The 112,178-nt window shown below is 48.1% G+C and overlaps 2 protein-coding genes across 4 annotated transcripts in view; one reads left to right on the top strand and one right to left on the bottom strand.

Moving 5' to 3' along the window:
* rimbp2 (RIMS binding protein 2) overlaps positions 1–12,406 on the top strand; it is a 458,956-nt gene extending 446,550 nt beyond the window's left edge. Inside the window, exon 26 of the mRNA XM_038817813.1 lies at positions 11,089–12,406. Within this exon, the coding sequence (XP_038673741.1) occupies positions 11,089–11,283 (195 nt within the window). The 3' untranslated portion in view covers positions 11,284–12,406. The remainder of the gene's footprint in view (positions 1–11,088) is intronic.
* Positions 12,407–47,078: 34,672 nt separating this feature from the next.
* On the bottom strand, positions 47,079–111,819 carry piwil1 (piwi-like RNA-mediated gene silencing 1). 3 transcript variants are annotated; one of them, XM_038801954.1, is made up of 21 exons: positions 111,765–111,819; positions 108,167–108,277; positions 106,858–106,966; positions 104,875–105,006; positions 102,694–102,908; positions 98,091–98,212; positions 97,383–97,463; positions 93,849–94,046; positions 93,478–93,589; positions 93,210–93,333; positions 89,928–90,045; positions 89,118–89,232; positions 72,070–72,257; positions 65,984–66,056; positions 60,273–60,473; positions 58,552–58,655; positions 51,655–51,725; positions 49,454–49,604; positions 49,247–49,372; positions 49,007–49,154; positions 47,079–47,263 (listed from the first exon to the last, which is right to left on the bottom strand). In XM_038801954.1, exons 2-21 carry the CDS (start codon positions 108,245–108,247, stop codon positions 47,147–47,149), a joined length of 2,586 nt encoding a protein of 861 aa, XP_038657882.1. In that variant the 5' UTR covers positions 108,248–108,277; positions 111,765–111,819; the 3' UTR covers positions 47,079–47,146. The 3 variants fall into 3 exon arrangements, with proteins under 3 accessions (XP_038657882.1, XP_038657794.1, XP_038657962.1); XM_038801866.1 differs by lacking the exon at positions 111,765–111,819 and adding an exon at positions 111,503–111,584; XM_038802034.1 differs by lacking the exon at positions 111,765–111,819 and adding an exon at positions 108,916–108,933.
* Between the last annotated feature and the right edge of the window lie 359 nt (positions 111,820–112,178).

Below are 112,178 nucleotides of genomic sequence, written 5' to 3'. Positions count from 1 at the left end.
CCCCCCCCCCCCCCTCCCCCCTCCACCACCACCATCTGGTTCACTAATGTCCTTTAGGGAAGGAAATCTGCCGTCCTTACCTGGTCTGGCCTACATGTGACTCCAGACCCACAGCAACGTGGTTGAGTCTTAAATTCCCTCTGATATGGCCGAGCGAGCACTTAGTTGTTTCTAATCCTCTACAAGAAAGAATGAAACTAGACAGGCCAACCAGCATTGACCTGCGCACTGGAACTGACAACAGAAAACCCAGCCCCCTGTTGACCTTGTTAAGTCCTCCTTATTAATACCTTGGGAATTGTGTCAAAGTTGGGAGAGCCTTCCCAAATTCTAGTCAAGCAACAGCCTGACTGTCATATTCAGAGAATCAAATATTCCAATGGAACAGACATTACGATCCCACCGGCAGGACAGACCCAGCAGAGGTAGCGGCAGAGTGGTAACAGTCAGGGGGGAGTTGCCCTGGGAGTCCTCAACATTAACTTTGGACCCCATGACGTGTCGTGGCTTCAGGTTAAACAGCGGCATGGAAACCTGCTGGTTATCATCAACCAGCCCTGCCCCATCAAGCCCAGCTGATGAATTAATACCCCTCCAGGTTGAACACCAAGTGGAGGAAAGACTGAGGGTGGTAAGGTCACAGAATGTACTCTTGGTGAGTATCTTCAATGTCCATCGCTAAGAGTGTAGCACCATTACAGACCAAGTCCAAAAGGGCAAAGCTGCTAGACTGGGTCAGCGGCAACTGGTGAGGGAACCAACAAGCGGGAAACATATACTTGACCTCTTCCTCACCAACCTGCCTGCTGCAGATGTATCTGTCCCTGACAGTATCGGTAGGAGTGACCGCACAGTCCTTGTGGAGATAAAGTCCAGTCTTCACGATGAGGATACCCTCCGTTGTGTTGTGTAGCACTACCACAGTGTTAAATGGAATAGACTTTGAACAGATCTAGCAGCTCAAGACTGGGCCACCATGAAACACTGTGGGCATCAGAGTCAGACATATCTAAATATGAGGCATCAATCAGGTGAAGCTACAACACAGGACTGCTTGTGTTCCAAACAGCTTAGGCAGCAAAGCAATAGAACGAAGCGATTCCACAACCAATGAATCAGATCTAAGCTCTGTAGTCCTGCCACAGCCAGCGGTGAATGGTGGTGGACAATTAAATAACGAACAGGAAGAGGAGATTCCACAAATTTCCCCATCCTCAATGATGGAGGAATCCAGCACATCAGTGCCAAAAACCAGGCTGAAGCATTTGTAACAATCTTCAGCCAGAAGTGCCGAGTGGATGATCCATCTCGGTCTCCTCCGGAGGCCCCCAGCAGCACAGATGTCAGTCTTCAGCCAATTTGATACACTCAACGTGATTTCAAGAAATGGCTGAAGACACTGGATACGGCAAAGGCTCTGGGCCCTGACAATATCACGGCAATAATACTGAAGACTTGTGCTCCAGAACTTGCCGTACCCCTAGCCAAGCTGTTCCAGTACAGCCACGACACTGGCATCTACCCGGCAATGTGGGAAATTGCCCAAGTGTGTCCTGTACACAAGAAACAGGACAAATCCAACCCAGCCAATTACCACCCTATCAGTCTGCTCTCCATCATCAGCAAAGTGATGGAAGGGGTCATCAGAATTGTTATCAAGCGGCGCTTACTCAGCAATAACCTTCTCACGGACGCTCAGTTTGGGGTCCGCCAGGGTCACTCAGCTCCTGACCTCATTACAGCCTTGGTTCAAACATGGACAAAAGAGCTGAATGCCAGAGATGGAGTGAGAGTGACTACCCTTGACATTGGCAGCATTTGACCGAGTGTGGCATCAAGGAGCCCGAGCTAAACTGGAGTCAATGGGAATCAGGGGTGAACCCTCCGCTGGTTGGAGTCATTCCCGGCACAGAGGGAGATGGTTGTGGTGGTTGGAGGTCAATCATCTCAGCTCCAGGACATCACTGCAGGAGTTCCTCAGGGTAGTGTCCTAGGCCCCAACCATCTTCAGCTGCTTCATCATATGGTCAGAAGTGGGGATGTTTGCGGCTGACTGCACAATGTTCAGCACCATTCCGACTCCTCAGATAATGAAGCAGTCCATGTCCAAATGCAGCAAGACCCAGACAATATAATAATAATAATCTTTATTCTCACAAGTAGGCTTGCAATAACACTGCAATTCAGTCACTGTGAAAAGCCCCTAGTCGCCACATTCCGGCGCCTGTTCGGGTACACGGAGAATTCAGAATGTCCAAATTACCTAACAGCACGTCTTTCAGGACTTGTAGGAGGAAACCGGAGCACCCGGAGGAAACCCACGCAGACACGGGGAGAACGTGCAGACTCCACACAGACAGTGACCCAAGCCGGGAATCGAACCCCGGGTCCCAGACGCTGTGAAGCAACAGTGCTAGCCACCCAGGCTTGGCTGATACATGGCAAGTTACATTTGTGCCACACCAGTGCCAGGTAATAGGATGTGGAGTGGCTATTCTGGCCCGTCCCTAATTGCCCTTGAGTGGGTGATGGTGAGCCGCCGCCTTGAACCGCTGCAGTCCACATGGTGTAGGTACACCCACAGTGCTGTTAGGGAGGGAGTTCCTGGATTTCGGCCACTGACAGTGAAGGAACAGCGATACCTTTCCAAATCAGGATGGTTTTGTGGCTTGGAGTGGGGCATCCAGGTGGTGGGGTTCCCATGTGTCTGCTGCCCTTGTCCTCCTAGGTGGCGGAGGTTATGGGTTTGGGCGGTGCAGGTGAAGGAGCCTTGGGGAGTTGCTGCGGTGCATCGTTTAGAGGGTGCACACCTCTGCTGTGTGTCTGTTGGAGAGACTGGATGTTGAATGTGGTGGAGGAGGTGCTGATCACTCAGGCTATTTTGTCCTGGATGATGTTGAGCTTCTTGAATGTTGTTGGAGCTGCTCTCATCCAGGCAAGTGGAGAGTATTCCATCACACTCCTGACTTGTGCCTTGTAGATGATGGACAGACTTTGGGGAGTCAGGAGGTGAGTTCCACCTCCAACTGAAATAATGTAACTATCTCTCTGGAAAGTTAATGGCGTTGCTATCGCTGAATCACCCACTATCGACATCCTGCCAGTGACCAGAGACTGAACTGGACTCACCATGTAATTACTGTGGTTACAAGGGCAGGTCAGAGGCTGGGAATCGTGCAGCGAGGAACTCACCCCCGACTCCCCAAAGCCAAGTGAGCCCCTCGTGCAGTGTCTCAGTGACATATTCTCCCAGTTTCACTCAATTCCTCTCTTTCTGTGAGACAACCTCAGTGCTGACCCTAATTTGGATCTCTGTTTTAGATCCATTGGATGAATTAGATAGTACACACTAAAGGGGCTAAAGCAATCAAGAGGTATGGGGGGAAGGCGGGATCAGGATATTGAATTTGATGATCAGCCATGATCATAATGAATGGCGGAGGAGGCTGGAAGGGCCAAAAGGCCTCCTCCTGCTTCTATTCTCTACGTTTTGAGTTTTGCGTGGCTTCCTCCTGTGAGATGGACTATGCTAGAGCCTTAAAGAAATCCAGGATGTTTAAAAAGGGCAATGTGAAGCAGGAAAGAAGACAAAATAAATAAATTAAATAATAAATAACCTGGATTTGTGGCTGGGGCAAAGATCAGAACATTACACACTCAACCAGCAATGGGATAGGAAACCTTTTTTAAAATTACTAAGTTACTCCATAGAAGTTGGTGTCAATGAACACATGGCTTTACTGTGATACAGGATGAGATATTTAATATCCAGATCATTTTTCTAGAATAACTAATTAACTAGTCCTAATATTTTAATCAGTATTAATATAGTACTTATTGTGATGTGGCTGAGTGTTGGTGGTTTTGATGTTATTGCTACGATGGGAGTTCTGGGAGTTCATTTAAACTCTTATTTTAACTGTTTGTAAAATTCACACTCAACTGAAGATGGAGAGGGTAAAGCAGAGCCTTTGTTCGGGGAGGTCACTGCAGGGTCAGCCTTTTGTGGGATTCACTACCTGCCAGTCTCACCTGTATCTGGAATTCCAGATTTCCCTGTGAAGCAATTGACAGATTATTTTGCTTTCAGACGTTTAGTTCATTGAATGCATGTGATTTCCCTCCGGGAAGGGGAATATTCTGAGATCTTGAGGGCAGCACGGTAGCACAGTGGTTAGCACGGTTGCTTCACAGCACCAGGGTCCCAGGTTCGATTCCCGGCCTTGGGTCACTGTCTGTGCGGAGTCTGCACGTCCTCCCCGTGTCTGCGTGGGTTTCCTCCGGGTGCTCCGGTTTCCTCCCACAGTCCAAAGATGTGCGGGTTAGATGGATTGGCCGTGCTAAATTGCTCTTAGTGACCAAAAAGGTGGGTTGGGGTTACGGGAATAGGGTGGAGGTGTGGGTTTGGGTAGGGTGCTCTTTCCAAGGGCCGGTGCAGGCTCGATGGGCCGAATAGGCTCCTTCTGCACTGTAAATTCTATGACTCTATCTTCCACCAACCCCCCCTCTGCTGACACGAAGGGCAGAGCCGCCCCCTGCCCTCGCTGCTGCCCCCAGACAGGATGTTTGGGGGGGGGGGTGGCTGCAGCGAGGGCAGGGGGTGGCTCGCTGCCGCTGTTCCCTTCCTGATACCAGGTCCCTTGGATCAGGCACTGAGTGCTTTTGAACGAGGGACACCCACTGTCATTGGGGAAGGCCGTGCTTGTTTACTGCTCCCTTCATGGCTGGGCACTAATGGCCCCACTTCAAGGCCTCGGCTGTTGGCGCAAAATGGCCTCCCATGAGCTCGAGTGGGTTGGCGGCGGGGAAGCCCCACCTGCGAATCTCTTGCCCAATTAAACCCCCCCCCCCCCACCACCCAATGCGCCAGGGCATTAAATTCTGCTCCGGATTTGCACCATCACCTCTGCTCCCCATGCCCAGCCCACAATATATCAGACAGAGCCACTCCGGTAAATCAGGGAAAAGAACATTCCAGAATATTCCTCTGCCCTTCTGAAGGGCGATTCAGCAAGTTGTGATTGGTCCATTGACCAACCTCAGTCAATCCATCCACTGAGTGTAATTTATACGCTGGGGGGAAATTGTACAGAAATTAATGAAGATTCCCCCTTAATGTGGCTACAGTGAGATTTATGTTAAGCAATCCCCATTTCTATTCCTCCGCCATTGGTAGCTGTGCCTTCGCTTTCTGACGTCCTAAATTCTGGGAGTTGCTCCCGAAACCTCTCCGGCTTTCTCCCAAGATTTCCTCTTGTCCTTTCGGACGCTGTCTAAAATCTGCCTCTTTCCACAAGCTTGTCCTAACCTCTCAATATTGTCAAATGTTGTTAATTGCTTCTGTGACGTGATTGATGTGTGTTACCGTGTTGAAGGTGCTATATAAATGCATGTTGTTGTCGTATTCAGTATTTTCCCTTCCGTGTTTGAAAGTGCCTTTTGAACAGAATCCTGCGAGCTGCTTGTTCACGCACTCTGTGCTTTAGATGTGTATCTTTGTGTGTTTGCATTTATTACGCCCAGCAGCATTATCTGACAGGATCATTCGACCGCAGATCTGATTTCCAAGGTGTAAAAGTGTGTATAAAAATGAACAAGACATGGAGCCGGTCTGTGTGCTTTCATTCAAGCGATGAGCAGAGTGTTGGAGCAGTAACGGATGTGTCCTGATAACTGAGAGACTCATCAATATGGAACAGGCAATTTGTCTTCAGAAGTTGCAGTCCCCAAATTATTCCAGTCTTCTGGTGCAGTTTTTTTCAAAACCTAATAAATCTAAAACATGGCTTTGCTGGGAATATTCGTGTACTCTCCCTAGAAACCTCTCCAATCACTTTACAATCCGGTCAGCAGACCATAATTCCACAAATCATTGTGGGAGGAAGGATAAGGAGGCCACATATTCCCTGGAAAATGCATCTCTGAATGGGTAAGGAAGCAGAGGGGATTGGAAGATACAAATATATGAATCAGGGGCCGTTATGAAGAGGAGCATAGCCTCGAGGTTCCTTTCTAGACCGACAGAATTGAATTACAGAGGAGTTGTGTCAAACGTGTATTGAACCTTGTTTAGGACACAGCTGTGCACAGTTCTGACGCCCGTGTTATAAAAAGGATATTGAGGGACTGAGAAGGCACGAGAAAAGATTTTCAAGGATGATACCACAACTCAGAGGCCCTAACTATCAGAAAAGATGAAATAGGCTGAGGCGCCTTTCACTGGAAGAAAGACTTGGGGTGAGAGCTGAATAGGAACGCAGGGGCCCTTCGGAGTAGGAGTGTGAATAAAGTTTTATTTACAATGGGGTTCTTCTCCCTGATTGGTGCTTTACTGGCCGACCATATATACTCTAGGGGCGGGATTCTCTGGCCGAGGCCTCTCTCCCCAGCGATCGGAGAATCCCACCCGAGGACAATGGACTTTTCCATTATCCATGTCTCACCCCTGCCAATCTTGCGGCGGGTGGGATGGAAGGATCCAGCCCCAGGTACCCCGTCCCTTGCGGGGAGCCGGTACTCTGCAAAGGAGCACGGGGGAATCGAGCATTTCCATCCCGTGGACCCCGTGCGCCATACTGAAATCAAAATGAAATGAAAATCGCTTATTGTCACGAGTAGGCTTCAAATGAAGTTACTGTGAAAAGCCCCTAGTCGCCACATTCCGGCGCCTGTTCGGGAAGGCTGGTACAGGAATCGAACCGTGCTGCTGGCCTGCCTTGGTCTGCTTTAAAAGCCATCAATTTAGCCCAGTGAGCTGAACCTGCCCATGTGATAGGCTAGATGTGGAAAGGTGTCTTCACTTCTTGGGGGAGACCAACATCAAAGAAGTGTAAAGAAAAACATTCACTAATAAATCCAACAGGGAGTTCAGGAGAAATGTCTTTACCCAGGGAGCAGTTAGATTGTGAAATTTGCGACCATCAATCTGGCTGAAGTGAACAAGATAAATATCTTTAAGAGAAATCCAGATAAACACATGGGAGAGAGACAAGGAAAAGGACCCAGTGCTGGGGTTAAACGAAGAATAGAGCGAGGATGTTTGTGTGGAGTGTGAATAACAGTGTAAACCAGTGGGGTGAATGGTCTGATTCGGCACTTTAAGTTTCACAAGAATGACCCCAGGGCTGAGGAACCTAATAACAGATTGGAGAAGAGAAAGTTAAGAGTGGTTAGGATCTGGAATGTACTGTCTGTGAGTGTGGTGGAGGCAGATTCACACAGTGAGTGGTTAGGATCTGGAATGTACTGTCTGTGAGTGTGGTGGAGGCAGATTCACACAGCGAGTGGTTAGGATCTGGAATGTACTGTCTGTGCGTGTGGTGGAGGCAGATTCACACAGCGAGTGGTTAGGATCTGGAATGTACTGTCTGTGAGTGTGGTGGAGACAGATTCACACAGCGAGTGGTTAGGATCTGGAATGTACTGTCTGTGAGTGTGGTGGAGGCAGATTCACACAGAGAGTGGTTAGGATCAGGAATGTACTGTCTGTGAGTGTGGTGGAGACAGATTCACACAGCGAGTGGTTAGGATCAGGAATGTACTGTCTGTGAGTGTGGTGAAGACAGATTCACACAGCGAGTGGTTAGGATCTGGAATGTACTGTCTGAGAGTGTGGTGGAGGCAGATTCACACAGCGAGTGGTTAGGATCTGGAATGTACTGTCTGTGAGTGTGGTGGAGGCAGATTCACACAGCGAGTGGTTAGGATCTGGAATGTACTGTCTGTGAGTGTGGTGGAGACAGATTCACACAGCGAGTGGTTAGGATCTGGAATGTACTGTCTGTGAGTGTGGTGGAGGCAGATTCACACAGCGAGTGGTTAGGATCTGGAATGTTCTGTCTGTGAGTGTGGTGGAGGCAGATTCACACAGCGAGTGGTTAGGATCTGGAATGTACTGTCTGTGAGTGTGGTGGAGGCAGATTCACACAGCGAGTGGTTAGGATCTGGAATGTACTGTCTGAGTGTGGAGGAGACAGATTCACACAGCGAGTGGTTAGGATCTGGAATGTACTGTCTGAGTGTGGTGGAGACAGATTCGCACAGCGAGTGGTTAGGATCTGGAATGTACTGTCTGTGAGTGTGGTGGAGGCAGATTCACACAGCGAATGGTTAGGATCTGGAATGTACTGTCTGTGAGTGTGGTGGAGACAGATTCACACAGCGAGTGGTTAGGATCTGGAATGTACTGTCTGTGAGTGTGGTGGAGATAGATTCACACAGCGAGTGGTTAGGATCTGGAATGTACTGTCTGTGAGTGTGGTGGAGATAGATTCACACAGCGAGTGGTTAGGATGTGGAATGCACTGTCTGTGAGTGTGGTGGAGGCAGATTCACACAGCGAGTGGTTAGGATCTGGAATGTACTGTCTGTGAGTGTGGTGGAGACAGATTCACACAGCGAGTGGTTAGGATCTGGAATGTACTGTCCGTGAGTGTGGTGCAGACAGGTTCACACAGCGCGTGGTTAGGATCTGGAATGTACTGTCTGTGAGTGTAGTGGAGGCAGATTGATACAGCGAGTGGTTAGGATCTGGAATGTACTGTCTGTGAGTGTGGTGGAGACAGATTCACACAGCGAGTGGTTTGGTGTTGAATGTACTCTCTGTGAGTGTGGTGGGGACAGATTCACACAGCGAGTGGTTAGGATCTGGGATGTACTGTCTGTGAGTGTGGTGGGGACAGATTCACACAGCGAGTGGTTAGGATCTGGGATGTACTGTCTGTGAGTGTGGTGGAGACAGATTCACACAGTGAGTGGTTAGGATCTGGGATGTACTGTCTGTGAGTGTGGTGGAGACAGATTCACACAGTGAGTGGTTAGGATCTGGAATGTACTGTCTGTGAGTGTGGTGGAGACAGATTCACACAGCGAGTGGTTAGGATGTGGAATGCACTGTCTGTGAGTGTGGTGGAGGCAGATTCACACAGCGAGTGGTTAGGGTCTGGAATGTACTGTCTGTGAGTGTGGTGGAGGCAGATTCACACAGCGAGTGGTTAGGATCTGGAATGTACTGTCTGTGAGTGTGGTGGAGGCAGATTCACACAGCGAGTGGTTAGGATGTGGAATGCACTGTCTGTGAGTGTGGTGGAGGCAGATTCACACAGCGAGTGGTTAGGATCTGGAATGTACTGTCTGTGATTGTGGTGGAGGCTGATTCACACAGCGAGTGGTTAGGATGTGGAATGCACTGTCTGTGAGTGTGGTGGAGGCAGATTCACACAGCGAGTGGTTAGGGTCTGGAATGTACTGTCTGTGAGTGTGGTGGAGACAGATTCACACAGCGAGTGGTTAGGATCTGGAATGTACTGTCTGTGAGTGTGGTGGAGGCAGATTCACACAGCGAGTGGTTAGGATCTGGAATGTACTGTCTGAGCGTGTGGTGGAGGCAGATTCACACAGCGAGTGGTTAGGTTCTGGAATGTACTGTGTGTGAGTGTGGTGGAGGCAGATTCACACAGCGAATGGTTAGGATGTGGAATGCACTGTCTGTGAGTGTGGAGGAGGCAGATTCACACAGCGAGTGGTTAGGATCTGGAATGTACTGTCTGTGAGTGTGGTGGAGGCAGATTCACACAGCGAGTGGTTTGGATCTGGAATGTACTGTCTGTGAGTGTGGTGGAATCAGATTCACACAGCGAGTGGTTAGGATCTGGAATGTACTGTCTGTGAGTGTGGTGGAGACAGATTCACACAGCGAGTGGTTAGGATCTGGAATGTACTGTCTGTGAGTGTGACGGAGACGGGGTCAGTCAAAGAGTTCAAGTGGCAAATGGATTATTATTTGAAAAGGAAGAATATAAAGGTTTGGAGGGGGGAACTGGCACCGGGTGAATTGCTTCTTCAGAGCGTCAGTCCAGACTTGATGGGCTGAATGGCCTCCTTATGTGCTCCAACCATTAACTATTGTATGAATCTATGTAGTTAAACATTCCTGAGAGATGCGGTGCAACTTGACTCAGTAAAATCATCGACTGTCCTTTTGAAAAGATGAAAAATAATTTCAATTTAAGTTAAAACGGTTTAAAAAGGCGCCCAAACTGGAGAATTGAGGCTGTCAGGAAGCAAAAGTTTTTGGAACGTCACCATGGGAACGAAACATTTCCAGTCATTTGCTGTGTTGTGCCTAACATCGAAGTTAGAACGTAGGGTTGAATATAGCTCTGTTGGTTTGGGGCTGGATGGTCTGTCAAGTTTTTTTTTTAATATAAGTAACAATGTTTGTTGGGGTTTTGATTTTTCCATTTCAGTATCATCATTGCAATTCTTTCTGTTTTGTTTCTTTTGCTCATCTGCCGGGAACAGAAGAAGAGTGTTCATTTCACATCTTAATAAACGCACTGTAACCTTCACGTAAGTCAGCAGCTGAAGATACCTATAGCAGGAGCCCCTGGAGGTCTGATGCAGCTGAGGCAGATTTAGAAATGATTGTGAAAGAAAAACACTCTTCCCCAAAAGTAATCTTGTAAATACTCTTCATTTGTCCAGCTCACTCGATCCACCTTCAACAATTCCTTTTTTAAAAAAAAACATTTTCGGTTGTCTGAGATCACAAGTTACTATTTTGGTCACTGTCGCAAACTATTAATTGGTCTCTTTGAAATGAAAAAATGAAAATCGCTTATTGTCACAAGTAGGCTTCAAATAAAGTTACTGTGAAAAGCCCCTAGTCGCCACATTCCGGTGCCTGTTCGGGGAGGCTGGTACGGGAATCGAACCGTGCTGCTGGCCTGCTTTGGTCTGCTTTAAAAGCCAGCTCTTTAGCCCTGTGCTAAACCAGCCCAGTCTCTTTTGCTTTAGTTCAAAGTATAATCCAAGACTTTGGGGAACACTTTTTCTTTCAAGACTCCCTGTTTGTTTTCCTCGTGAAGCTAAGACAAGTAGACATGTCCAGTTTGAGCTGCTCGGTGCATTAGACAATTCTCATCTATGGTATCTTCAGGTGTGTCATATTTTGGTGCTGTAATTGAGTCAGAGAGTACCCACGTGCGTTTTAAAATCCGTGTGCAGCTTCTGGTTTTCATTTATCCTTTAACGCAATCCCTTTCTACATTTAAAAAAAAACTAATCAAATCGTATGATGCACACTAGGTCCCTGGTGAAAACACTCCAAGGAGGGCTCCGTCTCCAACTGTACATCCCCACCATCACCATCACCACTCTGGATCTGCTCTAGTAGATGGGCCAGACAGCCCAATCTGGGCCAGAGATATGGCTTCAAAAAAGAAAAAGGGACTCTTATCAAAAGGGAAGAAGCTGCTGAGGAAGCTTGGCGGAGTAAAGTGATTCTTGTGTATTCCGAACAATCATGCACTTCCACTGTCTTATTTCCACATGGTGTCATGACTGCCCTTTTACAGTTTTGCCTTAGAGATACACAATGATCATTCTTTTTTTTAAAAAAAAAAGCTCATTGCCCAGTGATGGAGAAGGTATACGTTGTATGTGGTGTCTGTACTCATTATCCCTCTTCCCACCAAAAGCCATGAGTTCAAAAACTGTGAAAGTCTTGTGTTTGCCTCCTTGGGCCAGTGTTCTTCTCTGTCCTCTGGAATATGGCTATACCGATCCATTTCACAGTGAAGTTTCATTGTCTTAGCAACATCAAGCCGAAGAGTCAAACAGTGAGCAAGCCCCTATCTCTTTGTCACTGAATGCATTTCATTCCACGTCCATGCAAATGCATGCTTTCCCCTCAAAATGTATACTTTATATCAGTTTTTGTGTCCTAAACTGGTTAAAATTGGTATATGTTCTTGATAAAATATTGGCATGCAAAATGTGCAAAAAACCCAGCAGGTACAAGATCAATGTTGAATAAAACATTAATGTGTTCACTGCTACAACCCAGAGTTTATATTCCATACTTCCTCGCCCCCGTGAAATTGCAGCTGACGGGTTGTTTAAAGAGCAACACAGCTTTGTATTACAAGAAAAACAATTGCTTGGCTGAATAATGTTTTATTTTACATGCTGGACAGGAGTGATCTTTACACCCTATCAGGTATCGAAATGGAAGTATGCAAATAAACATTAGCCAGCCAATGAAACAGATTTCGTACATACTTTTAATTTAGTACAATGACATTGAACTGATGTTTCTCTTTTGTACATTAGATCATTTGTAAATTCTTGTTTTTACTGTTTATACACATTATTTACAGATTGCCTTCCTTTTTGTAAAATGTCCTCCCAATTAAATGATGCTCCTCCCTCCCCAAGTTGTGTCTGCAACAGTCAGACTACAGTGTAAAGTATTGTAAATTATTGCTGTATTCACATGCTATCCTTACTGAAGAGCTTATCGGCCTTTAATATGTTTGTGGTACCAGATGTGGGTGCATGCCTGTGTAAATTTATTCATGTGTAAAAAGTTTTTATAAATAAATGATTTGATTTTTTCGTAGAATAATGTATTTCTCTATTGTATATGTTATGCCTTGAGCGTTTATTGGCAAATGTATTCCCGAGGTTGGAAAATGATATCTGCAGACATCTCCATGAGACATGTCTTTGCTCGACACCTGCTTTCAGATGACAAATGATGCTCATTAAGCCACTGGAAATTAGAACTCAGGAGGTCATTCAGCCCTTGCACCTGTCCTGTTTGCTCAACGACAGTAGCCTTACTTCCAAGCAAGGGTATTTTTTCCTGTTCAAATCTTACATTGATTGACTGTCAACTACCACAGCCAGCAAAACATTACAGCAATTGATCAGAGTTTCTCATGAACAGTCTATATTCAAAGAACGATTAGCAAAATATGAGTCAAGATGAATTAGCCCAATGGCAGGGTTATAATCGATCAATAAGGCAGGAGGGTAATCTGGGTGTTATTATCAGGAATTAGCTACCCCTGGTCAATAAGCACTTAGTTGGTGCTGGTGATTATGGTGCGAAGTACTACGTTCCCGTTTTGAGCAGCAATGACTGACCATTTGGTTTAATAGCACAGGAACACCAGACCAATCAAAAGCGATAAATCAGGAAGTAATGATAAGATGTTGCTAAGCCTGGTTTTTCCCCAGTTGTTGAACAGAGACTGAGGGAGTAGTAAATTCTTACACGCCAGGAACTGGAGGATATTTCACAATGGAACCTTGACCCCCACCCCGATAACCATTCACACACTACTCAACGGAGAGTTACTCAACAGAGGGTTTATGAGTCAAGGAAGAAAGAGTAAAACAAATATTTATAAAGCCGTATTGCCGTTTATTCATTACTGAAATGTTGCATTGGAAAATCAAGGTCCAATTCATCAATGTAACACGATTAACCCTTCATCTGCTTTCCATAATTCAAATAATTTTCAACTAAGGCACTTTTTAAAAAAAAATCAACAATTATGTTTTAAGAATGTTCATGGAGTTGAGGATGTTTTGTTGACCTATTTTTAATCAGTTTTACTAATCCTGACTATTTTTTCACTACAGGTGGATGGGGCTGTCTAATAGGCAGGAATCAACTCGAACAGACTCCAAAAGAGAGCAGCACTGGAATGTGGACAGATGGGCCATGCCTCTGCAGTAAACTCGAAGGAACAGCATTTTCTTTTTGCTTTCTCTTTCTAAATTAAAAAATTGGGTCTGCAGTGAGGGTTTCTCCATCCCCTCTGGAGGGTGCTATTTTTTTTTAAAAAGCAGTTTTTAAAAATATATATTTTTGTTACAAGTTTCTTCAGCAACCTTCAAGACCGATTGTTGTCAACTCGAATGGGGCAGCAAACGTGATGATGAGATGGTTATGGTGATGTAATGATCCTAGGGTCAGTCCATATGCGGAGCAATGATAGCTATCTCCCCTGCACTGAAAATGCTGGGAGTTCATCGAGTGGAGCATTCGAAATGGGCACCGGCTCTGCAATTTTATTATTTGGCTATTTTCATCAAATAAGTGCACCTTTAGAAGGAGAAAGATAAATTTAACAGTCAGCCAAATTTCAAAGTGGTTTAGTGAAGGGGGTAACTCAGTTTTTTTTTTAAATGTTCCTCCTAATCCTGTATCATCATTTAGTGAGTATATAAATAGCCAGTACATGGCCTAGATCTGGACCTTTACCTCAATGAAGGAGATCTACAGAACCTGTGATACCCGGGTGTGCATGGTCAACAACAACAATTCAGAATCTCTATGTTGGACTGACATCGCTCACTGCACACAAAGCTACCACCTCAATTTAAGGAGCCCGTGGTTTAAGCCAATTACCCCCCCAGCTCCATGTCTCTTGGAGTCAAAAACGCTCATGAAAGATGAAACTTAAAAGAAATGCCCCTCCCCTCCCCAAAGTACAAATTTCCATGGCAATGAGGAAACAGTTGAAGGAGTGAGTGATATTGGATAACTCTTTGAAAGAGCTGGAGTAGGCACAATGGACCGAGGCCCTTTGCTGTATGAGTCTACAAAAACATTATTGGTACTGATGTTCTGAGCGACAGAACACAAACTCATTCAGTACACTCACCCACTCCCATTCCAAACCTACTTTGGCTTGTCTTCCATCTTCCCCTATCCCCAATCTAAATCTGTGTAGTTCCCATCCGAATATTTCCATTGACCGTCAACAAGTTTCCCAAAACTCTTTTGAAGTGTACAGTGAATAGTGCCAAGACAGAAACTCGCAGTGAATCTGTTATTCTAAATATCTCTCATTGTGGCTTAATTTGAAGTCTGCCCAGATCGTGGGCAGCAAACACGTTTTATGTTCATCGCCTCTTAGAAATGTACAAAAGGTGAAATGACCCCCCCCCCCCAATTAGCGCCGGGATTTAACCGCAGGTGGAGTGGAAAATTCCACGAGAGGGCCAAACCTCCATTGACTTTGGGTGGGAATTTTCAGTCCTGCCATGGGTGGGACTGGAAAATCTGGGCCATGGTTTTAGGTTTGGGGAAAGTAACCTTAATCTTAAAATAAAGAACTATTGTTGTAATTTTCGTTTCAAAAAAATGCTGGAAGATCATAGATGATAATGAAAATGGAATGTAATTTCATGGATTGAAGGTATGCTTCTGGTATCAAATACTTCCACTTGACAATCTAAGCATTTAAAGCACAGGCTCCTTCTGATACAGGGACCATATGATACATGGGCCAAATGGCCTCCTTCTGCACTGTAAATTCTATCTATCTATATCTGGGATTCTCTCTGGACTAAGCCAGTCCTCTGCCATGCCAGAAAGACCCAGTGGTCACAGTATTGAACTTAACCTTTTGTCTGTCTCAAGAGAGAGTCTGCCTGGAGTACAGCTTTCATGGAGCTGGTCGATACTGAACACGGAAGAAGTCCATGAACAAAACTCTGCTCCGCCCAACAAATCACAAAGATTATCAGTGTGTTTCACCCCTCCCCCTCCTGTACAATCTACAGACAGCATTAAGGAGAAGGTCCACACGCAATGACTGTCCATCCAGACATGGATTACCTTTGGTTAACAACAATGCTCCAGAAGGCTGCGGGGTTCTGAAGATATCATAAGCAAGCAACTGTCCAGAGTTGAACTCAGTTGAAAACTCTTTGGGCACCCCAAATTGGGGATTCCATTCAGAGGATATACTTTTCTATTGCTTTTCCGCCCTTTGCAAGGCACAACGACATCATATTTATAAATCTGCTCAACACCAATGTCCAATCTTCTGTGACATGGGCCCCAAATGCATGAAATTATACTCAAAAGCTGGAAGACACCATCTATTATCCAATTTACAGGTAAGGTTACCAATTGGAAACAGTGACCAGCTTGAACGTGCCCAAAAGGACAATCTAACTTGTATTTATTTTGCACCTTTCAAAACGTCTCGGTGTGCATCACAAGTACCACAGGTTCCCCAAGTGGCGAGATTGGTGGCCAGCTGATTGTTTTTGGTGATGGTGATTGAGGGATAAATATTGTCCCAGGACATTGGGAGAACTTTGCTGATCTTTGAATGACACAATGAGATCACTGACCCAGAACAGGCAGATTTCATCCTCACCTGTAATAAATCCTCAGTCCTACACTGACGTTTTAGACACCCAAACCCTGCAGTGTGGCTTGACACAAGATCTACTGTCCACCCCCCCAGAGGCAGAAGTGTGACACAGTCAAAGACAGTCAACCCTGAGCTGTGATTAAGAATTTGTTGGAAACATCTCCTCTTGGAAATTACGTCCTTACACAGCATCTTATACCTTCTAACATTCATCCTGAGAAATGGTGACCAAAGATACAAAGAAGATGCAGGCCCTTGTAATGAAGAACACTTTGCTTTGGCTGCATCTGGGAGCAACTGGCAATTATCTTTCTAAAAAATGATTAACCTACTGGATTATATTGGAGACATCGCACGTTGATGAGCGGAATTACAGTGTAGTCATTGAAATCCTCACTTCTGACTAGATTCAACCTTGTTTCGAGCATTAAAATTTGTCGAAGGATCATTGTTAAAAATTCAGCACTTGCTTAAATACCTGTGACATTCAATGGCATCCATTGCTCAGACAATCTGAGCATCTTTTATGGGAATTGATTTATATTCCCAACAATGGCACAGCAGCAAGTAAAGCTGAAGATTCTCTGCTGGAAGAGGGTTCAATTCAGAGCTGAGGTGGGATTGCAATCAGAAAGCTGGTCGGTGAAACAGTAAATGAGCAATGGGAGGATATAACAGATAAATTCCCACAGCAGGGGGTGAGGAAGGACACCTAAAACTAAAGAGAGATTAAAATGAAACACAAAATAGCAAGCAAGAGCATTAACAGAGCGATGAGTGAACAGGCAAATGGCACCAAATTCAACTTAATCAAGTCATCCGTTTTGGAAGAAACACCAGAAACTGGTGCATTTTACAGGGTGCAGCAGCGACACTTGACGTTCACACGCACAAATCTTCACAGGTGACAGGACACAGTAAGGCTGTTAAATAAGGAGAAATGTGGTTCCCACTGACAGGAAGGTCAGTGACCGGATGACACCAATCCCAAGGTAATTGACAAAAGAACCGAAAAGGGAAATGAATTTTTTTTTCAAATGGGCGATGATCTCGAATGAACTACAAGCCGCGATTTAACTAGAAGGAATTCTGTGTGCGACTTTGGGTGTGTTTAGTGTGATGTTTATCAGCAGCTGCAGGAGTGAGGAACGGCCGCTATTCTGTGGTACGCTTTCAATGGTTTCTTTTGACCTGGGAGAGTTCCTCTCCACCAAGGCCGCATTGGAGCCATTCCTGGCTGGTAGGTTCAGCAGGAAAGGCACCTCACAGATTGGGGCGCTGTCTTGCCCCCCCCCCCCCCCCCCATTCCTTGGGGAGGCCCTTGGGAACACCCCCTCACCCACCCTCCACCTGGTAAACCCCCACCCCCCAGGCTCAATCCCTGGCAGTGCCAACCTGGCACCTGGGCACCCTGGCAGTGTCAGGGTGGGAGTGCAGGGTGCCACCCTGCCTGGTTTCCGACCACCTGGGGACCTACGAACCCCCCCCCCCCCCACAGGTGCCAATACAACTGGTCCTCGTTTGTGGAAACCAGGACTAAACGGTCCTGGCGGAGTCTCCCAGGCACAGTCGTTAGGTCCTGAATACCGGGAGAATCCCGCTAACCCGTATGTAACTGAACCCAATAGCTCATTTAAATATGCTAATCTGGTTTACGCCCAGTGAGGGCGGGATCCCGTTCTCCACCTCGTGAGGCTGTGTTGAATCGCGGAGGCGTTTTGAGTGCAGTGGGGGGTGGGGGTGTGGGGGGGGGGGGGGGGTGGGGGGGGGGGGGGTGGAGGGGAAGGCCCAATGCCTCCCAAAGCCAAGTCAGGCACGCTGAGGCTGTTAAATCGCACCCAAAACGTGCGATTGCGAGAAACAGATTCAATAACTTTCAAAACGATGTGGGGCGATGGAGGAAGGAAGGCGGAGGGGGGAGAGAAATGGCCGGGACTAATTGGATTGCTCTTTCAAAGAGCTGACACAGGCACAGTAAATATATGGCCACCCCTTGTGCTGCATCATTCTGTAATATATCCTGACTGTTCCAGACTGAAGCTCTGCATCCCTGTCACATCCAGTCATCAATACTGGTGGACAGTTCAGCAACCAATGGGAGAAGGTGGTTCATTCAGCATCCCCATCCTCGATGATGATGGCACAGCCTAGCACACAAAGACGAGGATAAAATATTTGCATCCATATTCAGTTAGAGGTGCCAAATGCACACTGGCAGCCCAGCTATAACACTGGCAGCCCAGCTACAACACTGGCAGCCCGGCTATAACACTGGCAGCCCAGCTATAACACTGGCAGCCCAGCTATAACACTGGCAGCCCAGCTATAACACTGGCAGCCCAGCTATAACACTGGCAGCCCAGCTATAACACTGGCAGCCCAGCTATAACACTGGCGGCCCAGCTATAACACTGGCGGCCCAGATATAACACTGACGGCCCAGCTATAACACTGGCGGCCCAGCTATAACACTGGCAGCCCAGCTATAACACTGGCAGCCCAGCTATAACACTGGCAGCCCAGCTATAACACTGGCGGCCCGGCTATAACACTGGCGGCCCAGCTATAACACTGACAGCCCAGCTATAACACTGGCGGCCCAGCTATAACGCTGGCAGCCCAGCTATAACACTGGCAGCCCAGCTATAACACTGGCAGCCCAGCTATAACACTGGCAGCCCAGCTATAACACTGGCAGCCCAGCTATAACACTGACAGCCCGGCTATAACACTGGCAGCCCGGCTACAACACTGGCAGCCCAGCTATAACACTGGCAGCCCAGCTATAACACTGGCAGCCCAGCTATAACACTGGCAGCCCAGCTATAACACTGGCAGCCCAGCTATAACACTGGCGGCCCAGCTATAACACTGGCAGCCCAGCTATAACGCTGGCGGCCCAGCTATAACACTGGCCGCACAGCTATAACACTGGCGGCCCAGCTATAACACTGGCAGCCCAGCTATAACACTGGCAGCCCAGCTATAACACTGGCGGCCCAGCTATAACACTGGCGGCCCAGCTATAACACTGGCAGCCCGGCTATAACACTGGCAGCCCGGCTATAACACTGGCAGCCCAGCTATAACACTGGCGGCCCAGCTATAACACTGGCAGCCCGGCTATAACACTGGCGGCCCAGCTATAACACTGGCGGCCCAGCTATAACACTGGCAGCCCAGCTATAACACTGGCAGCCCAGCTATAACACTGGCGGCCCAGCTATAACACTGGCGGCCCAGCTATAACACTGGCAGCCCAGCTATAACACTGGCAGCCCAGCTATAACACTGGCAGCCCAGCTATAACACTGGCAGCCCAGCTATAACACTGGCGGCCCAGCTATAACACTGGCAGCCCAGCTATAACGCTGGCAGCCCAGCTATAACACTGGCAGCCCGGCTATAACACTGGCAGCCCGGCTATAACACTGGCAGCTCAGCTATAACACTGGCAGCCCAGCTATAACACTGGCGGCCCAGCTATAACACTGGCAGCCCAGCTATAACACTGGCGGCCCAGCTATAACACTGGCAGCCCAGCTATAACGCTGGCAGCCCAGCTATAACACTGGCAGCCCGGCTATAACACTGGCAGCCCGGCTATAACACTGGCAGCTCAGCTATAACACTGGCAGCCCAGCTATAACACTGGCAGCCCAGCTATAACACTGGCCGCCCAGCTATAACGCTGGCGGCCCAGCTATAACACTGGCAGCCCAGCTATAACACTGGCAGCCCAGCTATAACACTGGCGGCCCAGCTATAACACTGGCAGCCCAGCTATAACACTGGCGACCCAGCTATAACACTGGCAGCCCAGCTATAACACTGGCAGCCCAGCTATAACACTGGCAGCCCAGCTATAACACTGGCAGCCCAGCTATAACACTGGCAGCCCGGCTATAACACTGGCAGCCCAGCTATAACACTGGCGGCCCAGCTATAACACTGGCAGCCCAGCTATAACACTGGCTTGTACCTGCAAAGGATCAGCTCCAAGGTTTCTCGAAACCCTACTGTGCAGAAGGAGGCCGGTCAGCCCAGTGAGGCTGCACCGAACCTCCCAAAAAGCACCCCACCCAGGTCCACTCCCCTGCCCTAATCCCGTGACCTGACCTGCACATTCCTGGTCACCAAGGAGTCTTAAATCACGGCCGATTCATCTCCCCTGCACATCTGTGGACTGTGGGAGGAAACCGGAGCACCTGGAGGAAATCCACGCAGACACGGGGGAAAAGTGCAAACTCCTCACAGACAGTGACCCGAGGTTGGAATTGAACCCGGGTCCCTGGCGCTGTGAGGCAGCAGTGCTAACCACTGTGCCACCATTCATGCGACCCCCACTCTTTGTCCCACTGTTGGAGGCAGAACATTTTGGGCGCCTTGGCCCTAAGGTCCTTAAAGACCGCCTTAAACATCCGCACTACTCCATTTCTGTCTTTTAAAGATGTTCCTTCAAACCAATCTTTGAACAAACACCATCATCTCTCCTAATGTCACGAGGTTAATCCCAGAGCTGAAGGGGTTGGATTATGAGGAGAGGTTGAGTAGACTGGGACTGTACTCGTTGGAATTTAGAAGGATGAGGGGGGATCTTATAGAAACATATAAAATTATGAAGGGAATAGATAGGATAGATGCGGGCAGGTTGTTTCCACTGGCAGGTGAAAGCAGAACTAGGGGACATAGCCTCAAAATAAGGGGAAGTAGATTTAGGACTGAGTTTAGGAGGAACTTCTTCACCCAAAGGGTTGTGAATCTATGGAATTCCTTGCCCAGTGAAACAGTTGAGGCTCCTTCATTCAATGTTTTTAAGGTAAAGATAGATAGTTTTTTGAAGAATAAAGGGATTAAGGGTTATGGTGTTCGGGCCGGAAAGTGGAGCTGAGTCCACAAAAGATCAGCCATGATCTAATTGAATGGCGGAGCAGGCTCGAGGGGCCAGATGGCCTACTCCTGCTCCTAGTTCTTATGTTCTTATGTCTTCTTCAGCTCAATTACTGATTTTGCATCTATGAAGTATATTGGGAGTATTTTACAATGTTATAAATTCTATATAAATTCAAATCATGGACCAATTTAGCAAAGTGATGGAAGTTGTGGTAAATAATCCTATCAAGTGTCACATATTCACTAGTAACCCATTCACCAATGCTCAGTTTAGATGCTTCAATAACCATTCGGCTGCTGACCCCATTACACAAATCCAGAGGGGAGAGTGACTGCCCTTCGCATCAAGGCTGCATGTGACTGAGTATGGCATCACGGAGCCCTGGCCAAACTGGAGTGCATGGGAACCAGGTGAAAGCTCTCCACATCCTCATACCTGGCACAAAGGAACATAGCTAGAGTTAAAAGCAAATTGCTGTGGATGCTGGAATCTGAAGCAAAAACAGAAAGTACTGGACAATCGCAGCATCTGTGGAGAGGGAAGGGAGTTAGCGTTTCCAGTCTGGGTAACACTTTGCCAAAACTGGGATTTTTGTAGTTGTTGGAGGCCAACAATCTCAGCCCAATGAGAAGCTCTGAGTGGTGTCCTCGGCCCAACTATCATTGACCATCCCTTCATCACAAGGTCAGGATTGGGAGGTTCACTGATACCTACTGTGTTCCGCTCAATCCCTTAGATAACAAAGCCATGCCAACAGGTGGCATGACCTGAGATAACAGCCGTGCCAACAGGTGGCATGACCTGAGATAACAGCCGTGCCAACAGATGGCATGACCTGAGATAACAAAGCCATGCCAACAGGTGGCATGACCTGAGATAACAGCCGTGCCAACAGGTGGCATGACCTGAGATAACAGCCATGCCAACAGGTGGCATGACCTGAGATAACAGCCGTGCCAACAGGTGGCATGACCTGAGATAACAGCCGTGCCAACAGATGGCATGACCTGAGATAACAAAGCCATGCCAACAGGTGGCATGACCTGAGATAACAGCCGTGCCAACAGGTGGCATGACCTGAGATAACAGCCGTGCCAACAGATGGCATGACCTGAGATAACAAAGCTGTGCCAACAGGTGGCATGACCTGAGATAAAAAAGCCGTGCCAACAGGTGGCATGACCTGAGATAACAAAGCCATGCCAACAGGTGGCATGACCTGAGATAAAAAAGCCGTGCCAACAGGTGGCATGACCTGAGATAACAAAGCCATGCCAACAGGTGGCATGACCTGAGATAACAAAGCCGTGCCAACAGGTGGCATGACCTGAGATAACAAAGCCATGCCAACAGGTGGCATGACCTGGGTAACATTTAGGCTTGAATTGGTAAATTGCAAATAACATTCACGCTATACATGTGTCCAAAAGCACCCAAATCATCCCTTTGACATTAATAATATCACCATATCTCCTGACATCCAGGAAGGTGGGTCATCATTGAGCATAAACCTAGCTGGAGCCGCATATAAGTGACACGGTTACTGAAACAGGAATGAGACTTGGTACTTTGCAGAAAACGTTCCACTTACACTTCCCAAACCCATTCCATCACCTAAAAGGCACAAGTCACGAATGCAATGGAATATTTTCCAATTGCCCGGATGGCTCACCGCTCAACACACAAGGAACCTGGCGATGTCCAGGACAAAGCCGTCCACTTGACTGTACTTCATCCACTGGCTTAAACATTCAACATCTCTACTGTGACTGCAGAGTGGGCCAAACATTCACTGCTCAAACTGCCAAATGCCATCAGCAACGAGAAGGACAAGGGCAGCAGGAGAACCATCATTCCCGAGGTGCATCCCACTCTCAGTTGGGCACATCATCCTTCATCAACACATGGACTGCAGCAGATCAAGCAGGACCTCACCACTACCTTAGAGAAGTAAATATCACCTCGTCAACCTCAGCATGTTTGCTGAATGTTACAACACCCTGGGCAAGGGCACGGTCAATTCCAGCAGCACTTCACCCAGAGTCGCAGCACAATTGAATTAACCAATAATTCTTGGGAAAATACCCAAAGTATTCTTGGCTGCCCAATAATTACAGTCACCAGGTTTGTAAATGTAAAAACAATTATTACTTTCATTTATAACAAGGACTATAATGAAATATGCAACAGATACAACTGGTTAACTAGTATCTAATTCCCCGGTTTAACTTGCCCCGGCCACCCCCCCCCCCCCCCGGCCCCCCGCCACAACCACCCGCTACAAACACACACAAGATAGACAAAGGGGAAGGAAGGAGTAAATAAATAAATACAAGGAAAAAAAAAAAGTCTTGGTTTCAGATGGTGGTTTTAGCACCTCGCACCTCTTCAAACTCTTTCAATTTGAGACTTTTACTGTTGATTAATTCAGGTCGCTGTAATTTCAGAAATACAGCACTCAGCCTTTCTGGAGAGAGAATGAGAGCAGGTTCTTGTCTTTGGTGGCTGCCTGTAATGGTTCCCCTGTAGATTCATTCATTCAGGTTCTCTGCAGTTTCAGGAGTACAGCACTCACAGCGTTTCTGGGGAGGGGGAGAAAGCAGGTCCTCGTCTTACTGTGTCTGGGACTCAACTGCTCCCTCAGGTCTCTGAGAACCCCACTGGGATAGGATCCAACCACCATATGTTTCAGGGCAGAGTACAGCCTCTTGGCCAATTCATTGGCCACCAGCCAATCGATCAAACCGAGTCCCACCCCATCTCTGTCTCTGGTGCCAAAATATCTGAGGCCTCCTGGTCAAACTAGCAGAGAGTTCTCTCCTGTAACTTCTGAATTCTTCATTCTCTCTGCTGATTGGCTTAAAGACACATGTCCATGGATCACAAATGGTGATGGTAAAATAAAATAATGGGGACATAAGGGAATAATCAGGAAGGACCCTTACATACCTCCCTCCCTAAAATAATGAAATGTCGGGGCATGGGCATTTCATTATGAGGGATTTAAGACATAAATCACAAACACATTTCCATCCATTCCTATTATTATTATGTAAGTTCCTTTCCCAGTCTTTACATTGGTAACTGGTCAGCCTTAACTCCATGACACAGCATCCGCAATCACATTATCCTTTCCCGGAATGTGTACAATTTCAACATCAAACTGTTGTAATAATAAAATCCCATGGAATGACCTTGCGTTCCAGGTTTTAAACTCTCTAACCACAAGTGAATTATAGTCTGTATAAACTTTTTGCTATTGTCATGTTGGACATATACTTCAAAGTGCTGAAGGGCTGGCAGCACTGACCCTAACCCCAGGTCACTGGCACCTGTGGCCCCTTTAAATGGTGTGAAAAGTCCGGGGCTGCTAAGCACTGGTTTGCCCACTAACATGGCCTTCAATCTCTCCAACTCTAGTTGATGAACTGTGGACCGCAGGCTTCCCGCTTGTTTCTCTGACATGTCCAACATGCACTATATTTCAGTCTCAAACTGAACCACTGCCTGTCGAGACCGATATGGCTTTCACATTCAGAGCTTCTTATGTCTCCATCATGATTAATTAACGGAATGCCCATGGTCTTTCCCTCCGACTCAGTCGATACTCTTTCTCTATCTCTGAAGATTCTCTCTGTTCTTCTGTCGATAAGTTTGCCTCTTTATTTTTAGAACTTCCTCTGATATCTTCAAACAGTGCCTGCGCCAGGGCGGAGAATCGCCGGGGCGGGGGGGGGGGGGGGGGGGGCAAGTCCCACCACGCCGCTTCGACGCTGGGCCGCCGATTCTCAGGCGACCAGAGAATCAACACCAATGGCGCCGGCACGGTTGGAGTGGCGCCGGTTTAGCGCCCCCCCCCCCCCCCCCCGGCGATTCTTCTCGCTCGACGGGCCGTGTTCTGCGGAGTTCCGCCGGCGTTGTTCCCGTATGGTCCTGCCCTGCGGGACCTCGGCGTTCTGGCTGCGGGGGCCGTCCTGATGGGGGTGAGGGGGATCCGACTCCGGGAGGGGGGGGGGCCTATTTTCCTCTGCACCGGGCCCCTGAAGGTCTCCACCATGTTGCGTGGGGGCCGGCGCGGATACCGTAACCCACACGCACGCGCAGACCCGCGGTCGTAAGCGCTGGGGCCCGTATCAGCAGCTGGAGCTGCGTGAAGCGCTCCAGTGTCGTGCTGGCCCCCCTGTGGGTTGTGGGATCGCTGCTCCTAGCGGCCAGATGCCGTCATCATAAAAAGCTCAGCCGTTTACGGCAGCGTCAACAATCTTACACTAAAACGGAGAATCACGCCCAACATGTTTGCCTTTTTCAGGTCTCTGATTGTTCAAGGTAGAGAGGAGCCCCTGAATGGGTTTCTTCTGCATTCCCATCTCGTTCTGTCTCTCAGCCAGTCTCAATGTTCCAATGAACCATTATCCAAATTTCCAGGATTTTTTGCAGCCAAACCACAAAGCATTATTGTCAACGCTGAGGGAAATATTTGGTTCATTTTTAATCAATAAACACTCTTCAAGCCCTCCAGCGTTACATTCTTTCTTCTAATCCACATGGTTACTTTCAATGACAAATAATGCTGAGGATTCGATCCTCACAGAGTTGGGTGGCCGTATCTGCACCATTCTTTGTTTTACAGTTTTCACTTCCTCGTCTGAGTCTTTGTAACCACAGCCCTTATCTCCATTTAGTAACACGGACTGAACCAATTTGTACTTTTCAGATTTTGACTGTTCTTTACTTTCAGAACCAGAGGATGGCACATTATTGGCTCCATGAACTTTATGTTTCTGTTAACAGATGCGGTTGCAGAATCACAATATGGTTCTCCATCCACCTTTCTCTTAATTTTCAAAAGGAATTGATGACTGATTATTTCATCTTAAAGAACAAAGAAAAATTACAGCACAGGAACAGGCCCTTCGGCCCTCCAAGCCTGTGCCAATCCAGATCCTCCATCTAAAACTGTCGCCTATTTTCTAAGGATCTGTATCCCTCTGCTCCCTGCCCATTCATGTATCTGTCTAGATACATCTTAAATGACGCTACCGTGCCCGCCTCCATACCAGGCAACATCCTGGTGAACCCCCTCTGCACCCTCTCCAAAGCCTTTTGGTAATGTGGCGACCAGAACTGTACGCAGTATTCCAAATGTGGCCGAACCAAAGTCTCCTTGTCTATTTGCTTCCTTTACCTTGAAGAGGTACTGTGGACCGTTAAAAAGATGTCGGTTAATCAGCAGTTTGCCTGGTGCCACTTCACAGTACTTGCTGCCCTTTTCCTCAATAACTGATACTATGCTTTTGGGTATATTTCCCTTCAAAACAGGCATGCTCTGGGAAATATTTGCACCTAAAGTGGATGGCAATGGGTTTACTGCAAGAGGTGATAACACATTGCTGTCTTCTTTCCTAGCTTTGGAAGAATTACTCGAGACATGGATAGGATGGGTGTAGAGGGATACAGCACAAGGAAGGGCTGAGGGGTTTGGCCAAGGTTGGTATCATGACCGGTACAGGCTTGGAGGGCCGAATGGCCTGTTCCTGTGCTGTGTTGTTCTTTGCCATATGTTCAAGATCAGTTAGTGACAGGTCTATTCGGCAGAAGTTGTTGATCGTTACTTCATAATCAGAACCAAACTCAGATTCAGAACTAGCGTCTGAATCTTCCCCACTGTTATTCTATTAGATTTGGGCTCCTCCTTCTCAGGATCACCTTCAGCCTCGGAGTTCCCAGAATCTGGGTCAGTGAGGAATCATTCTCATAGAGATGATTTCATTAATATCAGCTGAATCAGATTCACTATCATTGTGATTTGATATGTGATCAATGCCGTTCAATATTTCTTTCATTTAATGCGCTTCTAGATTTTCCTGAGCGAGCTAGGGTTTTTCTCACTAGCTTTGTGCATTTGACTCTCTACAGTCTGCCCTACAGTCTCCCCTACAGTCTGTCCTACAGTCTGCCCTACAGTCTGCCCTACAGTCTCCCCTACAGTCTGTCCTACAGTCTGCCCTACAGTCTTCCCTACAGTCTGCCCTACAGTCTGTCCTACAGTCTCCCCTCCAGTCTGCCCTACAGTCTTCCATACAGTCTGCCCTACAGTCTCCCCTACAGTCTGTCCTACAGTCTGCCCTACAGTCTGCCCTACAGTCTCCCCTACAGTCTGTCCTACAGTCTGCCCTACAGTCTTCCATACAGTCTGCCCTACAGTCTCCCCTACAGTCTTCCATACAGTCTGCCCTACAGTCTCCCCTACAGTCTCCCCTACAGTCTCCCCTACAGTCTGCCCTGCAATCTGCCCTACAGTCTGCCCTACAGTCTGCCCTACAGTCTCCCCTACAGTCTCCCCTACAGTCTGCCCTACAGTCTGCCCTACAGTCTGCCCTACAGTCTGCCCTGCAGTCTCCCCTACAGTCTGCCCTACAGTCTGCCCTACAGTCTGCCCTACAGTCTCCCCTACAGTCTGCCCTACAGTCCGCCCTACAGTCTGTCCTACAGTCTTCCATACAGTCTGCCCTACAGTCTGCCCTGCAGTCTGTCCTACAGTCTGTCCTACAGTCTCCCATACAGTCTGCCCTACAGTCTGCCCTACAGTCTGCCCTGCAGTCTGCCCTACAGTCTGCCCTGCAGTCTGCCCTACAGTCTCCCCTACAGTCTGCCCTACATTCTGCCCTCCAGTCTCCCCTACAGTCTGCCCTGCAGTCTCCCCTACAGTCTGCCCTACAGTCTGCCCTACAGTCTGCCCTACAGTCTGTCCTACAGTCTCCCCTACAGTCTCCCCTACAGTCTGCCCTACAGTCTGTCCTACAGTCTGTCCTACAGTCTCCCATACAGTCTGCCCTACAGTCTGCCCTACAGTCTCCCCGACAGTCTGCCCTACAGTCTGCCCTACAGTCTCCCCTACAGTCTGCCCTACAGTCCGCCCTACAGTCTGTCCTACAGTCTTCCATACAGTCTGCCCTACAGTCTGCCCTACAGTCTGCCCTGCAGTCTGCCCTACAGTCTGCCCTACAGTCTGCCCTGCAGTCTGCCCTACAGTCTCCCCTACAGTCTGCCCTACATTCTGCCCTCCAGTCTCCCCTACAGTCTGCCCTCCAGTCTCCCCTACAGTCTGCCCTGCAGTCTCCCCTACAGTCTGCCCTGCAGTCTGCCCTACAGTCTGCTCTGCAGTCTCCCCTACAGTCTGCCCTGCAGTCTGCCCTACAGTCTGCCCTACAGTCTCCCCTACAGTCTGCCCTACAGTCTGCCCTACAGTCTGCCCTACAGTCTTCCATACAGTCTCCCCTACAGTCTGCCCTGCAGTCTCCCCTACAGTCTCCCCTACAGTCTGCCCTGTAGTCCTCCATACAGTCTGCCCTACAGTCTGCCATACAGTCTGCCCTACAGTCTGCCCTACAGTCTGCCCTGCAGTCTGCCCTGTAGTCCTCCATACAGTCTGCCCTACAGTCTGCCATACAGTCTGCCCTACAGTCTCCCCTACAGTCTCCCCTACAGTCTGCCCTGCAATCTGCCCTACAGTCTGCCCTACAGTCTGCCCTACAGTCTCCCCTACAGTCTCCCCTACAGTCTGCCCTACAGTCTGCCCTACAGTCTGCCCTACAGTCTGCCCTGCAGTCTCCCCTACAGTCTGCCCTACAGTCTGCCCTACAGTCTGCCCTACAGTCTCCCCTACAGTCTCCCCTACAGTCTCCCCTACAGTCTGCCCTACAGTCTGTCCTACAGTCTGTCCTACAGTCTCCCATACAGTCTGCCCTACAGTCTGCCCTACAGTCTCCCCGACAGTCTGCCCTACAGTCTGCCCTACAGTCTCCCCTACAGTCTGCCCTACAGTCCGCCCTACAGTCTGTCCTACAGTCTTCCATACAGTCTGCCCTACAGTCTGCCCTACAGTCTGCCCTGCAGTCTGCCCTACAGTCTGCCCTACAGTCTGCCCTGCAGTCTGCCCTACAGTCTCCCCTACAGTCTGCCCTACATTCTGCCCTCCAGTCTCCCCTACAGTCTGCCCTCCAGTCTCCCCTACAGTCTGCCCTGCAGTCTCCCCTACAGTCTGCCCTGCAGTCTGCCCTACAGTCTGCTCTGCAGTCTCCCCTACAGTCTGCCCTGCAGTCTGCCCTACAGTCTGCCCTACAGTCTCCCCTACAGTCTGCCCTACAGTCTGCCCTACAGTCTGCCCTACAGTCTTCCATACAGTCTCCCCTACAGTCTGCCCTGCAGTCTCCCCTACAGTCTCCCCTACAGTCTGCCCTGTAGTCCTCCATACAGTCTGCCCTACAGTCTGCCATACAGTCTGCCCTACAGTCTGCCCTACAGTCTGCCCTGTAGTCCTCCATACAGTCTGCCCTACAGTCTGCCATACAGTCTGCCCTACAGTCTGCCCTACAGTCTGCCCTACAGTCTGCCCTACAGTCTGCCCTACAGTCTGCCATACAGTCTGCCCTACAGTCTGCCCTACAGTCTGCCCTGCAGTCTCCCCTACAGTCTCCCCTACAGTCTGCCCTGTAGTCCTCCATACAGTCTGCCCTACAGTCTGCCCTACAGTCTGCCCTACAGTCTGCCCTGCAGTCTGCCCTACAGTCTGCCCTACAGTCTGCCCTGCAGTCTCCCCTACAGTCTGCCCTGCAGTCTGCCCTGCAGTCTCCCCTACAGTCTGCCCTGCAGTCTGCCCTACAGTCTGCCCTACAGTCTGCCATACAATCTGCCCTACAGTCTGCCCTGTAGTCCTCCATACAGTCTGCCCTACAGTCTGCCATACAATCTGCCCTACAGTCTGCCCTACAGTCTGCCCTACAGTCTGCCCTGTAGTCCTCCATACAGTCTGCCCTACAGTCTGCCCTGTAGTCTTCCACAAGCAATTTTTCACAGTGCTCAGCAAAGGTTTATACCAACAGAAAGGAAGGACGGTAGAAAGAGGGAAAATCGACCGTGGATATGATGCCGGCACGGGGCGCCATTGGCGCTGGCGTGGTTGGCGCTGGTCGCGGGCCGCTCTACGCGGACCCCCCACGATTCTCTGGCCCGGATGACCAGAGTCCCCTGTAAATCCCTCTGTCCCTCAGCCACATGGCAAGTCATGCTACAAGTGTATAGAACCTTGGTAAGGCTGCACTTGGAATATTGCGCACAATTCTGGTCACCACACTACCAGAAGTGTGGAGGTTTTGGAGAGGGTGCAGAGGAGGTTTACCAGGGTGTTGTCTGGTCTGGAAGATGTTAGCTCTGTGGAGAGGCAGCATAGTTATGTGAAAGGGAGGTTGTGGAAGCAGATACATTAACGGCGTTCAAAAGGCATCTTGACAAACACATGGATAGGATGGGTATAGAGGGATACGGCACTGGGAAGTGCTGAGGGTTTTGGCCAAGGGTGGTATCATGACTGGTACAGGCTTGGAGGGCCGAATGGCCTGTTCCTGTGCTCTATTGTTCTTTGAAAGTGGTTTGGAAAGGGTTTGTGTGGAACATAAAGTGCTGCAATTTTATCTAAACCATTCAGCCCATCATGACTGTACTTGTTCTCCAAATGAGTATTCTGGTTTGGTGCCAGTCTGCATTTCCCCCATCACACTGCACACATAATCTGATGCCCTCTTCACTGTCTCAGTGCAACTACCTCGGGAAAAGGTTTTTCTCACATCGCACATACTGATTTTGCAAATCTATTTGAATCTGTCCTCTTATTCTGGATCCTTTTATGAGCAGGATGTTTCTGTCTACTTTGTCCAGATGATTTTGAGCATCTCAAATCTCCTCCTACCCTACTCTCCAAGGAGAACAATCCCAACCTTTTTTTAAAAATTCATTCATGCGATGTGGGCGTCACTGGCTGGGCCAGCATCTATTGCACATCCCAAGAGGGCATTTAAGGCTCAACCACATTGCTGTGGGTCTGGAGTCATGTGTAGGCCAGACCGGGTAAGGGCAGCAGATTTCCTTCCCTGAAGGACATGAGTGAACCAGATGGGTTTTTAGACAATTAGCAATGATTTCATGGTCATCTAATGAACTCAAATTTCACCAACAGCCCTGGTGGGATTTGAACCGAGACCCCCAGAACATTACCTTGGGTCACTGGATTTTTAGCCCAGTGACATCACTAGGCCACCGCCATAACAATGCTTCTCATTCCTGGAACCATTGGGTACCATCTCCAATGTGTTCACCTCCTTCCTGTGGCATGTTGCCGCAGGGTCTAGTTTAGCACAGTGGGTTAAACAGCTGGCTTGTAATGCAGAACAAGGCCAGCAGCGCAGGTTCAATTCCTGTATCAGCCTCCCCGAACAGGTGCCGGAATGTGGCGACTAGGGGCTTTTCACAGTAACTTCATTGAAGTCTACTTGTGACAATAAGCGATTTTCATTTCATGGCTGTATAGGTTGGGTCATTATGGTCAAGGCTGAGATAAGATTTTTAATCAGGAAGGGAATCAAGGGTTATGGGGATAAGGCACGAAAGTGGTGTTGAGGATTGTAACAGATCAGTCATGATGTCATGGAATGGCACAGCAGGCATGATGGGCCGAAAGGCTTACTTCTACTCCTATGTCACATGGTCCTAAAATGGTTCATTGTATTCCTGGTGTGGTCCGACTATTACAAGTTAATACAGTACAAGCCTTTTATGTTTATATTCCATTCCATGAAGGCCAACATTCCAGTTGCCATCCCAATTACTTGGACTTGCATGCTGGTACAAGGACCCCCAAATCACTCCGTGCTGAAACTTTCCCCATTTAAACAATATGTGCATTTACCTACATTATATTCCATCTGCCAAGTTTATCCCACTCAGCTGATCTATATCCCTCTGCAGACCGTCATCCTGATCACTTGCCTTCCCACCTATTGTCATCTTGCATTCACTTCCCTCGTCCAAGTAATTTAATATATATTGTAAATAATTTCAGCCACAGCAAGTACATCACATCTACTGGCTCCCCTTCATCTATCCTGCTCATTACCACCTCAGATTTTAATAAATTTGTCAGGCATTAGATCCCCTTCATTGGATTCTGCTTGATTATATTATGTATTCTTAAATACTCTGCTCTTATATCCTTTATAAGACATGTGAAGCTAACTTCCATAGTTACCAGTGTGACCTTTATGAACAAAGAGTTACATTGGCAGTTTTCTGGGACTTTTCCAGACTAAGGATTTTTGGAAGATTTATACCAGTGCATCCAAAACCTCTAGTTACTTCCTTTAATCTCCTAGTATGCAATCCGTTGCAGAGGATTTAACTGCCTTTAGCCCCATTAGTTTCCCTAGCACATTTTCTCTAGTGATTGTTATCCCTTTTCTATATATTTAAAATTTATTGCCCGTTTTTATATCATAAGAACATAAGAACTAGGAGCAGGAGTAGGCCATCTGGCCCCTCGAGCCTGCTCCGCCATTCAATGAGATCATGGCTGATCTTTTGTGGACTCAGGTCCACTTTCCGGCCCGAACACCATAACCCTTAATCCCTTTATTCTTCAAATATCATTCACTAGCTTTCCCTCAGTTTAACTTCTCCCCTTTTTTTGTCACCTTTTGAAATTTTCCTAATTCTCTGTATATTTTTTCTTTCAGTTTAGTAAGTTAATTAGTTAACCAGGATTGATTTAACCCCTTCCTAGAATCCTTCTTCCTTACTGGATACATATTTGCTGGACATCATGAACTATTTTCAGTAACATCTGTCATTGCTGATCAACCATCTTTTCTGCTAAACTCCTTTCCCAGTCCACTCCAGCCAACTCTGCCCTCATTCTTTTGCAATTGTCCTTTGTTGCACGTTTTACTATGGGCGTAAAACGCGTTTATTGGAGTGTATTAACACGCCTCCGAGTTCGACGTGTGCTTAACACTGCTAGGCTCTGTTCTATGTAATTATTTAGCTCTGGAGTCGCCAGTTGCCGTATAGGCAACGTCACAAGTATTCCAAGGTCAAGTTCAAAGTAATAAAGACGATACACCGATTAGTAAAGTTCAAACGATCAATATTTATTATACAGTTATAATAAATACTCATGCACACACTAAGAGACTAAGCTATAACTAAACTTAAGCAAACAGGATACTTATCTAACAGGAACAGGCAAGGTCAGAGAACGAGGCCTTCGTCCTGGTTTTGTCTGCAGCCTTCAGCAAGCGTTCTGGTACTTGGGAGTCTAGTGGGCTTGGATCGCGTAGCGAGCGTTGAACTTACGGTTTCGGCGGCTGGTGCTCAACGGCTGGAGTCAGGATGCGCGATGTCAGTCGGAGCCGGAGCACGGGTTTAACAGACCGGACAACACGAGGTCCCTATCTTTTATAGGGGTTCCATTGTCCTTCCCTCTTCTCGGGCGGGCTCTACCTATTGGATCAATTTCTTATCGATACTGGATTAATTCCCCAATGCGAGGGGGTCTCCGTGATGGAGGGGGCGTTTCTTATGTCCTTTTGTTTGGAGGTTTCTGGTGCCTCGATGTCTGGGTCTTGATTAGAATGTGTCCATTCAGAACCAAATGTATCTATTGTGTGGGTGTTCAAGTCTGATGGCCTCATTAGCATGCAAAGCGTTTTGCCATTTGCACCTAGCTAAGGTCTTTTCACCTGAGCCCAAACTGGTTTCTGCTGCTGCAGAATGCAAACTGCTCTTTGCAGACTGCTGTTCTGGCTAAACTGTCTGTTTCCCAGCAGTCTTCCATTTTAGTTTGGCTCAGTGTCCATTTTGCGTGGCCAGCATGGCTACATTCCCTCCTTGTGATCCTCACAATCATACTATTGTGAAGGATCACCTATGTACTTTGCCTCCTTGTGTTCTGACCTCTTGCCAGTTCCTGTTCTACTCTGTTCCTAACTATGGGAAGAAGAGAAAAAAAAATTTTAACTAACATTTCTACTTGGCCCTATGTCAAAGGGACATGCATTACTACAACTGGGAACCTCTACCTATCACTATTAACCTTAACCTTAACTTAAACATTTAATCACTCTAAAACCTTAACCATTCACACCACAACATCACACTTCCCAACTCGGCAGTCGAGTATGGAACAATATAATACATGGCTGAATTTTATTTACAGAGTGTTGTAATCAGTGAGGGGTTGAGGGGTTTGGTGGAATCCGAAGATGGGGGATTGCACTCTATAGATGGGTGAGGTGCTGGAACGAGAGGCTCTCCTCTTCCATTTCCTCAACCTGAGGGTCTGCACTAGGATGATGAGGATCGCGATCACCAACAGTGATTCGATTATGTAGGACATGGAGTACCACGTCATGAATTTAGTACACCAGGTCTGAACCTCGCTGATCAGAGCTGAGCACTGGGGGTTTGCTGTAATTGAAGCATTTACGGTGGGGGTTGTGGGGGAAACGTGTCTTGTTTCCACACATATACATATGACATTAAACAGTAATAAGTGGGCTTCCATCATCTTTTGTTGTTCTTCTTCTTTCTCTTCCTTCTTCCTCCGGTATTGACAATCCTGGCTTCGACCTCTGTCTCGTCCTTTGAAACCTTTGGGATCAAGCACAGTATCTGTCAATACACAGTTTAAGACCTTTACTTGTTAGTGCATCTGTCTTTCAAATCCCAATTGACCCTTTAAAATGACTGGCTAAGTCACACCCTGTGACTCCCCTCATTTTTTTTCAAAAAGCGAATTTAAAGACCAGCATACACCTAACAATCCTTCCTTCTGCGAGCCGTCTCGCAGGCTTTGCTGATTTACCATCCGAATGTTCCCGGATGTAAATAGCATGTGGGATGGCGGCCGAAGGGCTACCTAACGTAAAATGAAAACAAACTTGGAAATAAATATCCGAATGAGTTGCGTATGGGCCGCTACGGGTATGAGTTGGATGGGATCCCCGGGTAGGGCGTGCTGTGCCATACCCGAGCTTGGCTGACCAAGGGTTGGTTCTCAGACAGGGCGGGTCCTCAGTGCCGTTTGTCCACTGCCTGAGTAACCTGGAAAGAAACGGGTACGAATGTGTTGACCATGACTTGCAGCCTCTATTTCGCCGAATAGAGGGGCACCTAAAAAAACCATGGGAGCCAAGATGCTCCAACTGAGGACATGAGCTGGTCTTCAGATATTTTAGACGATACGGTGAGCTGCTCACCAGGCTGTCACAAGTGTTACAACTTTGGAAAAGATCTCCAATCAAACCGAAGTTCTCAAAGGTATCTGCGGACAAGCTAACGTGTATGTGAGGTGGTCACAATCTTTTCAGCTGAAAAGAAGATGTCCATCCTCCAACTGAAACATTTACATTCCTGAAAACAAACAAACATAAAACGAAGACAAACATACGTGCAGGTTCCATCAGAAAGGACATCGTTTCCCTCAAACGATTCCTATCTTACATCATCTGGACACCTCACTTTGATTCTGCCTCTGTGAACAGGGTCACAAAGGGGTTGCCGTGTCGGGAGTCAGACACCGTGTCGTCCTGCTCTCCCGGATCCCACACCCTTGTGTGGATCAGGCATGCTATTTTGGAGTTGTGTGACCGGGGGTCACTCTCGTCATTGCGGACAAGTCTGTAGGAATTGTCCCTGTGCCATTGTGTAGTGTCGAGTGTGTTGTCGGGGTAGTCGGGGTCGGGTGGTGGTTCTGGATGTTTGAGGTAGGTGACTTCCATGGGGTCACTGGAGTCGGGGTCGTAGTTGGTGCAGTGTGGGCTGTATGGCTGTGTGGTGTCGCTGTCTTCAGAGGCAGTGTCAGTCCTGCTGTCTCTGCTGTGGCAGCTTGTGGGCGTGTCGGGGCGTGGTCTGTAGTGGTCTGTGGGCGGAGTCGTGGGCGAGTCCGTGGATGAACTGGTCTGTGAGGGGGATGGTGGAAAAGTGTCTCTGGTGGGCGGGGTGAAGTGTTCTGCTGCATCCAGCAGGACATGGTGAGCATGGTTGGCCTGTGTTCCATATGCCTTTAACTGGTTTATATGGAACCACGCGGTCTTCCCATTAGGATACTTTATCCTGTAAACGGAGGGGCTAATTTTGTCCGAAATTGAGTAGGGACCGGAATATTTTGGAGCCAAAAAACTGCTGGGGTTATAAACAGATAACATTACCTGTTGCCCAACCTGGAATTCTGTGGTGTGTACGGTCTTATTGAAACAGGCAGTCCGTTGCTGTCGGCGTTTCCCTAGCTGGACTGCGGCTGCGAGCTGTGCAGACCTCACAGTCTCAACTAGATCTTTAACTGCCTTTTCATGTGTGAGGGCCGTCACTTCGGGGCTTGTCATGTCCAGTCCTAAAAGGAATTCTGTACCTTTCATAGGGCGTCCGGTCATGAGTGTGTGTGGTGTGTATCCTGTAGATGTGGAGACAGTGTTCCTTATGAACATAAGTGCAAATGGGAGCACTGAATCCCATGTGGAATTGTTCTCTTGAACCATTTTCCTAAGGGTAGTTTTTAGGGTCCGATTCATGCGCTCCACAATCCCGCTGGACTGTGGATGATACGCAATATGGAAGTTTTGTTTGATTCCGAATATTGTCAGGACGTTCCTCATGACCCGTCCTGTAAAGTGAGATCCCTGGTCCGAATCGATACTTCGGGGTAAACCCCATCTCGTGAAGATGTGGTGGGTCAGGATCTTTGCAGCTGTCTTTGCTGTATTTGTTCGTGAGGGAAATGCCTCTACCCACTTGGTAAAGGTATCTATCACCACCAGAACGTATTTATAGCCATTCCTACAAGGGGGCAATGGACCTATAAAGTCGATCTGGAGGTTTGTCCAAGGGCCGTTAACTGGGCGAGTATGCCGAAGTTGTGCTTTCTTAGAATACCTCTCCGGGTTATTCTGAGCACAAATCAGGCAATTCTCTATGTAGTGCGTTACATCATTCCTGAGATTAGGCCACCAACAGAGTTGCCTGAGGTGCCTCGTTGTTGCATCAATTCCCTGATGCCCGTGTCCGTCATGGAACAAGGCAATCATCTGATTCCTGTCCTGCTGTGGGACCACATAAAGTCGGTCCTTAATGATCACACCCTCATGTGTGGTCAGTGCGTGTTTAAAGTGCTCGTACGCAGGCACAAAGTTTCCCTTGAAAACCTCCCTGAGGTCTCCGTCCTGTTTCTGTGCTGCCACGAGGTCTTTAATATCAGTCTGTGAGACTTGGACTGCGCTCACAGGGGCGCTAGCTGGTGCGCTAGCTGGGGGGGTCCATAAGTGTCCTCTCCTGGAACCTGCCTTAGCCAATGCGTCGGCCTTTACATTCCCAGGGGGTGATGACCTATGGTGGCTGCGAACTTTTATAATGCCGAAGGTCCTGTCCTTCGCTTTCTCTAGGATGTGCTGGAGTAAGGGGGCTGATGGAAGGGGTTTTCCGTCTGCGGAGACAAAACCTCGTGTCCTCCACAGGGGCAGAAAATCTGTTAGGCTATTGCATACATATAGGCTGTCTGAATATATGTCTGCTGGGCTGGGGAAAGAATCGGGGTGGTCCACTATGTACGCTATGGCTGCTAGCTCTGCTGCCTGCGCGCCTAAGTGACCTGGTAACTTAAGAGCTATCTCTTCGAGAGCGCGCCCCTGCGCGTCCTCTACATAGATGCCGCATCCTGTGATACGCTCACCATTTAAAACTGTGGAGGAACCGTCTACATAAATCCTCAAGGGTCCACACGTGTCTGTGGGCTGGGGGCTTTGTTTCGGGTTCCCTATCTTCCTGGGGGGTGTTTTTGCTAAAAAGGGTCCTGTGTTATGCAGGGGAGCTACAATTTCACAGTCATGGGGCTGTCCGGGGTATTGGAGGTTGTCTGCTAAGTATGTGTGTGTGCGTGTCCGTTTCACTGTAATGTCCCGTCCTTGTAAAAGTAGGGTCCACCTAGCTGCCCTAATCTGGCTAACTGAACCGTCCTTCAGTCGACCGTCTAGTAGTAGCTGTGTGGGTGTATGTTCGGTTAGAATGGTGATGGGGTTGAGTCCGGTGATGTATGAGAAATACTGTACTGCCCAGAAGACAGCAAGGAGGTGCCTCTCACAGGCTGAAAATCCTTGTTCTACTGGGTCTAACAGTCGGGAGGCATAAGCCACTGGTCTTAGCTGCTCGTGCCGTTCCTGAAGCAACACGGCCGAGAGGGTCAGATCGGTGCTCGCTACCTCGATTGCGTACGGGGAAAGTTGGTCGGGGACTAGCAGCGCGGGTGCTGCACTAAGGGCTCGTTTCAACTCTTCCACAGCGCCTGTATGCTGCGGAAGCCATTCCCAGGGGGCTCCTTTCTTAAGGAGGTCTGAAAGTGGGGCGGCTTTTGTCGCGAATCCGTCTATGTGGTTCCGACAATAGCCAACCAGTCCTAAAAACGACCGGAGGGCTGAAACATTCTGGGGAAGGGGCAATTTGACGATCGAATCAATTCTTTTGAATTCGATCTCGCGTTTGCCGTGCGTGATGACTGATCCCAAATACATCACTTTACTTTCCAATATTTGGGCCTTTTTCGGGTTAACTTTACAGCCAATTTCAGTTAAGAGTTCCAGGAGTTCGGCCAGAAGCGAAATGTGCTCTGCCTTTGTGTCTGTCTGCAGTAGTAGGTCGTCTACATACTGTACCAGACATTCGGGTCGGGAAAATTTCTCTAATCCACTTGCCAGCTGTCGGTGGAAAATGGAGGGGGAATTGTGGAATCCTTGTGGGAGGCATGTCCACGTGTACTGCTGTGTTTTAAAAGTGAATGCGAATTTGTATTGGCACGCTTTTGCCAATGGTATTGACCAGAATCCGTTACTGATGTCCAATACCGTGAAGTACTTGGCGTTGAGACCCTGCTTGAGCATGGTCTCGGGACTAGTAGCTACCGTTGGGGCTACTGCGGGGGTTACTTTGTTGAGTTCCCGATAATCGATGGTCAGACGCCATGATCCATCGGGCTTCCTCACTGGCCAAATAGGGGCATTGTTGGTGGAGGCTACCGTTCTCAGTACACCTTGGTCCAACAAGCTGCCTATAACTTTTTCTATTTCCACCTCTGCTTCAAGGGGAAATCTATACTGCTTTTGCGGTCGGGGGTCCTGTCCGGTAACATGAACTTGTCCAGTCATTCTGCCACAGTCATGACGGTGACTTGCAAATGCTGTCCTGTGTTTGTTTAGTAGGGCCTTAATTTGTCGGTCGGTGTGGAGTGTAGTCAGGTCGAATGAGTACTCTCCCACTGCGCTATTCCGATTAGCGTAGTCTCCTACTGTGAGGGTGGCTGGGGCTCTGTCTGATCTAGCCATTCGCCAGACACACTGGTTCACTGGGTCGAACGACAAGCTATGAGCGTTCATAAAATCTATCCCCAGGATGTGCTCTGCTGTCCGGGGAAGATTTACTAAAACTACGGGGTGTCTTGTGGAAATGTTCCCTAGCTGGATCGCTACGGGTGCTGTGATATGTCCCTGCTGCGAGTGTCCGGTGAACCCGCTAAGTGTGATGGTGGAGGTGGTCGGCCACGTGTCTGCGTGTGCCGTGGTTGTGGAGTTAATGGTGGTGCGGGATCCTCCTGTGTCCCACAGTAACTCTATGGGCTTCCCTTTGACTTTCGCCGTGACTACGGGCCTCCCTGATGAGTCCCATAGTGTGTCACAGACCCAAGTGGGGGAGCCCGAACACCGTCAGTTCGTCTCGTCCACATTGGTGGGTCCTGACTGTACTGCTACATTGTGGATGGGTTTTGCCTTACTGCGGTTCAGAGTGCCTGTCTGCTGGCCTTTCTGAGATCGCTGGGGTGCATTACACTCTTTTGCCCAATGCCCTAACTGTCCACAGTTATAGCATTCCTGTCCTTTCTGTTGTGGGCTGCTCTTGCCTTCATTTACCCATGCGGGCTTCTGGTGCTCTCTGACTGCTTGGATATCTGCAGCAGCCTGAGCCTCTTCTGGGGATCTAACCTTTCCTTTTGCCTGAAGCGATTGCTCCCAAGCGCGGGACAATCTTTTCAGGACCCATTTTTCGTTATGGGCCTCTTCTGAGGGGTCATAACTATTGCAAGCGCTCTGTCCTGCTTCTGTTGCGTGTGAGATAATTGTGCGCGTCCACTTAACCATGTTTTCGCGGGTTAAATGCGCTCTATCTAGCTGTCCGAAAACTGCGCTGAAATGAATCCACAGCCTTCCTGCGAATGCTGTGGGGTGTTCGGATCTCTTCTGCCTGCACTTATTCAATCCTTCTACGGGGTCACCTCTATTGTACCCGATGGCATCTAAAATGGCAGTGTGCATCTCCTCTAGGCTGCCTCCTGCCACGTTTTGTGGGTCGGGGAGGGCTGCCACTACACTCTGGTCTAAGCTCAGCACGGTGAGCTTAACCTGCTCTCTCTCATCCAGGCCGTACATGGTAGCCTGCTGTTTTACTTTAGCGAAAAACTGGTGGGGGTCTGCGGTGGGGAGGAACGGAGTGATCTTTTCACAAGCGTCCCTTAGCTGGGTTACTGTTAAAGGGGTGGTGTAAGTTATGTCTGGGGCGCCTTCTGATTCGGCTTTCCTCTGTGTGGTTACGGGATTCATGGGTGCGGTTATGATCTGAGCTGTGGGGGGTTGGGGTGCCTGTCGTTTCTGCTGAGCTGCGGGCGCACATGTTCCCTGAACATAACGCTGCGCTGTCTCGCTTAATTCCTGCCAATCTGGGGCATTTTCCCCATCTAACTGAGCTCCAAAGGTGCTTTGGAAGCCATTCTGCACCGAAAGCAGAGATTGCAATTCCGCAATCTGTTTCCTGCATTTCGCGTGGTCAACTGTGCTTTGTCTTTGTTCGGTCGTTGCAGCATGGAGTGCTCTCAAAGCTGCTTTGAGATCGGAACATTGCCTCTGCAATGCCTCCACCTGCTTTTCCGATTCCTGTCTTATCAGAACGGCACGTTGCACGTCCTGATAGGCTTTCTCATACTGGGTCTGGGAACTGTTCAGATGAGCTAGACAAGACTGGTGAGCCCTCTTGGCATCATCCACCTCTCTACCCTTCTCTGCCAACTTCCCTTTTAATTCCAGGTTTTCTTTCTCGACGTCCCTGACATCGACCTTACTCATTCGGTTCCTTTCCTCTAAATCTGTCCGGAGCGTCCAGATGACCTCCTCTGCGCCTCGCAACTGTGCCAAGCAGGACACAATCGCCATCGGCTTGCGTGCTTTACCTAAACTCTTTTTGTGTATCTGAGAGAGGTTCTCCCACCAAGTATGACCTATACTCCCGGGACCTGTCTCCTCATTTGCACAAAACTCTTTCCAAAGGGGCCATCCCTTTCCCTGCAGATATTTGCGGAGTTCCAGCTCCCACGTGGGACACTGGCCTACTCTGCTACTGCTGCTGGTCGCTGCGACCACAAACTTTGCTGGATCCATCAGACGTTCCATTGCCTGCATGGCCATTTCCTCTGACTCTCTTTTTATAATTTGGAACAGGGGGTTGCTGGGGTGGTGTTTCGTAAAAAGGGTACGGCTTACGCTATTTTCCGATCACAAAACTACCGAAATTTTGTCGCAACAAAAAGCTTTCAGTTTTACCTTACAGCCCTGTTAGTACGCATGCACTAAAACACACTTCCGAATTTCGCTTATTATTTTGAACACCTTGAATACTTGTGATCTCTTTCTTTCTCTGCAATTTGGAGTTCTAATTCAAATTTCAGGGTCCTGGACACTGTGGTGTTTCCACTTACAACAGGATCCCACCAGAGTCGCCACTAAATGTTGCACGTTTTACTATGGGCGTAAAACGCGTTTATTGGAGTGTATTAACACGCCTCCGAGTTCGACGTGTGCTTAACACTGCTAGGCTCTGTTCTATGTAATTATTTAGCTCTGGAGTCGCCAGTTGCCGTATAGGCAACGTCACAAGTATTCCAAGGTCAAGTTCAAAGTAATAAAGACGATACACCGATTAGTAAAGTTCAAACGATCAATATTTATTATACAGTTATAATAAATACTCATGCACACACTAAGAGACTAAGCTATAACTAAACTTAAGCAAACAGGATACTTATCTAACAGGAACAGGCAAGGTCAGAGAACGAGGCCTTCGTCCTGGTTTTGTCTGCAGCCTTCAGCAAGCGTTCTGGTACTTGGGAGTCTAGTGGGCTTGGATCGCGTAGCGAGCGTTGAACTTACGGTTTCGGCGGCTGGTGCTCAACGGCTGGAGTCAGGATGCGCGATGTCAGTCGGAGCCGGAGCACGGGTTTAACAGACCGGACAACACGAGGTCCCTATCTTTTATAGGGGTTCCATTGTCCTTCCCTCTTCTCGGGCGGGCTCTACCTATTGGATCAATTTCTTATCGATACTGGATTAATTCCCCAATGCGAGGGGGTCTCCGTGATGGAGGGGGCGTTTCTTATGTCCTTTTGTTTGGAGGTTTCTGGTGCCTCGATGTCTGGGTCTTGATTAGAATGTGTCCATTCAGAACCAAATGTATCTATTGTGTGGGTGTTCAAGTCTGATGGCCTCATTAGCATGCAAAGCGTTTTGCCATTTGCACCTAGCTAAGGTCTTTTCACCTGAGCCCAAACTGGTTTCTGCTGCTGCAGAATGCAAACTGCTCTTTGCAGACTGCTGTTCTGGCTAAACTGTCTGTTTCCCAGCAGTCTTCCATTTTAGTTTGGCTCAGTGTCCATTTTGCGTGGCCAGCATGGCTACACCTTATTTTAGTTAAGCATCTGCTTCTGACTGAAGATTCTCACTCTCAAATGGAGCGCTATATTCAACTGTGTTATGGTCACAATTTCCTCAGGCATCCTTTACTCAAACCAGCCTCATTACACATTCCAAGATCTAAAATAGCCTGATCCCTGGTTGGATTCACATCTTATTCTAGGAATCTTTCCTTTTGGCTACATCTGCTAATTTGATTTTCCCAACCCACAAGATTAAAATCACCCATGATTAATGTAGTCTTTTTTATATGCCCTCATTATCTCCTGATTTATTCTGACAGTATAACATTATTTCTTAGCTCCACCCATATGGATTCTACATCTTCTGATCCAAAATCAGCCATAATCTGAAAGGGCTCAAAGGACTGAATTGCCGACTTCTGCTCCCAATTCCTATCATTTCTCATTATTGTACTTATTCTATCTCATACTAACAAAGCTATCCCACCACTTTCCTGCCGATCCTTATGAAAAGTCTAAGAACCCTGAAGTTTCCACTTCGTCACCATGGCCTGGGTAGTATCTGCTTCCTTGATAAAGGCATATGTAAATCATTAATTTAGAACCTTTGCTCTGGCCCTGCCTCTATTTATAAATCCCCTTTTTGGTCCCTCATCACCCCTACATCTCCTTTTACCACCATTTTACTATTTGAATGCCATTTGAAGACTTTAGGATTCCCCTTTATGTTGGCTCAATCATTTCTCATAATTAATGCCGAGGTTATTCTAATTTGAAGAAAGCAAGCCAGGTGATCCGATAGAAGGCTTTAATATTTTAATTTGCAAGGAAATCCAAAACTAGGGTTGATAAGAGTGCTGTGTAGATTGTAATAGCAACCTAGTTCATACCAGAAGTGTAGCTACCAGGGTTGGACTGCGTAGTATCAAGTCTTTTAGACACGAGTGAAACAAACCCTGGTGCAACCTCGAGAAAAGTTGGACTGGTGCATAATTTGTAAACAGAATGCATGTGTGAAGAAGCAGCAACCATCACTTCACAACCTTTCAACATTTTTATTTTGAACCAGCTATGAACTGATCCAATGCTGAAATATACAAATACAAGTAGGGTTACAGCTGTATAAACCAACAATTGACATGGATCAAATTCCTGGAATTCCCTAACAGCACAGTGGGTGTACCTACACCACATGGACTGCAGTGATTCAAGGCAGCTCACCACCACTTACTGATGGAAAATTAAGGACGTGCCAATCTTAGCTTAACCACATCCTATGAAGGAATATTTTTTTAAAAATGAAGACCGCTTTGGTTGACCACCGTTTGACATTTGGTATATTCATTCCAGCAGGAAATAGAACCCACCACGTTAAAGGCATCAGTAGTGCTCAGTGTTATGGAACTGACATTCTTGGTGAAAGGATATGCACAGGAACAGGTGGTTCCCTCACAAACCACGTGCACAGAAAATTGATCAGACTCAAACTGATCTACAGACCAGGTCCTTCTGCAAACTGTTTCACCAAGTGAAATAAAACCAGGACATCATCCAGGAGGCAGGAAGCACATTTCAAATCATCCAAAGTGCAACTCATTCTCAAAGGGAATTTAGTAATATTCATGACATGACTTTATGCTGTTGACTGGCTGGTGTTTAAAACTTGTGTAGTTTGAAGCTGTACTGCATAGGAATTAACAAAAATAATGTAATCAAATAAATGTCCATTAATTGTTTATGAAATCAGCATTCAGGTCTCAGCAAACTGGCTTCCATTTCATCTGCTTTAGGTCACAGCAGGTTCTTGTACACTGTAACCTTTATCATGCATGTTGCTTGCTGAACCAGTCTTCCAGTTATTTCCCAACCGCTGACTTCAGTCACACCCCTGAACATTTCTTCAAATGAATAAAATCACCTAACTAAAAAGAACAGTAACCATTCTGCCTAAAGATCGGAAGCTGCTAATTTGCTACTGTGCAGTACAGAGAATTATTAGAATTAACAATTCTGTCCATGTTAAAACTCTCGTAACATTAACAAAAATATTTAGTTTACAACAATCCTGCCACATACCCACATTTCTCCAAAAACAACAAAAATTGGAATTCAGAACAATTCAATGGTCCAAAACAATAGTCAACACACAATCATTGCAAAATGGATACTTCAAATAACTAAATCATAGCTTTAACTATTGCAGAAAGCAATATCCAATACAGGACAGTGGTTCAAACAGTTACAGGTCTGCAAAATGGTTCAGAAATGTACTTTACGCAGGAAAAATTCTAATTTATTCACAAGTAGTTTGGTCAACTGATGCCCACTTGGACAAAATACATAGAATCCCTACTGCAGAAGGAGGCCATTCAGCCCATCGAGTCTGTGCCAGTCATTGGAAAGAGCACCCTACTTAAGCCCACGCCTGCATCCTATCCCCGTAACTCGACTTAACCTTTTAGACACTAAGGGCAATTTATCACGGCCAATCCACCTAACCAACACATCTTTGGACTGTGGGGGGGGGAAACCGGAGCACCCGGAGGAAACCCACACAGTCACGGGAACAAAGTGTAAGCTCCACACAGATAGTGTGGAGGCCGGAATTGAACCTCGGCCCCTGGAGCTTTGAGGCAGTAGTGTTAACCACTGTACCATCCTTAAATTCAGCTGATTCCAGTAGTTAGCAAAATGCTAAAATGAACCTGACATAGCCCAGGCTCAACATCCAGAACCCACTCCCACACTCAAAACAAAATTTGATTAAGATCATACACTTTGGTGCAATGCACGACATTATGGAGTGATGGGAACTCGGATCCTTAACGCACAATCCCAACTCTACATCAGCTGCAACACCATAGGTGGAAGGATACGGTCCCCTTGGCTGCAATTTGAATATACTATGCCAGAAAGAAAATAACCTGGGGGAAACAAGGCGTTTATACCTCCAGTCCAACCGTGGGGAAAAAAAACATTTGATTTGATCCATAATTAAACCTGGATGACAATTGCAAAGCTGCCACCGGCTGATCAGAATAAGGTGCTGCTGTGTACTGTCCAGATTAGATGGTCTAGTCTGTAAACTCTTGCTGCAATCAGCACCAACAGCTTCAGCAGCCCTCTAGTGGGGAATCGGAAATTCTCCCTCGATTCTCTATATATGATCCGGTGAGTACCAGGACAAGGCTCAGCTGCATGATTTCATGATCAAATATCCTGTAAATGTTCACCATCCATGATCACAGAAGAACTGCCACAGGTGAGAAACTAGAAGAGCCCAGGTGTCTGAGGAACGTACTGAAAGGATCATGAAATGAAAATCGCTTATTGTCACAAGTAGGCTTCAAATGAAGTTATTGTGAAAAGCTCCCATCATGAAATATATTCTGAGGCAAACTGCAGTTTTCCTTGAGCAGTAAGTTGGTAAACAGCAGAGTAAGTGATCTAACTAAGAGCGGATACACTAATCTCCAAATTGGAGAGAATGCTAGTAGAAAAGAACATATAAAGTAAATGAGATTCTGCGTCCTACACATGGGGCAGTGAAAATGAAATGAAAATCGCTTATTGCCACGAGTAGGCTTCAATGAAGTTACTGTGAAAAGCCCCTAGTCACCACATTCCAGCGCCTGTTCGGGGAGGCTGGCAAGAGAATTGAACCGTGTTGCTGGTCTGCTTTAAAAGCCAGCGATTTAGCCCAGTGTGCTAAACCAGCCCCGTTATATAAAGAGTATATAAAGCGAGCATTACTGAACATATGCAATCCATTACTTACACCATAATGGGGCACTGCGTTAGAGGGAGGTGAAGGTGATACACCAGATTTGGATTAGGAATGGGTCAGAATCCTGGAACCCCTAGCTAACAGCTTGTTAACTAGGACAATAAATGCCAGCACAGGGATGCCAACATCCAGTGAATGAATAGAAAAAGAATGTAGGGTCATATCTATAAAGACAGATTTAGAAATTTGAGTTCTCCTCCAATGGTATTCCCTATCTGAAACAATGAATCCATAATTAGCTTTCAAAAGAAAAATCAACAAAACTAAGTAGTTCTAGGCATAGGGTCAAAACAAAAAAGGACAACGTGGATGGATGCTTTGTAGAAAATGGATATAGATGAAGGCCAAACTCCCAGCTCTCCTGGTATATAATTCGATGGTTCCAGCTCTGATAAGCCAGAAGTTACAATTTGAGGGTTATTAGAAGACGGAATGCAGTGACGAGGCACACTTAGTATGGAATAGGTACACATTGGAAAAATAAAATTAAAAAAAGGATACTGGGAAAGAGGATTATACAGCAGGCAGTCTCAATCAAACTAGTTTATCAGAAGCACACTGGACAGGGCTCACAAAATGTCTATGACTCAAGGTCGCTTTAATTCAGAGAACATAAAACTTTTTTTTGTAAATCCAAAGTTTGCTGCCAGGGTGGGGGGGAAAGAGAAGAATGGGAATGCAAGACCTGAGCAACCTTTACCTCAAATTCTGTGGTGGTAGAAAACAGAAGATAAAAAAAGTTGCAAAAAAGAGTGAAAAGAAGAATCAAAATCCAGATGGAATGAATGTACAAATAGGTCTGGTATTCCATTTATAGATGTGTGCCCAAGCATTTTAAAATTGCCCTGGTTGAAAAAATATATCCTTGGTAAATGCCACAGTTTATAAGGTTGTTTTGAGCAGTAACCATGGCAGAAAATCATGATGTGTGTTCACAGGTAATAAAGTCGGTCTGCCAATGCCAGACTGGGCTCTCGATGAATACTTTGCCCCACCAAGAATGCCAGTTTGTGGGCGTACTGGCAGGGGGCTGGCACGCGGATGACACCCTACAAAAAGACAAAAATAAGATCAATTTACAAAGACTTTATGCATTTGCGAGCACAAAACCTCCAGGTTAATTTTATCATTTAAATATATTGATTTTGTTTTGTGGATAAAATGCAGTTATTCCTTCTGAACTGCAACATACTCTCTTCAATTAACAGCTGAAGCAAGAGAAAACAATGCACTGTTTCTTTAAAGCAAAGGAAAGCAGAAATATAATAAACTTCTGAAACCATTGTGCAAAAAACATGTCAAACATGATTCCAATGCATCAGACTTGGATTTTCCATTTGACAATGCTCCCCAATGAGATTCATTCAGCCAAACTTCATTCACATAAATCAGTTTGTCCATCACAGCATCATGCCATAGTTGGGGCCTCCACTTTACCTGGGATAATATTTGGAGCAGTAAATAAACTCAGTTAAGCACAACCTTAATTCATTTTTTATTCAATTCTCAATTGCATCCTCTGGTTCAACTCCCCCAAATTAGTTTGAAATAGGAATTATTTAACATCCACATATTGGAGTTTGAAGGTGAATTTATCCCTCCCCATTTCCTCTTGCATTTCAAACAAGCTTGCTGCTCTTCCCAGTAACCTCTAGATACATATAGAATTGGAATATATATATCCCAACAAACAATATTTTGAGTGGCAGTCATACAGTTTAGTTAGAAGAATCCAAATGTTTGCGAGCAAACAGGGGCTGCATTTGTGGTGCCCCCACTGGGTGTGTTTGTGTCAGGTGGATGGCTAAACATACAATAGGGCAGGTGCCCACCACTACCATCCGAGCTCACCAGCATAACACCGGGGGGGGGGGGGGGGGGGGGGGGGGGGGGACTGAAAATTATAATAATGTCACAAGTAAGGTTACATTAACACTACAATGAAGTTACTGTGAAAATCTCCAGTCACCACATTCCGGCGCCTGTTCGGGTACACAGAGGGAGAATTCAGAATGTACTTTTCACCCAACAAGCACGTCTTTCGGGACTTATGGGTGGAAACCAGAGCACCCGGAGTAAACCTACAGAGACACGGGGAGAACACGCAGACTCCGCACAGACAGCGACCCAAGCCTGAAATCGAACCCAGCTCCCTGGTGCTGTGAAGCAACAGTGCTAACCATTGTGTTGCCTTTCCGTAATAAATAATCGTGGGTCAATTGGGCTGGTTATCAAGTCAACTGACCCAAGCTGCCCATGCCCTAAAACAGGACACTCGCGCAGGAGTGGGCAGCCCAATTTTTTAATAAATGCTTCAAAGGGCAAGGGAGGTATTCTTATCAGAGAGTTGTGCTGTCCAGTTTGGGGGCAGCCCCCTTAAGATAGCCCCACCACCTCCGCACCATTAAATTCTGCCCCATGGCCCCCTCCCTAAACTGGCCAAACCGGCCCGACACCAAACTAACCGGATACCACGATCCATGGGCCACCTTCTTCCTGGCCGCAGTTCGGGAAGCACCCACTAATGTGCTCTTGGCACTGCCAGAACTGATGGGAACTGCTCCCAAGGGCAGGATTTTCACCTCATTGTAAGGTCTTCCACCTCAAGTTGAGGGCGGAAGTCATACACTGCCCTAATTTAGCCCACCCACTTATGATTCAGGGCGGGCTGGTGTGGAGCAGGTTGGCTCCACACACTGACTTTAACAATGAAGTGCTACTTATAAACATTGGAACATTCAGATCTCCAACCTGATTATCTTTAGCAAATAAAGAGAGATGAGTTGACTCACCGGCCAGTTGTAATACATGTGGCATAGCTTGTAGGTTAGCCGCTGCATGTAATCTGGTTTCAAATTGCTGCTGTCATACACCACATTATAGTGCGTTGGTGTAACTGTACCAACCTTCACTGACTGGCTGACTATATAGAAGTCGTACCTGACTCAAAAACAAAGCATACATTTAAGAGTGATTTTTATTTGCAACAACTGATCAACTGAAATCCTTGAACCGTAAAAACTATACTTCACCATTCTGGTCTTGTGACGTCTGTATCAATGACCGTGCCAGGAGGTGGGTTCTGTAATCTTCCGCCAGATTGTGAAAAAAACCTTGCATTGACACGCTTCTTTACAACAATCACCGATAGTTTTGGACTGAAAGAGAAACATTTGCTATTTATGCCAACAAAAAAAAAACCCATACTGGTTAGGCATTTTAAAATTTGCATAACTCACTTGTAGTCAGTCAGATATTTCAAGCAATCTAGCAGTTGTGGAACCTCGTAATTTACAACAGTGTTCAGCTGCCCATCACCAACTCCATCGCGATACACGATGATACGACCAGGGAGGCACTTGTTGTATGCATGCCACGTCTTCAAAGCAGCTGAGGAAATCAAAACTTAGCAAAGTAAATAATGTTACTCAAGAACAGAAAACATCCCTTATGATAACAAATGTACAACCTACATCCCTATCCTTTTATTATGAACTAGGCTCAAAACTGAATAAACTTTAAAAACTTCGACACCGCTTACTAGTAGAGAATCCAGACATTTGCATTCCGGTGATCTTCAAGCTGGTGTCCAAAGGTTTCTCGATGCCCAGATGGGTTTCATTTTAGATCCGGCTTCATTCATTTATCTTGCATTTTAATTCTTTCATTGTGGCTGGGTGTGGCAGGACTTAGATCTGAGCTGTTGATTGTGGGATCACTTAGTCCTGGGTTATAGTCTCACCAGGTTCTCATTTTTAGGCATGCCTGGTGTTGCCCAGATCATGCCCTCCTGCAGCAGTCTTTGATTTAGCAGCACATTACACATTGGTCCAGATTTTGCATTCAGCAGTGAAGCAACATCACTCGCTACGAACGCGAGAGAAAAATTCCCAGAAAGATCTTGTGATCTCTGACACACTTTGCCTGTTCTGTCACCGGGGGGACTGCCCAAGTGTCCAACACTAGTCATGTCATCAAGCAGGGTAAACAGAACACATGGGTGGCATAGTGCACGGTGGCTAGCACTGCTGCTTCACAGCTCCAGGGACCCAGGTTCAATTTCAGCTTTGGGTGACTGTGTGGAGTCTGCACGTTCTCCCCGTGTCTGCGCGAGTTTCATCTGGGGTTCCCAGTTTTGTCCCACAGCCAAGATGTGCAGGTTAGCTGGATTGCCCATGCTAAATTGCCTCTTAGTGTTCACAAATGTTAGGTGGGGTTACTGGGAGAAGGTGGAGGCATGGGTACTCTTTCCAAGGACTGGTGCACACTCAAGTGGGCTGAATGGCATCTTTCCCCACTATAAATTCTGTATTTCAGCATTCTCAGAAAATCAGGTCACCAAAAAACAAAACAAATCCCGTTGCTTTGATTCTTTCTTTGGTATAAGATGACAAAAAAAAATTGTTCATCATGGGACAAAGGTAGAAAATAAAATATCAGAATTTTAAAAACTGGAATTTACGATGGAGAAATTTAACATTCAACAAATGGATTTAGGTGTTTAACTGCAAATGTACAGAGTCCTCAAGTTGCTATCAGTTTCAGAGGAGTAATGATGGCCACTGCCAATTTCATATTACCATCATAAAATCTGGGTAATAAGATCCTCTAAGCATCATGACATCCAAAAGTGATTAATAGTGAGCTACTGAACCTGCAGAGGAGCACATTGCAAGTGATGTCAAAGGGTTATCATCAGAGGGGGGTTTCCCCCCTGCAGTTGTCATAACTTCAGCAGCGAAGTCATTTCCTGGGAGAAATCGGTGATAATCCCACAATTGCTGCACCATGTCAGTTGGGAAATAAAATGGGACTTTTGCCAAATTGTTTCTCGACTTTTAGGAATATGATGAGTCAACATATTCTGGTTGTTTTTACTCCGAATACAAACATGCCAAGCTCATATAAAACTCTGGTCAGAAATCTTAAATCTCGGGCAGCATGGTAGCACAGTGGTTAGCAAAGTTGCTTCACAGCTCCAGGGTCCCAGGGTCCCAGGTTCGATTCCCGGCTGGGTCACTGTCTGTGCACAGTCTGCACGTCCTCCGCGTGTGTGCGTGGGTTTCCTCCGGGTGCTCCGGTTTCCTCCCACAGTCCAAAGATGTGCAGGTTAGGTAGATTGGCCATGATAAATTTCCCTCAGTGTCCACAAAAGGGTAGGTGGTGTTACAGGGATAGGGTGGAGATGTGGGAATAGGGTGGAGGTGTGGGCTTAAGTAGGGTGCTCTTTCCAAGGGCTGGAGCAGACTCGATGGGCCGAATGGCCACCTTCTGCACTGTAAATTCTATGATACCTGTAACCACATGCAAAATTGTCAACATTAAGAAGGTTGTATTTAATTCCAATGCATCATGGAATGTGTTCAATACAAACCACTATTCCTGTATTCATACTTCTGGCTCTTAAGTATACAACAGCTTTCATCTGACATGAACCTACCTTGTAAGCAAACCTTTAATCCATCTACAAGTTCTTGTCCACGCTCTTGCAAGATGCAGCGAGAAAACCACCTAGTCATAAAGATCAATGAATCATCTTAAATTTGCAGTATAATGCTTCACGGATTTCAACCAGCAGAACAAAGAAAATTACAGCACAAGAACATGCTCCCCATTTGAACTAAAACCCCCTACCCTACCGGGGACCATATCCCTCTATCCCCATCCTATTCATGGATTTGTCAAGATGTCCTTTAAAAGTCACTATCGTACCTGCTTCTACCACCTCCTCTGGCAGCGAGTCCCAGGTACCCACCACCCTCTGTGTAAAAACTGTGTCTCGTACATCTCCTTTTAAACCCATGCCCCCCCCGTTAACTCTTCACCTTGGTAATAAGCTTCTGGCTATCCACTCTCTGTCCATGCCCCTCAATCTTGTAGGCTTCTGTCAGGTCATCCTTCAACCTCCATTGTTCCAGTGAGAACAAATCGAAGTTTTTCCAACTTCGTTTCATAGTGAATGCACTCCATACCAGGCAACATCCTGGTAAATCTTTTCTGCACCCTCTCCAAATCCTCCTGATAAGTGTGGCGATCAGAATTGAACACTATATTCCAAGTGCGGCCTAACTACAATTCTATAAAGCTGCAACACGACATGCCAATTTTTAAACTCGATGCCCCGGCCGATGAAAGCAAGCATGCCGTATATCTTGACTACCTTCCCACTTAATGCTGGGGGTGTGGATGGGGCAGAGCTCTCCATCTGCGTTGCCACTTTCAGTGACCTGTGGACCTGTACACACAGATCCCTCTGACTATCAATACTCTTAAGGGTTCTGTCGTTTACTGTACATTTTCCATCTGCATTAGACCGTCCAAAATGCATTACCTCACATTTGTCCGGATTAAACTCCATCTGCCATCTCCCGCCCAAGTCTCAAACCGATCTAAATCCTGCTGTATCCTCTGACAGTCCTCATCACTATCCGCAATTTCACCAACCTTCGTCTCGTCCACAAACTTACTAATCAAACCAGTTACATTTTCCTCCAAATCATTTATATATATATTACAAACAGCAAAGGTCCCAGCACTGATCCCTGAGGAAAGCCACTAGTCACAGCCCTCCATTCAGAAACGCACCCTTTCACTGCTACCCTCTGTCTTATGTGACCAAGCCAGTTCTGTATCCATCTTGCCAACTCACCTCTGATCCTGTGCGACTTCACCTTCTAAACCAGTCTGCCATGAGGGACCTCGTCAAAGGTCTTACTGAGGTCCATGTAGACAACATCCACTGTCCTACCCTCAATCATCTTTGTCACTTCCTCAAACAATTCGATCAAGTTAGTGAAATACAACCTCCCCATCACTAAACCATGCTGCCTCTCGCTAATATATCCACTTATTTCCGAGTGGCTATAAATCTTGTCTCAAAGAATCCTCTCCAATAAGTTCCCTACCACTTACTTGAGGCTCACCAGCCTGTAATTACCTGGATTATCCTTGCTACCCATCTTAAACAAAGGAACAACAATAGCTATTCTCCAGTCCTCTGGAACCTCACCTGTAGCTAGTGAGGATACAAAGATTTTTCTCAAGGCCCCAGCAATTTCCTTTCTTGCCTCTCTGCACTCTTTGATTTGATTTATTATGGGGTATATCCCATCAGGCCTTGTCTACCTTAATGTTGACCCCTAAATACCTCCTTCCTTTTTGATCTCAACATGGCCCAAACTATCTACACACCCTTCCCAAAGACTCATCATCCACCAAATCCTTCTCTTTGGTGAATACTGACACAAGGTACTCATTTCATACCTTGCCCATTTCCTCTGGCTCGGGCCAACCCTCTCTCCCTGGCTACCCTCTTGCTCTTTATATATGTATAAAAAACCTTGGGATTTTCCTTAATCCTGCTTGCCAGTGACTTTTTGTGACCCCTTTTAGCCCTCCTGCCTCCTTGCTCAAGTTTCTTTCTATTTTCTTTGTATTCCACACATGCTTTGTGTGTTCCTGAGCCTCCTAGCCTTGACAAATGCTTCCTTTTTCTTTTTGACTAGGCTCACAATATCTCTCGTTATCCAAAGTTCCTGAAACTTGCAATACTTATCCTTCATCCTTACAGGAACATGCCGGTCCTGAATTCCTATCAACTTACACTTTAAAGCCTCCCAGTCATTTACCAGACTGATTCCAGGGATGGCAGGACTGTCATACGAGGAGAGATCGACTAGGTTGGGATTGTTCTCGCTGGAGTTCAGAAGAATGAGGGGGGGAATCTCAGAGACTTATAACATTCTAACAGGACTAGACAGGGTAGATGCAGGGAAGATGTTACCAATGATGGGTGTGTCCAGAACCAGGGCTCACAGTCTGAGGATTCAGGATAAACAATTTCGGACATAGATAAGGAGACATTTCTTCATACAAAGAGTGGTGAGCCTGTGGAATTCATTACCACAGGACGTAGTTGATGCTAAAACTTTGAATATATTCAAGAGGCGGCTGGATACAGCACTTGCAGAGAATGTGATCAAAGGCTATGGGGAGAAAGCAGGATTAGGCTATTGCATTGGATGATCAGCCATGATCGTGATGAATGGCGCAGCAGGCTCGAAGGGCCATAAGGCCTCCTCCTGCTCCTGTCTTCAATGTATCTATGTATATGTTGGTTTGCCCTACTCCAAACTACATTCTTCAGTTCCTGCCTAATATTGTTGTAATTAGCCTTTCCCCAATTTAGCACCTTCACCCGAGGACTACACTTAGCTTTATCCATCAGTACCTTAAAGCTTACTGAATTGTGGTCACTGTTCACGAGCTGCTCCCCTACTCCCCACCTGGCCGGGCTCCCCAATACCAGGTCCAGTACGGCCCCTTCCCCAGTTGGACCATCTACATACTGTTTCAAGAAGCCCCTCCTGAATGCTCCTTATAAACTCTGCCCCATCCACGCCTCTATCATTAAGTGAGTCCCAGTCAATAGGGGAAGTTAAAATCACCCACTACCAACGGCCCTGTTACTTTTACACCTTGCCAAAATCTGCCTACATTATCTGTTCCTCTATCTCCCACTGGCTGTTGAGAGGCCCACAATAAACCCCCAACATTGTGACTGCACCCTTCCTGTTCCTGAGCTCCACCCATATTGCATCGTTGCATGAGCCCTCAGAGGTGTTCTCCTGCAGTGCAGCTGTGATATTCTCCTTAACCAGTAATGCTACGCCCCCACCCCTTTAAACCCCCTTCTATCCCACCTGAAACATCTGTATCTTGGAGCATTAAGCTGCCAATCCGTTTGTTCCCTTAACCGAGTATCTGCAATGGTTTAGCACACTGGGCTAAATCGTTGGCTTTGAAAGCAGACCCAGGCAGGCCAGCACGATTCAATTCCCGTACCAGCCTCCCCAGACAGGCGCTGGAATGTGGCGACTAGGGGCTTTTCACGGTAACTTCATTGACGCCTACTCGTGACAATAAGCGATTTTCATTTCATTACATCATAGTTCCAAGGAGGAACTTGGAATGGTAGCATAGTGGTTAGCACAGTTGCTTCACAGCTCCAGGGTCAATTCCCAGTTTGGGTCACTGTCTGTGCGGAGTTTTCACATTCTCCCCGTGTGTGCGTGGGTTTCCTCCGGGTGCTCAGGTTTCCTCCCACAGTCCAAATATGTGCAGTTTAGGTGGATTGGCTATGCTAAATTGCCCTTAGTGTCCAAAGGTGGGATTGAGTTGCTAGGTTACGAGAATAGGGTGGAGGTCTGGGCTTTGGTAGGGTGCTCTTTCCAAGGGTCGGTGCAGACCCGATGGGCCGAATGGCCTCCTTCTGCACTGTAAATTCTATGAAAAAAGTACTGATCCAAGCTCTAAGTCATCTGCCTTACCAGATTCACGTCTTGCACTGAAACAAATGTACTTCAGTCCATCAGACCCTCTCTGATCAGCAACCACACCCTGCCTGCTCTTCCTCCGAGTCTTACTGGCCCTTCTCTCTCGTTCTCCTTGTAGCCACCTAAGATGGACACTGGGCTACAAAAATGGAGAACTGCTAAGGCTGCAGGGAGAAAACAGTCTTAGCAAGGACAAGCAGTTTGCAGAAGGCTAATTAGCATTCTGCACGTACAGAAACCAGTTTATGGCCAGGTGCAGAATCTCAGCTAAAGGTGTAAATGGCAACAACGATTTGCATAGTAATGAGGTGATCTAGATCCAGGCCCACACAATAGAAACATTTAAGTTTGAATGGATACTTTGAGTAGACGCCCAGACGAAACGGCACCATAAGTATCCATCACAAAGCACCATAGAGACCGCCCCACCCATCGAGAAGCGACCCTCAGATTGGGGGGTTTGGAAAATATCGATTGGGAGAAGACCCAATCGATATACAGCAGGTAGAGACCGCCCCGAAGAGGCACGGACTTTGGGGGGACCTATAAAAGTAGACCCCGCACATGGTCCGTTCTGTTGGCTCCGGCTCTGCTGTTGTCTTGGCTCCGGCTCTCTGCTGTCTTCATCGCTTTGCTGATACATCGCATCCTGACTCCAGTTCCATCACCAGCCGTTGAGCCACCAGCCATCGAACTGTAAGTTTCACCACAACGATCGCTACGTGAGCCAGACTTGCTAGACCCTGACAACCTTTAACACTTTGAGAGTTGCAGACCAAGAACGGGACGAAGGCCTCGCTCCCTGACCTTGCCTGTTCCTGTTTAGATAAGTATTTTAGTTGTTTAGTTTAGAAGTAACTTAGTCTCTTTAGCGTATACATGTGTATTTATTATATTTGTTATAATAAATATCAATCGTTTGAACTTACTAATCGGTGTACAGATTTATTACTTTGAACCTGACCTTGATATACTTGTGAGGTGTCTAAATACGGCACCTGGCGACTCCGAGCATAATTACATACACAGAGCTGTAGTAGTGTTAAGCACACGCCCTTTAAACGGAGGCGTGTTAATACAATCCAATAAAACGCGTAATACACTCAAGTAAAACGTGCAACATCCTTCAGTTAATTCACCTTTGTTTTGGTTCCCACCCCTCTGCCAAACTAGTTTAAAGTCCTCCAGTGTGACTCTAGCAAACCTCCTGGCCAGAATATTTATGCCCCTCCAGTTTAAATGCAACCCGTCCTTCTTGTACAGGTCCCACCTTCCCCGGAGATCCCAATGGTCCAGATATATGAACCCTCCGTCTTACACCAGCTGTTTAGCCACGTGTTGAGCTGTAGTATCTTCCTAGTTCTAACCTCACAGATACGTGGCACAGGGAGTAATCCTGTTTCATTTTATAAATACTTGAAAAGGAAATATTAAAACTTCAAAATTATAAGGTAGCACACAGTCTCCAAAAGTCAAATCATATATTCCAATTAAACCTTGGCTGCATCATCCTTCACCAGATGCTACTAGCCCAGCACCTCTCAATAATACAGGCCTTCATAGCTTTTAAATGTGAGCAATTCATTGGATAGAGTCAAGGTCAATCAAACCAAGAATAAGTTTGCTTATGCTCGGGACAGAAAAACCCTGCTTAACACAGGAAGTCAGAGCAGAGCAAAGATCAACATTTCTGCAACATCATAACATTTAAAAGTTTGGCTGCCATACCACCCACTATTGCAGTTAGGTTGGTTCTACAGAAACTGTGAAGTCCTACAAAGAAATTGGGTGACGTCAGACAAAAGAACAAATCTTGTGCTATAGTCAAGATAATTTGCGAGAGACAGAGAGAGTGTGAGAGAGAGTGAATAGAGTCCAGAGATTATCCTGCAGTGGTGAGCTGAGCTCATTCACATCGTCTTCACTGCTTTTATTAAACATCTTGCTTAATAAATTCTACTTGATTCATAAAAAAAAAAATTAGTGCAGGAAAGGAAATGGGACAAAGTGTGACATCTGGGGGCATTCCTCACCAGGGTCCCGAAATTACATTAACACAGCAATGAAGTTACTGTGAAAAGCCCCTAGTGTGCAGTTTAAAAGCAGGGTTGTACTTTTCGAACTGTAACTGTTAATTGAAAAGCCTTGGATGTCTATGGGGTTAATCCTATGTTGAGAATAAAGTTTGTTTTATGATCCCTGGTTGTCAGTGAAATCAGCCCTGGAGCAAAGTATCCTTCCCTCTCAAGTTTACAAAATTGAAATTCTGTTAAGTCTCGTCCGATTTCCTACTATAAATTGCAGTCTGGTTCAGTTACTGTAACAAGTGTTATTACTGCCAAATGGTTATGTTAAGTGTCCAATCATTAGCCAAGCAGTTTTAAAGAATAATCTGAAGTTGGGGTGGGGGTGAAGGAGCAGAAAATGTTGTAGGATGAAGAAGGAAGGAAAAACAAATTTTGAAAACACACGTTCCCGGTATTGCAGATGAATATCTTTAGTTCCCCTCTGTTCACCAAGGACAAACCAACTCCTTTTCAAAATCAATATTTTATAAGTTCCTGAAAATGTGGAAACCTAATTTGATTTTAACTTAAAAATTAGGGACAAACTGTCAAGTTTCAGATGGGGAGAAAACTTAAATGTTCTGACAGATGTACGGTAGCACAGTGGTTAGCACTGTTGCTTCACAGCGCCAGAGTCCCAGGTTCAATTTCCGCTTGGGTCACTGTCTGTGCGGAGTCTGCACGTTCTCCCAGTGTCTGTGTGGGTTTCCTCCGGGTGCTCCGGTTTCCTCCCACAAATTCCGAAAGACGTGCTGTTAGGTGAATTGGACATTCTGAATTCTCTCTCCGTGTACCCGAACAGGCGCCGGAATGTGGCGACTAGGGGCTTTTCACAGTAACTTCATTGCTGTGTTAATGTAAGCCTACTTGCGACAATAATAAAGATTATTATTGTAATTAGTTACAACATGGGGATACCTTCCAATCGGAGCTTACCTTGTTATTGATTGATTAAGACTGGCTACAAATCCGGCAATAGACTTTCTCCCAGTGGCATTATCATGGTAACAATCTATTCCAACCACCATGAGCTGTTTGAGCTGCAAAAACATTAATCAAGTTAAACCGTCACCTATGCCTTAAGATGCAATAAAGTCAAAACCAACTGCGACACAGAGGTTAGCACTGCTGCCTCACAGTGCCAGGGAACCAGGTTCAATTCCGGTCTCGGGTGACTGTCTGTGGAGTTTGCACTTCCTCCCAGTGTCTATGTGGGTTTCCTCCGGGTGCTCCGGTTTCCTCCCACAGACGACTGCGTGGCAAATTTTGGTTCCAACTCCATCTACAAGTTTGCTGACGATACGACCATAGTGGGCCGGATCTCGAATAACGACGAGTCCGAATACAGGAGGGAGATAGAGAACCTGGTGGAGTGGTGTAGCGACAACAATCTCTCCCTCAATGCCAGCAACACTAAAGAGCTGGTCATTGACTTCAGGAAGCAAAGTACTGTACACACCCCTGTCAGCATCAACGGGGCCGAGGTGGAGATGGTTAGCAGTTTCAAATTCCTAGGGGTACACATCACCAAAAATCTGTCCTGGTCCACCCACGTCGACGCTATCACCAAGAAAGCACAACAGCGCCTATACTGCCTCAGGAAACTAAGGAAATTCGGCATGTCCACATTAACCCTTACCAACTTTTACAGATGCACTATAGAAAGCATCCTATCGGGCTGCATCACAGCCTGGTATGGCAACTACTCGGCCCAGGACCGCAAGAAACTTCAGAGAGTCGTGAACACTGCCCAGTCCATCACACAAACTTGCCTCCCATCCACTGACTCCATCTACACCTCCCGTTGCCTGGGGAAAGCGGGCAGCATGATCAAAGATACTTCCCACCTGGCTTACTCACTCTTCCAACTTCTTCCATTGGGCAGGAGATTCAGAAGTTTGAGAACGTGCACAAACAGACTCAAAAACAGCTTCTTCCCCACTGTCACCAGACTCCTAAATGACCCTCTTATGGACTGACCTCATTAACACTACACCCTGTATGCTTCATCTGATGCTGGTGTCTATGTAGTTACATTGTATATCTTGTGTTGCCCTATTATGTATTTTCTTTTATTCCCTTTTCTTCCCATGTACTTAATGATCTGTTGAGCTGCTCGCAGAAAAATACTTTTCACTGTACCTCGGTACACGTGACAATAAACAAATCCAATCCAATCCAAAGATGTGCAGGTTAGGTGGGGTTATGGGGATAGGGCGGGAAGTGGGCCTCAATCGAGTGCACTTTCAGAGGGACAGTGCAGACTCAATAGGCCGAATGGCCTCCTTCTGCACTGCAGGAAATCTATGATTCTAACTGCTCATGCCAGATCTTCCCAAATTCTCACAGGAATTATGTCACAATGTTACATTAAGATATTAATTCACTGTTGTCTGGTTCAGTACCAAAAACAACAGGCCTTCCTGATTCAGTGCAACCACTTTACTTTGCACTTATTAGTGTGAGTTAATTTATATCCTGGTTTGTTGGATGTTTGAATCCACATTACAGGAGAGTTGAGACAGCTTTGCAGCAGTCAATTCTGCTGCAATACCGCAAACAAGTCTTTAATGTTCAAGGCTGCATTCGCCCCCGGTATTTAATTAGACAAAAAAAAAGCAGCTTCTAAAGATTTTTGTTCAAGTGCAAATACTTACTGGTATCTCAACGCTCCACAGCTCGCCACCCATTTTACAATTTATTTGTAAAGCAATTTTTGTAGCAATAGCCATCAATGCCTGAGGCTTGCTCAAGGTACGGGCGACAACACACTGACTTGGGGTAGGGCATTCAACACACAGGTATTTCTTGATCGTATCATATTTGTCTTTGCGGTTAGATGGAAGGACACAAACAACCTGAAGGGAGGAAAGTTATTGGAGCACAGAATTACTTTTGTACAGTTCATTTTTCTTCATAAATATCCATCACTGCGATGGATACTTGTGTAAATAGCTACTCAACAGGTATTCCCATCTCATCCAATCCCCCTCAATTTTATGAAATCCTTACGATTAATACAATTTTTTCTCATTTGAAAGGCTAATCTAGAGTTTTATACAGGAGACTAACTTACTGACAAACAATTGGGGCCTCCCTGCTCCCACCAGCCCATTCTTTTCTCCAAACCCTTTCAAGCATATCCTTCTAAGCATACCCGTGTGTGCGTGGGTTTCCTCCGGGAGCTCCGGTTTCCTCCCACAGTCCAAAGATGTGCAGGTTAGGTGGATTGGCCATGATAAATTGCCCTTAGTGTGCAAAATTGTCCTTGGTGTTGGGTGGGGTTACTAGGTTATGGGGATAGGGTGGGGTTGTGAGCTTGGGTAGGGTGCTCTTTCCAAGAGCCAGTGCAAACTCGATGGGCCGAATGGCCTCCTTCTGCACTGTAAATTCTATGAAATGCAGCCAAACCTCCATTATGCTCATCAAGATCTTCAACCGCTCAAAGCTTTGACACTAAAGCCATGGATTGGCCATGCTAAATTCCCTTTAGTGTGCAAAATTGTCCTTAATGTTGGGTGGGGTTACTGGGTTATGGGGATAGGGCGGGGTCGAGAGAAACACCGGGGCGCCGCGCCAATCGCGCCACGCACGCAATTCTCCCACCCTCCCCCTTAAACCAGCACCGCGCGAATCGCGCCAGGCCACTCGGAGAATCGGCGTAAATGGCGAACCGCGATTCTCCGGCTCGGATGGGCCGAGCGTAAACGGCCTAGCCCCGCTGGCAACGTCCACACCTGGTCGCTGCCAGCAGGTACCCGTTGCGATGGCTTGGGGGGGGGGGGGGGGGGGGGGTGCACTCCGATGGGGTCTGGCTCACCGATCGGTGGGCCAGCTCTCTCTTTTCCCCCTCCCCCCCCGGGCCTACCAGCTTGTGCTTGGCGCCATGTTGGTGAGGGGCCGGAGCGCTCCGCGCATGCGCTAGTTGGCGCCGGCCCAACTTCGCATGCGCGGGACCCAAGGCGCCGGGTCTCGGACGCCACGCTGAGGCACCGCCACCGTAATTCGCGCGACACCCCTGCTAGCCACATGGAGGGCAGAGAATAGGGGCAAAATTCTCCGACCCCCCGCAAGGTCAGAGAATCGCCCGGGACCGGCGAAAATCCCGCCCCCGCCATGGCCGGAATTCTCCGCCACCCTGGAATTAGCAGGGGCGGGAATCACGCCCCGCCAATCGGCGTGCCCCCCGCGGGGATTCTCCGGCCTTCCCCGGGGTGAGGCACGGGGCGATCGGACCCCGGGGTGTGCCCCCCACGGTGGCCAGGCCCGCGATCGGGGCCCACCGATTGGCGGGCGGGCCAGTGCCATGGGGGCACTGTCTTCAGCCGCCGCCACGGCCTCCACCATGGCAGAGGCGGAAGAGAACCCCTCTACCACGCATGCGCCGGTGGTGGCGGCCAGCCCTGATGCTGGCCGGCGGCTGTCAAAGGCCATTGGTGCCGGTTTTGGCGCCAGTCGGCGTGGCGACAACCACTGCGGCACAGGACTAGTCCCTCAATGTGAGGGCTTGGCCCCTAAATGTGCGGAGAATTCCACATCTTTGAGGAGGCCCGAAGCCGGAGTGGTTGGCGCCACTCCGCTACGCTGGGACCTCCTGCCCCGCCGGGTAGGGGAGAATCCCACCCAGGAGTCTGGGAACGGGCGCCGATGCCGGAGTAAAATATTCCGGTTTTTACTCCGGCGTCGGCACTTAGACTCCTGTTGGGAGAATCCCGCCCGATATTTTTATTCACAACCTAGGATTATAATCATAATTCTGGTGTTTTATTATTTTGTCCCTCTACTTTGAGCAGATTGTGGATTTCTCACCGTTGCAACTTTTGCTGAAGAGATAGTGTCAGGGGGAAGGTTTCAGATTCCTTCAGCATTGGGACCTGTACAAACTGGACGGGTTACACCTGGGCAGGACCGGGACTGATGTCCTTGGGGTGGGGGGGGGATCGGTTGGTGAGGGTTTAAACTAATATGCCAAGGGGGTGGAAATCTATGCAAGGAGTCAGAGAAAAAGAGGGAGCAAGGACAGAAACAACAAGGTAGAAAAGCGAAGAAGTGATAAGTGGAGAAATCAAGGATAAAATTCAAACTAGTCAATAGAGAAAAATATTGGGAGCAAGACAAGCATTGAGAGTACCCAATTCATTTTTTCCAATTAAGGGGCAATTTAGCGTGTTCAATCCACCTAGCCTGCACATCTTTGGGTTGTGGGGGTGAAACCCACGCAGACACGGGGAGAACGTGCAAACTCCACATGGACAGTGACCCAGAGCCGGGATAGAACCTGGGACCTCGGCGCCGTGAGACAGCAGGGCTGACCCACTGCGCCACCGTGCTGCCCATGTGAAAAAGACAAACTTAAAGGCTCTGTGCCTTAATGCACAATAAAGTGGATGAACTAATCGCGCAGATAGATATAAATGGGTATGATATAATTGGGATTATGAAGACATGGCTGCAGGGTGAACAAGGATGGGAACTGAATGTTCCAGGGTTCTCAGTATTTAGGAAGGACAGACATAAAGGAAAAAGGTGGCGGCGTGGCACTGCTGGTTAAAGAGGAAATTAACACAATAGTGAGAAAGGATATTAGCTCGGACAATGTGGAGTCTGTATGGGTAGAGTTGAGAAATACCGAGGGACAAAAAACATTCGTGGGTGTCATATACAGACCCCCAAACTGCAGAGGTGAGGTTGGCAATGGCATTAAACACAAAATTAGATGCATGTAATAAAGGAATATCGGTGATCGTGGGTGATTTTAATCTGCACATAGATTGGGCAAATCAAATTAGCCACAATGCCGTAGAGGAGGAATTCCTGGAGTGTATACGGGATGGTTTTTTTGGCCAATATGTGGAGGAACCAACTAGAGAGCAGGCCACCTTAGACTGGGTACTGTGTACTGAGAAGTGAATCATTGCCAATCTGGCTGTACGAGACCCCTTGGGGATGAGCAACCATAATTTTTTTTATCAAGATGGAGTGTGAAGTAGTTGATTCGGAGACCAGGGTGCTGAATCTTAATAAAGGAAACTATGAGGATATGAGGCGTGAGTTGGCCTTGATAGATTGGGGAGAGTTACTTAAAAAGTGATGACAGTGTATAGACAATGTCAAATGTTCAAGGAACGCATGGAGGAACTACAGCAACTGTTCATTCCTGTTTGGCACAAAAGCAAAGGGGGTAAGAGGGCCACTCCATGGCTTACAAAGGAAATTAGAAATAGTATCCGATACAAGGAAGAAACATACAGATTGGCCAAGAAAAATAATAGGTCTGAGGATTGGGAGCAGTTTAGAATTCAGCAAAGAAGGACAAAGGGATTGATTAAGAAGGGGAAAGTACAGTTTGAAAGGAAGCTTGCAGGGAACATAAAGACTGGCACCAAGAGTTCCTACAGATATGCGAAGAGAAAGAGATTGGTAAAGAGAAATATAGGCCCCCTACAGACTGAAACAGGGTAGTGCATAATAAGGGATAAAGAAATGGCTGAGCAATTGAATAAATACTTTGGTTCAGTCTTCACAAATGAGACGACAAATCAGATCCCAGAAATGCTGGAAAAGGTTTGGAGAGAGGGAAGAACTGAGGGAGATCAACATTAGTGGAGAAATGGTGCTGGGAAAACTGATGGGATGGAAGGCGGATAAATCCCCAGGGCCTGAGAATCTACATCCCAGAGTGCTTAAGGTGGTGGCTCTGGAAATAGTGGATGCATTGGTGGTCATCTTCTGATTCTATAGACTCTGGAACTGTCCCTGCAGATTGGAGGGTAGCTCACGTCACTCCGACATTCAAAAAGGGAGGTACAGAGAAAGCAGGGAATTCTAGACCAGTAAGCCTAACATTGGTACTGGGGAAAATGCTTGAATCCATTATCAAGGACTTTATAGCGGAACATTTAGAAAGCAGTAGCAGGATCAGTCAGAGTCAGCATGGAATTATGAAGGGAAAATCAGGCTTGACAAATCTGTTGGAATTCTTTGAAGAGGTAACCGGTACAGTCGACAAGGGGGAGCCAGTCGATGTGGTATATTTGGGCTCTCCGAAGGGGCTTGACAAAGTCCCGCATAAGAGATTATTGTGCAAAATTAAAGCGCATGGGATTGGGGGAAATATACTGAGGTGGATAGAAAACTGGTTGGCAGAGAGGAAACAAAGAGTAGGGATTAATGGGTCTTTTTCAAATTGGCAGGCAGTAGCTAGTGGGGTACCACAGGGATCAGTGCTGAGACCCCAGCTATTCACAATATATATATTAATGATTTGGATGAGGGAACAAACTGTAACATCTCAAAGTTTATAGATGATACCAAATTAGGTGGGAGGGTGAATTGTGACGAGGATGCAGGGATCGTACAGCATGATCTGGACAGGTTGGGCGAGTGGGCAAACCAATGGCAGATGCAGTATAATTTGGATAAGTGTGAGGTTATTCACTTTGGAAGCAAAACAGGAAGGCAGATTACTACCCGAATGGTTGTAAATTGGGAGAGTGGAGAGTGGAGCGGGACCTGGGTGTCCTTGTGCACCAGTCATTGAAGGTAAGCATGCAGGGCAGCAGGTGGTAAGAAGGCTAATGGTATGTTGGCCTTCATTGCGAGAGGTTTCGAGTATAGAAGCAGGGATGTGTTGCTGCAATTGTACAGGGCCTTGGTGAGGCCACACCTGGATTATTGTGTGCAGTTATGGTCTCCTTCTCTGAGGAAGGATGTTCTGGCTCTCGAGGGAGTGCAGCGAAGGTTTACCAGACTGATTCCAGGGATGGTGGGACTGTCATATGAGGAGAGATTGACTAGGTTGGGATTGTTCTCGCTCGAGTTCAGAAGAAGGAAGGGGGGGGGGGGGGGGGGGGGGGGGGATCTCAGAGAGATTTATAAAATTATAACAGGACTAGACAGGGTAGATGCTACCAATGATGGGTGTGTCTAGAACCACGGGTCACAGTCTGAGGATTCAGGGTAAACCATTTCGGACAGAGATAAGGAGACATTTCTTCATACAAAGAGTGGTGAGCCTGTGGAATTCATTACCACAGGACGTAGTTGATGCTAAAACTTTGAATATATTCAAGAAGCGGCTGGATATAGCACTTGAGGAGAATGGGATCAAAGGCTATGGGGAGAAAGCAGGATTAGGCTATTGAGTTGGATGATCAGCCATGATCGTGATGAATGGCGGAGCAGGCTCAAAGGGCCAAAAGGCCTCCTCCTGCTCCTATCTTCTATGTATCTGTGTATTACCTGCCCCCAAAAGGAATAAGTTCTGTTCTACAATTTTAACTCCCACACATACAAAATTGCAAGTTTATATTTAATCAAAGATACAAGTAATGCTGGATTAAAATCTCTAAGAAACATGATCCCTTACAATTCTTGTAGTCTGAGTAACATTGGACTGCAATGCCTTCAAAAATGCTTCACTTCGATCTTCAACCTCAACCCTGCAATGAAAAAATGCTCATTTCAGAACAGCAATAAAACCAAGACTTTTTTTGAAGTGACCAGATCAAATAGGGCATAATCTCATCAAATACAGCCATAGGAAATGGTCATGGGTGGAACCTACCTGTGTAAAGCTTCCTCCGTCTCCATCAATTCCCCAAAATAATAGGCAACTTGCCAATTCAAAATAAACATCCATAACTACAGAGTACCCCGCAAGATTAAATAATGGAAACTTCTAGAAATACGCAGGTCAGGTAACATCTGTGGATAGAATGAAATAGGGTGCAACCTAATGGCCTAGTCACACCCAGCTCAGTGACCTAGTCACACCCAATGGCCTAATCACCTAATGGCCTAGTCATACCCAGCTCAGTGGCCTAGTCACACCCAGCAACCTAATGGCCTAGTCACACCCAGCAACCTAATGGCCTAGTCACACCCAGCAACCTAATGGCCTAGTCACACCCAGCAACCCAATGGCCTAGTCACACCCAGCTCAGTGGCCTAGTCACACCCAGCAACCTAATGGCCTAGTCACACCCAGCAACCTAATGGCCTAGTCATACCCAGCTCAGTGGCCTAGTCACACCCAGCAACCTAATGGCCTAGTCACACCCAGCAACCTAATGGCCTAGTCACACCCAGCTCAGTGACAAGGGCGTTAAATCTCTCATGAGATTGGTGATGCTGTCAACGCCTCAGGAGACGTCGCAATCTGGATCTCGCCTTTGCTGGGTGCGATCCAGATTAACATATTTAAGTCAGCCATTAGGTTCATTAAAATGTCTGCGCTGGATTCTCCCGAGGCCCGGGAACGAATGGCCCTCGCCATAGAACAGTACAGCACAGAACAGGCCCTTCGGCCCTCAATGTTGTGCCGAGCCATGATCACCCTACTCAAACCCACGTATCCACCCTATACCCGTAACCCAACAACCCCCCCTTAACCTTACTTTTTGTAGGACACTACGGGCAATTTAGCATGGCCAATCCACCTAACCCGCACATCTTTGGACTGTGGGAGGAAACCGGAGCACCATGGTGCAGATTAGCAGTGATCCGCACAAACATTGATCAGGTGTAAAGGCAGCTGGTTGGGGTGGGGTCACCCGGGCCATTGGAGGTCACCGCCATGCCAGGTTGGCTGGGGCACTACCAGGGTGCCTGGGCCAAGGGACCTGGGTGCATGTGTCATGGGTCGGCATTGCCCTGCTCTTAAGAGGTGGGGTGAGGGGGTGGACTCAAGGACTCCCAAGAGCTACGTTGGGGCATGGAAAGGGTCTAAGGAGGTTCGCAAGAATGATCCCTGGAATGAAGAGCTTGTCATATGAGGAATGGTTGAGGACTCTGGTCTGTAATCGTTGGGAGTTTAGAAGGATGAGGGGGATCTTACTGAAAACTTACAGGATACTGCGAGGCCTGGATCGAGTGGACATGGAGAGGCTAGAACCAGAAGACACAAACTCAGACTAAAGGGACGATCCTTTAAAACAGAGATGAGGAGGAATTTCTTCAGCCAGAGGGTGGTGAATCTGTGGAACTCTTTGCCACAGAAGGCTGTGGAGGCCAAATCACTGAATGTCTTTAAGACAGAGATAGATAGGTTCTTGATCAATAAGGTTCTTGATCAATAAGGGATCAGGGGTTATGGGGAGAAGGTGACTGATGGAGTAGATTCGATGGGCCGAGTGGCCTAATTCTGCTCCGATATTTTATAGCAAGAACTCTTACCACAACAAGTTAAAGTCCAACAGGTTTGTTTAGAGTTACTAGTTTTCGGAGCGTGGCTCCTTCATCAGGTGAGTGATGATGTCTTATAGTGGTGGTGGGGGGGGATGGGGTATCTGGAGAGCCCGGTGGAGGAGCAGTGGGGGGGGTCAACAGATCGGGATGGCATTTGAAGATGGTGCCCCACTCCTCAAGTCATCTTCCTGCACCGACCTCAGTCTCAGAGGGGCCCCAAACGAGGCCATAATAAAAGGCAGAGCCCCATTAGATAATGGGGTCGTTTCTGATGCTGCAGGTATAGAAAAACACCCTGCACCAGTCTCGGAGGGGCCCCAACCCAATACGTGCCCAAAAACGGGACTCTCGTTTTGTACGTTCTGCACCCAGAGTTAATGCTTCAGGTGAATTTCTCTGACATAGATGTCCCCCCCCAGCCAAGTGAAACATATTCCATCACGCTCCTGACTGGCAGGTGGGAAGTCAGTCGCCATTCAACACAATACCTTGAACTGGTGACATAACATGGCATTTATGGGACCGTTCGGTCAAGTTTCTGAGAAAGGGGGAGTCTGTGGAATTCATTACTAAAGGAAGTAGTTGAGTCCAAAACATTGTATGGTTTCAAGAGACAATTAGATTTTGCACTTCGAGACAAAGGGGATCAAAGGATATGGGGGAAAGTGGGAATAGGCTACTGAGTTGGATGATCAGCCATGATCAGAATGAATGGTGCCAAACATCCACACTGACTGCAGGATGTTCATCTTTCTTCACTGGAGTAGGGAATCGATGTTAGGTCCAAAGCACGATTTACAGGACAGTCAAGGTCAATTAACTCCCACGTTACTAATTACACAATTTCTCCCACACTGAATCAGGAACTAGAGACCACTTCCTTACAACTCCAGCTTCTGAATGAAGGGATTGAGAAAACAATTACATTAATAGGGAGCACAGTAAGAAGTCTTACAACACCAGGTTAAAGTCCAACAGGTTTGTTTCAAACACTACCTTTCAGGTGAATCACCTGAGGAAGGAGCAGTGCTCCAAAAGCTCGTGTTTGAAACAAACCTGTTGGACTTTAACCTGGTGTTGTAAGACTTCTTACTGTGCTCACCCCAGTCCAACGCCGGCATCTCCACATCATTAATAGGGAGGATATGGATTTTCCATTAGAGAAACCAGGAATTACAGCCCATCTGTAATGCATCCTGATGCAGTATGTAGATAGGCCAACAAGAGGCGAGGCCGTATTGGATTTGGTACTGGGTAATGAACCAGGCCAGGTGTTAGATTTGGAGGTAGGTGAGCACTTGTGATAGTGACCACAATTCGATTACGTTTACTTTAGCGATGGAACGGGATAGGTAGAACCTGCAGGGCAAGAGTTTTTGCTGGGGGAAAGGCAATTATGATGCGATGAGGCAAGACTTAGGATGCATCGACTGGAGAGGAAAACTGCAGTGGATGGACATAATGGAAATGTGGAGCATGTTCAAGGAACAGCTACTGCGTGTCCTTGGTAAGTATGTACCTGTTAGACAGGTAGGAAGTGGTCGAGCGAGGGAACCATGGGTTACTAAAGCAGTTGAAATACTTGTCAAGAGGAAGGAGGCATATGTGAAGATGAGACGTGATGGTTCAGCTGAGTCGCTTGAGAGTTACAAGTTAGCTAGGAAGGTTCTAAAGAGAGAGCTAAGAAGAGCCAAGCGAGGACATGAGAAGTCATTGGCAGGTAGGATCAAGGATAACCCTCAAGCTTTCTATAGGTATGTCAGGAATAAAAGAATGACTAAGGTAAGAGTAGGGCCAGTCAAGGACAGTAGTGGGAAGTTGTGCGTGGAGTCCGAGGAGATAGGAGAGGTGCTAAATGAGTATTTTTCGTCTGTATTCACACAGGAAAAAGACAAAGTTGTCGAGGAGAATACTGAGATACAGGCCACTAGACTAGAAGGGCTTGAGGTTCATAAGGAGGAGGTGTTAGCGATTCTGGAAAGTGTGAAAATAGATAAGTCCCCTGGGCTGGATGGGCTTTATCCTAGGATTCTCTGGGAAGCTAGGGAGGAGATTGCTGAGCCTTTGGCTTTGATCTTTATGTCGTCATTGTCTACAGGAATAGTGCCAGAGGACTGGAGGACAGCAAATGTTGTCCCCTTGCTCAAGAAGGGGAGTAGAGATAACCCCGGTAACTATAGACCAGTGAGCCTTACTTCTGTTGTGGGAAAAGTCTTGGAAAGGTTTATAACAGATAGGATGTATAATCATCTGGAAAGGAATAATTTGATTAGAGATAGTCAACATGGTTTTGTGAAGGGTAGGTCGTGCCTCACAAACCTCATTGAGTTCTTCGAGAAGGTGACCAAACAGGTGGATGAGGGTAAAGCAGTTGATGTGGGGTATATGGATTTCAGTAAAGCGTTTGATAAGGTTCCCCACGGTAGGCTATTGCAGAAAATACAGAGGCATGGGATTCAGGGTGTTTTAGCAGTTTGGATCAGAAATTGGCTAGATGATAGAAGACAAAGGGTGGTGGTTGATGGGAAATGCTCTGACTGGTGTCCAGTTACTAGTGGTGTACCACAAGGATCTGTTTTGGGGCCGCTGCTGTTTGTCATTTTTATAAATGAGCTGGAGGAGGGCGTAGAAGGATGGGCGAGTAAATTTGCAGATGACTCTACAGTCGGTGGAGTTGTGGACAGTGCAGAAGGATGTTACAAGTTACAGAGGGACATAGATAAGCTGCAGTGCTGGGCTGACAGGTGGCAAATGGAGTTTAATTCAGAAAAGTGTGAGGTGATTCATTTTGGAAGGAATAATAGGAAGATAGTACTGGGCTAATGGTAAGATTCTTGGTAGTGTGGACGAGCAGAGAGATCTCGGCGTCCATGTCCATAGATCCCTGAAAGTTGCCACCCAGGTTGAGAGGGTTGTTAAGAAGACGTACGGTGTGTTAGCTTTTATTGGTAGAGGAATTGAGTTTCGGAGCCATGAGGTCATGTTGCAGTTGTACAAAACTCTGGTGCGGCCCATTTGGAGTATTGCGTGCAGTTCTGGTCGCCACATTATAGGAAGGATGTGGAAGCATTGGAAAGGGTACAGAGGAGATTTACAAGGATGTTGCCTGGTATGGAGGGAAGATCATATGAGGAAAGGCTGAAGGACTTGAGGCTGTTTTCGTTAGAGAGAAGGTGGCTAAGAGGTGACTTAATTGAGGCATACAAGATGATCAGAGGATTAGATAGGGTGGACATTGAGAGCCTTTTTCCTCGGATGGTGATGTCCAGCACGAAGGGACATAGCTTTAAATTGAGGGGAGATAGATATAGGACAGATGTCAGAGGTAGGTTCTTTACTCAGAGAGTAGTAAGGGCATGGAATGCCCTGCCTGCAACAGTAGTGGACTCGCCAACACTAAACGCATTCAAATGGTTATTGGATAGGCATATGGACGATAAGGGAATAGTGTAGGTGGACTTGAGGGGTTTCACAGGATGGCGCAACATCAAGGGCCGAAGGGCCTGTACTGCGCTGCAATGTTCCATGTTCTATCTCATTGTGTTTACATCTTGGAACTGGCTTAGGCACAAGTTGAACTTTGCAAACATTTGAAGGTTTTTCTTCGTGCCACAGCTTGTAGTTATCCATGTGCCTTAAATTGACTTCCGGTGATGGCGATGTGGTGAACCGTCACACGAAAGGTGGCTCCCCTATCAAAGCTTCAACTTAGGCCCCTTTAACCTGGAAATCAGCTATCAAATCAAAAACCCGCGCCTCCCCCAAACGAATAACCACCCGAGGAAATGCCCTCTAGTCACCACCATGCTCTCATATTGACAGAGGGAACTGATTGGGCTCAGAGAGGAACGATTTCCACTGGTTGGGAATCTAGGATTGGGGAGAAAACAGCCTAAATTAGAGCTAGGCCTCATCGCCCCAAAGTAGTAGGGCGACTATTACTGGCAACAGGTGACAACTTCTAAACAAATAGCTAACAACTTCTAAACAAATAGCTATCAACGATAAGATTCAAATTTAACAGTTAACCGGCGATTAGGAGATTTGCTTTAACCAAAACATGTAGAGGGATATGGGGCAAAGGCAGGTATATAGTTAGGTCACAGATCAGCCATGGTCTCATTGAATGGGGCAAAAAGGCTCGAAAAGCTAAATAGTTAATTTCTCTTCCTATATTCCTAAAACGATCGTATTTGCATCGCCCAATATAATTGAGACTCATGGTGCAATAAGTGTGAACTATACCCTGTAATGTTGAATACTCACATTAATGGCTTCTCCATCCGAATGCCCATTGCATTTACCACTTTGCCTAGAGTTTGGAAAAGGCTCCTAGCTACATCTGCATTCCTTCGGGTAAAAACCAACACCCAATTTTCCAGTGGAATAGGATTAATCAGATAAGCACCTCTGGTTTCTCTGGACCACTCTGCTGCTTGAGGGTTATAGTCAAACTGAAAAGAAAAAGATCCATACATTCAAAGTTTAGTCAAAGAATAATGTACAATTGAACGTAGACACAAATTATTTTGTGCAATGCGTACCTGCTCTAAATATCTTGGGCGAGATTCTCCTTTTCAGAGACTAAGTGCTGATGCTGGGACTGAATAGAGTGTTCGATGGTCCTGATGGCGAAGCCAGTCCCGAGCCACTCAGGATATGCATTGGGTCAACACCAGTGCCACATGGAATTAGTGAGATTCCAATACGTGCCGGCATATGATTCACCAGGGTCAGGATTGGCACTCAAGACCATGACAAGCACTCCAATCCCCACACACTCATTCCAGCCAAGACGACGCCACGCCGAAGAGTTGGTTGGCCAATGCAAAGTCGGAGACATGCTAGATGCCGTGGAGGAGAGGCATCCTGTTTCCTGGTGTGGGAATGTGGCTGCCACCCACAGATGCCAACCAGGCCTGGATGCAGGTGGCAGATGCTGTGAGCATCATGGGCCCACCGCCAGGACCGAACAGTTGTGCAGGAAGAAATTACACAGCCTCAGGGCGAGTCACCACCACCATGCCTTTTACACCAGCCCCCGTCCCACACCCATCACCCCCCATGTGGACTGGTACATACATAGAACATACAGTGCAGAAGGAGGCCATTCGGCCCATCGAGTCTGCACCGGCCCATTTAAGCCCTCACTTCCACCCTATCCCCGTAACCCAATAGTCCCGCCTAACCTTTTTGATCACCAAGGTCAATTTATCACGGCCAATCCACCTAATGGGACCAACCTCGAGTCCCAGGCTTGCCACTAGGACCCCCGCTGACTATGGCAAGGTCTGCAAGACATAACGGGCTACAAGATGAAGGCATGTAAAATTACCGGCTCCAATGCACCCCGCCCTGATGAGCTCAACGCATTCTATGCCGGCTTTGAGAAAGAGGTCAGTGAGAGCGAGCCCTCCACCCCAGAAGCCTCGGATGAACTTATATCTGAGATCACCACTAGAGACGTCAAAGGAGCCTTCTCGAAGGTCAACCCACGGAAAGTCACTGGCCCGGATGGGGTACCCGGACGGGCACTCGGGTCTTGCGCGGATCAGCTGGCAGGGGTATTCACGGACATCTTCAACCTCTCTTTACAACAATGTGAGGTTCCTATCTGCTTCAAGACGACGACCATCATCCCTGTACCAAAATAAAGCCAAGCAACGTGCCTTAATGACTATCGTCCAGTGGCTCTGACATCTATCATCATGAAGTGCTTCGAAAGGTTAGTCATGGCACGAATCAACTCCAGCCTCCCGGATTGCCTCGATCCACTACAGTTCGCCTACCGCTGCAACAGGTCCACAGCAGACACCATCTCCATGGCCCTGCACTCTACCCTGGAACACCTAGATAACAAAGACACCCATGTCAGACTCCTATTTATCGACTGCAGCCTTGAACACCATCATTCCTACGAAACTCATCTCCAAACTCCATGGCCTTGGCCTCGGCTCCTCCCTCTGCGACCGGATCCTGAACTTTCTAACCCACAGGCCACAATCAGTAAGGATAGGCAACAACACCTCCTCCACGATCATCCTCAACACCGGTGCCGTACAAGGCTGTGACCTCAGCCCCCTACTATACTCTTTGTACACCTATGACTGTGTGGCCAAATTCCCCTCCAACTCGATTTTCAAATTTGCTGATGACACCACAGTAGTGGGTCAGATTTCAAACATTGACGAGAGAGTACAGGAATGACAGAGAATCTGGTGAACTGGTGCGACGACAATAATCTCTCCCTCAATGTCAACAAAACGAAGGAAATTGTCATTGACTTCAGGAAGCTTAGTGGAGAACATGCCCCTGTCTACATCAATGGGAACGAAGTAGAAAGGGTCGGGAGCTTCAAGTTTTTAGGTTTCCAGATCACCAACAACCTGCCTGGTTCTCCCATGCCGACACGAGTTAAGAAAGCCCACCAACGACTCTACTTTCTCAGGAGACGATGAAAATTTGGCATGTCACCTACGACACTGACCAACGTCTACAGAGGCACCATAGAAAGCATTCTTTCTGGTTGTATCACAGCCTGGTATGGATCCTGCTCTACCCAAGACCGCAGGAAATTACAAAAGGTCGTGAATGTAGTGCAATCCATCACGCAAACCAGGCTCCCATCCATCGACTTGGTCTACAATTTCCGCTGCCTCAGAAAGGCAACCAGCATAATTAAGGACCCCACGCACCCCGGACATACTCTCTTCCACCTTCTTCCGTCAGGAAAAAGATACCAAAGTTTGAGGTCACGTACCAACCGACTCAAAAACAGCTTCTTCCCGACTGCCATCAGACTTTTGAATAGACCTACCTCGTATTAAGTTGAACTTTTCTCTACACCTTGCTATAACTGTAACATTATATCTCTCCTTCCTTCCCTATGTACCGTATGCAAGAAACAATACTTTTCACTGTATTCCAATACGTGACAATAATAAATCAAATCAAAAAACCTGCACATCTTTGGACTGTGGGAGGAAACCGGAGCACCCGGAGGAAACCCACGCAGACACGGGGAGAACGTGCAGACTTCGCACAGACAGTGACCCTGCGGGGAATCAAACCTGGGACCCTGGCGCTATGAAGCCACAGTGCTATCCACTTGTGCTACTGTGCTGCCCATGCTGGTAGGTAGGGCTGGGTGAGGATGGGCAACTACCCAGGCCAGCCAGGGTGGTCACCACCACCAGAATCCTGGCACCAACCTCTGTCCTACTCAGCCATACCCGCACACCCCCTAGAGGGTGATCGAACACTACCCACCAGCAGTCTACATGCACCTCACCCACATGCCAACACCCATACCACCTGCTATGGCCAGGTTCTCTGCACATAAGAGGCCACTAGTTGTGGACCCCCTATGTTGTCCACGTCAGAATCTCACACTGTGCATTTCCTGTCCCCCCCAGAAGGCAGTCCACAACCGCAAGGAGAAAAGACTGAAGGCCCGCCAGACCTGTGGCCCGTCACCAAAGCAGAAGAATATGATCTGGTTGGAGAGCGGGCAGTCGCAGAGGCGGAGGTCAGCATTGGAGATGCAAATAGTTCCCAATAAATTGTGATGTCCCTATGGCACGTGTAACGTCCGAGGGGGCAGACAGTCGATAGCAGCCCACCCCCAGGGACTAGCTCCCGTCCAGATGAGTCTCGGGCTTCTGGAAAGGGTGGTCTCATCAATTTTGGAGGTGCAAGCGCAGAGCCAGGGACTACGGGAGGAGGTGTCAGCAACCATCCAAAACCTGCAGGTGCAGTTGGAGGAGTCCAACCGCCTGCAGGGGCAGGGAGGGTGACAACCATTAGTGCCACCCAGGACGACACTGCATGAGCGGCACCAGCAGTGGAGACGTTGGGTGTAACGGTATCGGCCATGGGTCAAGATGTCCAAGGTCTGGAGCACTCTGTGCGGCCGGTGGCTGAGGCCCAGGAGAGGGCGGTCATGTCACAGGCAGCCATGTACCAGGGCCACATGGACTTTGCAGCAGCATTCCAGAGTTTGGTCGTGGGTATCGAGGGCATTGGCTGGCGCTGGTTGACATGAGCCAGTCAGAGGGACCTGACACGGTCAGTGAGTTATGTGGCATAGTCCCAGAGGGACATGGCCCAGTCCCTGTGCTCCATGGTCACGAGCATGGAGACCCTGGTTAAGAAGAGAGCGAGCCTCCATTGGCAGCACCAGGTGATGGGGGAGCCCCCACTCCTCACCCCTGCCACATCCCCATACCATGGAGTAGCCCGGGGACCATCGCTCACCCAGAGGGAGGAGGACGTGATGGGGCCTGTGCCGGTGACTCCCGCAGGGAAGGTACTGGAAACACTGCAATGCTTCCGAATCCCTCCCACCTGTCCCTGGCGTATCTTGTGGGCAGCGGACAGAACAGGGTGGCACTATACAAACTGTGACTCCCAGGGCAGCATGGTAGCATTGTGGATAGCACAAATGCTTCACAGCTCCAGGGTCCCAGGTTCGATTCCGGCTTGGGTCACTGTCTGTGCGGAGTCTGCACGTCCTCCCCGTGTGTGCGTGGGTTTCCTCCGGGTGCTCCGGTTTCCTCCCACAGTCCAAAGATGTGCAGGTTAGGTGGATTGGCCATGATAAATTGCCCGTAGTGTCCAAAATTGCCCTTAGTGTTGGGTGGGGTTACTGGGTTATGGGGATAGGGTGGAGGTGTTGACCTTGGGTAGGGTGCTCTTTCCAAGAGCCGGTGCAGACTCGTTGGGCCGAATTGCCCCCTTCTGCACTGTAAATTCTATGATAAAGACTGTGGGCTCAGTCGCTCCAGAGGACGCCCACCAGAGGGGATCTAGGTTGCAGGGCGGGATATGTAGCAAGCCACCATTTCTGATATACCGCCTGGGGACCACCTAGGAGGGGCATTAGGGCACACAGATCAGAAAGTTAGACACCAATTAAGCAGGCATGAGTGAAGCACACAGGTCGAACGATGCGGAGCACCAGAGGCAATTGTGGAGAAGGTAATCATCCTCCTCCTTACCATGGGCCAGATTCGCTGATATTGCCAACCCAGAGGCAGGACCCTGCAGTGAAAGAGGTGGTAAGCACAGAGACGGTGGAGTGCAGGGAGGATGGAGGGAGTGCAGGGGTGGAATAGGACGTTAAAGCTGCCAGTAGCCAGGTCCCCTAGTTGGTGAACCTGGAGGCAATTTAGATTGTCCAGTATGCGGAAGCCGTGGCGCATATGCAGCCTCCTGTGGCTGCCCAGGCCCCATACCCTGCCCATTTTGGCCCCGCTTCGTATCCTCCTCGTCTGACGAGGCCTGCCGTTCCCCCTCCAGTATGTCACCCCTGCTGTGTCATATTGTGGAAGATGCAGCAGACCACCACGATGTGGGCAACCCTCCTCAGGCTGTATTGGAGGACCCCTCCCGGTCCAGGCACCTAAGACCATAAAGACATAGGAGCAGAATTGAGCCACTTAGCCCATCGAGTCTGCTCTGCCATTCAATCGTGGCTGATATTTTTCTCATCCTCATTCTCCTGCCTTCTCCCCATAACCTCTGATCCCCATTTCAATCAAGAACGTATCTTTTTCTGTCTTAAAGACACTCAGTGAATTGGCCTCCACAGCCTTCTGCGGCAAAGAGTTCCACAGATTCACCACCCTCTGGCTGAAGAAATTCCTCCTCATCTCTGTTTTAAAGGATTGTCCCTTTAGTCTGAGGTTGTGTCCTCTGGTTCTAGTTTTTCTTACAAGTGAAAACATCCTCTCCACGTCCACTCTATCCAGGCCTCGCAGTATCTTCTAAGTTTCAATAAGGTCCCGTCTCATCCTTCTAAACTCCAACGAGTACAGCCCCAGAGTCCTAAAACGTTCCTCATACAACAAGCTCTTCATTCCAGGGATCATTCTTGTGAACCTCCTCTGGATCCTTTCCAAGGCCAGCACATCCTTCCTTAGATACAGGGCCCTAAACTGCTCACATACTCCAAATGGGGTCTGACCAGAGCCTTATACAGCCTCAGAAGCACATCCCTGGTCTTGTATTCTAGCCCTCTTGACATGAATGCCAACATTGCATTTGCCTTCTTAACTGCCGACTGAACCTATACATTAACCTTAAGAGAATCGTGAACAAGGACTCCCAAGTCCCTTTGTGTTTCTGATTTTGCTAATCATTTCCCCATTTAGAAAATAGTCTAGGCCTCCATTTCTCCTTCCAAAGTGCATAACTTCACACGTTTCCACATTGTATTTGGATTATGCTCCTGGTCATTGCATGGCTGTCGTTATAGCGGGTCTCCGAGGCCTCCGGATGGCCGTCATCAGCCACGACCCCGTCACCCATCATTCTGGAGAGCTCCTCAAAATTGTCAGCACCGCTGAGTGCGCCAGGATGAAGGCATTGTGCACACTGCACATTGAGTGTGGAATCCCCCTTCGTGTTTGTGAACAGCACTCCCTGGTTTAGCTCACTGAGCTAAATCGCTGGCTTTTAAAGCAGACCAAGCAGGTCAGCAGCACAGTTCGATTCCCGTACCAGCCTCCCCGGACAGGCGCCGGAATGTGGCGATTAGGGGCTTTTCACAGTAACTTCATTGAAGCCTACTCGTGACAATAAGCGATTTTCATTTCATTTTTTCATTTCTTAATGTAGCAGTGCCTATAGGGGGACATGTATCCCGTTGATCACCCCCTGTACCTGTGGGCATCCCGACGATGGCAGCAAATCCCACTGCGCAGGCAACCTGATGGGAATATTGTGCCACCCATGCATTCAGCGCCTCCATTAAGGCAACATGCACGTGTACAGGGAGGTCTGGAAGATCCCAGACAGATCCCCACTCAGCACCTGGAAGAACCCTGCAGCAAAACTGTTCAGGGCAACAGTCACCTTGATGGCCACCAGGAGCAGGTGTCCACCCCCATACCTCCATGGTTCCGGGGCGCCATGATCCCGTACCAGCCTCCCCAGACAGGCGCCGGAATGTGGCGACTAGGGGCTTTTCACAGTAACTTCATTGAAGCCTACTCGTGACAATAAGCGATTTTCATTTTTCATTTCATGATCCGACAGATATGTGGTACGGTCTCCTGGTCAACCAATGTCTTTGGTGACACACCCAGTCTGGCAATACGGCAGACGCTGCTGGTATACACGGGGCCTGATGTGATGTCTCCTTCCCAACTCCTCGGCCTGCTGTGCATCCTCACTCGCTGGCTCCTGTTTCTCAGGGGCAGCCTCATGTTCTGCAGAGCCTTCCTAAAGCAGCTCCGGCACATGCAACCTCAATGTGTCCGACGTGGCTGCAGTGGCTGGGTAGATGCAAACCATTCGATAGCAAAATCCATTTTCTGCACGGGGTGAAGGGCAGACATGTTAATATGGCGAGTACTCACGTGCCCAACCAGGTCCAACAGGCTGCATGGTGGCCCAGGCTTGCACTGCAGCGCCTCTGGCCCCATTGGCACCAGGGATCCTCTAACGCTGCCAGTGGGGTGAGCTGCTACTCCCTTGGCCATGGTGTCCCCCACCCCCAAGCCAGCAGCACAACTGTCAGTCCACCGTTGCGGGGACATGACTGAACTTTGCTCTCTCCCTCAGCAGCCACGGCACAGTTTCGCAATTTGAAATACCACAAGTGAACCGCGCCATCGTCACTTCATCTGACAAGAGGTGGAGCATTGGAGGAGGCCAGAGACTACCAGCTTGGTCCCAGATGTTAATACATGCTACTGTACATTTTCATGTCCTCGCCGCCATGGAACACATTCACACTGCTATCAAGGCACCGGAGCATGGCATTCCATTGGGTGACCAGCGCCAGCCTCAATTTTTGGTTGACACACTTTTCTCCGCCCGATCACAATTCCGGCGGCATCGGATGGAGGATCCCGCTCCTGCTTTTTTCCTTCTTCTAACTGATGTAAAAATATCAGTGTACAAGTTATAGGAAGAAAAGCAAGAGGAGACTTAATTTTTACACATGCTAAATTGTACAATTAGCAATTAAATAGTTCAGTTCACTCAATAAGATCCATCCATGCAATGTACTTTGGTGCTAGCATTTGCAATGCTGTTATTTCTTTGCATGAATAGGTTTTTTTTTTAAAAGCACATATACTAGAGTCTAGAGTTTTGTTGTGTACCATTTTCCCAGTCACCAATAGCCGAATATCATTTATAAAACTCCAGCTTTAACTAGCACATCCCACAGCAGTTTAGGAATTGAATATAAACTTGGGGAACATGTTCATTTGGAGAACAGATGATAATAATCTTTTATTGTCTTAAGTAGGCTTACATTAGGGGCTGGTTTAGCATAGTGGGCTAAACAGCTGGCATGTAATGCAGAACAAGGCCAGCAGCACGGTTCAATTCCCGTACCAGCCTCCCCGAACTGGCGCCGGAAAGTGGCAACTAGGGGCTTTTCACAGTAACTTCATTGAAGCCTACTTGTGACAATAAGTATTATTATTAACACAGCAGTGAAGTTACTGTGAAAAGCCCCTAGTCGCCACATTCTGGCGCCTGTTCGGGTACTGTGGTGAACCACTGTGTAAACCTGTATTATGGAATGTAAGGTAGGACCTGTACTACAGGTTCGCCGGTAGTCCCTGCCGGCTGGCTCCGCCCACTAGGAGCTGTATAAATATGCGTGTCCTCCATTGATCTGCCATTTCGCCAGCTGCAGTAGGAGGCCACACATCTGACTGCAATAAAGCCACAGTTGTACCCAATCGGAGTCTGTGCAATTGATCATGCATCCATTTATTGTAGTCAGATTTTCAACGAAATGGATATCAGAATCAAACCAGATCGCCTGCAGCTGGATCCGCATTCTCCCGATGCCAGAAAGGACTTTAATCACTGGCTAGCTTGTTGAGGTTTACATCAACGCAGCGACCCCCACGCCGACGGAGGCTCAGAAGATAAGAGGTCTTTTTTCCAGGTTGAGCTCAAGCGTGTTCCCGTTGATCCAGGACACCGAGTTACACGGAAGCGATGGCACTCCAGAAAGAATACTACGCGCAGAAAGTGAACACGATCTTCGCCAGGCACGTACTCGCCACTCGCTCTCAACTGCCTTGTGAATTTATCGAAGACTTCTGGCGGGCCCTAATCCCACTCGTCCGGGACTGTGACTGTCAAGCCGTTACGGCCACCGAACATTCTAATCTCCTCATGCGCGATGCGTTTGTAACGGGGATTGCATCGGACCCCATCCGACAACGAGTGCTGGAAGGGGCACGCTCGACCTAAGAGACAAAAACTTTAGCGCTCTCCATGACGGTCGCATCCCGTAATTTCCAGGCCTACCCCTCTCTCCAAGCAGCCCACCCGTCCTACCCCTCCTAGACCCCGCAAACGACCCCCCCCAGCTGGGGAACTGCCTAGCCAATCCGCGCACCCCAGGGGTCCCCGCGGCTACTTCTGCGGTCAACAGAAGCACCCCCACCAATGCTGCCCGGCCCACGCCGCCACTTGCAAGTCCTGTAGCAAAAAGGGCCACTTTGCAGCAGTGTGCCAGGCCCGCGCAGTCGCCACTATCGCCCCATCCCCCCTGCCAAACGCACAATGGGCGCCACCATCTTCTCTTCCCAGGGCCACGTGCAGCCAATGGGCGGCGCCGGCATCTTGTCCCGCCCCCGCAATGTGCGCCGCTATTTTGTTCTCCACAGGACCTCCGGACACCACCATCTTATCTTCCCCACGGGGCTGGAACGCCAACTACATCCCACGATTTGGGTCGCCGACGCTCTCCATCCGAAATTTTTGACGACCACCCGCAGTTCGCCTCAATGACACTGGACCAGTCGCGTCCACACAACCTGGCCACCACTTCGACAACGGTGAAAATCAGCGGCCACGTGACCTCTTGCCTGCTTGACTCCGGGAGCACCGAAAGCTTCATCTACCCGGATACGGTAAGGCGCTGCTCCCTCGCGGTTCATCCCGCCAACCAACGGATCCCCCTGGCCTCTGGATCCCACTCTGTCCTGATCAGAGGATTCTGCACGGTCAGTCTCACTGTCCAGGGCTAGAATTCAGCGATTTCCGTCTCTACGTCCTCCCCAACTTCTGCGCTGCACTATTGCTGGGCCTGGATTTCCAGTGCAATCTCCAGAGCCTCACCCTCAAATTCAGCGGGCCCCCACCTCCACTCACCGTTTGCGGCCTCGCGACCCTCAAGGTTGCCCCCCCCCCTTTGCCAATCTAACTTTGGATTGCAAACCCGTTGCCACCAGGAGCAGACGGTACAACGGCCAGGACAAGGCCTTAATCAGGTCCGAGATCCAGAGGCTGCTTTGGGAGGGTATCATCGAGGCCAGCAATAGCCCCTGGAGAGCCCAAGTGGTAGTAGTAAAAACGGGGGAGAAACACAGGCTGGTCGTGGACTACAGCCAGACCATCAACTGGTACACACAGCTCGACGCATACCCCCTCCCACGCATATCTGATATGGTCAATCAGATTGCGCAGTACCGGGTCTTCTCAACAATTGACCTGAAATCCGCCTACCACCAGCTCCCCATCCGTTATTCGGACTTTCCATACACTGCCTTCGAGGCGGACGGTCGGCTCTATCACTTTCGTAGGGTTCCCTTCGGCGTCACTAACGGGATCTCAGTCTTCCAAAGGGAGATGGACCGAATGGTCAATCGGTACAATTTGCAGCCCACGTTTCTGTACTTAGATAATGTCACCATCTGCGGCCATGACCAGCAGGACCACGATGCCAACCTCGCTAAATTCCTCCACACCGCCACTCTTCTCAACCGTACGTATAATAAAAAGGGTGGACATCCGGTTGCGGCTATGCGGAGCTATGTCGCACATTCGGCAGCTCCCGCTAGAAACGGACTTTTGGGCTCTTTTTAGGGCCCCCAGCGGCACTTTTTCGACGATTCCCAGTGTGGGAAGGAGACAACATTATTCCCCCAGCACTGTATGGATTGGACCAGGAGTGGAGCGGTGAAAAAAGTGGAGTTGGAGCAGAGAAAGGTGCGAAGGAGGAAGGCCAAGATGGCGGCGGGTGGAGACCAGGCAGCGTGGGAGCAGTGGTCACAGGAGCAGCAGGAGTTTCGCCAGCGCTGCTTCACGGAGCTGAAGTCAGAGCTGCTAGAGCCGATGAAGGCGTCAATTGATAAGCTGCTCGAGACCCAGACGGCCCAAGGGGCGGCGATCCGGGAGGTCCGACAAAAGGTCTTGGAGAATGAGGACGAGATCTTGGGCCTGGCGGTGAAGGTGGAGACACACAAGGCGCTCCATAAGAAATGGCAGGTGAAGCTCGAGGACCTGGAGAATCGGCCGAGGAGAAAGAATTTGCGGATTCTGGGGGAGGCCCGAGCCGGAGGAATTGGGACTGGGCATGGAAGGGAAGCTATGCCAGAGGGGGCGGGGTCGGATGGGCGGAAAGCGCAGGCTTTTTCCACACGCTAAGTGGAAGGGGTGGGGTCGGGGAGAACCCGTTGATGGACAGGGGGGGGCAGAGATTCCCACACTGGGGGGGGGGGGGGGGGGGGGGGGGGTCGATGGAACGGCGTGAGTAGCCGGGGTCAGCAGGAGTCGCTGACTCACGGTAGTGAATGCAGCTAGGGGGAAACCTCACGGGAGGGGGGGGGGGGGGGGGGGGAGAACCGGGTTGCTGCTGGAATGGCCAAGGGGGAGCTGGAGTTTGTAGAGGAGGTCGGGGCGGGGGTCTGCCGCTGGGAGGAACGGGAAGTGCGAGGGGCTCGTGGCTGGCCTAGGAAGGGTTATGGCTAGTCGACCGGGGAGGGGGGCGAGCAGCCCCCTGATCCGGCTCATAACTTGGAACGCAAGAGGCCTGAACGGGCCGGTCAAATGTGCCCATGTGTTCGCGCACCTGAAGGGGCTAAAGGCAGATAGAACATAGAACAGTACAGCACAGAACAGGTCCTTCGGCCCTCAATGTTGTGCCGAGCCATGATCACCCTACCCAAACCCACGTATCCACCCTATACCCGTAACCCAACAACCCCCCCCATTAACCTTACTTTTTTATTAGGACACTACGGGCAATTTAGCATGGCCAATCCACCTAACCCGCACATCTTTGGACTGTGGGAGGAAACCGGAGCACCCGGAGGAAACCCACGCACACAGGGGGAGGATGTGCAGACTCCACACAGACAGTGACCCAGCCGGGAATCGAACCTGGGACCCTGGAGCTGTGAAGCATTTATGCTAACCACCATGCTACCCTGCTGCCCAGATGTGGTCATGCTTCAGGAAACGCATTTACGGGGGGTCCCGGGGTTTATACACTAGGATCAGACGGGTTTTGTGAAAGGGAGGCAGATGAATACCAACGTACATAGGCCCCTGAATATAATTATGATGCTGGCGGTGGAGGGGGAGGCGGAGGTAGTGGTAGCTATGGACGCAGAGAAGGCCTTCGATAGGGTGGAGTGGAGGTACCTGTGGGAGGTGTTGAGGAGGTTGGGGTTTGGGAGGGGTTCGTCAGCTGGGTGAGACTGCTGTACGAGGCCCCGGTGGCGTGTGTGGCCACGAACAGGAGGTCGGAATATTTCCAGCTATACCGAGGAACGAGGCAGGGGTGTCCTTTATCCCCCTGCTCTTTGCGCTGGCGATTGAGCCCCTGGCCATGGCTTTGGGAGAGTCTAGGAATTGGAGGGGGTTGGTGCAGGGATGGGAGGAACACCGGGTATCACTGTATGCAGACGATTTGTTATTGTATGTGGCAGAGGATCCTCAGGGAGTTTGGGGATTTCTCCGGGATAAGCTTAATATGGGGAAGAGTGAGCTGTTCGTGGTGCAGCCGGGAGACCAGGAGAGGATGATTGGTGAGCTTCCGCTAAAAAGGGCAGAGAGGAGTTTTAGATACTTGGGGGTGCAGGTGGCTAGAAGCTGGGGGGCCCTGCATAAACTCAATTTAACGATGCTGGTGGAGCAAATGGAGGAGGAGTTCGAAAGGTGGGATATGCTGCCGCTCTCCCTGGCGGGTAGGGTGCAGTCCATTAAAATGACGGTGCTCCAGAGGTTTCTGTTTTTGTTTCAGTGCCTCCCCATCCTGATCCCCAAGGCTTTTAAGCAGGTTAACAGGAGTATTATGGGGTTAGTGTGGGCTAAGACGACCCCGAGGGTGAGAAGGTGTTTCTGGAGCGGAGCAGAGATTTGGGGGGGGGGGGGGGGGGGGGGGGGGGCTGGCGTTGCCTAACCTCTGCGGGTATTACTGGGCTGCCAACATGGCGATGGTGCGTAAATGGGTAATGGAGCGGGGAAGGGGCAGCATGGAAGAGGTTGGAGATGGCGCCCTGTGTGGGCACGACCTTGGGGGCGCTGGTGACGGCACCGCTGCCGCTCCCTCCGATGAGGTACACTACGAGCCCGGTGGTGGCGGCGACACTCAAAATCTGGGGCAGTGGAGACGTCACAGGGGGGAGGTGGGGGCCTAGGTGTGGTCCCCGATACGAGAACACCAATCGGTTTGTCCCGGGGAAAATGGATGGGGGAGGGGTTCCGGAGCTGGTACAGGGCGGGTATTAGGAGGATTGGGGACCTGTTCATCGACGGGAAGTTTGCGAGTCTTAGGGAACTGGAGGAGAAATTCGGGCTCCCCCCCCCCGGAAATATCTTCAGATATATGCAAGAAAGGCGTTCGTTAGGCGTCAGGTGGTGGAGTTCCCACTGCTGCCGACGCACAGGGTTCAGGATAGGATGCTGTCGGGGGTGTGAGTTGGAGAGGGTAGGATTTTGGCAATTCATCAGATGATGCAGGAGGAGGAGGAGGACTTGGTGGAGAGGTTAAAAGGTAAGTGGGAGGAGGAACTGGGGGAGGGATATGTGGGCGACTGCCTTGGGAAGAGTAAATTCTTCCTCCACTTGCGCTAGGCTCAGCCTTATACAATTTAAGGTGCTGCACAGGGCGCATATGACCGGGGCAAGGCTGAGCCAGTTCTTTGGAAGTGAGGCTAGATGTGCAAGGTGTTCAGGGGGTCCAGCAAACCATACCCACACGTTAGAGGAGTTCTGAAGGGGCATAGCAAGGACGGTGTCAAGGGTGGTGAATTCCAGGGTTAAGCCGGGCTGGGGGCTTGCAATATTTGGGATGTTGGATGAGCCGGGAGTGCAGGAGGCGAAAGAGGCCGGTATTCTGGCCTTTGCGTCCCTGGTAGCCCGGCGAAGGATTCTGCTTCAGTGGAAGGATGCGAGGCCCCCCAAGCGTGGAATCCTGGATTAACAACATGGGTTTATTAAATTGGAGGTGAAATTTGCCTTAAGGGGGATCTGTGCAAGGGTTCTTCAGGCAGTGGCAGCCATTCCTAGACTTCCTGGCGGAGCGTTACGAGGGGGTCAGTAGCAGCAGCAACCCGGGGGGGGGGGGGGGGGGGGATGTTTGTGTTTGGTTGAAGATTTACTATTGGTTAACGTTCATTTTTTATGTATTTTGTTTCATTTTTTCTGTAAAGGGACAGGGGGGATTTCTATTTTCCTTTTCGGTTATTTATAATGTAAAAATTTTGAATAAAAATAAAGAGAAGTGTGCGTTCAGCACGACCCGCTTAGCCATCCTTGGCTATGTAGTCCAAAACGGACTTCTGGGGCCCGATCCCGACTGCATGCGCCCCCTCATGGGGCTTCCCCTCCCCCACTGCCCCAAGGCCCTCAAAACGCTGCCTGGGGTTCTTTTCGTACTACACCCAGTGGGTCCCAAACTATGCGGACAAGGCCCGCCCACTCATACAGTCCACTCAATTTCCCCTCGCGGCCGAGGCACAACATGCCTTCGCCCGTATCAGAGCAGACATAGCCAAGGCCGGGATGCACGCAATAGACGAGACACTGCCTTTCAAGTAGAAAGCGGCGCTTCAGATGTTGCCCTTGCTGCCACCCTCAATCAGGCAGGCAGACCATGGCATTCTTTTCCCGCACCCTTCACGCCTCTGAAACTTGGCACTCATCCGTCACAAAAGAGGCCCAAGCCATCGTTGAAGATGTGCGGCATTGGAGACATTACCTGGCCGGCAGGAGATTCACTCTCCTCACTGACCAACGGTCGGTAGCCTTCATGTTTAACAACACGCAGCGGGGCAAGATCAAAAATGATAAAATCTTGCGGTGGAGAATCGAGCTCTCCACCTATAATTACGAGATTTTGTATCGCCCCAGCAAACTCAACAAGCCCCCAGACGCCCTCTCCCGAGGTACATGTGCCAGCGCACAAGTAGACCAACTCCGGGCCCTGCACGACAGCCTTAGTCCCCGGGGGTCACACGACTGTACCACCTCGTCAAGGCTCGCAACCTGCCCTACTCCGTTGAGGAAGTATGGACAGTCACTAAAGACTGTCAGGTCTGTGCGGAGTGCAAGCTGCACTTCTACCGGCCGGACCGTGCACGCCTGATGAAGGCTTCCCGCCCTTTGAACGCCTCAGCGTGGATTTCAAAGGGCCCCTCCCGTCCACCGACTGCAACACGCATATCCTCAGCGTGGTCGATGAGTACTTCAGATTCCCCTTCGCCATCCCATGCCCCGATATGACGTCTGCCACCGTCATCAAGGCCCTCAACACAATCTTCGCTCTGTTCGCTTTCCCTGCCTACATCCAGTGACAGGGGATGCTCATTCATGAGCGATGAGCTGCGTCAGTTCCTGCTCAGCAGGGGTATCGCCTCCAGCAGGACGACCAGCTACAACCCCCGGGGAAACGGGCAGGTAGAGGGGGAGAACGGGACGGTTTGGAGGGCCGTCCAGCTGGCCCTACAGTCCAGGAACCTTCCAGCCTCTCGCTGGCAGGAGGTCCTCCCTGATGTACTCCACTCCATCCGGTCACTACTGTGCACCACCACAAATAACACACCCCATGAACGCGTTTTTAGCTTCCCCAGGAAGTCCACATCCGGGGTGTCGCTCCCGACTTGGCTCGCAGCTCCAGGACCGGCCCTGCTCCGTAGGCACGTCCGACTCCACACGGCGGACCCCTTGGTGGACAGGGTACACTTTCTCCACGCCAACCCCCAATATGCCTACGTGGAGTTCCCCGACAAGATACTGTCTCCCTCAGGGACCTGGCTCCCTCAGGTTCCAGCGAAACACACTTCCCCACCCATGCGCCACCCTCCCCTCCCCCAGCCATACCGACATTAACCCCTCCAGGTCCATCTCTCCTTCCCCTGCCCACGCAAGAGGACGAAGAAGATTTCGGCACGCTGCCTGGGTCATCCGACTACTGGCCAGCACCAGCACCGCCAGCATCAACGTCGGTGACACCAGCACCGCCATTGCTGCCACCGTTACGTCCCTCCCAGCGAATCGTCAAAGCACCAGATCGACTGAACCTCTGACTGGCACCGGACCGTCAAAATGGACATTGTTTTCCTTCCCCACTAATTTTATAAGACACTGTACATAATTCGTAACATTGTATATAGTTCCACACCATCCCCGCCGGACTCATTTTTAACAGGGGGTGAATGTGGTGAACCACTGTGTACACCTGTATTAGGGGATGTAAGGTAGGACCTGTACTACAGGTTCGCCGGTAGCCCCTGCCAGCTGGCTCCGCCCACTAGGAGTTGTATAAATATGCATGTCCGCCATTGATCTGCCATTTCGCCAGCTGCAGTAGGAGGCCACACATCAGACTGCAATAAAGCCACAGTTGTACCCAATCGGAGTCATAATGTCCAATTCACCTAACAGGAAGTCTTTCGGGACTTGTGGGAGGAAACCGGTGCACCCGGAGGAAACCCATGCAGACATGGGGAGAATGTGCAGACTCCGCACAGACACTCAAAGGTATGAAGACAGGAATGGCCATTGCTGTGCTGCCAATTTGTATGAAGGCAAAGATGTGAGGATTACAGAACCATATTGGGTAGAGTTGAGATACAGGATTAGTCAAGCTTTAGATGAATGGCAGACAAGCTCAAAGAGCTGACCCTTGTTCCTTTGTTCCCTAGTTGAAGTAATACTAATGTAAATCAAAATTTCTGCGAGCCTGCTACCTTCCCAATAAGACTTCCCATCAAAGACTACCTGCATATATTAAGTGCTTTTATACACAACTCCACTTTCTGTCTATTGTAGCTGACACTTCATTATATTAACTACTGTGGTGTCTAGCCTTAAACAATACATTGTTGGCCAGTGGCTGAAAGTACTGAGTTGCCACGCCACATGTTTATCAATGTCCTGAAGGCACCCTCACACTCAAAGCTGGAGCAACTTAAGTGCTTATGAAGTAGATTCAAGAACCATTTGGCTGATGAAATTTAGCAATTCCTACTTGCGTGTGGATTTGAATACTGTTTCTAGCCATTCACAATCTGGTTGAAATTTCAAATTAAGACACTTGCACTTACCATTTTTCCACCTTGGTGGATCTTCTCTGAAGGCACAACTCGGCCAGACAGGGAGTGTAATTTAGCATCAAACTGGAGACCCCAGTCAGAGAGTTCCTTCTGTACATTATCATCCCTGTTTTTAAAAATAAAAGTTTAACAATTCATCGCAACCTAATAATAAGTTTAAAATTTATTTATTTTCTTCATTCGCCAGAATACAAAATAAATCATATTAAACCAGCTTCAAACAACAGATAAAGACACGTTCAGATGTTAAATTATTCTATTATTGTGCTGTCATCAAGCTGCTTGCACAAGAGAGACTGAACTGTCCTATGTAAAAGGAAACTAGATTAACACAAAGAAGAAACAGTCGATTATGCTGACAGTTAGATGAAGGAAAGTGGAACCGTCTTCATGTGGAGTACAGACGGCAGCGGCACAGTTTCACCAAATGGCCTTTGTAAATTAGATTAATTGTAAATATCCAGGCGCACTCCAAGATAAAGAAGTAAATGACATTCTAAATTCTCAGTGATGCTGGCTCAGATTCCAGTTCCAGTGCTGGCTGGGGCCAAACTGAGGCCAAGGAAAAGTTGGAAGGACCGAACTAAATACTCAAGTTCAAAGTGAGAGTCAATCTGCTAACCTAAGAAACCAACACAGAAGCAGAAAATGCAGAATTAAAAAGCAAATGAACAGAATTGAAATTTTGAGTCTATTGAAAGGATCGACTGAAAGTTACAATAAACTACACAACAAAATGTTGGTTTTTACACTTCTGAAGACCAAAGATTTTTCCAACTTTCATTTAATTCAAGAACATACTTTTGGATGTAGTCTATGAAACGCCACAATCGTTGTTCTCTTTGTTCTGGTGCTAATCTTGTGTGTACAGACAGGTCCCTCATAACATTGAAATCAGATCGTATCTTATCGGTCATACCTATAAATAAACAGAAGACTTGCATTTATACAATGCCTTTCACAGCCACAAAGGATTTTACAACCATGTTAGTGCTTATTTGAGGTGAATCATGTAATTTGTGCATTGCAAATTCCCATAAACAGCAATGTAAAAGTGACCGGAGCAGATTTTTTGTGATACTGCTGAGGGATGAGATACGGAGGAAAACTCACTTACACTTCAAAGGGACCTTCCACATTCACTTGAGCAGGCTGATGAGGGAGGCCCTGTTTAATGCCTCACTTGAAAGATGGCACCAACAGTACAGCAGCATGGTAGCATAGGGCAGCACAAGTGGATAGCACTGTGGCTACACAGCACCAGGGTTCCAGGTTCGATTCCCGGCTGGGTTACTGTCTGTGCGGAATCTGCACGTTTTCCCCGTGTCTGCGTGGGTTTCCTCCGGGTGCCCCAGTTTCCTCCCACACGCCAGAGACGTGCAGGTTAGGTGGATTGGCCATGATAAATTGCCCTTAGTGACCAAAACGTTAGGAGGGGTTATTGGGTTACGGGGATAGGGTGGAAGTAAGGGCTTAAGTGGGTCGGTGCAGACTCGATGGACCGAATGGCCTCCTTCTGCACTGTATGTTCTATGTTCTAACACCCCCTCAGTACTGCACTGACTGCTCTGCAGCTTCACCATTGACTTTCTGTGCTCAAGCCGAGAGTGGGACTTACACCTGGAACCTTGTTACTCTAGAGACGGGTTCTACCATTGAGCTGTTGAAGCTGACACTGTTAAAAGCAAAATTCAGCTTGGCTAAAGAATAGAACACTGGACAAGAGGAGCAAAAAATATTTCACTCCCTTTGAAAATGTAAACTTCGAAACACAATTTTTTGGAGTTTGAGAAACATGGATGCTGCAAGTTTGCTCCCATCATGGTCAGAAAGTCACAAAGCTGCATTAACATATTCTTCCTTCTGTGCTGGCACCTTCTATTGTTCTATTTTGCTTTAACAAACAGTGAGAATCATAGAATCCCTACAGTCTGGAAGGCTCATCTAACCTGCGCTGACCCTCTGAAAGAGCACCCAGCCAAGGCCCTCCTCCCCCTGCCCTATCCCAACAACCCCACCTAACCTGCACATCTTTGGACATCAAGGGGCAATTTAGCATGGCCAATCCACCTAACCGGTACATCTTTGGACTGTGGGAGGAAACCAGAGCACCCGGAGTAAACCCACACACACGTGGGGAGAACGTGCGCAGTCTCACGCATACAGCTTTGCTTCTTGCAGTCACATGCTGTGCTCCACAAGGTTATTCTGGGTTGGAGAAAGCACCTATCAGTGCACAGCACCTATTCATTCCAACATACATCTTATGTGCAGATAAAAGATTCACTGAACAGCAGCCCATTGGAGTAGCTTCCTTAAATCCACGACCATCCTGCTGCAAATCTGTACAATATATTTCACATTATTTAACCACAATCACCAGCAAATGCCAAATTACATGTGCAATGAACTTTACAAAAATGTCCTCCCAGTAGCTTGCTGGAGTGCAAAACCTTGAGGCAGGAAGATCACAGGTAAACATTTGATCTGTCATGTGAGAGTACCTTCAAGAAATGGATGTTTAAGCAATGTACCTTTAAGAAAATAGTGATGTCAGAGAGTGGGTGGAGCTGAGCTCAGTTCAGCCATTTTGAGGTTAGTTCTGGGTTTTCAGTTTCAGTTTGAGAGAGCAGCTGGGTGTGTGTGTGTTTTGCTGAGAGCTGTAGGAAGACACACCGAGCTGGTCTGTTGATGTCTGTAAATCCAAAGACTAAATATATTAAATGTAACCTCATGTCTGTTTTTGAAGGTTTGTTAAATCTTTTGGATGTGTAAAGGAACAGTTTGCAGGATTGGGTAGTGTTGTATTATTTTCGGGGTTATCTTTGAAGTAAGGGATGTTAAGAGAACCAATGTTTATTTAAAAGGTTAATTTGAGTTTGTGGAATAAAAGTTGTTTTGTTTTGAAAACCACGTGTCCATAATTGTAATACTACACCTGGGGAACAATCAGTGTGCTTCAAAAGCAACAATTCATTAAAGGTGGGGGTTGGTTGAACTCCATGATACATTTTGGGGTTCTGAAAACACCGCTCCCATAACAGATCAGTACACTGGGAGTCGGTTAGCTGGGTAGCTATTTTGGGACTTGAGCGATGCCAACAGCGCGGGTTTACTTCCTGTACCAGCTGAGGTTACACAAGAACATAAGAACTAGGAGCAGGAGTAGGCCATCTGGCCCCTCAAGCGTGCTCCACCATTCAATGAGATCACGGCTGATCTTTTGTGGACTCAGCTCCACTTTCCGGCCCTAACACCATAACCCTTAATCCTTTTATTCTTAAAAAAACTATCTATCTTTATCTTAAAAAACATTTAATGAAAAGGCCTCAACTGCTTCACTGGGCAAGGAATTCCATAGATTCACAACCCTTTGGGTGAAGAAGTTCCTCCTAAAATCAGCCCTAAATCTACTTCCCCTTATTTTGAGGCTATGCCCCCTAGTTCTGCTTTCACCCGCCAGTGGAAACAACCTGCCCGCATCTATCGTATCTATTCCCTTCATAATTTTATGTTTCTATAAGATCCCCCCTCATTTTTTTTTTTTCATCCTTCTAAATTCCAACGAGTACAGACCCAGTCTACTCAACCTCTCCTCGTAATCCAACCCCTTCAGCTCTGGGATTAACCTAGTGAATCTCCTCTGCACACCCTCCAGCATCAGTACGTCCTTTCTCAGGTAAGGCGACCAAAACTGAACACAATACTCCAGGTGTGGCCTCACTAACACTTTATACAATTGCAGCATAACCTCCCTAGTCCTATCCATGATGGTCCTGCCTTCTCAAACATGCCCCTCACCTGAGGTGCAGTGACCCTCAAGTTAAATCACCACCAGTTAGTGCTCTCAAAAGGAGGGTAGCATAGTCCTCGGGGACTATGACGATTTTTATTTCACACCCAGACAATCTTAAAAAACATGATTCAACAGCCACTTAACAGTAGCAAAATATTTCAACATCCTGCACCACTATACCACTAGTATGTACCACTACATGTACAAGATGCAGCGAATGACATGGAATCTACTTCATACCTACAATGAGTCATGCACTGGATAATTATTCAAATTAGGCACCATACCTGTAAGATAGCACAGCTCTGGAATGAGGCAGATGGGTCCAATACTAGTACCCCCAGGTCCTTGCCGTTTGGGCTGACTAATGAGCACTGGCTGGTTCAAGTCAGTGATGTCTGTACTATATTGCTGCGGAGAGAAAGAAAAAATAGGCATAGCTCAAATTTTCCTATCCAAAGCCAGTTTGCCAACGTACTATTTAGCAAATTACACGGGCAATGCAGAAACGTTATAACTTCTTACTGAAGATCAATGACAGCAGCACATTCATACCTTCTTGTAGTAATCAATGTAGCTAATTTCAGATCCGTCTGCCTTTTTAAAGGTGTTCCGTGGATTCTGAACCCAATCAACGTCATCGATTCGGTAAGTCTTGTTGTTGTATCTAGAAATCACCATGAAGAATGAATTAGTTTACAATGATTACATCCTAAAAATGCACGTTATGTCAAAAAGCTGAATTTCTAATTTAAGCAGAAGGAAGAATCAGCATCTAACATTAAACGGTATAGTACTTCAGATTTAGAATAAGCTCCTCCTCATGCTCTTCAACACAATTGTCTTTTGAATTAGAGGCCTACCATTAGACATTTCCTGTTTCCATATGGAAGCCATGAAGCAACTCACACTCCGTCACATCTTACCTGGTAAGAACTATTACTCCAACTAGCTCTTTGGAGCAGGCCTCTTGAAACCGATGTTCACCAAATTGCTCATACAACTGATACATTACGTCAAGTACAGTTTCACTACGCAGAATCTTGTGACTGACATCTGCACATAACATGACACTGTTCTCGTACTGTAGAATTGAAGTGGTGTACCCTGGCCAAACCATGATCCTGCCATGGGGGGGGGAAATATCAGAATGTTAGTGGGAGGTGGGGGCACAGTGGTAATGTCACAGCAGTAAATCCAAAAGTCCAGGCTAATGTGCTGGAAACATTGGTTCAAATCCCACCACGGCAGATGGTAACTTCAAATCATAAATATGGAATTGAAAACTGGTCTAACGCGATCACAAAGCCATTGTTAATTGTCATCAAAACTCATCTGATTCACTGAATATCCTTTAGAGAAGAAAATCCACCATCCTTACTTGGTCTGGCCTATGCAACTCCAGACGCACAGCAATGTGACTCTAAATGCCATCTAAAATTGCCCAGCAAGCCACTCAGTTCAATCAAATGGCTAGAGAGTCAATAAAGGAGGAAAAGCAGACAGACCACTTGGCATCAATCTAGGCACTGGAAACTACAACGGTAAACTCAAGCCCTGTCGATCCTGCAAATCCTCCTTGGGGATTAATGGGTGGGGGTTAATAGGTGTTTCTCTGGTTCACAATCAGTAGCTAGTTTTGTCCCTCAGGGATCAATGTTGAGCCCACAATTGTTCACAATTTACATAGATGATTTGGAGTTGGGGACCAAGGGCAATGTGTCCAAGTTTGCAGACGACTCTAAGATGAGTGGTAAAGCAAAAGTGCAGAGGATACCGGAAGTCTGCAGAGGGATTTGGATAGGTTAAGTGAATGGGCTAGGGTCTGGCAGATGGAATACAATGTTGACAAATGTGAGGTTATCCATTTTGGTAGGAACAGCAGCAAAAGGGATTATTATTTAAATGATAAAATATTGAAACATGCTGCTGTGCAGAGGGACCTGGGTGTGCTAGTGCATGAGTCACAGAAAGTTGGTTTACAGGTGCAACAGGTGATTAAGAAGGCGAATGGAGTTTTGTCCTTCACTGCTAGAGGAATGGAATTTAAGACTAGTGAGATAATGCTACAACTGTATAAGATTCTAGTGAGGCCACACCTGGAGTATTGTGTTCAGTTTTGGTCTTCTTACCAGAGAAAGGACGTATCAGTCGGCTGGAGGGTGTGCAGAGGGGATTCACTAGGTTAATCCCAGAGCTGAAGGGGTTGGATTACAAGGAGAGGTTGAGTAGACTGGGACTGTGCTCATTGGAATTTAGAAGGGTGCAGGGAGGACTTTATAGAAACATATAAAATTATGAAGGGAATAGATACGATAGATGCAGACTTCTTCACCCAAAGGGTTGTGAATCTATGGAATTCCCCACCCAGTGAAGCAGTTGAGGTTCCTTCATTAAATGTTTTCAAGATAGAGATAGATAGTTTTTTGGAGAATAAAAGAATAAAGGGTTATGGTTTTCAGGCAGGAAAGTGAAGCTGAGTCCACAAAAGATCAGCCGTAATCTCATTGAATGGCAGAGCAGGCTCGAAGGGCCAGATGGCCTATTGCTCTTAGTTCTTATGTTCCCAACATCTGTGGACTTGTGCCAAAATTGCGAGCACTTCCCACAGACTAGTCAAGCAACAACCTAGCAGTCACATCCAAGGAATCATACCCTACAGACAATGTCCCATATACCACCTTCCCTGGGCACGTCCTGTCCCATCAACAGGAAAAACCCACCAGAGGTGGCAGCACTATGGCACACCGTCAGGAGCGAGCATCCTCGAGGTCCCATGAAGTCTCATGGCATCAGGGAAAAATGGGAAAGAAAACGTACCAAGGATGGAAGACTTGCAATGTCCATCTAGGTTGTACCATTACAGGCCAAGTCCTAAGCTTCAGCTGCTAGACTGCATCAGCAGCAGGTGGTGAGAGTGAGAGAACCAACAAGAGCCAAAAAGCTCATCATCTCGTCCTCACAACCTGCCTGCCACAGATAGCCTGTATCTACCCGGCTTGCAACGCCTCACAAGATCTAACACAATCTCGCAAAGCGTAGCGATAGGAATCCCGCCCATTTAGCTGGGATCACTTTCTAGCAAATCTGCATATTCAAGCAAGACTGCTAGTCTCACTTTAAGGTATAGATTTCCAAGTTACCCGAGGCGTGGGATCAATCTCCTTAACCTTGGGGAGTGCAGGGGGCTTTCCCATAGTGCTTTGGGGCTTGGGAGGGGTCGCTTCAAGGGCCTCCGAGGTCGAGACAATATTTAAAAATAGTGACCTGTTCTCTCACTACACTGAGTTCCGGCGAGCGGAGCTCTCCAGTGAACAAAATAGGGTTATGTGCAGCCTCGGCCACGCGTTCCCCATTAAGGCCCCTTATCAAACACAAGTCGCGTTTTATAGCCTTGTGTTTTTCGGCGCTGCGAGCCAGGAAACAAACAACTAAACACGCTCGCAATGGGATTTGTTCCCATTTAATTTAATTAGACCACAAGACATAGGAGCAGAATTAGGCCACTCGGCACAGAGCCTGCTCCGCCATTTAATCATGGCTGATATTTTTCTCATCCCCATTCTCCTGCCTTCTCCCCATAACCCCGGATCCCCTTATTAATCAAGAACCTATCTATCTCTGTCTTAAAGACACTCAGTGAATTGGCCTCCACAGCCTTCTGCGGCAAAGAGTTCCACAGATTCACCACCCTCTGGCTGAAGAAATTCCTCCTCATCTCTGTTTTAAAGGATTGTCCCTTTAGTCTGAGGTTGTGTCCTCTGGTTCTAGTTTTTCTTACAAGTGAAAACATCCTCTCCACGTCCACTCTATCCTGGCCTTGCAGTATCTTCTAAGTTTCAATAAGATCCCGTCTCATCCTTCTAAACTCCAACGAGTACAGACCCAGAGTCCTAAAACGTTCCTCATACAACAAGCTCTTCATTCCAGGGATCATTCTTGTGAACCTCCTCTGGATCCTTTCCAAGGCCAGCACATCCTTCCTTAGATACAGGGCCCTAAACTGCTCACATACTCCAAATGGGGTCTGACCAGAGCCTTAACACAGCCTCAGAAGCACATCCCTGGTCTTGTATTGCGCCCTTAAGTTTGTTTTTAGTTGGATGGAATCCAATTTGAACCCATGTTAAAAATCTTGCATCCGAATACAGTTCTTGTCAACATGCTCAACTGCTAATTTTCAATGTTCACATCAATAGGTAACTTTTCAGATGGTAATTCCACCTTGCTGCCAATGTAGCCACTTGTGTGTAAGGTATGATTAGTTTGGCAAGCCACCGTGCTAATGCGGACTCAAACAGAAATAAAAAGGACAAAATAGGCAGCATTTCAGAATTACTGACTTCCAACCCTGCTATTTCTGACTGAAGACTACGCTTGATCTTGACTCACCCAATGAAAGGAAAATTCACCAGCTCAATCAAATCAAGTGTTTGCATTTATAATTAGTTGTCACCTACCTGTGCTGTGGAATCATAATGGGATCCTGAGGGTTGTAGTAGTTTCGGCCAATTTGCTGCAAGGACATCATCTTTAAAAGTCTGCAAAAAAAAAAACTTCTGAATTTCTGTAAGGAATTGGAAGTGTTTTTTAGAAATGGCACAATTACAATCATATCTATTTAACATGGCAGAGATAGATAAATTCGCCCAACTGCAAATTTCTATTTTTTTTAATAAATTGAGGCAACAGCAGACAAGCTTCGAATTATTTAAATCTCAGAATTACAATTAAACATACCAGGATCAACTCTGATATCTGAAATCCTTTGATCGGTCAGATGTAAGCTTGTGTGAAATTCTTGCAAATAGGAATTTTGTTTGCACAAATGAGTGCATGTTTCACAGACGGTCATTCCGTTCAACCCTACACTGAGGTACCCAAGGTACTTGGACTCTCCCAAGCTGTACCTGTCTGACTTAAACAGTAGTGTATCCAAAACACAAAATTTTAATCCAATCGGAAGGAAGTTCACTTCGAATGGAGTGTCATTATTAAACATTAATTAGCCCAGAAAATCTTAGAACTTGCAAAATAGGCAGCTATCCGATACAGCATGCCTGCACTACTTCAACCACTGGGACCAACCACTTAAGTCCCACAATCCTTCAAGTTGCCAGGCCAAAAGACACCTTTTTCCAATCACCCACCTTTTTTTAATCACCCACCTTTTGAACACAATGTTGTAAAACTGAAGACATGTTGGAGAAGTTGGAGGCAATTCATTGGTCAAAGTAACTGTTACCTTCACATTCTGACCATCACGTGTCTGGCTGAGTAGTTCAGTGACCTTACAATTAAAGAAAGGTCACAAATCTTATTAAAACTCAAACATTTCATGTATTTAAACCTGAAATCATCCCCATTTTAGATGGAAATTAGCACCTCCGACAACATTTGAGACCATAGTGGGATCAGCCATGACCTTGTTGAATGGTGCAGCAGGCTCTAAGCGTTGAATGGCCTATTCCTGTCTAATGAAGGCCTGGACTATAATTGGGTACAGCAGGCAAATGCATCTTAGTCCAAACTTCACCCCAGCTCTGCTTTCGAATGCAGGCCTTTGGGAGTTTAGCAACCGGTATTTGACAGTGTCAATGCAGTTCCTGGTGAGCAAGTTCAAGTGCTGAAATATGAGCTGTAAAAAGTGAGTTTTCTCTTCCCAGCCACAACTGAACATTTATAACTGACTGTCACCAATTTTACACAATTTGCATCAACAATCCTCTGCTCACTGCTTTTTGCTGGAGAAATAACCTTGCTTTATTAGAGACTGCTTCAATTTCGCTGAGGAATTCTGCCTGCTCGTGTTCACAGATAGACACTGTCAACAGCTTGCCTGTCACAAATCCCAACCTTCTTTGAACTTATTGGCTGGCATGGGGCGTTTGTTTAATGTATTAATGGGTATAAATTCATTAACCCTCTCGGACAGTCAATGGATGTGAATTCTCAATATATTTTGTCGCAACTATGACATTTCCACTTCAGATCAAATGTCACGCTTAATAAGAATCTTTCATTTAGATTGTAACAGTGAGGGAATCTACATTTTTAGTTTGCTTTGCATGCTTTTGAGGCAGCCCTAGCTCACAAAACTAAAAACTGAACACAAAACTCAAAAGGGAGGCAGAAAAGTCAACAACAGAAGTAAAACTTAGTCCACTGGAGCAGAACAGACAAGCTGAAGACTCAAGCCTTGATACAGAAGCTGAGACAAAGCAAGGGAATATGATGCTGCAGCTTTGTTACTTGAAGATAAAATTGATGGATCTACATCACCCAGACCAATTTAAAGAGCCTAACGTCTGGCGTGGGTAAGTTGGCAGAAGGTATTCTGAGACAAAGGATCTACAGGCATCGAGAAAGGCAAGGACTGATTAGGAACAATCACCATGGCTTGGAGTGGAAAATCATGTCTCACGAATTTGATTGACTTTTTTGAAGGGGTAACCAAGAAGGTAGATGAGAGCAGTGCAGTCGACTTTGTCTACATGGAATTTAGCAAGGCCTCTGACAAGGTACCGCATGGTAGGTTGTTGCATAAGGTTAAATCTCACGGGATCCAGGGCGAGGTAGCCAATTGTATATAAAATCGGCTTGATGATAGAAGACAAAGGGTGATTGTAGAGGGTTATTTTTCCAAACTAGAGGCCTGTGACCAGCGGTGTGCCTCAGGGATCAGTGCTGGGTCCAGTTATTTGTTATTTAAATTAATGATTTGGAAAGAATTTAGGAGGCATGGCTAGTAAGTTTGCAGATGACACCAAGTCAGTTAATGGTAGGGAGTTGGAGAGAGTTATAGAACAAAGAGTTGGGTACAGGTTCATAGCTCCTTGAATGTGGAGTCACAGGAGGACAGGGTGGTGAAGAAGGCATTCGGCATGCTTGGTTTCATTGGTCAGAACGCTGAATACAGGTGTTTGGACGTCTTGCTGAAGTTGTACAAGACATTAGTAAGGTCACACTTGGAATACTGTGTACAGTTCTGGTCACCCTATTATAGAAAGGATATTAAACTAGAAAGAGCACAGAAAAGAGCACAGAAAAATTTACTAGGATGTGACCGGGACTTGATGGTTTGAGTTGAAAGGCTGGATAGACTGGGACTTTTTTTCCTGGAGCATAGGGGTGATCTATAAAATAATAAGGGGCATAGATAAGGTAGATAGTCAACATCTTTTCCCAAAGGTAGAGGAGTCTAAAACTAGAGGGGATAGGGTTAAGGTGAGAGGAGACACATACAAAAGGGTCCAAGGGACAATTCATTCACAAAGTGGGTGATCAGTATCTGGAACAAGCTGCCAGAGGCAGTAGCAGGCACAATTTTGTCTTTTAAAAAGCAATAAGAGTTATATGGGAAAGATGGGTATAGAGGGTTATGGGCCAAAGGTGGGCAAAGGACTAGCTCAGTGGTTAAAAACTGGGCAATGTGGACAGGTTGAGCCAAAGGGCCTGTTTTCATGCTGCAAACCTCTATGATGTGTGGCATTTGTGAAGGCCATGCCTGGGGAACTTAAGACAGTTGCGTGTTGGAGATCAGATTAGCTCCTAGAAGCTGAAAACCCTTTCGGGGAAGACAAGAGTTTTGAAGGGCTCAGTGACTGTGAGATTACCAAAATCTGAGTTGGGCTGCTGAGCCAATTGCTAATATCTGTGTTAATCAGTGCAATTTATAGTTTATGTTCGTCTACCATTTGCCTATTAACTGATGTTAATTCTGGTGGAAGTTAGGACAGGTAGTATTTGGTATTTGCTTTGTTGACTTTTATCTCACAAATTCTTCTGTTTTAAACCATGGAACCATGTGGCTTCATTTTCTCGGATTTCAAATGTTGTCTACTTTAAGGAATAAAGCTACTGGTCTCTACCAAGATCTTAATGTCACATCATAAACTGCACATACGTTGCCTGTCAAAGATTTTCACCAATATATGCTCAATGCTGTCACCCAAGTCGTAAGGTTGTGGGCTCAAGTCTCACTCCAGAACTGGGGCATCAAACAAGGAAAGCTGACACTCATGAACACAGGCAAGACTATCAGATGGATCTTTCCGATAGATGAAAAAGATTGTACATCTTTATTTTGAAGAGCGGGGTGGGGGGTATCCAGGTTGGCTTAGCCAGTATTTATCTCTAAATCCACATCATTTCTGTCATATGGAGAAGAGTATTTGAGAACCAGATCTCAATCCCGAGACTAAGGTCATGGTTTATAGGGCAGCAGTGATTCTAAACGTGCTCCTACATCAGAGACTTGGACAACCTACAGCAGACAGCTGGAAGCACAGATATACCACCAGCGGTGCCGGCACAGGACCCTCCAAATCTGCTGGTAAATAAAGCAGCCCCAGTATGCTCTCCCAAGCTAACTTGCCTAGCATCAGCATCAAAACACTAATCACTCAATGTTGTTTGTATGCCTGAAACCCTGGTTTCGGAATCAACAGCATTACTCAGAACATGGTCACAGCAAGACACTCCCAGGAGGACAGCAGAAACACTCAAGGGATATCCTCAAAGGATCCATGAAAAGGTCAAACATCCCCACTGACTCGAAGACCCTGGCTTAAAACTGACTGAAACGGAAAAGGCTCATTCAGTAAGGCATCAAACACATAGAACAGTACAGCACAGAACAGGCCCTTCGGCCCTCAATGTTGTGCCGAGCCATGATCACCCTACTCAAACCCACGCATCCACCCTATACCCGTAACCCAACAACCCCCCCTTAACCTTACTTTTATTAGGACACTACGGGCAATTTAGCATGGCCAATCCACCTAACCCGCCCACCTTTGGACTGTGGGAGGAAACCGGAGCACCCGGAGGAAACCCACGCACACAGGGGGAGGACGTGCAGACTCCACACAGACAGTGACCCAGCCGGGAATCGAACCTGGGACCCTGGAGCTGTGAAGCATTTATGCTAACCACCATGCTACCCTGCTGCCCCTAACATCATCAGAGTTTGTCAGGAACACTCGGAGGTGAACTCAAGGCACAAGAAAGCACACAAGCATCTGAACCCTTCAAGCACTGCATAGCCACATGTGGCAGAGTCTGCAGATCGTATATGGGACTGCGTCATCTCAGAGCCAATCTGAAACCTCGATCAAGGGATGGCTTATTCTTCCTTAAATATAGAGTCTAAAACAGCACAGTACTACAGGGTGTGGTCTCACCTTCAGCACATCCTGTGGTTGTTAAAGGCACATGGTTTTTTTTAAAAAAAGGTTGTTACAGATGTGGATCAAATGGGGGCTAACAGGGGTTGAACAGATTATAATATGTTCTAGTAGCCTATTCCTTCCCATCCCAGCTCAGTCTTTTAGCTGTTTAAATGAGTCCAAATCTAAGGGTCCAGGAAAGAACGCAGACCCAATCATCATTATCTGGTCTTTCAAAGTTTTTCATCTATCGGAACACACCCAAGAGGATTCAATGGTGACCTTCAAAAGGGAGTTTGATATATACTTGGAAGGAAAGATCTGCAGGGTCATGGTAAGGACAAATTGGATAGACTTCTAATGAGTCACAGGGGAGAATGGGCTGAATTACCCACTCTGCACCAAGCGTCACAAAAGTCACTCAAAACATGGGGTTATCAACAGAGTCCTTGTTACTACGCCCAACGCAAGACAACTGAATACTAAGAAAAAGCTCATTGCATTATATTTTTTCTTTTCAAGCCATCACATCAATACACTCCTTTTTCTTCAAGTAGAAATAATTACATCTCAATAGTGTCATACAGGATTTAGAACTTACTTTCTTTTCCAGCTTTATAGGCAGGAATAAGATGGAACCATCAAAAACACGGGTTGTGCCAAGAATTTTGTCGTGCATAAACAACAGTACAGTACGTAGACGTCTGGATTCCATTTGAGGGTTATAATCCACATGGTACTGATATAGAGCCCATTGAGGGCGTGAGTTTAGCCGAATATAGTTTGTTATTAGACGTATTAGACTTCCGGAAACCCCTGAAAATATAGAAGATGAATGATTTCCTGCACTACAACACTTCAGCTTTTCATTGTCAAAACTGCTTTGGGGTAACCAGAGAGCATGAAAGGCATAATATAAATATGGTCCTGCTTTTAATTTATGACATATTTAAAGTTCAGTGTTTAAACCACAGTGCTCAAAAGAATATGGAGAACACTCAGGTAATTATTTTACAATGGAAAGGGTACAAATCATTTAGAATCCACAGAATCTCTACATTGCAGGAGGCTATTCGACCCCTCGGGTCTGCACTGAGCACCCCCCTACCTCGGCCTTCTCCCCCACCCTATCCCTGAAACACCACCTAACCTGAACATCTTTGGACTGGGAGAGGAAACAAGAGCTCCCAGAGGAGACCCACACAGTTACTTAGCTAATAACAGCAGAGGTTATTATTTAGAGATGGTATCAAAGTTAGGGGATCCTGAGAAATACTCGGAAATAACAGACTGAAAATTATTTTCCTAAAATTCAGTGGAATGGAAAATCATCAGAATACCAGAAGATAGGAAATGTTACCCCTCCAAGGAGATTAATGCAAAGAGTACAGCACATGGGAATTAGAAGGAAAATGCAGCATGGCGAAGACTTGGCCAGAGACAGAATAAAATCAGAAGTTTGGCAGGTTGCAGCAAGCAGTGTTGCAGAAGGCTTTATTGGGATCTTTCTGATTTCACCATCTACAATTAAAGAATCTGAATTTAGAAACAGGTTGAATATTAAAATACTCTGATATACAGGATTGCAGATGACTGTAGAACAGACTAGGATTCTATGATAGGTGACGGTGTAAAAAAATATTTCTTGGAATAGGGTGTTGAACAACAAAATGCAGTAAAGGGACTGTGATTTGCAGATATGTGGAGCTTTTTAAAAAAGGTGGGAACTAAAGTAGATACAAGGTCATAAAACGACACCCAAATTCTAGGTTTGTATCAAGAAGTATAAAGCGCAAAAGGAAAAAGGCAATATCAAACGTACAAGCCTTGGATCATAATTTCTTCACCCAGAGAGTAGGGAGCCTGTGGAATTCTCTACCACAGAAAGCAGTTGAGGCCAAAACATTGTATGTTTTCAAGAATTAGATATAGCTCTTGGGGGCAAAAGGGATCAAAGGCTATGGGGGGGGGGGGGGGGGGGGGGGGGGGGGGGGGGAGGGAGAAGTGAGAAAAGGTTATGGAGTTGGATGATCAGCCATGATCATAAATTGATTTGATTTATTGCCATGTGTACAGAACCATCAGTCTTACATCTGTGGTGAGCACAATATTGGAAAGGATTCTGAAATAGGATTTATGATTATTTAGAAAAACATAGTTTGATTAAAGAGAGTCAGCACGGCTTTGTGAGGGGCAGGTCATGCCTCACAAGCCTCACTGAATTCTTTGAGGATGTGATGAGACACATTGATGAAGGTCGGGCAGTGGATGTGTTGCATATGGATTTCAGTCAGGCACTTGATAAGGTTCCCCAGGGTAGGTTCATTCAGAAAGTTAGGGGGAATGGGACACAGGGAAATTTGGCTGTCTGGATACAGATTTGGCTGGCCGAAAAAAGACAGCGAGTGGTAGTGGATGGAAAGTATTCCGCCTGGAGGTTGGTGATCAGTGGCAAACTAGAGAAAATGAAATGAAATTCGCTTGTCACGAGTAGGCTTCAATGAAGTTACTGTGAAAAGCCCCTAGTCGCCACATTCCGGCGCCTGTCCGGGGAGGCTGGTACGGGAAACAAAGTAAAATTGAAATGGGAGAAAGCAAAAACCTATTTAAATTATTTTTTTAGACACGTATCTAGAACATGTTATTTCGCTATTTTCTTAGTCAGTGAGACAAATGGGTAAGATAAAAGTAATGCTAACATATGATCAAGATTTTACTGCAAAATGTGATCAGAAGAAACAACCTCAAATAAAACTCTGAACTACTCCACACCAAACGTTACCGGTTTTGGACTCTTTGACATGCTCCATCGCCTTCCTGGTGTTAACTCCAAGATCATGGAAGTCTCGCCGCCGACCACCTCTTTCTGCCAATGACATCTCTTTAAATCCAGCAGATATAACCTCAACGGCTGCTACATTTCCAGGAAACAAGAATAAATGTGCAATGTAAAATCCAGTGCAGTGGAGATATATTTATTTTGCTAGTCACGAGGAACTAAGCAAGGTCCTATCATGTCCAGCTTCAATTTGCACTGGATGCCATTCAACAAATTAAATAACTTTCACAGCTACACAAACTCATTATAATTACAGACAAAAGGGCAAATATTGGCTTGCTGCAATCATGCATTTCAAGTAGGCCACTTGCTATCACTTGTTCTGAAAACTCCAGGGCTTGAAAATAAATGCATAGCGATACCTGAACATTATGTTGAGCGAGAAAACAGTGATCAAATATTTCTGTGATAAGTTTTTTTTTTTAAATTCTCCTTTTTCACATTTTCTCCTGAATTTACACCCACCAACAATAAATAATCAGCAACAGATATGTCAATCCCCATAACAATAATAATGATCCCATCCTCCCACCAACCCCCAAACATTAGCCCGCATGTTTACATAAACAAATGACAAAAAGGAATCAGGGATTAACCATAGTCATCCTTAATATACACAGCCCCCCCACACCCCCAACTAATGTTCGATGTTATCCAGTTCTTGAAAGTGCATAATGAATAATGCCCATGACTTGTAGAACCCCTCCGTCCTTCCCCTCAGCTCAAACTTAACCTTCTCACGGGTCAAGTATTCCAACAGGTCCCCCCGCCACGCCAGGGCACAGGGTGGAGAGGCCGCTCTCCATCCCAGCAGGATCCGCCTTTGGGCGATCAACGACGCGAAGGCTACGTTATCTGCCTCCGCACCAGTTTCCAACCCTGGCTGGTCCGACACCCCGAATATGGCCTCCTGGGGACCAGGGTCTAGTTTCACATGCACCAACTTGGAAATTACCCTAAAAACCTCCTTCCAGTACTCCCCTAGTTTTGGACAGGACCAAAACATATGAACGTAATTAGCGGGAACCCCCCCCCCCCCGGGCAACGTTCACACACATCTTCTACTCCTTCAAAGAATCGGCTCATCCTCGCCCTCGTGAGGTACGCTCAGTACACCACCTTCAGCTGTATCAGCCCCAACCTCGCACATCAGGTGGAGGCATTTACTCTCCGGAGCATCTCACACCAGACCCCCTCCTCAATAACCTCTCCCAGCTCTTCCTCCCACTTTGCTTTGATCCCTTCCAACAGTGCCTTATCCTCTTCCAAAATAGCTCCACACACTGCAGACACTACCCCTTCTCCAGTCCCCTTGTCATCAGCACCTCCTCCAGCAATGTGGAGGCCTGCGATTAAGAGTTTTATGGGTGTTCTTCCTGTTGTTTGTAAACTATATAATGTTCAGTTATCGCTATGCATTTATTTTCAAGCCGTGGAGTTTTTAGAACAAATGATAGCAAGTGGCCTACATGAAATGGGAAAGCGAGTGAAAGAGAATATTATTTATTAATCTCATGCAAAATGCAATTTACCAACTTAGCTAGTTATGCAAGAGTTAAGGTGACCAAGATTTAGCTTTTGGAACAAAAAAGGTCTGATGAACACCAATCTCTTCATTGACTAATATTTTAGTTTGACACAATCAAGAATTTAATGAGCTCTGCAATAATACCATTGGATGGCTTAATGAAAACACTCAATCAGCCCAAAACCTACCAGCAAGCTTCTCAGATATGGATTTGTTATTCACCTATGCATGATGGCATGCACATGGCTTCAGGTTTGACTAAGACACACTTGAGACCTCCGAGGAAAAAATCTTTTTACACACAAAATAATGCCCCAAACTGTCCAAAGATTATTTAAATAAGTTAAAAGTTTCTTGTGCAAGACGGATGATAATACACATTTTAAATCAAGCCTCACCATCTTTGCGTCCCACTGCTCCAGCCGGCCCTCTTTGTCGGCCTCGACCAAGTAGTTCAGGTTCCCCTGCGGTGGCAGGTCTTGTAGGAGCGGGTACTGGAGCAGGTGCCTACATGTCAAAGTAGAAGATAGCCCTACATTTATTCTGAAGCAATTAGATTTTTTAGTCATAGTAACCTCACTGCCTGTATCTCGCACTCCCAACCTAGCTGACTCCATTGCAGAGGGCACCTCCAAAATTTTAATGGAGTCAGGCCAAGTTTTCAGAAGAATCGTGGCTCACAAACGCTGAAGAGTTGTTGTGAACCGAGTGTGCATGAGGGGAGCTTTTGAAAGACAAGTTCAAAAGGACACTGTCATGCTCCCAATACTAGGCTCTGCCCTTCCACCGTCCCCATGCCCTTTATGCCAAAAAAAGTTCCCAGACTGATGTAAAGGACCAAAAGAAAGCTGGCACCTTTCAAGTCTCACCCCAAGTGATGCTCTGCCACATTCTATCGGCCAGAGGAATAGTGGGCCAAGCAAAACCATGTAAGAAAAAGCACAAGTACACAATTCTACAAAGGGAAAAACAAGCTTCCACCACATATCCTTTTTTTTAAATGGGGAAATCATCTAGCCACAGAATACAGCTGTAAAATGGGGGGAAACATCTTCCTATCAAACTTTATTGACTATTGGTAAAAGTTATTTTAATCAGAGAACCTCAAAACACCATAGTGTCACTGAAAAATACTTGGAAATTACAGCTTGTTTAATGACGTGCTTAATGATGTACTATCATATTTCTGTTCCACTACATCTGGCCCAGAGAATTCCATATTTCAGCTTCTATCTTAATTCCAAAGTTTATGCCTATAACATTATTTCATTCTCCATAAAATGATTTATTTTATTTATTTATTTTAAAAAGAGGCATAATCAGTGGCATTTACTTCCTGGCCTGCTGTACGGGGATTTTTCACTATTTAGCCTGCTTAATGATATCAGCCAGAGATACCCGAGAACAGACCAAAACTAACAGCAGGAAAGTGGAGGTCCACACTACAATCGTCACTAATCTCTGTCACAGTTTGTCGTCAGTGGTGAGGCCATCACTTTCTTGCTCTCCGCAAAATCCAGATGACTTTTGCATTAGCTGCAAGTGTTCCAAATTAGTTATTTTTTAAAATTGTGTTTTTTTCAAAGAGCAGTTTTATTTTGTATGCAGATTAACACTACAACAAAATCCATATAAACTATATAAATCTTTATAAACTAGAGGCAGTAGAATATCTGCAATCTATGTGTAAACAGAAAAGTTACTTACCAGTCTTGGGGCAAGAGGCTGGGCACTGACTTCAGGGACACGGGCCCTCCCTCGAGCTCGGGAACGGGCTCTTCCACTCATTTTTATCAATTAACTTCCTACAGCTTGCGTCTAAAGAGGAGAAAACAACATGTAAACTCAAGTAAAGCGGAAAACTTCATGTATGAAATGTCCACAAAAGCCAGCATTCTCGGTTATCAAACAAGGATCTCCGAAACACAGCAACAGCCAGCACATTTCCTGTGATATGTTTCCTGAGCAGCATCCATTACCACAGCAGCATACCAAATTCCAGTAGCTCCTATCAAGCAACTTACAAAAAGTCAGTACGTTTTTAAAATTTGTAAAAATAAATTTAGAGTACCCTATTATTTTTTCCAATTAAGGGGAAATTTAGCGAGGCCAATCCTCCTACCCTGCACATCTTTTTTTTGGGTTGTGGGGGTGAAACCCACGCAGACACGGGGAGAATGTGCAAACTCCACACGGACAGTGATTCAGGGACGGGATTCGAACCCAGGTCCTCAGTGCCGTAGGCAGCAATGCTAACCACTAAGCCACCGTGCTGCCCAAAAGTCGGTAAGTTAACGTTAAGGCAAAATACTGCAGATGATGGAATCTGAAACGAAAACAGGAAATGCTGGAAAACAGAGTTAATATTTTGAAGTCCGTTAAAATCCTTCTTCAGAGCTCCAGGTAAAATTACACGAAACATTAACTCAGTTTTGTCTCTCCAGATGCTGCCAGACCTGCTGAGGTTTTCCAGCATTTTCTGTTTTGCTGCTGACATCAGTTGGAGGGCTGGGCTGGTCAGCAGAGGGGGCAGTAAGGTTGGAGTGGGGGGGGGGGGGGGTAGTGAGGGCAGTTGTGGGGGGGCAGGGCAGGTGGGGGGGGGGGCAGGGCAGTTGGGGGGGGCAGGGCAGTTGGGGGGGGGCAGGGCAGTTGGGGGGGGGCAGGGCAGTTGGGGGGGGGCAGGGCAGTTGGGGGGGCAGGGCAGGGCAGGGCAGTTGGGGGGGGGGCAGGGCAGTTGGGGGGGGGCAGGGCAGTTGGGGGGGGGCAGGGCAGTTGGGGGGGGGCAGGGCAGTTGGGGGGGGGGCAGGGCAGTTGGGGGGGGGGCAGGGCAGTTGGGGGGGGGGCAGGGCAGTTGGGGGGGGGGCAGGGCAGTTGGGGGGGGGGCAGGGCAGTTGGGGGGGGGGCAGGGCAGTTGGGGGGGGGGCAGGGCAGTTGGGGGGGGGGCAGGGCAGTTGGGGGGGGGGCAGGGCAGTTGGGGGGGGGGGGCAGGGCAGTTGGGGGGGGGGCAGGGCAGTTGGGGGGGGGCAGGGCAGTTGGGGGGGGGGCAGGGCAGTTGGGGGGGGGGCAGGGCAGTTGGGGGGGGGCAGGGCAGTTGGGGGGGGGGCAGGGCAGTTGGGGGGGGGCAGGGCAGTTGGGGGGGGGCAGGGCAGTTGGGGGGGGGGCAGGGCAGTTGGGGGGGGGCAGGGCAGTTGGGGGGGCAGGGCAGTTGGGGGGGCAGGGCAGTTGGGGGGGGCAGGGCAGTTGGGGGGGGGCAGGGCAGTTGGGGGGGGGCAGGGCAGTTGGGGGGGGGCAGGGCAGTAGGGGGGGGGCAGGGCAGTTGGGGGGGGGCAGGGCAGTAGGGGGGGGGGCAGGGCAGTAAGGGGGGGGGCAGGGCAGTAAGGGAGGGGGCAGGGCAGTAAGGGGGGGGGGCAGGGCAGTTGGGGGGGGGCAGGGCAGTTGGGGGGGGGCAGGGCAGTTGGGGGGGGGCAGGGCAGTTGGGGGGGGGCAGGGCAGTTGGGGGGGGGCAGGGCAGTTGGGGGGGGGCAGGGCAGTTGGGGGGGGCAGGGCAGTTGGGGGGGGCAGGGCAGTTGGGGGGGGCAGGGCAGTTGGGGGGGGCAGGGCAGTTGGGGGGGGCAGGGCAGTTGGGGGGGGGCAGGGCAGTTGGGGGGGGGCAGGGCAGTTGGGGGGGGGCAGGGCAGTTGGGGGGGGGCAGGGCAGTTGGGGGGGGGCAGGGCAGTTGGGGGGGGGGCAGGGCAGTTGGGGGGGGGGCAGGGCAGTTGGGGGGGGGCAGGGCAGTTGGGGGGGGGGCAGGGCAGTTGGGGGGGGGGCAGGGCAGTTGGGGGGGGGGCAGGGCAGTTGGGGGGGGGGCAGGGCAGTTGGGGGGGGGGCAGGGCAGTTGGGGGGGGGGCAGGGCAGTTGGGGGGGGGCAGGGCAGTTGGGGGGGGGGCAGGGCAGTTGGGGGGGGGGGCAGGGCAGTTGGGGGGGGGGGCAGGGCAGTTGGGGGGGGGGCAGGGCAGTTGGGGGGGGGGCAGGGCAGTTGGGGGGGGGGCAGGGCAGTTGGGGGGGGGGCAGGGCAGTTGGGGGGGGGGCAGGGCAGTTGGGGGGGGGCAGGGCAGTTGGGGGGGGCAGGGCAGTTGGGGGGGGGCAGGGCAGTTGGGGGGGGGCAGGGCAGTTGGGGGGGGGCAGGGCAGTTGGGGGGGGGCAGGGCAGTTGGGGGGGGGGGCAGGGCAGTTGGGGGGGGGGCAGGGCAGTTGGGGGGGGGGCAGGGCAGTTGGGGGGGGGGCAGGGCAGTTGGGGGGGGGGCAGGGCAGTTGGGGGGGGGGCAGGGCAGTTGGGGGGGGGGCAGGGCAGTTGGGGGGGGGGCAGGGCAGTTGGGGGGGGGGCAGGGCAGTTGGGGGGGGGCAGGGCAGTTGGGGGGGGGGGCAGGGCAGTTGGGGGGGGGGGCAGGGCAGTTGGGGGGGGGGCAGGGCAGGTGGGGGGGGGGGGGCAGGGCAGTTGGGGGGGGGGGGGCAGGGCAGTTGGGGGGGGGGCAGGGCAGTTGGGGGGGGGGGGCAGGGCAGTTGGGGGGGGGGCAGGGCAGTTGGGGGGGGGGCAGGGCAGTTGGGGGGGGGGGGGGGGCAGTTGGGGGGGGGGGGCAGGGCAGTTGGGGGGGGGGCAGGGCAGTTGGGGGGGGGCAGGGCAGTTGGGGGGGGGGCAGGGCAGTTGGGGGGGGGGGCAGGGCAGTTGGGGGGGGGCAGGGCAGTTGGGGGGGGGGCAGGGCAGTTGGGGGGGGGGCAGGGCAGTTGGGGGGGGGGCAGGGCAGTTGGGGGGGGGGGCAGGGCAGTTGGGGGGGGGCAGGGCAGTTGGGGGGGGGGGCAGGGCAGTTGGGGGGGGGGCAGGGCAGTTGGGGGGGGGCAGGGCAGTTGGGTGGGGGGGGGCAGGGCAGTTGGGGGGGGCAGGGCAGTTGGGGGGGGCAGGGCAGTTGGGGGGGGGGCAACAATCCCTTCCGCTCAGACGGCTTCGCCCAGAAAGCAGATCCATTGTAATTTGAACGGCCCGGCAAGGCTGCAGTGAACACTGGCCGACCTGGCCTAGCGGGTGTGCGGCGTCGGCAGCGTGCCCCACTCCCTCCTTCAGCCGCCCCGCGCGGCTACTAACCGCCTCCCGCCCAGCCGCCTGGCTCACACCCACCCAGGCACGCGCTGCCGCCTCCTCACTCCTACCCCGCTTCCCTCCGCCACACCCACATCACACCCAAAACCTCTCCCATCCAACCAACTTTGGCCGCATTGCCCGATGTCCAACTCAGACCCCGTGGCCATCGAGGCATCGAGTTGATTATAAACACCTCGGCTTTCTTGTAACCACGCGGCCCTATTTGGCGACGGGGTAAGTGGACGGGGTGCCGGCGCAGTGGTGGTGCGGTCCTGCCGGCTGTGCGCATGCCCAGTGGAGGGCGGGGGAAAAAGCGCGCTGCCTCCAGCACGCGGGAATTCACACACAGGGCATCCGGCTCCAACAAAACCTTCCTTAACCCTTATCTGTTTCATCAACCGTATTCTTCTGAGGTGAAAGTGATTCCCGAGCTGCCAAATGATTGACAAAGCCGTCCTTTTCTCAACAGGTTTGCACCTAATCTACCATAAATAATAGAAGATGTGGAGATGCCGTCATTGGACTGAATTGAGCACATTCAGAAGTCTCACAACACCAGGTTAGAGTCGAACAGGTTTGTTTCAAACACGAGCTTTCGAAGCACTGC

This window comes from Scyliorhinus canicula, chromosome 1 (assembly GCF_902713615.1).
Source record: "Scyliorhinus canicula chromosome 1, sScyCan1.1, whole genome shotgun sequence".
Classification (NCBI taxonomy): Eukaryota; Metazoa; Chordata; class Chondrichthyes; order Carcharhiniformes; family Scyliorhinidae; genus Scyliorhinus; species Scyliorhinus canicula.
This window is presented reverse-complemented; position numbering and strand designations above follow the sequence as displayed.

Excerpts from the sequence above, each read along its gene's own strand:
- piwil1 (XM_038801954.1), bottom strand. The coding sequence starts at position 108,247 with ATGAGTGGAAGAGCCCGTTCCCGAGCTCGAGGGAGGGCCCGTGTCCCT. Across the intron at positions 98,213-102,693 it reads CTATAAAGCTGGAAAAGAAA|GTCACTGAACTACTCAGCCA; the intron begins GTAAGTTCTAAA and ends TTTAATTGTAAG. Across the intron at positions 89,233-89,927 it reads TTCATAGACTACATCCAAAA|GGATGATAATGTACAGAAGG; the intron begins GTATGTTCTTGA and ends TTTTAAAAACAG.